The 106714-nt window shown below is 40.2% G+C and overlaps 6 protein-coding genes across 7 annotated transcripts in view; 2 read left to right on the top strand and 4 right to left on the bottom strand.

Annotated features, from left to right (window-relative positions):
• The window catches only part of tmem59l (transmembrane protein 59-like), a 16924-nt gene extending 12336 nt beyond the window's left edge, over nucleotides 1–4588 (bottom strand). The window contains exons 1-4 of the mRNA XM_042483888.1: nucleotides 4246–4588; nucleotides 2885–2990; nucleotides 2106–2200; nucleotides 1800–1952 (exon numbers count right to left, since the gene is read on the bottom strand). Of these exons, the coding sequence (XP_042339822.1) occupies nucleotides 1800–1952; nucleotides 2106–2200; nucleotides 2885–2990; nucleotides 4246–4410 (519 nt within the window). The 5' untranslated portion in view covers nucleotides 4411–4588. The remainder of the gene's footprint in view (nucleotides 1–1799; nucleotides 1953–2105; nucleotides 2201–2884; nucleotides 2991–4245) is intronic.
• A 2889-nt stretch (nucleotides 4589–7477) lies between these two features.
• On the top strand, nucleotides 7478–22134 carry crlf1b (cytokine receptor-like factor 1b). Its single transcript, XM_042483950.1, has 8 exons — nucleotides 7478–7592; nucleotides 10339–10617; nucleotides 11328–11457; nucleotides 12868–13040; nucleotides 16265–16422; nucleotides 17540–17708; nucleotides 20819–21000; nucleotides 21811–22134. The coding sequence occupies exons 1-8, from the start codon at nucleotides 7535–7537 to the stop codon at nucleotides 21832–21834; spliced, it is 1173 nt and encodes a 390-aa protein (XP_042339884.1). The 5' UTR covers nucleotides 7478–7534; the 3' UTR covers nucleotides 21835–22134.
• A 1897-nt stretch (nucleotides 22135–24031) lies between these two features.
• rex1bd (required for excision 1-B domain containing) lies at nucleotides 24032–27651 on the bottom strand. The gene is made up of 5 exons (XM_042483965.1): nucleotides 27540–27651; nucleotides 26511–26593; nucleotides 26146–26350; nucleotides 24778–24866; nucleotides 24032–24584 (listed from the first exon to the last, which is right to left on the bottom strand). Exons 1-5 carry the CDS (start codon nucleotides 27540–27542, stop codon nucleotides 24512–24514), a joined length of 453 nt encoding a protein of 150 aa, XP_042339899.1. The 5' UTR covers nucleotides 27543–27651; the 3' UTR covers nucleotides 24032–24511.
• Nucleotides 27652–30214: 2563 nt separating this feature from the next.
• On the top strand, nucleotides 30215–33677 carry fam78bb (family with sequence similarity 78 member Bb). Its single transcript, XM_042484197.1, has 2 exons — nucleotides 30215–30620; nucleotides 33137–33677. Exons 1-2 carry the CDS (start codon nucleotides 30244–30246, stop codon nucleotides 33657–33659), a joined length of 900 nt encoding a protein of 299 aa, XP_042340131.1. The 5' UTR covers nucleotides 30215–30243; the 3' UTR covers nucleotides 33660–33677.
• Nucleotides 33678–39945: 6268 nt separating this feature from the next.
• On the bottom strand, nucleotides 39946–50071 carry slc35a3a (solute carrier family 35 member A3a). 2 transcript variants are annotated; one of them, XM_042483974.1, is made up of 8 exons: nucleotides 49694–50071; nucleotides 49337–49546; nucleotides 47611–47765; nucleotides 47319–47441; nucleotides 43191–43386; nucleotides 41987–42105; nucleotides 41686–41819; nucleotides 39946–41585 (listed from the first exon to the last, which is right to left on the bottom strand). In XM_042483974.1, exons 2-8 carry the CDS (start codon nucleotides 49524–49526, stop codon nucleotides 41495–41497), a joined length of 1008 nt encoding a protein of 335 aa, XP_042339908.1. In that variant the 5' UTR covers nucleotides 49527–49546; nucleotides 49694–50071; the 3' UTR covers nucleotides 39946–41494. The 2 variants fall into 2 exon arrangements, with proteins under 2 accessions (XP_042339908.1, XP_042339909.1); XM_042483975.1 differs by having other exon boundaries at nucleotides 43191–43365.
• Nucleotides 50072–51286: 1215 nt separating this feature from the next.
• notch2 (notch receptor 2) lies at nucleotides 51287–106344 on the bottom strand. Its single transcript, XM_042481852.1, has 35 exons — nucleotides 105995–106344; nucleotides 91496–91577; nucleotides 75539–75813; nucleotides 74334–74541; nucleotides 74077–74210; nucleotides 73424–73546; nucleotides 71844–72077; nucleotides 70794–70949; nucleotides 70505–70690; nucleotides 69709–69822; nucleotides 69465–69578; nucleotides 69135–69368; nucleotides 67243–67353; nucleotides 66897–67089; nucleotides 65985–66130; nucleotides 65780–65893; nucleotides 65502–65621; nucleotides 64568–64720; nucleotides 63941–64169; nucleotides 62833–63034; nucleotides 62462–62615; nucleotides 62049–62233; nucleotides 61741–61873; nucleotides 61364–61615; nucleotides 61087–61199; nucleotides 58937–59472; nucleotides 58486–58827; nucleotides 58218–58360; nucleotides 57901–58105; nucleotides 56700–56787; nucleotides 56419–56572; nucleotides 56021–56340; nucleotides 55675–55822; nucleotides 54947–55044; nucleotides 51287–54712 (listed from the first exon to the last, which is right to left on the bottom strand). Exons 1-35 carry the CDS (start codon nucleotides 106065–106067, stop codon nucleotides 53273–53275), a joined length of 7512 nt encoding a protein of 2503 aa, XP_042337786.1. The 5' UTR covers nucleotides 106068–106344; the 3' UTR covers nucleotides 51287–53272.
• Nucleotides 106345–106714: the final 370 nt, after the last annotated feature.

Genomic DNA, 106714 nt, shown 5'->3' with positions numbered 1-106714 from the left:
TTGTCTAAAATAATCTGCTCTTGAGATAACAGTAAGATCAAAAAATGGGGTTTTTTTTGACTTGCTTATTAATTAGATGTCAACATTTCAGGATTATGGCTTAGTGATCAAATTCAAGGCTCAACTCTGTATTTTATCTGCTCTCTGATCTGTCTCACTTCTGTCTATATCTTAGTCTGTGAACTCCTGGTGATGTATTCTTGCTCATTATGCAGCACTGTAAAGGCAAAGAACACTAGTATGCCTATTTTCTTGAATTTTTGGGGATCAAGTTATGATCAATGTCAGTGGAAGTTCTTTATTTTTCTTTTAATAATAATAATAACTTAGATTTATATTGCACTTTTCAAGAAACCCAAGGACCCTTTACACAACGAACTAAAAATGTAACACAAACGAGCAAACAAACAAATTAAACAGAGGTACAAAGATGAGCGATATGATATATCAGTTCTATGGACAACAATACTCTATTTGCTGAAATCACAAAGTCTGCCACAATACAATATAATTCAATTCAATTGAGGGGCCTGTGATAAATAAGAAACAGTATCAGTACATATCCACATTTTCTTTTTATTGGCTGATTTTAATTATCTGCTTTATGATACCAATATAACCACCAGAAATAAGAAAACCCATCATGTCAAAGTATTTGAGCAGTTTTGGGAGCTGGGTTTAGCCTAAAACTCCATCAGGTTACCAAGAGAGCAGAACACATGAACTTACAGCAGAATAAACCTTTAACCGTGTGTCTATGTTACCACCTTTCCAACAGATTATCTCTGGTTCTTGAACCTTTCTGTTCAGGTTTCTTGGTGCAATCGAGTGAACCATCCCACATTTCCACCAGTTTCACATGGACCCATTGTAATTAAAGATGTGTCATCATAAGGCGCTGCACAACGCACAACAGAAGTAAACATTAGGAGCAAAATTGGGAATTACAGTAATTACCTGCAAACTTTTGTACTGTTATTATAGATATTTGTTATGACTAACAAAAACAAGCATGAACCAACTATTTTTAAGACCACTGCATGCTCTTTTTTGTCTGAAGATTTCCAACTTGACTTCTCTTGACTCTCATTGTTGCTTTCTCCATCCTCTCTTTTCAGCCATAAGACATGCCCACTCAAGTTTTCCCACCGCTTACGGCCAGGGTTACGGGGTTTTAAATGTTTTTTTTTCAAATATTAATTGTAACAGAAAACATGACTTTTCGGTGATGTTAATGCAAGAGGCATTCGGTACATTTTGCAATGTCTGAAAAAAAGATTGATGAAATTCCCACCTCTAATGTCTAAGCATTTTTAAGACATCGTAATGCTAATTAAGATCTTGTGTTTACATTAACCATACACTGAAATTTTATACACTACACAGCATTCATTATTATTGGATACTTTTGGATAGTTTTTATCTTACCTGTGGATAATTACAGATGTGCTTTTATGTTATGTATGGCTGTGGTTAGCTGTGAATGAACCACTGTAACAAAAGTTATTTCCTGTGAAGGATTAATAAAGTACCTATCTATCTATCTATCTATCTATCTATCTATCTATCTATCTATCTATCTATCTATCTATTAATGGATTCATTGCCTTTTAAGGCTTTTTAAGGATCAGCAGGAACTCTGCCATTGATGTCATCACGGTTCGCACTTCAGGTCAAGAAAAACCTATTTTTTGGTTCCATCTGCAACTTTACAGGTTTTGAGCCAACTTATCTTTGGTAGAAATGCTCTAAACAGTTAAAAATTAGGTGCAGGAACCATAAGGTTGAATGGGTCTTACCTGAAAAACCACCACTTTGCCATCATCAGCCTGCAGGTAGAAGGTCCAGGTGGAGGAGATGAAGCTCTGGGCAGAGCTGACGATGTCGTTGCACCAGCTGGACACGGCCTCCATCACAGAGGGGACCTTAGGGCGGAGAGTCATGGCCCTGAGCTGCAGAGGTGAGAGCACAAGAAGCATTGGCCAAGTGTTTATGTGCTTCAGTTTACTGTATGTGCACACTAGTGTTTCTGTCTCAAGTCACTTTGGCTCTCATTTTCAGTGTTTGTGTGTTCGGCCATTGACTGCAGAGCCGCCTTTCCTCACCTTCCTCCTCTTGATCTCAGGTTCAGAGGGTTGGCTGGCACAGCCGGTGCAGCAGGCTTCCTGCTCCAGCAGCTTAATATATGCCTCCTGGCAGGCTGGAGAGAGAGGGAGAGAGATAGTTGTGAAACATGAAAGAAGAAGCGAAAAACAAAGAGAAGAAGGGGGGGTTGCAAAAAGAGAAAGAAGAAGCACAAAAGAGAGTGGGCATGGAGCACGACAGTCGGTTGGGTGGAAGATGAGAAGAAATGAAAGAGGTACAGGCTGTTTATGTGGGAAGATAAAGATGCAAAGGGAGATGTATCTGTTGGCCCCCGCGGAGACGTTTCATTCCACAGTACCGTGATTGAAACAGGGGGCAACCGGGCATCTGCTGTCTGGACAGCAAATCATATCATTGATTTCCAATATAGCAGTTCAAACACGGCGAAATAGCCTCAAACACCCAGAAAATACCCACTGAGTCTGCCAGCTTTTAGGAAACAGTGTGATATTTAGCAAGCTGTTGTGATTAGGTAAAAAAGAGCTTTGCCTGGGCAAAAGGACTCAGTTCTTCAGGGTTTTCATACAAAATCCAAGTGGAAATTGCTCAAATAAGAGGTTGAACCTTCACCAAATAGATCTAAGATCAAATAAATGACACTGACTAAATATAAATTTTATTTTTAAGAAGATTTGGATTCCGCCTTCTGCTAATTAAACTTTGGCAATGGCCTGCTCAGCAAGACCAGCAAAAGTATCCAAACAGACAACTGGACAGACAGACCGACACACTGACTCACCTCCCTGACACTCCTCCCTGCTGGTATTGAAGCCGGCGTTGCCATTGACGAACTGGCAGATGGAGTAGAGGCGACAGCCGCGGTGACAGGCGTTCATTATGGAGTCCTATCAGCCAAGCAGAGAGAAGAGAGGGAGATGCAAAATTAGAGATGTCTCCTGCACTTCTTGGATAAACTCAAGATCCCCTTGTTAGAAAATAAGACGTGTTGATGAGTTATGGCATCTCTTAATGACACGGTGCAGCTGTAGTATTATAGCCTGTCATAAACAGTCAATAAGATGGAAAACCGGTGATAATGAGCCAGTTGCTTAAAACTTGTGCAGGAAAATGAGGTGGTGAGAGAGGAAGATGCACATTATTGTACTTCCTCTTTTCAAAATGCCTTCATTCTCGGCTTGGATTGGGGAAACGGCGCCCTCTAGTGACCTTTTCGGGAACAGGCCAGACAAAGAGATTCCCTGACCGCGACCATGAACGGTTTATTACAGCCTTGTGCTTGTCATCATCCTCACTGCGTGTCCCTGTTTATTCACAGAGGGGTGTTTGTCACAAACCATGAAGCGGCGTCTTATAGTTTGGAGGAGACTGCTTTCAAGATACCTGTAGTTACAGATGACCCTAAACTCGACATATTCTCAATAACAATCTTTGAAGCAGGTGATCCGCTTTGCAGCTCTGCTCCCGCTGCCCTGCAGGATGCCTGAACCACACCTGAAGGAAGCAGAGGAGGAGAAGGAGGAGGAGGAGGAGGTGGGAGGAAAAACATCCGACACTAAAAATCAAGCCTCTAAACTCTTGAGATTCGCAGCAATCATCTACAGTCCTGCTTGAGTCCAGTGTGGCCTCGTCCAAGCAGGAAGATGAGCTGCGTGAACTGTCAATAAAGGATAATTATTTCATGCTCCAAAATAGTCTCACTGATCCTCCACAGCCTGCGCTACAGCGCGCCTATAGCTGCCCCCTGGCCGATCTCTTAATTGCGGATTAATCAGTTATTGGCGCAGTTTATTGCTAGAGCATCCCGAGACGCGCTGAATGCAGTTCACTTCTTGGACGAGTCCGTAAGGTGCAGAAGAAAATGAGCTGCATCCATCTTTCGGCCTAATTGCGCGCCGTAGCATCCAAGAGGATGCAGCGAAAAATCGGAGCGAGCGTGTCATTACGCACAGACATAAACACACTTATTTTACATTTCTGATGCAAAGATATAGTTTTTTCTCGATGCATGATATATTTTGTTAGTCAGTATATTAGTGCAGGCGGTGAAATGTCCGACAACATGCTGTATGTGTCAGCTCGCTGCTGATAATGCGCTTTCTGCAGAGACAGCCTACGCTACAGCACACAGGAATAACTTACTTTAGCAGGGCTTTTGTTTTTGATGGTGAGCTGGCATTGCTTTTTGCAGTAATTGATGTCGCCCAGTTGGTTGTCAAACAGATCCGAGGACGCCGCCGCGAGCCCGGCGAGGAGCACGGAGAGCAGGGCCGAGAAGCCGCGCATGTTGCCGCCGAGCCGGAGCATCTGAAAGCCTGGAGAGGAGGAGCGGAGAGTCGAGCCTCGAGCAGCACTGAGCTCCCTTTGTGGCGGCGCTGCTGGTGCGGATGCTGCTGCTGCTGCCTCAGCCCGGGTCCTTGTCTGCTCCGCTGATCTGCCTCTGCTCGTGGCGTCACGCGCATCATCATCATCATCATCACGCACAAGCCAAACACACACATAACCCGCAGAGCTGCCTTCACTGCAGTGCACAATGTGGCGGTGATGACATTAATAAAAATGTGTCAGATAGTTGAAAAGAGGAGCAGGCTGCGGGGGACAGATGTCCCGCACTCAGGAGACAGATGGACCGTTTGTTGAAGTATTGACAGTTCATATATAATCAGGGTCACACAATCATGAGTTGAATATGCAGAATCTGCTGGAACACATGTGGGCCACATCACATATTATTTATTTTTTCACTGTTTCACTGTCTGTTTGATCATTTATGTAACTTTACAAAATAATAGTGTGATAATTAAACGTGATGACTGTCATTATTTATTTTGAGAACCTTGAAGGAATATTATATGGCACATAGCCTACTGTATAATAGTCCTAGATCCTGAAGAGAAAAGCAGTGATAGGCGACAGCAGTGTAAAACAGGGAAGAGTGGCATTTTTGACATTTTTGTATCGACATAAAATAACCTTCTTACTCACAGACTACTAATTTTAATAAATGCACAAGAGAGTATTTTCACAAAATTATGCTCTCCAGGACAGTAGGGACACCTTGTTCTGGGCAATAAATAATAATAACAATTTAACTAATTTAAATAATTGAAAACAATTGAAGTCTAAGTTCGAATACCTTGTGTATGATGTCACTTGTTCACATATTTCTTAAAGAGAAACTAAAAGCATTTGTAATATTATTATTTTCATAAGTTACACTGTAAAATCAAACAAGTTGATCTTACTTAAAATAATCTTGAAGACAGATAGCCTTGAAAAATGTAACTAAATATGACTTTGAGTTGTACTTTATGTTTACTTTATATTTAAGTGTTAAGTATACTTAACATTTAGCTGCATTTACTGAATTTTGTAAAGTCGCTGCAACTTAAAAATGACAGTCGAATTACCTTGTTCTTTCCAAGCAACTTCAGTGAATTAAGTTAGTCTGACGTATCAAGTTAGGAAGTTAAAAGTTAGGAGATGTGCAAGTTCTGTTTTCTTAACATGTTTAAGAAAATATTTACATGCTTATACATTATGGGATTACTTTTATTGATACACAGTATTAATCAGCAGTTAAATGATGGAGCTGATGTGGAGTTAATTCTCAATCATTATAAAGCCTTATTGTTGGACAGCTTCATCTATAAAAATAAGAAAATTTTGAAGCAGCAGTAGCTCATCAAAAATGTTTTTGTATCGAAATGAATCAGGCAATATTGTGTATTTGAATGTAAAATCTTAACTTAGTTGAGTAAGTAGTAATGTGATGTAGTGGAGTAAAAGTAACAAAAAATGGGACTAAAATTTCTCTACTGCACTCTACTAAGTACAACCCTTAAGCAAATATACTTACTTACAGCTTATCACTTCCAGAGGTGTTGTATATTATATTTCATATGATGAATATTACCTAAAAATAAAAAAGATAAGTGTTATCATGGGCACAGATTACAATGATGTGTCTTGTACGAAGGCGTCTTAGATTTTTAATATTGTAATATAAGTGTATAATGTTGCATTACAGTGTGTAATTGTGGTGTCATTGTCTGAACTTACTGTTTTTCTTTACTCAAGTAGTCATCATGTAAATATTTTGTAAAAAGCCCTATTGTTGCAGTATCAATGTCGATGTATTTGGTCCAAAGTAATGTGATATTTGATTTTCCCTCTATCGCCCAGCCCTGGTCTGCACAGTATCCTGTGGTCACCAGTTTTTAAATCATTGTTTAAAACATATTTTTATTGGAAAGCTTTTCCTTTTAATGACAGATTTGTATATTTGTTATATGTAACTTTTATGTTTTGTGTCCTTTTGTTCTGTTTTGTCTCTGTGCACAGTATTTTTCTGGCTCATAACATTGTTTTGATTATTCTAGCTGTATATTTCTATTTTATTTGTATGCACTTTGTGAAGCACTTTGTAATTTTGTTTAGATAAGAGCTTTAAAAGTTATTATTAGGACCAACAGATTATTGGCCTGGCTAAATATCAGGGCTGATATTTGGCATTTTGCAGACTATCTGCATCAGCGCTTTATTTTAATGATCGCTGATAAAATTAATTTAAAAATGCAAAGTGCTTTACTTTACAACGCCAGGGAGGTATTTTCATTTTCTCATTTTTATTAAAATTTTCAGTTGACTTTATAAAAAAAGTTAGTGGGAACTCGCTATATATGATGTTGAACATTTCAGTTTTGATTATACATTTGCCAAGGGCATTTTAACAAAGTTTTGTGTTGGAGTTTGTAATATTCAAAATTTTAAATATTGACAGAAAGATTTTCATTTTTATTGCAAACGCATATGAGCTCCAAATATCAGTTATCTGTCTCATTAACTACTAATATTTGGTATCCACCCTGAAATATAGGTCAATTATTATTATCATCATTATTATAGTTATATCCTATTAATTATTAATTACACATATACCTAAAGGATACATTTTGGGAGTCACTGACTCAACTGAAGCTTCTTATAAATTATTAGAAGAGGCTGAAACGCGAAAAATTATGTGTGATGTTGAACTCAAGGTTTATTTTACTTCATTTCTCTCTCTCTGTGTGTGTGTGTGTGTGTGTGTGTGTGTGTGTGTGTGTGTGTGTGTCAGGGAGAGGACACACTGAGCTGAACTAATGACTTGTGACTGAAAACAAGGGAGGAGCAAACAGTGTAAACCTGAGTGTTGCAGCAGCAGCAGCAGCAGAGTCACTGTGGAGTTAAAAGGAGGCAAACCTCGTGTTTCCTGCAGCAGCCTGCAGTCAGCTCAGTCTGCACACTTCCACTGAAGAAGATTCAACATTTAATCTGAGAAATCAAGAGCGAAGCAGCGCGGTTTCAACTTTACCTCTTCTGTCCTGTCCTGTCTGCTCTTTACGTCCCGGAAACTCGGATAAAGGACCGAGAGAGAGCTGAAAGAAGCATGTTTTCCTTCATGTTTCTTCTCCTCCATGTCCCACATGCGCTGTTATCGTCAACACGTAAGTTACCAAACTTCAACTGACTGACACAAACTACTGAACGCGTTTCTGCTCTTGCAAACCTCACTGAGGTATGGAGGGTTATTAGTGCCACCTTAAAGCAGCAGAGTTATCTAAGGATGTTTTCCAAAGAGTTTGGGGTATCAAAACTAACAAAACGAGATGTGATTAACTAATTTAAAATCAGAACAAAACACAGGCTCAATTTTTCACGTTTCATAACCATAAATGTTATTTATAATATTTATGCTATTGCTGTGTTTATCGTGACTGTACATACTATTTTATTTTGACCTGTAAAACACACAGTGTTTTTTAAAAGCGCTATACAAGTTAAGTTTCTTATTATTTATAATAACAATAAGAAGAATAATAGTAGTAATATCTGCCCAGGTGTTTTTATCACCCCACCTATAATCATTTGTAATAATCATAGTAGTAATACTACTAATAATAATAACAATAATAATAATAATGAAATGCAGCAAATAAATACATTTTCAAGAAGTTCCCATGCTTATTAGTCGAAGGCAATATGGGAAAAAATCACAGTATAATTAATTTAATCACTAACATGCACGAAATTAAGTGTTTTATGGTTAAAATTTTCTGGCAGGGACTCCTAAACCCCACATTTCATATATGTCCTCCTTAATGGGTAAACAAAATCTATCCCTTCAGCCTAATACATTTAGACATACAGTATTAAGAGTGAAATCTACCATCAACAGTATCGCAGAATTTGGACTACTAATAAATATTTATTGTCTTGTGGACCCTTGTGTTTATTTATGGGGACTATTTGTAGAATATTATTAAAAAAGTTTTCTGTCAACAGAAACAAAAGATTGCCAAATTGTAGCATTCTCCACTAAAATATGCAGCGACATTACATGAATATGAGAGTAATGATTTGATGTGATTGTATACTTAATGCTGGATTAGACCGACAGTAAGACCTATCAGACATGGTGCTGATGTAACTGATGAGACAAATTGAAATAAATGATGTTCATCAGCTCAGTTGCAAGAAGGAAATTTAGAAAAGATAACAATATTCCAAGTTATTACCATGAAGAGATTTACAATCATTACACTGACAAAAATATCTGTGAGTAGCTTCTACATGTGGAAAGTAGAACACGTTATTTTTCTCATGTATATTTCATACCTAACCTTGTGATTTCTATTGAATCCCACCCACTGAGGCCCAAAGGTCAATCCTTAACGATTCCTACATGTAGACACAGTTTCATTCTCTGTACATTCGTCTTCATATTTGATGCTACTGAGTCTGGAAACAGCGCAATGACACATATGCTGAAAAGCTTGTCCACCGCCCACCTGGAGCACGGTTAATAAAACTCTATACATGAACCCTCATATCTCTGAGAAGAAGGAGCCCAGTGGTAACATTCAAACACACAGCAGAGCGTTTCTCATGGGCATCAATCATAAAGGCGAACTTAAAGTCTCAAAGCGGTCCTGGTATGGAAAAGCATTCAAGGATTTTACTGACAAACCAGGGTGACCCTTTGACTGATCCTACTGAAGCCCCATAAATCCACTTCATTACTGGGTCATAAATATGTGCTGAGCTCCTGCTCTGTTGTGGTGCAATGCTGCTGCACTCCTCCTCTGCACATAAACATAAAGTTTTGTTACGGTTGGTGAGAGATTTGGAGACACTGTGTGTTTAATGCTGAAACAAATCAAACTAGACACACCAACAGCTGCTTAGCACCTAATGCATGTTACTAAGGAGTCTCAGATCAATGAAAATTGAAGGTTGAGAGTGGGCTGAAAACTAAAATGTATATGATATATGATATATTCCAACTTATTTGGCCTGTACTGGTATATGCACACAGTTTTTTCCACCTAACTGTTGAAAACATCCACTCTCCTGTAGTTCAATAAACATATTATTATACCGACTCTTGTCCTAATTGCCCACTTACAGACGCAGACATAAAATGCTTTTGAAAGTGTACACATTCACCGGACAAAATAAGAAAACTAACTAAAACTAAGGTATTAGGTGCAGTTGGTGCTTACAAAAAATATAAAAAAGTAGTGGACTTCTGCAAATTGTCAGCACTTATGTAGCACAGACTGCAAAAACCTACAAAAAACATGACCAAACAAATTGACATTCAATAATTAGTAGAATTAGTGCTGAAGTGATTGGCTGATCAAACATGTAGTAATTGAAAGAGAATACAATTACTTTTATGATTGACTGATCATTTATTTCAGTCGTCAAACAAAAAAAATCCAACACATTTGCGGCTCTTTTCCCATTTTTATGTTCTCGTAATAATGTTTTTGGGTTTGGGATATTTTTTTCTGACAAAAAAAAGTATTTGAAAGTCTTCACCTAGGGCTCTGCGAACTTGTAATGGCCATTTTTCACTAATAAAGCATGCCATGAAAAAAAGTCAAGGCGTATAAGAGGAGACTACGGTTCCAGAGAAACTAATTTTGTGGTATGAAATGTTATCATACCGTGTACATTTTGCTCATTTGTAGTATAGAAAAAAAATATGGAAATATGTGGTCATTCCTTTCAGGGTCACTGTAACTGGTAACAAGTCATTTTGTAATATGGTGAAAACTGATATTTTCTGAGATGATTATCATACCATGAAAAACTCATACTTCTGCAACCATAGGTAGAAAAGCAGTGTGTTTTTAGTACTAGCTTGTCTTCAAAAAAGTGTTTGTGTGTGTTTCCACCTCCCAGATGTAGCAGTGATCTCCCCTCAGGATCCCGTCCTGCGTATCGGCTCCAGTCTGACAGCCACGTGCACGCTGAGCCCCGAGCTCGGCCTCCACGCCGGCTCGTTGTACTGGACACTGAACGGGATGAGTCTGTCCAGCAGCACCTACAGCGTGGTGAGCCCCGACGTCCTGAGCGTCACCCTTCACAACCTCAACGGCTCCCAGCAGCAGTCTGGAGACAACCTGGTGTGTCACGGAGCAGATGGACACGTCCTGGCCGGTTCATGTCTCTACGTGGGCAGTAAGTGGAAGCTTCTCTGTCACAAAGCCTGAGAATGAATATTTGTTTAGCACCGTGGATTTATAAAAGACACTTGTTTAAGACAAAAAAGATGATCTATAAAATCATGAAAATATGGAAATCATAAGGATGGTTTTGCTCTCAATTAGTGTTATCCCACCACTTTAAAATAATTTGTGAAATTCTGTACAAAATCATAATTAATAACATAAATATCTTATTTTGGACACAGATGTTGTGCTGTTGTTTATCTATTTGGGGAACTGTGGCATAAAAACCTGTTGCTGTGATCTGTTTTTATTTTTAGTTCTACATAAAAGCCATTTTCCGTCTGTAATGCTTTAAGTCTGTTGTGTAACCAGCTTTTTCATGCATTGGCTTACTGGAGTGAATGCTTCAAAATTGGCCTTATGTTCTCTCTAATACATTTCAGGATAAAATAATATTTAATTTGACATCATTCTTTATTCAACTCCATGTTTTTTACTTGATGTCAGCATCTTAATTTTTTTTTTTTGCTTCTTATCCTTTAATATAGTTTTTTATATTTATTATTTTATATACTTTTTATGTATTTAGACCTCTTTTATTATTTCTTGTGTTTTTTAACAAGGTACTGAGCTGTTGGAAACCTTAATTTCCCTTTGGGATTAATAGTGTCTATCTGTCTATTTATCTATCTATCTATCTTATTGTGTTTTTTCCTCCAGGGCCTCCAGAAAAGCCAGTCAACATTACGTGTTGGTCTCGCAACACGAAGGACTTGCGCTGCAAGTGGAGCCCGGGCGGGCGGGGTGAGACCCACGTCCAAACCAAATACACCCTCAAGTACAAATTGAGGTGAGCGACCCAGACCTGCTGCAGCTCACAGGTGATCACCTCGCCAGACACCATTCAGGTAGACTAGCAATGAATGCATTAGTGCAGCGTACAGTTAATTAACTGCAACACAGACTCCACCCAGAGGCTGCAGTGTGTTGCTGTGCTCATGTCCGAACTGCTGAAGCTGCATTTGGTAATTTTTATCAAACAGGTTTTTGTCATATTTGTTGAAACTATCACTACATCCTGACAGTAGTACACAATGCAGAAAATCCTAAAAAAAAAACAGACATCATGTCCTTCCGCCTCCTCATAATGCTTCTAATGGCTGAATGAAAACAACCAGTCACAGCCGAGGAATCTTTAATGCCGCTACTCGTGAAATATGGTTAAACTATAAAACTAGGCAGTGGAGATCAAATATGAATCAAGACTCTGTTCATGCATTGCCTATTTATCAACTCAATATTTTTTTCAGGAATATATTTTACTGGACTGTTTAGCTATAAAATGAGAAAGTTTGTGACCCAGTTCCCATGTTGGAAACATAAGACTGCAAAAATAATGGACAAAGGTACGTCACCCATTGGTTTTCTGTTTTGAAGTCTCCATTTTGGCATTTTGCTTTCACCATCTTGTTTTTTTTTTTTTTTGGAACCTGTCACTCAACTGGCCCTGTCTTGAATATACATAACTGTGCGCCTTAATAATAATTATTATTTTTTTAATTCCTTGTACAGTTGTTGTAAGTGTGGAAATTAGCTCTACAGACCAAAAAGACCAGGCTTTAAACATGTTTACTCTGATGTAAAGTTGGGCATTTTAACATGGGTGTGGCCATTTGATCAACTCCAGTTTTTGGCACATATGCATTGACTTCAGTTTTCAGCCTTGATGGTTGACACTTTGTTATAAAGGGTCCAAATGAAAAGTCACAAATAAAAATAATAAATAAAAATACAACAAAGGAAAGGAAAGAGTCAAAATGAAGCACTGCCCACTGGTCGGGTCACAAAATTTCTTATTTTACAGATAAACAGAGCACTAAAATAGGTTTATAAAACAATTTGAGGGAGAAATTGACAATGCAGTAACAGAATCTTGTGTCATATTTGACTATTCGCTGCCTAGTTCACATGCAGTGATTGACAGCTGCGTAAGACGCTCTTCTGCTTTGATTTTTTATTTCGTTCGATCCATTTTTGCAAATACCACTAGAAGCATTACGAGCAGGCAAATGGACATGTTTGTTTGCTTTTACAGATTATCTGCTTCATGTACTACTGATATAGTTAAAGTTTCAGCAAAAACAAACAAAAAAAAGTTATTTTATATAGGTTACCAGCTGTAGCTTTAGAAATAGTCAGTCTGTCTCTTTAGAAACAAACATCAGAGTTTATTTTAGTCATTATTTTTTCTTCTGTTCAGGTGGTACGGGAGAGAAAAGGAGTGTGAAATTTACAGCACAGGGAAGCAGCAATACTCCTGCTACATCCCCCGCAACCTCGCCCTCTTCACCCCGTATGAGATCTGGGTGGAGGCGGCCAATCAGCTGGGCTCTGCCACCTCTGACATCACCACTCTGGACATCCTCGATGTAGGTGGGTAAACAACGATTTTGAGCTCCTGGAGGTTAATTCATATTAGTTTTCTTTCCTCTTATTTCCTGTCCTATGTTTTATTTCTTCTCTTATCCTTTCTGGCCTTTTTATTTCTTTTCCGGTCTTTTTCTTTCCTTTGTTCCATTTGTTTTTCTGCAGATCTCCTGCATATGGCTAACACACTTCTCTAGGGGAGAGGGGGATTTATTTTTATGGTTCGCTCCCTCCAACCCGCCTCTGTAAAAGCATTATGGATTCAGCCTGCAACTCTCAAGGATGAACCGTTTGGTTGTAAAAGTTAACCGCACATCCGATGCTTCTCTGTTAATGGCCTCACAGGTTATTCTGCGAGAAATTTAGGTTATGATGTACGAGCAATAGCAGGTTTATATTACAAATTCTCCAGTGCTAATGTTGCAGTGTTTGTGGCCTCCAGCGAGCGCCACATTTCGAAAGCAGTGTTTATTGTCTGTGACTGGGCATCCTCTCCCTCCATTCATCCTCCCTGCACACTGAGGAGCAGATAACTTGGAGCTGTGAGTGCGTTGGAGGAGAAGGAGGAGTGTTGCCATATGTATGATGCATTGCACTGCTCGATAACAGAAACAATAAGCTGAAAGTATATTTGTACTGGCTTGGTTTTCCTCTCTCCGTTGAGCTCAATGCAATAGAACAAATAAAACTGAAAAACAGCATCACGCACCAGCAGTGAAGGATGTCTGAGGCAGGAGGTAACAAGCAGGAAACACTTTTACAAGTTCTTTAATAAGTTCCTTCCTTTGTCTCTCGTGCTGCCATCCTTTTTATCCTTCCCTTCATCTTCAAAGCACTTGATGTGTTCGCAACCTTTATTGCGGTAGATAAAATGTTTAGTTTATTACTGACTGAGGGAACAGCATGCTCTCTCTACAGACTGACTGCCTGTGAGCCAGTCTCTACAGGAGCGTCTATTTAGTCCAGTATATTCAAAGGAAAATACCTCCACTTCTTCATTGTTGTAATGGCAAGTTAGAAACTTTTATACAAGAATACCCCAATGGGATGGACTCTTTGAAAATTATTTTTGAGACCCTTTAGGTAGTTTAGGTAATTTTTTTTTTTTTTTAATTATTTTATTGTTTTTACACTTCTGTTAAAGGAAACTTAAGTATCTTTAAATACGGATGCTTTTCTCCCATGTTTTTTGTGTCTATGTGACCAGTGGACACAAACATTTTTGAACTTGGTCCAGTATTGAGGACCAATCCTGGACCAATCCTTCAGTATTGGTCCAGTATTGAACGCAGCAGCAAAACAGGCTGCAATGGAATCACTATGGGCAATTGTGCACCGCCAATTTACGACGGCTAAAAGTGCTTTTTGTTGCCACTGACGGGCTCAGGTTTGAAGTGTCTGACAGCATTGCTGAAAGGACTCCTCAGAAAACCGAAACACTTCATTTTTGGTGGTCTGTCTGTTATAGTGACAAAGTCTAACACAAGGAAAAGTCTGGTTACAAGAGGTGACTTGTTGAGTTGGAGAGAAGAGTGCTGGGAAGAGTTTGTTGTTGTGACAAAAGAGAAGTCACGGTTTTAAATTACGTCACACCACTGAGGTACAACAGATGCATAGTTAAATCTGGTCTGCATTTGCCGAAAGCCTCAGTAGCTGTGGATTTTAGCGGATTTCTGGGAGGTGATAGTCCAAGATTTCACAGAGGAATTGTTGATTCAAAACTTCCACATGATCTGCTCAACTTTTGAAGAGTTATGCGATGCAACAACAGCTCTTGTGGCGCCTGCTGCATCATGCCTGAGGGAGCCACTTCCTACTGACAAGCACATAACCATAGCATCATGTGACCTATGAAAGCAAAAAAGTGTTTTCATTGCAGTTTTGTGAAATATGGCATTGTCTTATTGCCTGAAATACCACCTCATTCGAGCGTAAAAACATTTTGCGATAAGTTTTTTTTCTAATTCCATTAGGCGTATATCATATTTGCAATTTTAATTTGTGCAATTGGAGGGTTAATGGAAACTCGTCTAGTGAAAGTGTACCCAAGCGTTTTGTCACCGTTATCACCCAATTAGGATCCAAATAGTGCACCCAAAGAGCACCTGAGGGGACATCATCCCTTTATTTTCAGCACAGTCTGCTGTAACTCTTTAACATTGCAGCTCCAGGTACATTACACACGTGTCACACCCCATAGCTCCCATTGGGTCAAAGAGTGTGTCCCAGCCTCCTCTGAACAGTATTGTTGTAGCTTACTGTATCTAAAAGATTTTCAGTGCCATGACTGAATATTTAGGTGATTTCAACACTGTGGGAAAGTCCCACACTCATAATAACAATCTGAGGCGGTCGGTGGCCAAAACAAGCACTTTTAGTGGACGTTTAAATGACTGTGCACAACTGCCCATAAGGATTACATTACAGAATATTCTGTCTTAATACCGGAACAAATTTTTAAAAAATGTTGCTCCAGTACTTACATAGACACAAAAACATAGGGAAATAGGGGCCAGGATAAAAAAATACTGAACTATTTGTATTTCTTAACTCAATGAAGAATCTGGCAAGTATTTATTCAATGTGTCCTAAAAGATGAGGAGTAAAGTGACTGAGAACAATAATATGAATTACTGTGGAGGAAAGCGTAGTGCAGGGAAAGAAAACTTACCTTGATGGCCAAACAAGGCGAGGAAGTCCACAGCAGCGTCCGGGGTCCAGGTTCAAGGCGTAGCTGAAGAAGATTCAGTTCCTCCCTCCTACTTCAGGGATCAACACACCTCCAGCAAGGCCTTGTTGTCCAGAAAGTTAGAAATTCCAGCCAGTTCTGCAATACAGCTGCTCCGATTACTGTTTTATACATGACTGACCTCTTTGTAGGACAGAGATGTCCAGAAACTGATTTAAACTTCAAATGATCTCCTCCATTTGTCACTCTGACTCCTCTCTGCTCTCCTTCATGCTGCCTTTGTGAATTTGAGGGGTTTTTTTCATCCAGGTGCCACTCATTTTCACCTCCTCCTCTGCTCTGCCACGCCCACTCCCTCAGCCCTGCTCTGCTGTGCAGTAAAGGGGCAGTCTGCTTTTTTTTTTTTGGCTCTAATAAATATGTTTTCAGTGTAGGTTTAATTTTTGTCTAGAGGTCATTTAAAGCTCCCGTATCCTATCTGCCCTGATTACTGTACATCTGCTGTGTACAAACTTTTCAACACTTGTCTTTGTCCATGCAGTGACCACTGACCCTCCTGCCAACGTGCAGGTGAATCGTGTCGGAGACCTCGAGGACCAGCTGACAGTCCGCTGGGCCAGCCCCCCCGAGCTCAAGGACATCCTGTTTCAGGCCAAATATCAGATCCGCTACAGACTGGAGGACAGCACAGAATGGAAGGTGGTCCACTTTATCACAAATGTGCACACTTTCTGTGTAGATATGACACCTCTGAGGCAGCTGTGGAAATATTTGAGGTGCAGCATTGACTGATCCATTAACTATGAATATAAAATTTTCTCCGGCTGCATCTCCAGCCTCTCCTGCATGTGCTTTCATTACAAAGCAAATTAGTCTTGTGTAAAAACCTTGACTGCTGCTCGATTCTTTGCAGGTTTTTAAAGCTGGCTTTCATCCAGAAGTTCAGCAGTGGAGCTTTTAGAGACTTTTACTATTTCAAACTCCATCTTTGACGTTTTCTGCCCACAGCTTCTTTAGATTTTCTTTTTCTCTGCTGTGCAGGTATGACAGTATGTCTTTGAATTCTGGATTGAATGAGAGGATTAAGCAAATAGTGTTTAAATATCCAGAATCCATTCAAAACACAGAGCAAAATCAGTCATTAAAATACATATTTTTTAAAAGACTCAGAAAATATCCCTTTAGTTGTATTTAAGGGACTGTTCATTATTTATCGCAGGAAGTGGGTGGTTGGGGTGCATGATCCTTTTGGGTTCCTTTTTGGTTACATCTCCTGTCTGAAGCTGTTACAACAAACACTGTCAGAAATGTAAAAATCCAATGATCATTTCTTTGACAGCTTTTGGCGATGATAAGTTGTGTAATTTTAGTGTTTTATCAAGGAAGACGGATAGACTAAAAACTTGCAGACGTAATTTGCAGTTAAAACCAAGGTAATTTATCGCAATATATTTAATCGCAGTATTCAGCTAATCGCAACGTTTTAAAACTGCAATATTATTGTATTGTGGCGTAGGTATGGTGATAATATCACATCCAAGGGCTTCTGGCGATTCCCATCCCTAGAAAACATGCATTACAAACTCACCAGTAGGTTTCGGGGTCTGGAGGTTATTTAAAATAAAGATAAAATACAAACATTTAAAGTTGTATGTCTTCTAAGCCTAAATGAAAACACAAAGCCCTTCCCAGGGCTTAGAAAATGATTTAGTACCGCCCCCTCCCCCTTCATTAATAACAAACAGTCCCTAAGGAGGATTTTGAGTCACCTACTGCTGTTTTATTATCATCTCTTTCAATTTGTTCCCTCCAACAGGTGATGGATGATGTTGGTAACCAGACATCATGTCGGCTGGCGGGCCTCCGACCTGGGACTGTCTATTTTGTCCAGGTGAGGTGCAATCCAGTGGGCATCTATGGTTCCAGGAAGCCTGGCATCTGGAGTGACTGGAGCCACCCGGCCGCCGCCTCCACACCCAGCAATGGTGAGTACATTGCAGAGGAAATCTGAATACAAAACAAAACAGTGCGTGTGTTTTCTGGACGTCTTTCCTTTGATAGTCTGTCTCGCGTCTCAAATGGCTTTTAAAAGCTTCTCAAACGTCTGAGATGCCCACAGATCTTGACCATTTGTTCCTTTTTCAAATAATCAACCTTTCATTGCCAATTAAACCCCACAAAAAACAATGTCCTTATCCCTGTTTCAACATCCTGAACAAGCAGATCCAAACCGCATGTGACCCAGGAGAAACCAAACATCAATAGTCGAGATACCTCGATAGAGATCTCCCAGCAGAGGATTAGAGGGAACTGCAAAGAGCCAGGGGGACGTTTTGATAGATTTTTGTCGTTGGCTTCAAAGATTGATCAAGTTAAAAAGCTGGTTGTCTGTCGGCGGCGCACACAGGGCCTATAAAGCTTGAGTGGAAGCAGGTTTGGGAGCAGGAGGAGCAGATAATGAGTTACATAGGTCATGTGGTATTTACTCCCCAGAGGGAGGAAGTCGTTATCGGGCTCTGTTGTTTGCCATAAAGAATTGATTGAGGCAGACGCACGACTTTCAGTAGTCCTCCCTGCCCAGAAATACAAGTACGGTACATCAGTTTAGAAGATAACACAGAGAAACATTTCTCTTTATATGGTCCTTTTTATGTCTCTTTTCGTGAAATTAAGCAACATGAATCATCATAAATGTTCACTGAGAAATTCTGTTTTTACCAGAGAGAGGTGAGAGCTGTGCTTCTGTAAATGTTTCTGTATTAAATTCAAATAACACCCCAGAGCGTTATCTTAGGGTCTAATCTTATATTAAAAAAAGTGCAATATCTATCCGTTGAATTTGGGTAACTTGTTTTTGACATTAGTTATTATTTCTGACATTTTAACAGCTAAACACTGATTACATTGATATAAAAACATCTCTCAGAGGCTGTACTGAAGCACAGTAATAACATCAGCATGCTGACATGCTCACAGTGACTGATGTTAAGGTTAATGTTTCCATCCCAGTTTAGCGTGCTTAGCATGTATTTGCTAATAAGCACAAAGGACAAAATGCAACTGAGGCTCATGGGTATATTCAGTATAAGACAAACTGAAAAGTTGGCACTAGATGAGAAGTCAGGAGATCACCTCTGTTATATGAATGTGTGTCCAAAATTTCATGACAGTCATAGATTGTGTAAAATAATGGACGTAGCTGCTGTGTCGTCACTCGTTGGTTTGCGGACTTTCGTTTTGAAGCCTCAAGTTCGGCAATTCCACAGTCACAATCTTAGATTTTTGGATGAGAGTGCGGAGCTGTGGATGAGCGAAGCGCGGATCTGGCCAAGAAGCCGAGGACGCTATCTGCAGACAGCCTGTCACTCAAATCAGCCCCGCCTTTAATCATGTGTAACTTTAAGCTTAAACAAAATGTTAACTCGAGTTGTATAAAAAAAAAAATCACCCTGCATACAGATGTCATGAATGTTGAAATAAGCTCTAGAGACTAAAACCATGTTTTGTAGCAGCCTGTAAACATGTTTATTTCTGCTGTAAAGTTGGGCATTTTAACATGGGAGTCTATGGAGATTGACTCGCTTTTTGAGCCGGCCTCAAGTGGTCATTCGAGGAACTGCAATTTTTGGCACTAGCGCGTTCGCTTTATTTTTCAGTCCTGTGGTGCCCCTGGATGCCAAACCATCCATGAGATATTTAAGTCTTCACGTTACTTTGTTTCACGAGGTTTATTCGCTTAATATAAGTGATGAGTGATACTGAACTATTTCAATTTAATATATTTTTGTTGCAATTAAAAAAAAACCTAAATATTTCTAAATATTGATCATGTTTAGAAAAAAAATCAATGCACCTAAAGGAAATTTACATGACACCCAATCATAAATTTATTATGGGTGTCTTCTTGTTTTTGGTCAGACTTTTCAAAACTTTAGTTGTTTTTAAACATTTGAAGAGGTTACTCATGTTGCTGCCGTGTTGCATTTTCTTGTCACAGATAAGTGCGTCTTGCTGTATTTTTATCCGCAGGGTGAAAAGGTAGCACCACTCTACCTTTCCTTTCTGTCAAATTCTCACGTTTGATGCTGAAGTGTGTGACAGTGTGCGGCTGCTCTAATGTCACATAGGTTTCCTCAGTCAGGGCTGCTTTTGCAGAAAATTATACTAAAACTGGAAATGTTTTGGAAGTGATGAAGCCATATCATTTTAGTTTTTTTAAAGGGATACCAAATGAGCAGCTTGTAAGTATAACAGCATCGATCACGCAGCAACGATCCGCCTAATGCTTACACAGTATTAGTATTGCACTCCTGAAAAACCAAACTATAATTAAAATTACTATCAGGAATAGTGACCGTGTGCTAATAGACTTGTGTCTCTTACAATCTAAGAGAGCAACAGCTATAGGGTGGAAAGATGTGAACAAACCAAATATAAAGCAATATATTAAGGATTTATCAACATGTGTTGCTTTGAAAAAACTGAAATATATTACAGAAGGAAATAAGGCAGATTTTGGAAAATATTTGTGGGAGCTTTGTGGACTTTTCGAAACAAAATGTTGATAAAGACCAATAAAACCAAAGACGAGAGTGGGGTCGGGCAGTTGGAAATAAGATTATAAAGTGTTTTAACCCATGTAATCTTCAAGTTTTCTGTACATTGTAACTGTTATAACAGCATTTATGTAATTATTTTGCCTTTTCATTTTATGGTACACCGCATTTGCTGCTATTTTATTCATATGTAGTATCAGTTATAATTGAAAACCCCAATAAAGATATTGTTATATATATATAGATATATTGGAATATTTCAAACCATAACAGTTAAGATAAATCAATGATTAATGTATGTGTTTTGAATTTATAATTTTTGAAAAAAAGTGTCAAAAAAGAGAAACCGTGACGATCACATGTATGCTGACATATGACGTGTAAAGCTGCATAATCTATTCACCACCTTGCACTATTAACACCTGTCCTGACTATAACCTTGACGCTGTTCTCTCATCCTCCCTCCTCTCGCATACGTCTTCCTCCCCTCACTCTCTCCTCCTCCTCCTCCTCCCTCCTCCTTTCCTCTCCTCTCCCAGAGCGGCTGCAGAGCGGCTCCTGCGATCCTAAACCCAGCGAGCAGAACTCCACCCTGCGGCGAGAACTCAAGCAGTTCTTCGGCTGGGTGCGCAAGCATGCGTCTGGCTGCAGCGGCATGTCAATCAAACTGTATGATCAGTGGAGGGTGTGGCTGCAGAAATCGCACAAAACGCGCAACCAGGTAGGTAAGCAGAATCTCTCTCATTATCCTCTCCTCACACACACACACACACACACTAAGAGCCACTGCTGCACTGAAGTCCTGAACTGAATTTCTGACCCTGCCTCTGTAATGCCATGTGGTCTTTACAAACACAAAGAGGACTGATTTCTCATGAACTGGCTCTGTGGAGTTTCAGTCAGATCTTTATGATCAGGTAAAATGTGCGGTTTTGACTTTACTGGCCCAGAAGTGGGTAGATGCACTCTGATTTTATTACATGTTTTAACGATGAAGACTTCTGACCTCCAAGCTGATGGCCACAACAAAGAGCACGTAAATGTAATTAACAGGCCGCTCTGTGTGCCTTTTGTTTTCTCTTGGCGTGATGAGCCCCTTTCACCAAAATAACTAGAGCCAAATGGCACGCAGAGTCCCAGCATCCTCTGTGCGTTTATGTGACTTTTGTGAGTTCAGACCCTTCAGCCACATCCTCCGCGCTCAGTCCTTGAACTCACAGAAACCCTCACTCTACCTGACTCAATTAGCTCAGCAGTCTCCGGGTTTTTTGTGCTTTACGGGGCACAAGCTGTCGCCTGAATAATGTCTTTGTTCACAAACCGTGACAGGTTCCCATTGATTACCTTGAGAGAAAGGTAGCAGGGGGGCCGGGGGCGATATGCAGGGAATAAGAAAGAGATGATATAAAGAAAAAAGAGAGGACGTGAGAGAAGCAGCAGCCAGACCGAGCAATTATCCCGATGATTGTAAATTACATGGTTTTTCTTTTTAAATTATCCCACTATGAACCATCTGCTTTTGTCTTTTCAGATTCTACAGGACGATAATTCATAGCAGCGCCGCTCGGCAGCACTGTGGTGTTTAAATTCAAGAACAGCATCAAGAAACACTGACAGATAACTGGCCCCGAGGGTCCCAGCTGTGTGAGAGGTCCAACGCCCCGCCTGAGGGATACTGCAGTGTTTGGTCATAAAGTCCTAACTTGAGTTTAAAGGGCCCGAGTGGAAGATAACTTGAAGTGAGACAATGCAGCCTTTTTCTGCCATTTCCGCTGGCTAAAATTTGTCCCTCAGATCTGTTTACACAAACACAAAAGGGCCCTCAGTAACTGCACTTTTATTCTATAGTAAAGTTATTGTTACAGTTTAGACTTTTTAATAATTTAATGTAAAAAAAAAACAAGTCTTTAATGGTACTTTGATGATATACTAAAGCGTTCCTGAAGTCTCTAAAAAAAAACAGAATTGCAACGGCAGTAACATGGGAACAAAATGTACAAAATGTCCTTAACTCTGCTTTTCCAGGACAAGAAACGTTTTTGTAGTATTTTTGTAAAGCTGGGTTTCTCCAGGTAAATCTAAATGTTTGAAATGAACATTGTTATGGCCTTTAGGATAGTTTATGTCCACATCTCACATTTTAATCAGTAGTCCAATTCAGGCTTTTTGAAAAATGAGGTTTGTTAAATGTTTTCCATATAAAATATTTATCTTTTACACTGAATGTGTGTGCACAGATTTAATATTCAATGTGTGTTAAGTTCATAAATACCAAATATTTGATTTTTCTGCCTGTAGTTTTTGAGATGCTGCCATTTTGGGCAGTCTTTGAGCACTTTTTTGTGGGAAAAAAAATAGAAATATCAAAATAGTAGTCCCATGTGCCATAGGCCCAAATGTAGTATGACAGGAAAATTCCTGTATCTCAGAAGCTGTTTTGACTGAAGTGAAAGATTTCAGATGCGGGCACAAAAAGGCCAACTGGAACAGATTAAAGTTTGTCATTTTGCAACAAGAATGACTGGAAACGATACATCAGAATATATGGAGAATCATTTTCTGTCCATCGATTAATTGTTTCAGCTCCAGTTCAGTGAAAAGTCAATTTGTGAAATAACTACTGAGCTGTTTAACAGAGTAATCAGACAGCAAGTGGCAACCCATCTAAAATGTTGAATTGAATTCATGTTATTTAATTCAGATATTACTTACCTGTAGCAAGTGTTGGTTGTGTCTAAGGGTGGGGATTGTTAAAACCAGTACCAGTACCAGCACTCTTAACCTGATACAGATACAGTACTTAATTTGATACCTTTTTTTCTATTTTATTTAATACCCATCATGTGAATGGCAGCATTCAGTTGCGTAAAATGCCACGAGACACCACAGGCATGTGGTGTAGTCCCAACATTTTAGTGGCAATTTAGCACACTGAACCGTCAACTGAGTCAAATACGACACATTTGACTCCAGCACGCCACAGGTGGACCAATCACGTGACTGGCTACGAGCAAAACCCTACAAACGGTAATTTTTTTCAAGATCTGGGTAGAAAAAGGATGAATCGCAGGTATCGTTTGATTGGAGAAGTTTTGATATTACGTCCTGCTTTATTTCGGTCAAAGGTATCAAGAACTGACATCGAGCCCGAACGGTATCAGTGACTGACTCCGAGCACAATAAGGCCTCAGTCTCTGTAACATGTTTATACTGTCCTGCCTTTGAGTAAACTATTTGTTTGAAGACATTTTCATCATGTTTATATTTTTATAACTGTACATTTAACCCTATGAAACCCGGATTGTCATCACTTTTCTTGAGCTGCATCCACGAGTTTTAAATATTTGATCCTTACACAAATTGGTGTGATTTCTTTCAACTTGGCAAGAAATGTTCTGCAAATTGCGAGAAACTTTTTAGATTTAGAAAATCATTGTTTTTTAAAAGCTTGGGTAAAATGTCAAGAGAACTATATTTAAAATCAACACAATTAAATATTTAAAATTATTTTACAGAATTATTATGATTTTAAGCACCTTTTTCATATAAATTTATTTCCTTTTTTATGTTTTGGTTTTACTTTCAAGTGGGTTTTCTTTTTTGTTTTATATGCTTGTTTTTTGTTTTTGGGGTATTTTTCTTGTTCTTGTTACTAATTTCTTGCTTTTTTTTAGGTAATTTCTTCTTAACTTGTTAATTGCCTTTAGTCCATGTTTTAGAGGGAAAACAGATTAACCCAGGTTTCAAAGGTGTTCTGTTTTTTGTATTTTTTTAATAAATTATATCCTGTTACTGCACCAATAGCGCCTCTGAAAAATACTCTGATGTATAAAACAGTAAAAAGTAAAGCTTTTTTTAATTTAAAAATAAAATATTTCAAATAAACAAAGATAATGAGATGAGCCTCAAGGAATTATTTAACCTTTAAATTATTTACACATATTTTCAGCTTTTTTGTTTGATTTTTCTTTTCTTTTTCTTTTTTGTTTTCTTGCTGAGGCATGCATTTACCTAAACACATAATAACAGATAGAGACACACAGACCCAGACTGCGAGAAGCCCCCCGCAGGGTGGAGTAAGACTGCAGCAGCGAGCAGGGTGGAGCCAGAGGCGGATCAATGAGTATAGCCAAAGAGTCCAAGATGGAAGTTGCAGCAGAGCCGAGTCGATCCGTCAGCTCGGCCGTCTGGTGATGTGAGAGGGCGGCTGCAGGCCTCCTGGGAGCCACCTGTCAATCACACTCCTCAGAGTCGTACTTAAAGTCCTGCATGATCTCACTCAGAGCCTCTTTGTTCTTGATGATCCTGGAAAACAGATCACAGTGTTACAAACATTTGTGAATATCTTTGATGGATTCTTTTACAACCAAATGATGGCCTGTTAAATTAGGAGGAAATGGGGAGTTCTGCAGCCGACAGCAGGCTGATAGAGAGTGAGTGGCTGGGTCAGCAGGGAGCGAAGGCAGTAAAGCGGAGGGGTGGTAATGGCTGCTCTTACTCGTGCTTGATCTCCTGAATCTGCTCTTGACAGCCTTCGTCCTCCGGGTGATCCTGGGCCCGCTGCCTGGCCAGCTGCAGCTTGGCTGTCTGTTGAGAAGGCACATCAGATAAGATTTATGCAAACCATTCATCAGTGGAGGACGGAAGGGAGACAGAGGATGAACTCTGAGATAATAGGAGCTCTATGACGTTACTGGCAGAAAAGGAAGTTGAGTTAATGTTATAAAGGGGTGTAAAACTTCATACAAAAGTGCTACACATCACTTCTGAACGCCAGATGTACGACTGTTGAAGAATGTGGGAAGCACAGAGGCGTAATATTTTAACACCAGTCTCGAACTGCCTGTCCAATCAGGGATGAACATCACAGAAGCATTTATGTGGTGGAGTTAAACAAATAATCCAACTAAAAGCATCATGCAATTTTCCTCCATAAATGATTTACACTTTCAGCATTTATGACTTGACCTGCCGGCATAATAATCAGCGGTGAAATGTACTTTAAGCAAGAGAGAGATTATGAAATGTTTTGCACATGAAGTCTGCCTCCTTGTGGTGAAACTGTGAAATTGCATCAAACAAAAAGTGAACTTTTAAGAGAAACTAAAACAGTGACAATGAGTTTTGGCATTAAAAAAGAAAATATTGACATTGAAAGTTTCACAGAAAATTAAAACACACATTCAAATTATTTTATTTTTGTATTTTTTGTTTTCTTAAGTGTTTTTTAGTGACAATCTTCTGATTTTTTTTTTCTTAATGTCAGTCTTCATTCAGTTTTTTTATGCTGACACTTTTTTCATTCTTTTTCTTCAGTTTCAACTTCCTGTTATTGTTTTGGCTCAGATATAAACCGTATACTAAACCAGAATACAAAAAATATCAAAATAAAATAGAATAATCTAAATGTCTGTTTTATTTTTCAGTGGAACTTTTTTGAGTACTAATGTTACTTTTTTAATGCCTCTAAAGATCTTATGGTTATATCACCTTCACCCTCTATATGTATGTGAAACAGTGTGAATTGTTGAAAACTAAAGATATCAGAGCAGGTCACATGTTAAATCCCACTTTGCTGACAAACTCCAGCACCCTGTCTAACTTGCAAAAGACATAAATTCTTTCATTCATTCATTCATTCACTCATTCATTCATTTCAGTAACTAGACCTTCATCAGAAGTGATGCAAATTTGATCCTACTGCTCTCGCCTATGCACATAAAAAAAAAAGATGTGTTCAGTATTATTTTGTTCACAAATTGAGTTCACCATCCACGACATAGTAAACACATATCACTATATACGTTTCCTTGTCTTGCACACTGCTGGATTCAGTATAATAAATCACAACAGAGTGTTTACTTACCAGTTCAAGTTTCTGTTTCTCTTTGCACTGCAGCTTTTCAATGTGCTCAGAAAGGGCTGGCCTGTCAAACTCATGGTGCAGCTTCTCCTTGATCTCAAGCACTTCCTTAGAGATGCCACAAAAGGCCTGCGTTACCTCATGGACCAGCTGCTTGTAGTGGTCGAAGTCATAATGAGGCCCTGTCCTCAAGTAGGCCTCATGTCCTCTGGAAAGCAGTAAACAACAACAATAAAAACACAAGTATCAAGTAAGATTTCAATGATTATGTGCAGAAAATCAAGGACAATAATTAAGGTGGACAGGAGGAAATGTAACTGTGAAATGTTAAATGCAGTAAGCAGCAGTATGCTTAAGAACAGACTTACTCTTCAAAGAGCTGATAGGTTTCTACCCGCTCCGACTGGAGATGATAAAACCTCTGGATCAGGGCCTTAAAGTCTGTAGGGACCTACATGGAGTAAATCACACAACACGCAGATAATTAACACAATATGTATTCATCCAAGCTGGATAACAGCTATTACTATTATTATTATTATTACTGTCACTTTCAATTAGAAATAGGTTTGAAAAATATAATCATGCTATATGTAAAGTAGGGGTCGACTGATAATGTTTTTTAAGGGCTGATACCGATTACAAGTAGTTAATAAGACCGATAACTGATATTTGGAACCGATATGCATTTACAGTAAAAGTGAAAATTTACAAAGGAAAGGTTTAATCAAAACTAAAACTTTCAACATCATACACAGCAAGTTCTTAGTAACTTTTGAAAAAGTCAAGTGGAAATTTAAATAAAATTTGAATAAATAGAAATAGCTTGCTGAGGTTTTAGAAAGCAAAAGTTCCTCCTATGCTGACAGTTCATTTGCACTATTTTTAATAAATTAATTTTAACCGCGATACAGATAATCTGTAAAATGCCAAACATCGGCCGATAATCGCCCAGGCCCATAATCTGGCAACCCCAAATGTAAGGCTTTGCAGATATTTGTATATGTATAAGTTTATTATGTTTTGACCTTTAAACCAGACTATGTTTGCACATTTTCCAGTTACAGCCTACAAAACCTTGTTTTTTTTCATATTACAGGCTAAAATCTTAATGAAAAAATAGATTATTGATATAATTTTGAATAATGTTACATTGTACTTGACTTGAATGGTTTTAAGTCATGTTTATCAAGAGGTACATAAAAGAAAGGCTTGTTACAGTGAAGTTACAGGCAGCGCTGTAACACATCCGTGATTAAACCTGACAATGAAGCTACAACTTCAGCTAACTTACACTAGCCAAGTTACCATTAGCTTTGATTAGCTTAGCACATCTGGAAGTATCAGTTTTACAGCCAACAGAGATTTAACTGTATTACAAGATATCAGATACTCACCATGATAACCTCTCGGAAAATACTGTCGCTAATACGCCGCAGTTTTCTCACAATGACATGTTTATATCTTGCAAACACGGGACGTTGTTTCACTTCAGCGTGTGAATCAGCAGCCCTGCTACCCGGAAATGACGACTCTGTGCAGCTCGTTTTCAAAATAAAAGTCTTCTAAAGACTAAAATCTATCAGAAAATAGTTTTTAAAGGTCAATAGTCTTTGATTAAACTTGGTGTCTATCGTCAGATTGATTTTTAATTATTATTTCCAGTGAAATGAGGCTGAACCTTAAGCTTTTCCTGAAGCTGTGACAGCTTTTGTCCAATAACCCAGAGCTGCTCCAGATTTTTAAAAAAGTATAATGCAGGTATTAAGAAGTGTAGTGTAATAAAACGAGTCTAAATAATAGTTATCTTTGTTAAGAGATGTAGAGATGTTATTTTATGAATCGTGCATGCTTGTAGCTCATGCAAATGTTATTTTAACATCTAATTTAGGCTCCGACTTTGCTGCAGCTATCCACAGATTATGAGGAGGGAAAGGGTCTAAACAGTATTTATTCCATTAAGTCAAACAGCAGAGTACACACTGTGTGTTTCAAAAGTAAAATGATAATGATAATGGCTAATCTGGTAATATTTGCAATTGTAGTTCAAGAAGAAAATATTTTTTATTGCATTTTTTTTGTTCAGTGATACTGTTGGTGGGTGTAATTTGGTAAAAGGAAAACAGTTCCCACATTAAAATTCATTCGGCGATATCTGCAGCATTCAACAAATCACACCAAAACAACCTAGACCTATTTAGTATAACTGGTGAGAGGGAAAATATGTACTTTTGATTTTGGGGTGTACTTTCCCTTTAAACTAAATATTGTTTCTTTGGAACCAGGGTATAAGACTGGTATTATGCCTGGAAAAACATTAAGCATCTATTATATTCTGTTAATCCTGCATTAAAACGCTAAATGCATTTGGAGATACATAGATATAAACAAAGTGTGTGTTTAGGTGCTTAGGTGGTGTATTCAGTTAATAGTTAACATGTGTCCAGTTAAGTAAATTGTTAGCACAACATTTTTATTTTCCTAACTCATGCAACTGAATGCAATGTATGTGTTACAATTAGGCCTGTTACAGGTTGTCAGTGTATCTGATGCCTGTAAATACGGAGGATTCTTGTATGTAAAGAAAAAGATTAACAAAACAATCTCACTACAAGATTTGGTAGCTGTTTTGGAGCCCTCAGTTTCTTGAGCTTGCTCTTTTCCTATACCCTTTTTTAAGCCTGCTGTATTGAGTTTGATTGATTTCAAGATCCTTTTATTAGTTTTCAAATCTCGTAATGGTCTTGGTCCTAGATATTTATCAGATTTGTTTTTATCTTATAAGCCCTCTCATACCCTCAGGTCTTCTGGCAGTGGCCTTTTAAATGTCCAGTTTTGCCTGTATGAAAAGTGCTGCACAAATAAATTCTGATTGGCTGAATGATTTTGGTAAGACTGACTGTTTTATTTTGAAAGGGGTCAAAATGCCTCTTGCAGCTGACTGTCGCAAACCAATCAAATGTTTTTCCACACAGTCAAAAACACCTCATCTCTCTTCAATTTATTGCAAATGCCTTATCATTAAAATGCATTAATAGAGATATACAGAGTAATGTTTCATAAGCACAACATCTGGGCTAAATAATCACAAAAAATGTCCCTGAGATGCAGCAAAGACAACCTGTTGCTTCTTATCTTGCAGCTCTGTTACACAGAATAACAGTGAATCTATTGGGGGCTCATCTGAGCCTTGTCTGCTTGGTGTTTATGCGATTAGAAAGCATTATTCCAATATGGAGGAAAGAGGTCGCAAAGCTACTACTGTGCAGACGCGGGCACTCCTACGCCTTCAGTCTCCCTCCGCCGCTCATTGGTCCGTTCAGCAGCTTCAGCACCACGCAGGCTGAACAGCGACACTCAGCCGGGCAGCTTCATCAAATGAGGATACCGAGCAGCGGAAACGCTGCCCTACACCATGACACTGTTTATCTGATCGATTTTACACTCCTAATGTCATTGTTTCATCAGTCTGTAACATATGTTGACAGTCGGTTTATTCGCAGCTTCTCCGTTTCTACGTTTTGATCGGAAACGACCCGCCTGTGTCGTGTAACTCTGCAGGAGGAAGCTGTTTTTCCAGATGCTCCCAGGTTTTGTTTGTGTCACCGGGCTTCCCTCCGGTCCAGTCGACAGGCATGCCGGACAGCAACGTCGCCGCTCGGGTTAAAGGCTCATGTTCAGTGCCGCATCAACAAGCCACGCCGCCCGACCACCGGGTCCCCCTGCCGGCGCCCCGGTGTCCGCCGGTCCCCCGACGCCTCTTGTGACATGACAGCTCCGGGAAGGAAGAAGAGGATCAAAGGTTACGGGCAGGGGTCCAAGCAGGAGGAGCAGGTCGGAAACACACAGTGCGCGCTGTGTGAGTGGAGAGGATACAATCATATCAAAAATTCATGTGATACTTTATTAGTCCCTGCAGGGTGTTTGCAGCCCACAGAGAGGTCAGAGCCACGGAGCAGCGCCCCTGGAGCTGCCCATACATGAGCCTGCGTCCTGGTCTCACTGCTGTCCCCCCTTGTGTGATCTCCCTGAAGCCTTATTGTGATCCTGATTTGGGCCTACAGCGTGGTAGCACCCACCTTTGCCTTACAGTTTCATCTGATGCACGGCCTCATAGTGTTGATACTGGTCGAGTCCCGGTCAGCAGTGCTCCTCCCCAGGCCTGGCAGGCTCACTTGGCTGCTCCTGACCATCACCTTCACCTGCACAGCCATGGGGTGCATCCAGAGCATCGCCTGTAACAAGTCGCGCATCAAACGCGAGAACATCGTGGTGTACGACCTGTCCGCCACCATAGACCACTGCCCGACTGTCATTGAGGAGAACTCGCCCATAGTGCTTCGGTACAAGACGCCCTACTTCAAAGCCTCGGCGCGGATTGTGATGCCCCCCATTCCGCGTAATGAGACCTGGGTGGTAGGCTGGATCCAGGCGTGCACCCAGATGGAATTTTACAACACCTACGGAGACGTCGGCATGTGAGTTCACACCTCTGTCACCTGCGTCCTCATAACATCCTTGTGACGTGCTTTCAGATGCAAAAAACAGAGTGTGTGCATGCTTCTGTAGAATAACGTTGTGCATTACACTGGAGGAGCATTTGTGCACGCAGCAGGTTAACTGTGCTTGTCAGCCTCCTTCATTCAAACGCCCACCGACAGATTCTGTTCCTGTGACTCTGGCACCTAAATAGAAAAGCTGCTATTAGAGGAGCTAAACAACAGTTGATGCTCTCACACTCAAATTGTGCCCACGGAGACATGTCCTCCCCCACACCCCCAACACACACACATATATTATCTGTAGGGCATATGTGAGGGGGTGTTTAATCCTGTCTAGTTTAGGGGTGAGACATTGGGGCTTAGGGTGGCCATGAAAGCACAACAAATAGATGGAAGGGGGACACCAGATGACAAAAACAGTTTGGCACAACAAAGAGATGATGATAATCCACTGACATACTGAACCACTAGATATCATTTTGCAGCCGGCTGTTGTAGTCTCACTGCAAGCTTAGTGTAAGAATTGTAAAGCTCTTTTGTAATTATCTTACTTCTGTTATTTTGCCTGTAAACAAAAACGCACAACTTTTCGCACCTCAGACGCACAAGTATGCCAGCGATCCCTTAAACAAATGTGAATAAAAGAATCACCTCTTCACCAAAATATAAAACAGTGGAACTGCTGTCACCTTCAAACTTACTGGCGGCTCATTTTTAAATGTTTCTTGCTGTGAAGCAGACACAAATTATCATTTTCTCTAAGAACTTCTCTAAAAACACTGAAAAGCTTTTACAATTTCTCAGAGCCCAAGATTACATCTTCAAATTACTTCATTTGGCAAAACAGACCCAGCCCCCCCAAAAGTATTAGATTTACAATTAGATATTGCTACTCATAATAGTTTGTACTTGTCAGTTGATTGACTAAACAATTAATCAAATTTAAGCACTATGTGAAAGGGATTTTCTTTAATGTTAGGACAAGTTATTTTTAATTATCAACTAAAAAAGTCACAAAATGCTTTTATTCAACTTTTGAATAATGTGTGAGAATGTACCTGTAGTTTCTTTTGGCAAAAAATACTGATTGGGCCTTGAAAAAGCAACTTAAATGTACAGTTGGTAACTTTTATGAAAATAACTTTTTGTCATATTTGCTGAAACTCTCACTAGATACATACAGCAGATAATCAGTGAAAAATTCAAGTTCCCTCTAACACTCTTTGTGCTTTTATTATCATTTGCTAGAATCCATCGTAGATGCTAGAAAACAACCAATCGGAAAAGAGGAGTCACTAACACAGCTTTCAACTGCTGCTCATGAACTGCAGGCAAACTGTGAAAATTGGCAGCTCTGAATAAAGCCCCTTTCTCATTGCACAAAAAACCCAATAACACCCGCTATCATCTAGCTTTTGTATTTCATGGGAAAGGTTGGAATCTGCATTCACTCCTGGGACAAATGATTCTGCAGTAATAGCAGGTATTTATCGACTCCAGCTCCAATTGGCTCCAATCAGCACAAATGGAAATAGAACACCCCCTTGTACATGAAAATTTTAGCCCCTTTATCAGCGAGATGCAATGACGTACCAGAAGGTGAGGCCAAAATACTGCCTATCTCTACCTGAGCAGCTCTCGAACATTGATCCAGATTCATTCTGCAATGAGCTTGAAAGAGAGACCAAATGAGTAAGAGATATGAAAAGAAATTACCACATTATCACTGACCTCCATGCTGCTTTCTGCTGTTTACTAACCTGTTTTCCAGCCCAACTGTGACACAGAAATTGACATACCCGTAAAAAATAAAATACTACTGCTGAGCTGTACACAGCTCTACTCTACTGGCAACAAGAAAGGAAGTGACCACCTATTTTTAGCAGGTGTTCCTGGGTTTAAAACCCCCTGCATAAACGCCTTAACTTGGATGGAGAAGGGGTATATGAAGCAAGATTCTATTACTGCATTGCCCATTTCTTGCCTAAAATGTTTTTAAAAACCTATTTTAGTGAGCTGCAAAATGAGGAAGTTTGTGACCTGGCTTTCATCTCAACTGCTTTTTCAAAAAAATTCTAATTCTACAGCTAAACAGTACACTAAAATACGTTTCTGAATACATATGAGGCTAGAAATAGGCAATGTAGTAAGAGAATCTCTTGACCGCGGTTCACAAACAGTGATTGACAGTTACCTTTGAGACTCCTTGGCTCTGATTGGTTGTTTCCATTCACGTGTGGTAATGCCACTACAAGCAACACGAGGAAGCAGAGGAACCTGATTTTTTTTTTTTAAACAGATGATGTGTCTCAAGTAATACTGTGTAAATATAGTGAAAGTTAATTTTATAAAAACTGCAAACTACAGCTTTAAAGGTGGTTGAAGATCTTGGTTTTGCTGACCTCTGGTAAAGTCTCACCTTGTTGCAGTGATGAAGACAGTTTCCCAAAAATCTCCTCGTCTCCAGTCTCAAGCTGTCTGTCTTCTTCCAGGTCGAGCTGGGAGCTGCCTCAGCTACGAGAAGGCCTGGTGAGAGCCATCAGCGACTCAGACGGTGTGAGCTACCCCTGGTATGGAAACACAACAGAGACTGTCACCATAGTGGGTCCCACCTCCAAGCCATCCCGCTTCATCGTTAGCATGAATGACAATTTTTACCCCAGCGTCACCTGGGCTGTGCCGGTCAGTGAATCCAACACGCCCTTACTGACTAACATCAAAAGGGACCAGAGCTTCACCACCTGGCTGGTGGCGCTCAACACCACGTCCAGGGAAAAGATCCTGCTCCACACCATCAAGTGGAGGATGAGGGTCGATATCGCGGTGGATCCGTCGCTGCCTCTGGGCTCCAGGGCCAGGCTGGTGGGCCGGGTGCACCAGGACCAGCCGCGGGTGCTGACTCGCATGGAGCCCATCCCTCCTAATGCCATGGGGAGGCCCAACGCCAATGACGCCCAGGTTCTGATGTGGAGGCCGAGGAGAGGGCCTCCACTTGTTGTTATACCACCCAAGTAGAACACTGGAAGCATCTGACTGGCCGGCTGTTATATCATATCATAGTGGGCCACTTCTGCTAACAGGATAATTAGATGAAAAAACAAAAAAAAAGAGACAAAATGAAGATCCACAAGCAGGCGGAGACTTGTGTCAACGGCACAAATCAAGAGTCTTTTGCGTGTAAAATCTTGAGGGGACAGCTGCCTTAATTCCCCACCGCTGCCTTTGACAATCCAGAAAGTATGTTTGGTCTCTCCTTCTGGTGCTGTTGAGCTGTTGGCCTTCACTGCAGCCCGGCAAAACTGAGCAAAGCTAACTCTGAAAATCCGCCATTAGTGCTGGGATGTAACGTAAACCTGTACTGTAGCTTCTCAGGCCCAGAAAGAAACGATCAAGCCTAAAACACAGACCCTGTTTAAAAAGGTTCTTCAGCCTTAATGACGACGTAATCCTGGCCTGCTCTGTACTGTGCAGTAAAGTGCAGTGTAACAAAGGAAAGGTGATTTATGTGTCACACAACACTGCTGCGGGGAGTATTCGTTACTGACAGAGATAACTGTAATATCAAAAAATGTTACTGGTTGACTTTTAGAGATGATGTGAGTGGTGGCGTGCAGGCATGTGTGTATGTGTGTTTTCTATAAGGGAAACCCAGGGTTGGGTCCAGGCTTGCTGCTGCTTTGTCACACCAGACTGCCTCACACACACACACACACACACACACGCACACACGCACACACGCACGCACACGCACACATAAAGCGGGGGCCTCATTATGCCACAAGAAGGGCCATTTTTAAAGATGATTTTAAAAAACAGAAAGATTTTCAACATACATGCATCCTCAGAGCTACTTTGTTTCATGTTTTTTTACATATCACTAAGAGTGTAAAAATCACAGCTTTTGGATTTGGTGACATGCACGTGATTGTGTATCAAGAAGAACCTTAATTGAAGCCCTGCAGCGGGATTTTTTTTTCTTTTCAATCACAAATGGCCAGTTCATCCAAGCTGCAGAGCTTCTCCCTCCCTGCCTTTCTGAAAGCCAGTGATGCCTGTGTTGATGACAGCCTTCTACAGTGAAAACATTGTCTTTCCCATGTACCATCTAATCAGATTTGTGAGGTGGAAAGGTTATTTTATTTTACGAGTAATAAAATGAGTCTGCCTTCAGAGGCTACGAGAGGACAAACAGAGCTACACTATGTCTTTATCCAGTCAGTGTTTGTTGTTGAAGAGCAAAGATTGTAATAAACTGTATTTACACAGTTAGATTTAAAGGATCGGGTCATCAAAATTACAAAGAAAACACAGCTTCTCACTTATCTCGCAGTATCCAGCCATGCAGAGTTTAGGGATTTTATTTGTCCGAGTTTTGAAATACGTCAGTGAGACATGTGCCTCCTAACTAATACTATAGAGGTGAATTAAGCGTCCTTGCATTTAAAGAAGACTAGACATCTGCAGCCATGTAAGCAGCTATGTAAAGGTGTCATTAAATGCCAAAATGCTCACAATGACAATGTGTACCTGTGTTAGGCGATGATAGTGGGCATATCTATGTTCCCCAGCTCAATATCCTCTATATATGACTCATTCAGGAGACCTTTCAAAGGGTGTTGTGTTCTCAGCTCAGCTTCTCAGTTTTTCCACAAGGTCAAATATTCAATATGTTTTCCTGGGTCAACATGTTGACATCAGCCACATACAGCTTAAAGCCTACTGATGTAAAGCCTACTGATGTAATCCTCCTAGAAACCTACACACCACAATTTGTGGGCAAGACAGTTTCTTGACTTAAGACACTGATATCTCCATAGCAGCTGAACCAATTTTTACCAGTCAAACCACGTTTGAAATGTCCTTATCCCGTCATTTTTTTTTGCAATTTGAGCTTTAAAGTTGGCCCTTATGGACCTCTTACAATGTTAGATTTTATCAGGAGACACTGGACCCTGGGAACATAGTAACGACCCCAAAATGCTATGTTTACTGTGTTCATCATCTCAGTTTAGCGTGTTAGTTACTAAGAATTTGAAAAAAACTGTCTAGCAGCATGCACATCCAAAAGCATTTGAAATACTAGGTGCTGGAGAGAACAAAAATACAAAAATAGAGACTACACACTAGACGATTTCCAGATGAACATTATTTATTACCTCCATGTGTGATGCTTCAGGCCCAAGCCCTTCTTCAGCCCAAGAAACGTCACACGTGAAGGTAATAAATAATGTTCATGGGAGCATCATCTAAAGTGTGGACTCTATTTTTGTATTTTTGTAGCTACTAACAATCGCACATCTAAGGCTGGTTTAAACTTTGGAGCCAAAAAAGTTCAGCTGCCGCGTATAAAATAACCCAGATGATCAGCACTAGGGGTCGACCGATATTGGTTTTTCAGGGCAGATAATGATACCAATGAGACAGAACCGACAGAACTGCATTTACAATAAAACTGAAAATCTTTCTGTCAATATTGAGAATTTGGAAGATACCAAACTTCAATGCAAAACTTTGTTTAAATGCCTTTGTCAAATGATTAATCAAAACTGGGACTTTTAACATTATATAAAGCAAGTTCCCAGCAACTTTTCTTATAAAGTCAAGGGAAAATGTAACTAAAAAATGAACAAAAAGAAAAGCTCTTGGAGGTTTTGCAAAGTAAAAATTCCTCCCATGCTGACACTTTCTTTGCATTTTTAAATTAATTTTATTGACAATCATATAAATAAAGCACAGATACAAATCATTGCCAAAATGCCAAATATTGGCCCCAATTATTGGCCAGCCCGATAATCTGTCGACCCCTAATGGGCACTGCCTCCGTGTGGCCCATCGAGCGAGCACACTGGAGACTTCACCTGCTGAGCCAGCTACTTCTGGTTAAGCACAGCTCTAACTTGAATGGGGACAAAATGATTCAATCATACAGCTGTTCTAGACTTTCCAAATATTATCAGACAGAACAGATCAAATCCCATTAGTAAAACAAGTCATTTTGAGTGGGTTGTGATGCTCAAAGAATGTATCCACTGATTTACAGACATCTTTTTCACAATGTAGGTCATTGGAAAAAAGCATTTTTGGGTCACAGGACATCAAGCGGCTGTGTTTTTCTACTGTTCAGCTACTAAGAAAATTGGTGTCAAAGCCTGGCACTTTGGGGGCCTGGATGGGATTTTTTTTTTTCCGGATCATAAACGAAAGTATTAGACAAATTAAAATTTGGACATAGTGTTAGTACAAAAGTTGGTTAATCACCAAAATTATTACAATTCATCCTTTGGGCTCCTCGAATACCTGACCACCCATAGTCGTCTGAATAGTTTAAAACAAAACGTCAACTTTATGTTGGAGCTTGTGGAAAAGTCGAATAATTACCATGTGATTAGGATGAATCGTCTGAGGAACCAATAATATATTTACAAAATTTTGTTGCAGTTCATCCTGTAGTTGTTGAGATTTCAGTCAGAATCAAAGTGGTGGACCGACTGTCCAAATGTTGCCATCCCTATAGCCGCACTGCTGGCTAAAGATTCAACAGCAATATGTCCTTAAAAACACTACACTGTCCCTGCTACTCTGGATAATCCACAGACTTTATTATCAAAAGCTTTCATAGGAAGTATTTACAGCGGAAACTTTCTGGAGCAACATGTTGATATTGATTCACTGTCAAAGCTGTGATCACAGGGGGCTCTCCATTTCACCTCCACTGTATCAGGAGGAGGCTGAAATCTCAGTGACAGATGTTTAAAAACATGCAAAAATAAAATCGAAACTCTCTGCATGGCTAAATACTGACAGAAGTTTTTAAAAGAAAAAACAGTGGGGTGTCTTTTCTTTTTGCAATTTTGGTGAAGTGACTCTTTAAAGATTGGTGCAGTATTTGGTTTTACACAGACATGTTTCTTGTGCCATTATGCTCTTTTTTATAATGTGTTTTTATGAAAATTCATATACAGTATATTTCAAATCATGCTGAATCTGAAGATGTTACATATTGTGTTCAGGCAGGTCTGTACGTTGTATTTCTGTTCACACACACTCAGCACACAGTGGGCCGGTGAAACGGCACATGCTGAAGTGCTGAGCTGGTCCAGATGAGACAGAGATGAAGAGAGAGACGGAGGATGTAACCATGTTATCTTACCCATGCTGCTGCTCATTACTCCTGGTGCAAACCGAACGAGCCTTCACACACACACATACACACCTCATCTGAAACGACCCCAAGAAGTGTCTCTGCCTGTGTTGCACGCCCTGAAGCATCACATAGAGGCGCTGACACTGGATAGTTTAACAGCATGCACATTGTAGCCATGACACAGGAGCAGTTTGTGACAATCAAGGGAAACATCTAGAGCAGCACTTTTAACTGGAGGCGATCTTTACTGGTCTGTGATTATCAGAGGATTGAGGCTTTTCTAGGGGCAAAGAAAGCGGAAACTTTTTTTCACACGTTGCCCCAATTAAAATGAAGTGTTAGCGAAAATACATTTATACTTGACCACGAGGTCACACAGTCTGCTGTCTGTGTGTATCAGGGCCTCAAGTGTCTTTTACAGTAACAGATGTGCCTGAGGACTGGAGGAAGAGCGGTGTGCACGGCCCTTCACGAGGAGCTTGGTTCCTATTTGTTCTGTTGTTCTTGATCGACTGGAGTCTAATGCAGTTATTGGTATAAACTGGCTGGTTAATGAGTGTTTTACAGTGTTATACTACGAAGGACATGAAACTCTGCCGTGTTACAGTCCTTTCTCTCAGACTGTCTGGCTTTTGCATGCAGTGTTTTTAAACTCATTAAAACAAATGCCAAAAATATCGAAGTGTGAATTTATTCATGTCGTGTAGTTCGCACCTCAAATGCAACATGCCAAGTATTAAATTAGACAAGGTAGACTCGTAATTGTGCAAAAGTTAATCTAGAATCAGACAGCAGGGGGGGAAATTGTGTTAAAAAGAATGACAGGCTGCTGAGACGACTTCATGACAAACTGTTAAGAATGATCCACACAGTGATGGACCTCGCACATTTGATGCCCGTGGCAAAAACAATAAGGGGATACAGTATGTGTTTTGATTTTGCAAATTTAGTCTTGTTATTTTTTTGTACAGTGAGCTGATGGCTTTTGCATTTCAAATTTTACATTACAACAAACTGATATAAAAAAAAAATTATGAAGGCCACCTGTTGTTTCTCTTTACGTCACCTGTGTCTAAGTCAAAAACTTGCATGTGAACATACTGCCAGGACAACAACCGACGGCCAACTAGCACGCATGTTCTGCACCCTCGTGAGAGGAAATAAGTCTCCATACTAGCAGACAGTGGTAGACTATATTCGTCATTCAAAATGGGACACGGGAAAACTGACACATCAGGCAGGCTCCCAGGAAAGCTGCTCAGAATTGCTTACAATTTTTTTTTCCAGTGGAAATTTTGTTTGCTTACGTCACTTCCATTTCTCTTCTTGTGCAGAGCTGAGCTGGCAATCAGAGTGATTTCATTCACCAATGGGCTCCACCATCTGTGACACTAATTCAACATGTTAAATTGACCGAACAGTGCCAACAGTGTGGGACAAACTGCAAAATCTAGGGCGACATGCTGTGCGTTCCAATACACACAATACCATGCCATATAGTATGACATAAAAGGTTTAGCATGTCCCAATACCTAGTATGCCAGATGCAGTATGTCAAAAATACCAGGATGTTCTACTACTTCCTGTCAGATTTTGCAGTATGCAGGCAAGCATGGTTTTCTGCATGTTCTGACCCGCAGTCCTCTGGATAGCGAAGACGCGTCACATTGACTGAACCGCTCACAGATGACAGCTGACTGACAGCTGATGACGGTGCATTCAAGTGTCTGATGACGAGTCAACTGTTTAAGTGAACAAAATAATCATGTTCAACAGTGACAAAAAAGAGAAAATAATAACGATAACCAAATGCCTATCCAGGCTCATTTTACTGTTATGTATATAAAATGTTTGAATCCACACTGTATGCAGTTATAACTTAGACGTTAAAACTATATACACTGCAAAGTAACAGCAGCAGAGCTCTCAAAAAAGTATGCGATTCGTAATACACGCAGATACGTACAGACAGCATTTTTGGCCCCTGTGGGTGGCGCTTTGGGTGGCTGCCTTTGTCGTCTATGGGAAGATACTGCAGTGCTTCACAGCGTCTAAAGCCAGTCTTAAGACTTAGCAGTTCAAGAGATAACTGTGTGTATTTTAGTGTAGAAAGGATCCGGGAGGAGATACACAATGAATGAAACAAATTGAGAAAAGTTAAAGGAAACATTTGTCTTTTATAAAAGATTCACATATTTGAAATTAAAATAATAAAATTATTAATTATACCCGCTTCATCCCAAGGAAACAAAGGAAAAAAAAGTCATTTCAGAAGAAAAAACACCAGTCAAATAGCACAGTCCAAGATTACTTTCTACTGTATGTAAATAGCGCCTCATGGATGTCTGATGTAATAATTCAGTCAGTTCAGACTACGCTGGGCCACATTCAGCCATTTTCGATTACTTTGCCACGAAATCAACAGAATCAATTTTTACACGAGCACAGGACACAAGGATGTTTATAATCAGTGGCTTTTGAAAAGTCGTGTAAATGCCTGATTGATGAATGAATAAGTTAAACAGACAATTCATTTCGATTCATAGATTACAATTTAAACGGTGCCGTTATTTACGCCCAGAGGTTAACATAATTTCAAGTTGTACAAAATAATCTTCACCACACGATCAAACTGTTCTTTAACTTTGAAAATCAATATCTCCAAATAATAATTACTGCTGCCTTCAGCGGCATTTCTCAAGTGCCCGATTAATGTATTCCTGCAGCGTTTTATTCATACACCCACATTACTGTAAAACATGAAACTCCACCAGACACACACAGACGAGTCATACAGTAACTCTGTCACTGTATATGCTATCAAAGACGTCCCAGTGACTATATGTTGCCTGGCAACAAAAACGGTTTCCAAAAATAGCTGAACAAAACCATTACAAGGGAGCCATAATTTAGGAAACAATACGAGTTACGGTCACTGCAGCTACCAAAGTCTAAAGGCTTTTGGTGCATTTCGTTGTTTTATGCCCCGAATTGTGCCTTCCAGGCATCCTAAACCATTTCACTGTTAGAGTTTGCAGAAATATACTCAGCTTCAGAGTAAACAGTGGCTGTAGGGGCTCATTTAAGGGGAAAAATGTGCTTTCAGAGCTAAAAGGGGGCAAGAAAGACTGTCAGAGTCTTAAATACTGCAACTCTGAGGCGAATAACCCAACAATGTGGGCTTAAGTCACACTATGTCGAAAAAATGTGAGTCTGAAGGGGATTTTTAAACTGTCTGCCTCTGTAATCCTGTATCGTGTAGGTGTGACGGATGTGGCAGTTACAGTGAGTGGCAGTCAAACAGGCTCTTATTGACACAATCATTCGGTCCCGTCGAGAATACCTCTCCAGATCCAGAGGTGCGGCGTCCAGGCTTATCTCTATAACGGTAATTACATGAACAAAGGAAAAACAAACAATCCTGTTTTGCCACAGTTCTTGTTTCTCATTTGTTACCCTTCTCAGCGGAGGCACTTTTGGTATGTGAGACACCATCACAGCATTGTGCTTGCTTTTTATTTTTTCTAATGTTTTTCCACTCTTCCTGTTCCCAACCTGCTTACCTCCTCTCTTCCTCTTCCGTTTTGTGATCACAATATATGATAAAGACCTTTCCCCTTCTTTTTCCTGCAGCTCTCTGTCCTCCTTTTAACTTGACGCTTCAACAGGACCTCCTACTGCTGCTGCAGTGTCAGCCGTGAGTGTCCTACGCCCTGCTGGGATTGGGGGATGGCTTGCCTTCGTAGCCGTAGAGAAAAGTGGCTGTGATGACCAAAATTGCCCCCAGGAAGAACACGCTGCGGACGACAGCAGACAACAGCGTCACCTCGAGAAATTGTGATTATGAGAAAAATACAGAGGAGAGACACAGCGAGAGGTAGTGACTGTTTCCTCTACCTAGTGGGGTCGAAGTCCTGCAGCCAGAAGTACGATATCAGAGTTGACAGGATGATGGAGAGCGATGTAGCAAAGCCCTTGAGGATGTTGTCTGCATACTTGATGACCGCTGCTATGACCAGACCACCCAGCGCCTGAAGAAACAACAAACACACAGACACAGATGGACAAAGGCATGACCTGAACGGGCCGACAGGGAGTCTGACCCATGAAATAAAGAGGCTGTTACCCCAGAGGATAGATATTATATTTGACAGTTAGGTGGGGATTATTGAATCACTGGCAGCGGAGTGAGCGTTACCTGCAGCGCTACGACGGTCCAGGTGACTGTGTTGTATCCCTGGAACATTCCTGACTCCCTCACCCTCTCTCCGTCGTACGCCAGCATCCCAAAAAGGCCAAACACAAAGCCGAACATCCCTGGAAACACACACATCAGAGCTGAAGATTTGTCTAAAGATTTTATCCTGAAGTCTGATCAAAATAAAATTACATTTAAAATTCAAATGAAGAAAGAAATTTCAGATGGTTCCAAGACTAATGTGCATTCAGACGGAAAGCAAAGCAAATTTTAGACTTGAGTTTGCGTATAATTAAAATACATGATGCAAATTCTTCCAGGGTGGTGGAAACTGGGGTGAAGATGAGTCCCTCCATAAGGGGCCGCATCCATCAATGTATTTATTCCCCGCTAAAAATGCCAGCACGCTCACTCTATGGGCCCCGATACGCAGAAGATCCAGGTAATTTCATACTGTGGAAATCAAATTTTTTTGGCTTCTTGCACCACTGAGATAGGAATGACAGGGTCTCTGCCTCCACTGCTGTATACTGGTTTCTTTATTCAAATAAGTTTTTTTCTTTCATTTCAACAGCTACATTGCATTTTCATCCCTACTTTTCTAAAAAGACTGCAACTAACAGACATTTTCATTTTTGATTATGTTTCTCCTTATTTTTTCTTTATTTTTATTCTAATGATTAGATTACGAAATTAAGTCAACTATTCATAAGGACACAAATTCCTAATTTTCCGTCATTTTAAATTTTATTAACTTTTTAAACTACTACTAACAACAACAAAGTAAACAGCATTTCCTTCGCTGCTCCCAATGCAGATCTCAGCTCCAACTTTTAATGCAGGTGAAAAAGCTCCAAGCTCACACCAGGAACCGCAGGAGACTTAACACATGCCTCACACGCTCCAGGGTAAAAATAAACTAGACAGGAGCATTCATCTTAACAAGAAACATAACGGAGGTAAAAAACCCAGCTGGCTCTCTCTGCAGGTAAGAAAGGAAGCTGTGCACACACACAAGCGCGCTTCAGAAACGCAGAGTTAGTGGGTTTTTTTCAATCTGTTTTCAACAACATCCACAATTTTGTTCCTCGGCTGAAAGGCAGGCATCGATTAAATGTTATAAACTCACATTTCATATAAGAACAGCGTGTTTTCTGTGACTGACAGGAGAGTCGATTTATTCGACTGATCGATGAAAACTGACCTAGCTGGATGTTACGGACCCAGACGCTCTGTTTGCTCTCCTTCAGGATCTTCTCAAAGTAGACACCAGCAAACCCACTGGAGCAGCACGCCACCAGAACTGCTGCCACACCCACAAACTGGGAGCCTGCAGAGAGGGCCTCCTTCTCTGGGGCCGCTGCAGACTCAGAGGGCCACTGCAAACACAGGAGAAACACCTGGATTTTAAATATCTAAATAATTGTTATCTCTAGCTTGAAGATCATTCTTGACGTCAGAAACTTTAGTTTGACAAAAAGAGGCCCATTTATAAGCTTTTAGATCTTTTTCTCAGCAAATGAGTTTTTATCAAAAGACAAACGGCAAAAATCATCCCAAAATCGCTCCAGGTTTGCGGTTGTATGCCTCCACGGACCAGTCAAGTTGCAGTTTGAAACCATGTCAGCTGACAGTGCTTCAAATGTGGATGCTGCTGCCAAGAAGATACAAATTCTAAAAGGTTGATGTTTTACACACTTCTTCAACCCGGCAGCACAGAGCAAACAAACAAACAGCGCAGTTTCAAGGCGGACATCGAAGTTCAGTGGCACCAATTCTGATCAAATGTCAGAATCGAGTTATGATGTTAAATAATGGCCAGACAACATAATGATGATAAAAAATGTCACTACTCCGTTAGATATTTGTGGGATATTTTGTCATGATAAATGCATTCATTCTTGAGTTGTTGGTCAAAAACATGTTTTGTGAGGTCGCAGTGACCTTTGACCAAAAAATCTAATAATTTCATCCTTGAGTCCAAGTGGAAATTTGTGCCAAATTTAAGGAAATTCCCTAAAGGTGTTCCTGAGATATCGTGTTCACGAAAATGGGACATACAGACGTACGTACAGACGTTAACATAACGGCCTCGGCCTTCACTGTGACCGGCGGAGGGATTCAGTTTTCTTTTTAAATTAAAATATTAAATCTGTTGGTTTTGAGGTTAAATATTTGAGCTTACAGTGATAAAAAAAAAAGTTGAGAAATAATATGAATATTCAGGAACAATAAAGTGTTTAATAAAATGGGAATAAAGATAAAATGTATTGTTGTTGACTCTCCTGACTGTTTCCTCTTCCAGTCTTTCTGCTAAGCTAAGCTTACTTTTTGAACGCTGTAGCTTAATATTTAAGGGCAAGATATAAATTTAGTGTCAGTTGTCTTATTTAGTTCTGGATATTAGTGGTGAATAAGCATATTTCCCCACTATATATACAACCAGTGGAAGAATATAAGAGGATGTAAAACAGAACTTATGGGCACTAACAAAAAGCAGTTCCCTTCATAAACATTTGTATCAAATGAATAAATAACCATATCCCAACAAAACTTCCAGGCTGTAACTCTTCATAATGTGTAACAATTACACTCTGAATCCAGGATGCTGGTGCCTGAAATTCACAGAAAAGCATCTTCACAGTTTTGCCAAGTTGTAAAAATGCTGCAGAGTGTGAGTTCCTGCGTTATGTGCTGCAGTAAGCAGGAAAATGAGTGTTAATGCAAAAAAAAAAAAAGAAAAAAAAAGATGATATCTGGTTGTGCAAAGTAAGAAAAGCATTGTAGCTTCTACACTTTCTCTTTGCATAAAACCACAAAATATCAAAACAAGTCGGAGTCATTCTTCGGTAAAGATCATTTCAATGAGTTGACAATTTTTGGAACAAGATGCTGTTTGCCTGCCTCTGATATGCCTCCTTTACCAAAACAAACCCTGCTGAGTGAGAACGATCAGCATAAACCTTGAAAATGAACAGAGAAAATGAGAAGTCCTGCCTTTTTTCGCCTGTTTACTTGTTTGTAGGCGATACTGTTTGCAAACAGACTGCGTGTTAATATCATATGCGATGTGATGATCTGTTATTTGAGCCTTCGGGACGTGTCGGGGATAAACCGCAGTTATATCCCGGCACAGTTTGGGAGTAAATGTGTCTACCTGTCTGAGCCTGTAGATTTATGGAGGTGTAACTTCATGTCCTCCTCCTACATTGTGCTTCTGTCTGAGCGCTCAGCCAGCATTAAGATCAAATCCGGTGCAATACCAACTGACGGGCATTTTCTTTGTTTTGCCAGAAAGGAGGAGGAGGTGATATCACAACAGTCCTTCCTGTTCTGACACTTCATCATTCATCAGCACCACTGGTAGCCAATATTTATCTCATGCTCCGGTTCAGGCCTCATTATTTTTGTTTTATTTATCTAACCTTTGTATAACTCCCACTAAGATTTTCTTTTTTTATCTAGCCAGCTAAAATAAATTACAGATTACATAATTGGTTAAAAGAAAAAACAGGCACACTCCCAATATAAAGCTGAGTCAATGCTTAATAAAAAAAAAAAAAAAAAAAAAACAGAGACACCTACAGAATTGGCCACATCCCATTTCTTTTTAGATTTAGAGGCAAATTTTCGTAAGTTTTATTCTGTACTGAGTTGAAAGAGAAATCTAGGTGCAAAGTGGGAAAAGAAGCAAGAGTTTTCTCACAAAATCTACGTGTGGTGAGATCAGGTCGCACGCTGAAACCTGCTTAACTGGTGGCGAGTCCAAAGTTTACGAGGAAGTCTACAAAAATAATGAAAAGTGCTCATGGCAACTATCAGAGCCCACAGTGATATCTGACAACGTGATGCTCACTTCAAACAACAGATCCAAACCCAACACGTTATATACAAGCTGCAGCATCTTCCAGAGGCTGAAATCACAGCAGCGGTTCCCAACTGGCAGGTTGCGGCTTGTGACTCGTGAACATGTCAAAATTGTAAATATAAATAAATAATAAAGAAAATAAACACTTTATGTGGAAGTAAAGTGAATTTACAACACAGAGCTTTTATTTTGAAGCGCCTTTTTTCGTTTATTCTTGCAACATGTTTTATTTCTCTGAGTGCTAAGCCAATTTGTTGTTTACATTTAGTAAAAAATTAAATGGAATATGTGGTAATTTAACTACTGTGTGGACCTTGAACTAATGACTAAGGAGAAATCTGGACCAGTTGGGAACCACTGAAATAGGGAACGTTAAATGATCTTGGACAGGACGGAATAAAGATTGCATACATTGAAGGTAAAGTCGTAGTTCTTTTACATAATGTATAAATCTAAACAGTCCCAGCAAAATGTTCTTAGCATGTCGCTCATAAGAACAGCCAGTATAGAAGCCTGTAAAGAACTTTATTAAAATGATAATGCAAACTTGAAAATGAAAATGTAGTTTCAAGATAGCATTATAATTTCCCTGTTTGAACCAAAAATTAAAACAAAAATGCAGTTATTCAATTTGCAAGTTTGTGTGCACATATGAGCAAATTTAAGCAAAATGAAAATGGAAAAGCAGTTTTTTTTTTTTTTTTAAACATTTAGGTTTCAAAGTTGTACCTACTGTATAGTGGACAATATTGAAACATTAAATCAAATTTTAAAAATGTAGCCTAATTTTCATTTATGCGAGAATTATTCAAGTCACAAATATAAATTAAAATGCATTTCTCCAACCATTTAAAAATGAAAACAGTAATTAACCTTTTATTTTTAGACGTGACGTCCTAACTGAAGACCCCCCTTGATGAAAGAGCTAACAGGTTTTAATTTCATTTTCATGCTGACACGTAAATATAAATGCACTAAAGTGAGGCACATTTTTGCTTACTGCATTTGAATATTACACATTGTCAAGCAAGTTATTAAGTGTTTGAAAATCATATTCAACTGCATTTTAATTTTCAAACTTGAATTAACATTTTAAAAAAACTGTCCTCTGTACAGCAGGGTGCAACTTTAAGAATGAAAAGTCAATGGCTTTTCCATTTTCATTTTAATATAGTAATAAAAATGAACATACCAGTTTGTGAAAACTCAAATTCATCTAAATTTTTACTCAACTCCTACATATGTGGGAAATTATAATGCCATTGTGGAATTAAATTTTTATTTTCAAGTTCACTTTTTCATTTTATTTAAGTCCCCTATGGGCTTCCATACACCAGGTGTTTTTATGTGCTTATTATTATTTTTCCATAAAGAAGAACTACACAGAGGATGTTCTGTGGGTTGTTTCTAAAGACGGTGAAATAATGTGATTTGTACTGAAGTGGTGAAGAAGCTGTACTGAACCTGCACGAGAGCCACTCCAGCCATAAGAATCAGCAGCGAGAGCCACTGGTAGACTCCCAGTCTGCGGCCCAGCATGGACACAGAGAACAGAGCTGTGGTCAAGATCTTCAGCTGGTACGTCACCTGATGGAGACAAAGTGGGAAAAGCTGTAAATAATCCATGAACGAGGATGTGCTAATTGCTAAATGTCTCAGAAAGACACATCGGGTCCCGTGCATGTCGCACTGAGTCATGCGGCGAGCCAGTTCAGATTCACGCGTCTCCGCTGACCCAACCTGCCCTCTGCTGTACCTGGTAGGTGGCTGCATCCAGGTTGGACAAGGCGACGTACAGCAGGTTGTTCTGCAGTGTGTAGATCCCAGAGGGAATCGCCAGCTTCAGCGTTTCTAGTGGTTTGTTGGCGATTTCCTGACGCAGAACGCTGTTCAGAGCTCGCATGCTGTAACCTAAGGAATGACATCAAACTGGTTAGATTACCGGGCATGTATAAATTCAATTTGTGGTCTTCATCTTTGTCTGCACGTTCACACTGAAGCAAAGACGACAGAGCAGTGCCGTTTTAGAAAAGTTCTCACTTTGTTGATTTTATATGGTTGCAGTTGCAGCAGTTTGGTGGTGAAGAAAAAAAGTATTTTCTGAAGTGAGGACAGTTTGATGGCTCTGGCATTTTTTTTCTCCAAGAGGCAGGTTTTCTGCTTTAATCTGTAACTGTTGTTGTTATATCAGTCCAGCATACAGATCTGAGGGGCTTCCAGGTTTTAAGGATAAGTACATTTTTGCATCCACAATAAAATGTGGCTTTGAAAAAGGAAACATTGGCACTGAAAAAAAAGTTCCACTCAAAAACAATAAAGAGATCTTTTTTTTTTTTAAAAGTAACAATATTCTGACTTTTTTTCTGAACGTAACTCTTTTTTTAGTGTCTTTTTTTGTTGACGTGAAATTGTGAAATTTCCTGTCAGTGTTTTGGCATAGAAGTGGAGGAGTTTAAGCAAAGGGAGCAAGGACAAGTGTGAGTTACATCTAAACCGCATTTTAAGGAGCGAGTGGCTCCATAGTCCTTAAAGAGTTACACGAAAGAAAAAAATTGAAATTGTTATTAAAAAACATAACAGAATGAATAATTTTAGTATATATTATATGCTATAGTATAGTGTAAACAGCATCAAAATAGAGCTCTTTTTTAAGATTATTTTGGTGGCTTTTTGCCTTTTTAAGACAGGACAGATGACATATAAAAGGGGGAAAGAGAGAGGGGACAACATGGAGAAAAGGGTCACAGGCTGGAATCAAACCCGCGACCGCTGCAGTGAGGACACAGCCTCTGTACGTGGGGTGCCCACTCTACCAGGTGAGTTAATGGGTGCCCCAAAATAGAGCTCATTTGTCAAAAAAGAGGAGGATCACCCACACCCCTGATCTCCCAGCTAAGCTGCTAATGTCCTAAAATCCTTGAAACAGCCTAAAATCGTATAAACACATATGCGGCTGCTGCAACTGGCCCCTGGTCTCCTGTCATTTTGTAAAAATGGTCCCCAAGCAAAGCACCAGGGGTCGACAGATTATCGACCTGGCCGATTATTGGGGTCAATATTTGTAATTTTATACCTGTATCATCATTTTATTTTAATGAGCACCCATAAAATTATTTAAATGTTTGTTTGTTTTAAAATTTCATCTAATTTTCACATGATTTTATTAAAAAAAGTTGCTAGGAACTTGCTGTATATGATATTGACCATTTCAGTTTTAATTAAAAGGCATTTAAACAAGCTTTGTGTTGGAGTTTCTCATAATCCCAATTCTAAATTTTGAAATAAAGATTTTCATTTTATTGTAAATGCGTATCGGTTCCAAAAATTGGTAATTATCAGTCTCACTGACTACTAATAATCAGTATCGGCCCTGAAAAAACAATATCGGTCGACCCCTACCAAGCAGGTTGAGTATCCTGGTCTGAAGGCATTATTTTCTACTGATGATCATTGTGATATGAATTGTGTTGAGGTGCACTCACTGTGCTCCTTGAAGACGAGCAGCACGCAGGTGATGATCTTCATGACCTCGGCCACCACCACAGCTGAGGAGGCCAGGTACCGCGGGCCCTCGGCCTGCAGGGTGCGGGAGTACCGCATGGTGAGCACCAGGGAGGTGGTCTGGAACACCAGCACGCCCAGAGAGAGGTACTTCAGCCGGGGAGAGGCCATGACCACTGCTCGGTGTGGAGCTAAACACGGGAAAAACGGAAAACAACAGTGCAAATATACAACACAAGCAGTTTGAAGTATTTGGAGGTGAAAAGTGAACACCAATAAGGCCTGAAGAAGACTTTTAGACACAAAATGAGTGTTTTTTTTAGAGAAGTGGCTCTCACCTTTCAGAGGCGCTTTAAAGTATATTCACCGCCGCAGATCTTCCTCACTTCATAAACTGCCCTCCTTTTTGGGGGTTAAATCCTCGGGTGTGAGCAGCTTTCTGTCAGGAACACAGTCCAGGTACTTGGAGGCTCAAGCAGCTGTCAAAACAGCAGCTCCTCTGCTCCTCAGCTCCTCAGCTCCTCTGCTCCTCAGCTCCTGGCGTCCACTGGCCCGCACTGGAAACCGACTGATAACTGCACGTTATCTGCTCGGAGTTTGCACACCGACTGTCCCATCGTTAGGAGACATCACGGCCCAAAAAACCGTCAGAGGAAAGAGAGAGTTAAAGCGAGAAAGTCGACAAGAGGAACAAATCTCATGCATTCAAGATCCTGGATGACTTCCGTGTGTACAGAATTCTTCTTCGTGGTTTTATTAAAGCTTCCTGTGCGACCCAGCGCCTCCTACTGGAGCTGCAGCGCACTGCGACACCAGTGTTTATCTCCACGAAGTGGTGATTTGAAGGTACCTCATTTCCCGAAATTACAAGTACAAAGGAATATGTGTTGGGGAGTAATTAGTTACTTTTTTAGCCTTATATGCTGACATTTTTTTTACACAGCTTTATTTAATAAAAATATGTGCAAATATGTCAGACAAACAAGAACACCTACATACATGAAAGCACAGATAATTGATCTTCTACACGACACGAGCATTATAATTAATAGTAATAAATGATCATAATATCAGTACATAAATCAATAAAAGTCTTTTATAAAAATGTTGAATAAAACATTCATTCTGTTGCTTTACAGCTTTCTGCCATGCAGGAATATTGGATTTTGGTATATTTTTAGACAACATGGGTCAGCAAAGCTGCTGAGACAAATTTGAACACAATATCTATGCACTTATGTTTTTCAGTCTTTTAAGCTTTACTGTCCCTTTTAAAACATAGCACTTTTGTGATATGTTTGCAAATATTATTTCAGATTGATGGGTGCATATACATGCAGTGCATATACAAGAGCAGTTTCTTCCTGACTGCAGTGGGCCTCATCAATAAAATGACCTCAACTGACTGTCTTTTCCCAGACTTTTGCACATCTCCTGATTAATATTTTGCAGATTGTGCACAAAAATAGACAGCTTTCTCATTCTGAAACTTTATTTTGCACACACATCTATCTATCTATCTATCTATCTATCTATCTACATATAACTTTTATTTCTATTTATTTCATTTTTAAACATATGGGTGTTTATGTCTGGTGATGAATAGTTTTAAATATGCCACAGAGCATGATGGGATGTTAATAACTTAATTTGGATCTGGGAAACAAGATGTTACATAAAAATTATTTAGGTAAATCCAGTGCCCTAAGAGGCAAATTGTGATAAGTTGAATAGGAGTATTACATATATATTTTTTAAATAAAATACAACCTGTGGTTATCCATAATTTAACACTTGAATTCTATTCTTATCTGTGCCTTACTTTAATTTTCCACATAAAAAACATCATAAAACACTTTCCAACACCTGTCTGAACATGCAGATAAATTTACAATATATTTTAAACAACAAAAAAGACATGAGTGCAGAAGTCTACGAAGATCTGGGCTTTATTTCAGTAAGCACATTTGGTTGATCATTTGGTTTTTTTGACAACAGACAACTTATTTTTCATCAGTTTTAGTTCTTCTACCTTATAAAACATGGTGAACACTACTTCATATGGCAAGTATATTATAGGCTATTTGGTTAACAGAGAGAAGTACAATAAAAAAAAACTAAAAACATTTTATGTACAGAAAATACACATGTGGCCTTGCATATGAACGTGAACCGACATGCTGAACTCTTTCAAAAACAGACTGACACCTCAACGTGTGTTTTGTGAAACTGTAGGGACATCACAGGTACAGAGAAAAAGTGTCAGGTAACGGGGAATATTGGTGAATAATTTGGTTGCAGTGGTAATTCAAACATTTCTTTGTATCGTGTGTGTGTGTGCTGTGTGTCTTTTATAGAACACTAATACAAACAACGGCAACAACTGATAAAAAATTTGGACACGATGTACATTTTTGGCAGAAAAACAAGAATTTGGTCTTAGAGACACTGATGTTCTTCTCAAAGTTTCAAAAAAAAAAAAAAAAACAGTGAATGATTGTCTGTGTTTACACAGCAGTCACACAAAGCTATGATCCACCTTGACTTTAAAAAGGAAGATAAAAAAATACTTTATCAAACTGTACTCACCTCCAGACTTGGTTTATGAATCATTACAGTTTAAAAAAAAGGTGCAGAGATACACTGATTGTAGTTAAGCAAAAGGCAAAACTGGTTAAATGATTTTTGGAAGAGGAAACATTTAGCAAGGAGGCAGTTTAAAAGTAAAAACATGCACCTCTGTAACATTCAGAATCATTCAAGAAGTGCGAACAGAATTCATATATATATATAAAAGAAACATTTAAAAAAAAAAAAGTCAACTTTTGCCAAATCCAGATCAGTAATAATAAGCAGAATGTGCTGTAAGTCTATTTACATTTCATCATACAACAAAACTAACGTCTGTTTTTGCATAAAGTTTGTCAAGCTTAATTAATCCCTCAACAACACATGAAATACAGCGGCACCGTCTCTGATTGCGATTTGGTTTCAAATCAACTTGTATTTCTGTAATAGTAACTGCCTTCAGGTCATAAACTGCACACAGCTGAATTTATTGAACTTTCTGTTCAGACATTTGATGGGAAACACGAACATCTATCAACTGTAATCAATGCAGTTAATACAACCATTGTACAACCATTTAGTAACAAGATGCATTTGTGTGCATTTCTATAAAAAATGTACTTGATTTTGTCTTTCTAGTCATGCAATTTATAAAATTCCCCATTTAGCATATTAAAAAACAATGCATGAGTAAAAAAACATTAAGGCAACAACTAGGTAGTTTTGCTGAATTAAAGCATCGACTGAATGTGACCCATCGTATTAAAAAAGGAGAGTGAATAGTTGCGACGACGAGTTAGTATTGGCAGGCTTATCACATTGAACACGTAAGGATAGCAAACAGCAGAGCGAAAAGACAATGTTCTCCAAAAAAGACAGAATCACTGCAGAACGTCCGCTTCTCTGACTCAGTGTCCATCTCAACAGTCTGTTTTTCTGTCGCAGTACCAGCCGGCCGCCATCTGGTCGGCACTTCCTCGTTGATCCCTCAATAAACAGTTTGTGTTTGGGCGCCAAAGGCCGAAAAGAAAAGTCTTGCCTCTGCCACCAGAGAGCAGAGGACACTCGGCTGGGATCAGAGGAGCAACGTGGATTTAAACTTGTGACGGATAGCTAACTGCTTTTTGGTTTTGAGAACTTTTGATTTCTAGCTGATAATACTCAACAACGTTTTAAAAACTATACAAGCCGTTCTTAAGTGCAAAGAGGAGAAGAAAACGTTTCCTAATCAGGAACAAATGAGAAGATTTAACAGGAGACGTGAGAAAAGCATTAGATGAGTTACTGCGTGTCGTTATTCAACTGCACAGAACCCAAAAGTCAGTCTGTTTACGCTTCACTCGGGCGGTCTACGCAAACACCTGCATGTTTCCGAGCGGAGGCTGTTGAGAGGCCTGCTGCATCTGTTGCGACTGCGGCTGCAGCTGCACCTGCTCTGGAATGTGTGTGTGGTGTGAAGACGGCAGTGCATGGTGGGGGTTTCCCAGTGGGGTGGGGCTGGTGGTGACATCAGACCAGTCCGAGTTGGAGTGTGGCGAAGAGGACGACCAAGGGTCCGGGGACTCAGGCGAAGGGGTGAGATATGGGTGCTCGCTGGGCGGGTGGGCAGAGTGGCCCGGGGTGGTGCCCTCTGAGCCGGTGGTGGTGTAGCTGTGCTGGGAGGGGGGAGTGGGGTACTTATCCACGGGGCTCTGCATGGGCGGATAGGAAGGCAGCGGCCGAGACTGGCCCTCGATCCCGCTGTGGCCTCCGTGGCTGACGGTGTGAGGGTGCTGCATGGCGTGGGAGAGCCCGTGCGCCATGCTCATCTGCTCAGGCATCTGGTACATCATACTCTGGGAGCATCGGAGGTGGCCCGGCCCCTGCTGGGAGTGACCCTGATTCTGGGTCTGGCTCTGGGACTGCGTCACCTGTACCTGCCCCGGCTGAGGCTGCTTCAGCATTGGCTGGCCTCCTCCAGGGGCCATCATCTGGAACGTGACGATGGGCGGCAGCTGCTCTCTGCTCATGGTGACATTCATGGGAGTCATCATCGGGCCCTGGCCGTGGCGTTGGCTCATGCCAGGGTGAGATCCTCCCATCTGGTGTGGCACAAGGCCAAACATGTGGCCGCCGTAGCCGTGTTTGGTCATGCCCACCCAGCCCTGCTGCTGTCCCAGCATGTGGCTGACGGGCGGCAGCATCGGTCTGGAGGTCGGGCTGCTCAGGAGCGGCGGGGAGTTCGCTGTGGTGGAGACGGCGCCGGACACGTCGCCTGTGTATGAGTGCGGTGATTCCAGGGAGTCAACCGGTGACATGGTGACCGAGCTCTCTGGAAGTCCTGCTGCCTTAACGCCATTCGCGTTCCCTCCTCCTGTGCCTGCTCCACCTCCTCCCCCTGCACCGACGCCCGGCCCCTCCCCTCCAGCAGGCTTCTTTCTTCTCTTCGCCTTCATGTCTTTGAGCTCCTTAGCTCCCCCGCCAACACCTCCCACCTTCGCTCCACCTCCGCCCCTCCGGCTCTTCTTCCCCTGCGGCCCGGGGCGCATGCCGATGAAGCCTGCTCCGTTGGCCCCACACATGACGCCGGAGTTTCCTCCGCCCATGTGATTAGGCCCGTTGTGTGGACTGTGAACCAGATTGTACTGGTCCAGCAGACGCACTATGTCATGATGCATACGTTCTTGTGCGGTATCGCGGGGCAGTCGATCCAGGTGATCGGTGATGTCACGGTTGGAGTAGTGGTCAAGAAGAACCTGAGCGGCCTCAAAGCTGCCTTCTCTGGCTGCAAGAAACAGAGGGGTCTCCTCCTGAGGGGAGCACAGCAAACAACGGGTTTTAATACACAAAACGTCTGTTTTGAGTCTCAATTAAATCTGTGCATTTTAAATAAATCTCAGAATAAAAGTCGGATGGGTACAATTCATGTAGATACATGCAAATTTTTTAAATTACCGTTACACCACTGCGGAGAATATTTGTCAGCATGCAAAAACTAAGGAACAATGGTTTGAAACAGCATAAATGAAAGCACAAGAACCGACCTTATTGTCTTGCATGTCACGGTTGGCTCCATTCTTCAAAAGGACAAGAGTGGCCTCCACATTATTAACAGCAGCTGCCCAGTGCAGAGCAGATTTGCCTAAAATGGAAAGACGCAGAGAAAAGACAAAGAAGCACATTCATGTTAACCAGAATTAAATTATTCCAATTAAACTTTTCTGCTACATTCCAGTCATAACTATTTTTCTGCGACTAATCAGAGCTAATCAGGACTGAAGTAAGTATTACAGCGTCTTTAAGGTTTACTGCCATCAACACTTCTTATTTGCATGCATGGATTTTTATAAAATGTCCTTCTTACCTTTGAGATAGAAGTAAGTAAGTCAGTAAATATAAATATAAAAAATTCAAAAATACTCTTAAAATTTAATAAATTAATTAAAAATGGAAGCATAAATAGGGGAATCAATACAGTGGTAAATAAATAAAGCAAATAATTAAAAGAGAAATATCTATTTATATCAATTTATATCAATTAATGTATACATTTTATGATATTTCAATAGCAAATTAATGTATTTATTCACTTATTTTGTCAGCTCCCGTCCGTCATAACTAGCATGACTTCGAATTGTAATACTGCAGTTTCAATACGAACAATACTGTAATGCAACAAACTGAAATGCTGCAACTCATACACTATACATTAGAGTAAAAAATAAATAAAGACATTACACAGGAAGAGTAAATATAAGAAATGTTTGCTGACCGTGGTCGTCTACAGCATTGATGTCAGCATGGCAGTGGATCAGCTCTTCCACCATGCCCTCCACAGCTAGCCTGGCTGCCAGGACCAGCGGAGTCGTGCCGTCATTCATCCGGGCATCCAGTTCGGTCGCACGATTACGGATCAGAATCTAAGAGAAGACAAAGATAAGGAAACATGTCAAATGATAGTGGTCCAGATTTCCATAGTCATTATGCGTTCATAGGAATGACCGATTTTTATTTATTTTATTTAGTAAATGCGATGATGAAACTGGTGTCTAATAAAAAAATTGACCAAATTTAGATTCACCTGAAGTTTATAACCGAGTCTGATCAAACAGTCTCACCTGGAAGACTCCCTGGGCGTCAGCCGCCACGGCAGCATGCAGCGGAGTTCTGCCCATGTTGTCATGGGCGTTGGGATCAGCGCCGGCGTCCAGCAGTCTCTTAGCAGCATCAGCCCTGGCGTAGCGGGCAGCCAGGTGGAGCGCCGTTTCTCCCGTACGGTCAGTCTGAGCCATCAAAGAAGCACCCTGAGCGATCAGGTCTGAAATGACACTCGGACCTGGTTCATCTCCTCCGCTCTCCTCCTCCTCTTCTCCATGCAGGCTGCAGTCCGGGCCTCCGCCATTACGCAAAGACGCCAACATCAGCGGGGTGAATCCATCTGAGAGGGAAGCAATATATTATTAAGGGAATCTGTGAAAATGAACAGATGTAGAATTCAGAAGTTCACTTTTCTCACCAGGTCCCTTGACGTTAACATCGAGACAGTCAACATCCAGGTCGGCCTGCGGGGGAGTGAGGGTGATGTCAGCAGCCTTGCGATGCTGCACGGTCCACTCCCTTCGGTCAACACCTCCATCCATAGCGATGGGCAGCAAGGGTTTGTCTTCAGTCTATAAGAAGCAACAGAACTTGAAACAACGTTCACAGCAGCCACAACCTTTCCTCATTTCCAAACATTCCCCCTCCAACTGCTCCGATCAATCAGCTTTTTTCTTTTTTCTTTCTCATTTCACTTACTCTTGGTTTCTTGGATGGGACCTCGTCTTCCAGCCATCTTTGACTCTGATTCCCATCAATCATGGCTCCATCCTGAGTCTTGAAATTCCTGAAAAAAAAAAGTTAAAGCGATAATAACATTACATTCTGCTTTTATTTATTGCAGGACACAGCATGCATGTTCCAGCTATAGTAATATCCAGCGATATTAATCACTGTGAACTGGACAGTAAAACTGCAGTCTTCTTCTTATCCCACTAAGCTATATAAAATACAGTATCTTACACAAAAGTTTCTTAAAAATAGGAGAGAAACATCACTTTGTAAGCCCACATTTCGCCCAAGACCACCTAACCAGCCCTACATTTCACTCTGGTATAAATTCTCTCAGTCGTTACTGTATACAAGACAGAGTTACTGTTTGAGTATTTGAATGGAGTCAGGACGTTAAACAGTCATTAAATAAATGTTATTTGTTAACATTTTTTTTTATTAAATTAAATCCAACGTGCTCACTCCAATATAAAGGATAAAGAATTTAGGATAGTGTGCAATATTCATAATGCACGCTGCAAAGTGTCATATATTTCGGCATCATTTAAAACACCATTTAGTTATCAAAAGATTTTGTTTTAATTTTGATGGTAATGCAGCTAAATTACATTAAAATAAAAACAGTGTGTGTAACAGCAGCATCTGGTGTCATATGCAGATGGAGTGTGACAGATTTGGTGTGTATTCATTAGAAACTGAAATAACGGGGGGGAAACAGGGTTTTGCATAGTAATAGATACAACGCTGCTAGCTGGTGTGTTTACTAGACAATATGCGCCTTTCATGTGGAGAAATGCAACGTGTTGTAAAGGATAAAATGTGATGTGGACATTGCAACAGAGATCTCATAGTCATAGGAACTTCCCATATGTTTCTCAGCCCATAGTACGTTTCATTATTTTTTTTATAGCAACCATACATATTTGAAGGGCATATTTTTTTTTCTTCCCCCTCATGCTTGGGTATTGTTTTATTAGTACTTTTCCAAGGCAGGACAAGATATGTACAGAAGTTAGATAAATGCTGAGATATTGGCCTACTCAAACCTAAGTTTTCAAGCGTCCCTTAGAATCAAGAGGGCCTTGTGACCCCAGGTTCCCAACCAGGACACTCCAGGTTGGGCAGAAAACTTGTATACATAGTTTATACTCTCTCTATATCCACTTACTTCATGTCAAAGTCATCCTGTCCGACAGGCTCTCTCCTTTTGTCATTCTTAGTGGCCAAAAAGCCGTCAGGCAGCCACAGGGCACCATGTTTGTGCTTCCTCTTGGCTGCAAGCATCCCCAGCACCAGGACAAGCAGAATAACAACGACTGCCACTCCGACCAGAATCATCAGAATCGGTGTCTCAGTTTTAACTGTCGGGTCACCTGTAGAGTACAAATACCGACCTAATATGAGTTGTTTTGTGTGCATTTGATTGAGGTTTTTACCCCAAAATAAACCAGTTGAATTAGCTGTTGAATGCCAGGTTTCACTTACTGTTAACGGATACTAGAGGGTAAGGCAGTTCAGCTTTGATGTGCGCTGCTGCAATGAATGACGCAGCCTCATTAGTGTTGGAGAAACAGTCGACAGAAGTCTGGGAACATTCACGGTTATCAAGTTCCAGGTGCACCACAGATCTGCGCAGACAAAGATGTAAAATTACTAATGACACATGGTTACTGAGGTCTTAAGCTCCTGAGTATTAGATGGCAGCTTGGAAGAAGAGAAATTATGTGAGCATCCCATCATGAGCTATCCTTACCCAATAACCTCCCTCTCCATCTCCCGCTTGCTCCTGCTTCTCTGAACGTGCCGTCCGTGCTCCTCCTCCACCCCATAGTAAGCGTACACCATTGGCTTCTTATTTTTGTCCAGCTTCACCTGCAAGTTAGTGTGCAACAAGGCTCCCAGGGAGCGCAAGAAACCTCTCAAGTCACCGAGCAGCTCCTTCGGCTGCAGCCGCACCACGATGACCAGCGTGCCATCCACCAGTTTAGGTGGAGTGTCAGAAGAACAGTCTAGGCCGTCCCAGCCACAAGCCTCCGTGTAGCAGCTCTGGTCACAGATGCCGTTCCCAAAGTGGTCTGCACAGTACTTATCATACCTGAAAATACACAGTACATGGAGGGTGGGTGACTCTTGATTTGGCTTCAAAATGTTAACGGAAATGTAACAGCAATAAAAAATAAATAAATAAAGTGGGGGTCACATACGTGCAGGGGGCTGGTTTGGTCTCCTGGCACTCAAAGCTATCAAAAAGGCACCCAGGGTTGTCACACGCCTTATCACAGTGGCCATTCTTAAAGAGATCCCAGCAGGGAACATTGGCAGTGCAGTTATCCCAAGGCCCCTGCCAGTTGAGCGAACAGTCGCCTCCATCCCACTGACATTCATGGTTGTTACACTGGCCGTCACACACTTTATCCCCTGATTGCTGCAAACACTGCACATAAGGGCAGGTTGGAGGGGGTGGTGTCTGTACTTTGTTTTCACAGTATCGTCCCGAGAAGTACATGGGACAGCGGCAGCTGTACTGGTATGGGTTGGATGGGTCTTTGATGCAGATGCCTCCATTCTGGCAGGTCCACGGACACCTCTGTTCATTCTCACAGTGAGGTCCACTGAAGCCTGGCTGGCACTGGCAGTACAGGCGACCACCTGGTGACTCCACACAGCGCCCGCCATTCTGGCATCGCAGCTTTGCACAACTGTAGCCTTCGATTTCGCCACAGTTGAACCCAGTAAAGCCCTATAAAACATAAAATGTTGTTAAAGTGTGATGGAGGATTTTAAAAATAGGCTTAACATCACATTTGTAAAAGGCCGATAAAACTTTGCAGCTGACCTTTAATGAACCAAACTACTATAACTAGTATACATCTGGGTTCTCCTACAAATCTGCTGCTTGTCTACTATACCTGAGCCATGGTGTGGCCCTCTGAAGCAAGCATGAGAATAAGAGAGGGAGCAAGAAGTTAGTGGAGAAAAAAAAGAAATTATTGGGAAAAGATTGATGCTCTAGTGTGAGAGCAAAAGGAAGAAAAACACTGCAGTAGTAATGTCAGTCACCCGTTCACTTTCATTGTCTTTCTGAAGTCATTCAGTATATTTATATACAACTACTAACTATACTGTTTACTGTGAGCAGACAGCTTACTGAAACAGATCCAATATCCTCTGAGACTTAATTGATAATTAAGCTTCAGAAACACACTAAAAACTTGTTCTGTTTAAGATTTTATAGACTTTTTGGGGCTTGTTAAACTTTACTTTTATTGAAAAAAAAAAATTGCAATTATACATTTAACATAGTTCACCGTAAGTTTTTTCATTAATTGTTTGATAGTTGAATCTGGAAGGTAACCAATAGACAAATGAGAATATCAAGAAAGTGGAGGAATACAATTGGTATTAAACATACAGTCAAAACAGTAACAAAAGCTGCAGCAATGTTGACATTGCAGTCAGTTTCTTTCCGGTTAAGATTCCCTCAGTGTTCACTGAAGGAACCTGGTGATTTCAATTGGTAAAAAAAACTCAATAAAGCATTTCACGGAAAAAATCAGTGATTCTCTGGGGCTGGTACTGAGCTGTTGCAAATGTTTGCTCAGCTTGTGTCTCTAATAACTTCAGATGACTAAAATCTTATATCCGGTTTAAATATATAGTCAAAAGCGGCTGAGACCTGAGTGTATCATTAAAAATGTGGCCGAAAAATGGCTAAAAAGTTAGTTTATCAGAGCTTCACCAGACAACCGCAACTCTGACAGATGTGCAAAGGGGATATGACGCCACTGACAGGTGACAGCAACCAAATGACAAGGACCCTGTTCCTGATTGTTTTACAGATTTCTCTGGGTTTGAACATTGTTGGAAATGTTTGGGATAAATATATAAAATTTGTCTTGTCATTTTTAGAGATTTTAATGCAGAAAAGTTAGATATTATATTGTTAAATAGGTATAAACTGAAACACATTCCCTGACAGTCATTTTTCGTTCACCATCGACTACGGTGGAACTCTTTTTTCAACCACACAACACCGTATCCAGTTCACATCATGAACTTTGGGCATTTGCACAAAAATCAAAACACAGTGCAAAAAGCAAAACTATGCATACACATGGCATGCCAATAGTTATTTGACAGATGATGAGCACAGCACTGTCAATCAGGACGCTAACTTAAAATCTAAAAGTATAGCGTTATACTGATTATTATCAAATTAGAGCGCAAAGAGCCTGTCTGCACTGAGAGGTTAATGGAAAAAGTGCTGTTTGGGAAGTGAGCATAAAAGAGGACAATCGATTGAAACCATGTTTTCTTGTGATGGCTGAAATGTGGTAACACAAAAGACACTTACAGGAACACAGGAGCAGGTGTAGCCATGTACTGAGCTCATGTTCATAGAGCAGACGCCACTGTTGTGGCATGGCTTTGACAGACACAGATCCACCACGGACTCACAATGACGACCTGGAAAAAAAAAAAATTAAGAATTGAAATACTTGGTAGAATAATTTATCAAGACATTTACGTTACTGAAATACTAAAAATACTGATGCGTTGCTGGTTCTCCAACACACTGAATGACCAAACATGGTGCTGTTATGTCCCTTTGGACAATAATACGGACATACCTGTGTATCCAAGGCGACAGCGACACTGGTAATCGTTGACCAGCTGTACACAGTCAAGGCTGCCGGGAGCGTGACAGGGTCTGGACAGGCATTCATTGAGATCCCCCTCACAGTGTTCTCCAACAAATCCCGGAGGGCAGGAGCATGTGTAACGGCCCACTCCGTCCACACACTGTCCTCCATTCAGACAGCGAGGTTCAAAGGAACCAGACTTGGGGGCACAGTCATCCACATTCACTTCACACTGGAGCCCTACAGGGCAGCAAACAGACGGACATCAGTGTGTGTGTCAGATGCAGTAATGAAGTTGCTTAATGAATGTTTAAAGGGCTGTTTTGATCATCCTGTGTGTGTGCATACGTAATATGCAGTCTTACCGTGTGTTCCAGGCGGACAGGAGCAGGTGAAGCGGTTGATGAGGTTGATGCAAGTTCCTCCGTGGAGGCAGGGTCTAGAGTGGCATTCGTCGACATCATACTCACAGTTCACCCCCTGGTAGCCTGGTTTACACTGGAGCAAAGAAACAAGAGGCAGAGGTTAGCTCGTTGGCTGCTTTGGAAAATTGCTGCCAGTTTGGTATTAAAATACAAGTTAAAACGTAAAAGCTTTAAAAGCCACAAAACATACACATCTACACCACCGACAAACGCATACTATATACACATACAGCTGAGAATATACTCACTATACACTCGTAGGTGCCCTGATAGTCCTTGCATGTGGCTCCGTTGCGACAGGGGTTTGACTGGCACTCATCAACCATCTCTTCACAGTAGCTGCCTGTGTATCCTGGCTGGCACTGACACCGGTGGGAATTGCCCACATTCATACACCGCCCGGCATTCTTACACACATTTTCCACTTCCAGACCTGCAGTTATTTGGTAAAAGAGGGCACACAATGTTAATAAAAAATGCAACGATATACAATTATTGCTTATCTAAAACAATAACAATAACAACAAAAAATCTTTGACAGGCTTAAGTGACCAGTGAACTTTTCTCTTGTGATGTCTCTAGCTAACAGAAATTCAGCTTTACTGGAATGGGAATTATATCTGTCCTCATCCTACGTGTTGTTGGTCATGTATTTCCTCACCCTGCCTGGCAGCAAAGTCTTGGCAGGACATGTTGGGGACATCACAGTAACGTCCAGTCCATCCCATTTGACAGTGGCAGGTCCAGGAGGTGGACGTCTGAGAGCAGGTGCCACCGTTGTGACAGCGCACCTGGCTGCAGAGGTTCACAAAGTTCTGCATACAAAAGACAAAAGGAGAGAGAGTTACGGAATCAGGAATTTGCCTCAAAGAGCTCTCCGATCTGTACAGCATACAACGCCCCTCTTTACTTGCACAGTGGGTACTTTAGTTGTTATAAATGTTGGCAAACATTAAATTGCTGTGAACACATATGACCCAGCTAATACACAACCAACTCTGTACACCTGCAGCAACACTCAAGACACTTTACCTGGCAGTTCTGTCCATTGTATCCCACGGGGCAGGTGCAGCGGTAGGTGCCCAGGCCATCAGTGCAGGTGCCGCCATTCTTACAGGGCTGAGAGTCGCACTCGTTCTGCTCGTACTCACAGAATGTCCCGTAAAAACCAGGACGGCAACGGCAAGAGAAGGTGTTGATATCATCAATGCAAGTGCCATTATTCAGACAGGAGCTGGGGGAAAGGGGGAAAAGAAAGTAGCGATTGATGAAAAACTGTCTAAAGTGCTGGATATGTTTGAGTGAGTTTCAAATGAAAAGGCAAAATCTTCCAGAAAACAAAAATATATTCCTATGTTAACAGCTTAAATGCAACTTGAGTATTTTTTGACCTGGGCCCAATTTTTTTCATTTTTTTGTCTCTACAACTAATGGAGACAATAGATTTTCAAACTGGTCCACTACTGAGAGAGACAGCTGCAGCCACAGCAGCAAAAACGGCTGCAATGTAATCCCTGCGGACAATGTGCACCATCAAATATATCCACTAAAGGTGCAGATTTTTGCAACTATGGAAAAGACCCTATTGAGAAAATAGAAATTTTCCTTCTCTTTTGCAGTGTATTTGTAAGTGTGTGCAACCAAAAGCTGCTCAAGAAGAAGACTTGTTTTGAAATCTTTTTGAAAGGTTTTTTTCAGATGCAAAAACAAGCATTTTTAGTGGATGTCAATTGCTTGAAGGGACACTGCAACCTGTTTTCCTGCTGTTGCTGCTGCAGTCTCTCTCTCTCTCAATAGTAGATTAATTTCAATGTGTCCATTAGTCACTTAAAAAAAGGAAAATAGCATCCAGGATGAAAACTAAAAAAAAGTTTCCTTTAAATAGATACATAATCTGCAAGCACCACTGGCAGATTCACCCCAAATCAGGCATCTTTAGAACTAGTGTGTTTATTTTCTTTTTCCTTAGCCAGGCATAAAGTCTTACAGTTCAGCTTACCCAAACTGAACATTTGTTTCAGACACAGATATTATTCATTCTGTCAGGTCCTTTCAGGAGATTCAGCAGAAATCCGCAGTTAAGCATGGAAATAAAATGCTTGGTTTTATGGACCGTGCTTTGAATGAATGTATGGCTCACCTCTCAGTGCATTCAAGGATGTTGTGCTCACACAGGATTCCATCAAAGCCCGGTCGGCACTCGCACACAAAGCTGTTGACGTAGTCGCGGCAGATGGCACCGTTCCTGCAGGGCTGGCTGGCACACTCGTCTACCTCAGTTTCACAGCGCTCCCCTTCAAAACCTGGCCGACAGTCACAGGAGAAACTCCCAACATCGTCCACACAAGAGCCTCCATTCAGGCATGGGTCTAATGAGGGGAGATAAGAGAGGGAAAAGAGGTTTTCCATGACCAAAAAATTTATTTTAATCCGCCCCTGAATGAACAATTTATCAAAGTTATCAATGAACAAAGGGCCAGCATTCTGGCTAAGAAATAAGGAGAGAGTGGAAGCACTTTCCCTTACTTTAACAAGGTTGTTCCTCTGAGATATTTTTATATTGTGCACCACGCTTACATCATATATCTCAGGGGACTTTCTATTCTGCTTTTCACTAGTGCTTGAGATAACTCCAGTCTCTGAAGATGCATCAAAGAATACTACACAAGCATCATCTTATGTGGCATTTCTAAATTCAGAGGTGCAACTTCCTTTGGGTATATTTATTACAGCCACTATTATTTTATTAGTTGAAAGTGAAACTCACTTGGTGAGCAGTCGTCAATGTCAGTCTGACAGTTGTGTCCGCTGTATCCAGGTTGACATTTACACATGTAGCTGCCCGGGCTGTTCATGCATCGACCGCCATTTTTGCAAGGGTTCTTTTTGCATTCGTTCACATCCTCACTGCAGCGTGTGCCTACACAAATAACATGTTAGTACAGCATCAGTCTAGCAGTAATACATAATATTAGATATGAATTTCTCAGGCACACCATCTTATAGCTTCACTCGGTCTCACATAGAGCTTTTATTCTCTGCTTGAACCCCGACTGCGCCTGACCTGACCCACCAGGTTTAGGCCGGGCCAGTCTTTAATATCTCACTATTACCGCGAGGCTTGATGTTTATTAATTTCATTTTTTTAAAAATGAAACTGTTGTGAACAGTCTCATGCTTAAATGGCACTTTGGCAGGAACATGTGGAGAACCGGGGGAAAGAGCACAGGTGAGAGAGGAATGGAAAATGAGAGCAAAAGAAAGAGGAGCTGCAAGGCAAATTGTGTGGTAATTTTTGCTCCTCCCTTCCCAGCAGTGCAAGAGATGTGCATAATATGCGACATGCGGCGTACAGTGGTAATCATCATCTGCACGCTGCATTGCCATCACCATGCTTTGCCAAACCTGTCATGCACGAGATTAAAGACTAACAGAAGGAAGAGAAGAAGGAGAAATGATGCGAGGAAACATGCAGCACTTAATTTGTACTACATGTTTTAATATTTAAAAATATATATATTTTAAGATGGTTAAAGCGTGATATACTAAAGGCCTCTTCTACAATACAAATTTGGGGTCAAGCTCGGGTCAGGCTTGGACAAAAACTGTCCAGGCTCGTGTAGAACCGATCTAAGCTTTAGTATCACATCCATACAAACTCAAACAAACAGACATATGAACACAATATCTCACACACATACCTTGCCATCCAACAGGACATCGACAGGTGTAAGAGGTGTAGTCTGCAGATGGATGACATACTCCTCCCCTCTCACATGGATGAGAAGCACAGGGAACCTGTTCCACTTCACAGTGTTTACCTATTTTGACAAAGCACACATTTTTGATAATGATCTAAGTTAATGTTAATAAGTTATTGAAAGTCTTTGCCAAAAGGATATTCAGTTAGCTTCTACAAAGAAAGCTACTGCATGCTAATAAGTGGATGTTGATGTGGCTGAAATGTGATATCACTAACCTGTGAATGGCGGACTACACTGGCAGGAATAGCTATTGACTCCATCTATACAAATGCCTTGATGTAGACAGGGCCCGGATGCACATTCGTCTATGTTCTTCTCACAGTTGATACCTAATGAGACAGGAAGAGTGAGTGCTATTTCCTCTAATAATAGCTAAGTTAAAAATAAAGGCAATGCTGAAATGTAACATATTATCATTACCTCTGAATCCAGGTTGGCACACACAGGTGTGGCCATTATGTCGGTCCAAACAGGAGCCATCATTTTGGCACGGATTGGACTGGCACTCATCCTTTTCCTGCTCACAGTGTTGTCCCACCCAGCCGGCATGACACTCACAATGATACCTTTATACAACAGGAAGGAAAACACCAGTTAGAAATAAGAAATTAGTCATATATTAACAACAACACAAGTGTGTATTTCTTTTTCCAGCATCAGTTCAAGAATGACTTTTACTTGGATTATTATTAATTGCATTTAGTTGTACTGTTACAGCAATCTGATGCTCTGCAGGGGGAAATTTGAAAAGCAAGAAAGCAAGCAAGAAAAGCACAGGCTGGAAGAAAACTCCAAACAGCAGGGGGGCTCCACATCTAAACAGAGTGAAGGGAAACACTATAAAAATGAAACATGGTGAAAATGATTTGGTTGTTGACCTGACTGTTGCTTTAGATCTTTTAAATTCCCACAATCACCATATAACTGCTGTGTGTTATATATTTTCAAGCATCAGTAAAGGTATACTGGGGGTGTCCACACTTTTTTGAATTGGGGCCGAATAGGTAATGTGAAACTACCTGTCAGCCACCTGCTTCTTGCATTATGTGGGTAAAAAAAAAAACACACCCACATACACACACAAATGAGACGAAAGCAGCCCTGTCATTTTTAAATGAAGAAGTATTACACTTTCCACTGCTCCTGAAAGCGTCAGCTCACACTTTCGAATGGAAAAAATACAAAGTGCACTTACATGATTAACCATTATTGTGTGGCGGGCCACATAAGTTTCTTGAAAGACAAGTTGTGGGCCACCTACAATCGGTCCGCAGTGCACAATTGGCCCCCAAGCCTGACTTTGGTCATACCTGCAGTATAAAGGTGACGTACCCGTTTTGCTGTTCAATACATTCTCCATGCACACAAGGCTGAGGAGCGCAGTGGTCGGTCCCAGAGAGGCACAGAGGGCCGTGGGTGCTGGGTGGACACTGGCAGGTGAACCCGTTGACCTTGTCCACGCAGGTTCCTCCACTCATACATGGGTTTGAGTTACACTCGTTGATCTCAATATCACATTTAACTCCTATTAAAGAGCAATTGAGAGGAAATTAGTTCTTTGTTATCCCGTTGATTTAACAAACAGCATTCAAATATTAGCTTGCAAATTTTAGGTTGTGTACTATTTAATCCTGCCTCATAACTGACCATTTCATATTGTTATCAAAGCAAAACATACCTGTATATCCCGGTGCGCACACACATTTGTACTCGTTGATGCCATCGTGGCACTCTCCGTACTCACAGGGGTTGCTGGCACAGTCATCATCATTGATCTCACAGTTCAGCCCTACGTAAAAAAAAATAATAACATATTCATATATGGTAACAAGCCAGGTTATAAGCATATCATTATATCTGACTGTATGTTTGCTTCAATTTCATCAAAAACACCCTGTCATGTCCCCTTTAGTTGAGGTGAGGTGAAGCATATCAAGAAGCTGTTACAAAATGTGATCATTTACCACCAGGGGGAGTCAAGACTCCATAAAAATGCAGCAAGAAATGTTAAAAACTTTAAATACAGCAGAGGCCGGCTACAATTGAGAGTATGACATAAAGTTAAAAAACTTAACAACGACAACATTAAAGAAACAGCTGTTAAGGTGGAAGACAGCACACGAGAGGAAAAGGATGAGAAACAGAAGATACAAAGAGAAAACGAGACAGAGAGATCAGACGAAGGGAAGTGAGAGCATGAAACCAGAAAGTGAGACAGGGTGACCTGACGCCAGTTTTGGTAAAGCAAGGACAGTACAGACTTCAGTACTAAGTCTCTGGGTGGTACAGCGTACAGTACTACATTAAGCCTTTTAATCCACAGAGCAGTGTGGGGTAGCACTCCAAAGTTATTACAGATAACTTAACTATAAAATAACACTGGGTGTGAAAAAACATTTAACTGAAATAAAAATAAAAACTAAAATAAAAAACATTAAAAACAACTGAAACAACGTGTATTTACAAAACCAACTAAAACAAAAAATAGACAGGAAATGTCTTCAGTCTTTGTCAATTTAATCAAATTTGTCACCGGTGCTTTTGTTTATTAAGACCGGGATGTCTACATGACTGTTAGTCAAATGCTTTCACAAAGCAGTGCCTGTGTTGCAACAACTTTTCTGAACTTCTTAAAGCCTGCTAATACCTAATACCCGACATATTATCATTAAAAAAGAAACTTAAAACCAATACTGGAACTTATAAAAACTAAAACTTATCATTCTTAAACAATAAAAACTATACAGAAAGAAACAAACCCACTCTGGGAACATAATAAAACTGAACTGAATTGAAAAAAAAAAAAAATTCAAAATGAAATAAGAAAAATTAACTAATGCATAATACATAACTATAATAACTGCATCGCTTGACCCAGACTCGTGACTGCTACACCCACCTGCACATGCAGAGTGCTCGACACTTTATACATCGAAAGCTACACAGGAAGCTCTAGTCGTGGGGGATGGAGGTCTTTACATTCAATTCAAGCGGTTACCTTCACTCTAAAAGCGCATTAATGTGATCTGGCAAACAGATTATTTCGAATGGCTCTGACCGAATCTTTCAAATAAGCTTATGTGGAGCTAATTATCCATCAGTGGGAAAACGTTGGAGGAACTAGAACTCACACAATGTTTTGTGTTTACAATTCAGTCTGTATGGTTACTATAGCAACCAGATCTCAGGAAGAGCAGAGCTTTTTTTAAAAACCCTTCAAAAGAAGCTGCAGCACGCACTATTTTTGAAGAGAACATATGTGAAACTCCTCTTGTATAATGCAATGGAAAGTATAGGTTCAGAGGTAGGTTTAATGATTTATAACATCAACATGTCATAATAACTTTCACACAGAAGACTTTGATTCAGTTTGAGACAAAGAAGTTAAAATTGATAAATAAATAAAACAAAATGTCTGTGGCAATTAGGGCCCCAAAAATGTAAAACTAAGACTAATGACACCCAAGGCCTAATATTTGGGAAACTGAATTTAAGACATTTTAATTATCCCTGCTGATGCCCTGGTCTCACTATACAGGCGATGATTTTTTTAACATGCCAAGTACCTACCTCTGGTACCGGATAGGCAGTTACACTGGTAGGCATTGACCAGGTCAACACAGCGTCCTCGGTTCTGGCAAGGGTAGCTGTGACACTCCTGGACCTGGATATTGCAGATGGAGCCTGTGTATCCAGGTTGGCACTCACAAGAGAAGGTGGCGATGCCGTCCTTACACACACCATGATGACATGGCTCTGGTACACAGTCATTGATGTTCTCCTCACAAAGAAGACCAGTGAAGCCTGCGGGAGAGTATTTCTTCTTAGAACAATAACAAAGACTATTGCACCATGGGTCAAATACTATTTTTACTTCAACATATTGTTATTCCCCTTTACCTTCAGCACATTCACAATCGTATCCGTTGGGTCGGTCAATACACTTGGCGCCGTTCAAACACGGTGTGCTGGAACACTCATCTATGTCTATCTGGCACATTTCACCACTGAAGCCTGAAGACAGAAAAATATGATGAACATACTGGTTACAAAACCATACTATGAACAGGATGGATTTCATAAGCCGATTGATTTTCAGTTTGAGTGGATAGAAATCAATGAATATAGCCACAAATGTACCAACCTGCTGGGCATTCGCAGACAAAGCGGCTGACCTGGTCCAGACATTTACCCTGGTTCAGACAAGGTGAGCTGAGACACTCATTCACCTCTATCTCACAATGTGTCCCCTCAAATCCTGCATACATGGAAAGAAACACATTTTTATTTCGCCTTTTCACAAAAGCTACAGAGGCTGAGGACTTCGTGCTTCATTTGCACTTTCTAAGCAAATAAAGTTTAACCCTAGTGGTGACTTCCACCTCAAAAGGCTGTTATCAGCTCCACCAAGGATGCCATGTTTTGATCCTCCTTGTCTTTTTGTTAGCAGGATATCCAAAAAAGTAATCAAATTTGAAAAGGTTGGGTAAAGGAGCAAGACACAATTTCTGTGTAGATCCTGGATCTACACAGAAAATCTTGGATTTGTAAAAAAAAAAAAAAAAGAAGCTGTAACTTTTTTTCGATTTTTTCCCCCATAAATTACTGTTCTTGCTTGATTTATAAAATGTGGCACGTGTACCACATTACTGTTTATTCCTCCAGCTCTTCAGATATGCACATTTTTTTTGTTTCAAATGCTGACAAAACAGTTCAGATGATTGTGCACCCTCGGTGGAATTACACTCTTATGGAGGGCTTCCTAATGACAAATACACTGTTATCCGCAATATTGCTGTCATTCTCTGACTGCAAAAGACTGACGCTCAAGACTGACAGTTTCAAATGCTGCACTTATTCAAACACTTATTTATCTGAATTAGAATGTCTGACAAAACTGGTTAATATGTAGGGCAATGATAATTTCTCAAGAAATGTACCGGGCATGCAGATGCAGGTGTAGTCCCCGATGCGATCCAGACATGTGCCATCGTTTTGGCAGGGGCTTGAAGCGCACTCGTTGACGTCTTGTTCACAGCGTGGCCCTGCGTAACCCCTCACACAGTTACATGTGAAGGAGCCATCGGTGTTGACACACTGACCACCGTGCTCGCAAGGGTTGGTACCTGACGATAAAGAGGAAAGAGGCATGCTTGAAAGCAGAACTGATCAGAGGCCGGGTGGAGATTTACGTTGTGTTGTGTGTGGTTAGAATTTTCTCCCTCTCACCAATGCTGCACTCGTCTCTGTCGATGTTGCAGGTGCTGCCGACATATCCAGGTTTACAGTTACAGTTGAACATGCCAGTGATGGGGTTGGTGTCACACTGAGAGCCCTCTCTACAGGGGTTACTGATACAGGCGTCATCTTTGTGGCAGAGCAAACCTGAAAAGAACGCCATGTTGACAGGGAATGAGTAAACGTGCGCAGTCTTGCTGACATGACCAAATTAAGGAGTAAAATGCAGCCACATTGTTCATACAAGCTAAAGCACAGTTTGTTTGGAGTGAAATCATGACTGTCTCGTTTCTACTTCCAACTCATAACAATTCTTTTAGTCTACCTACAGTTGAGGCTTTTTCACACCTTTGCATTTTGAAAGAGTTATGGCCGATGGAAAAAAAACAACCAGCAGTGTAACTTTTTTACTCTGGGACTGACTTTTGTATTTATAGTATGGCCTCGCTTTGCTACAGTCCAGCCTAAAATAATACATTCAGCTTTTGAATTACAGATCCATATGTAAAAACTGTTTTCTGTGCCAAAAGAAAAATGTCCCTTATACGGTTGTGCCCACTTGTGCCCACAAACAAACTCAGTGTAAATTTGCTACTGAAGGAGAGGTTTATTTTTAAGGTAAACCTTAATACAGATCTAGGAATACGTCACCAACAAGCAGGAAATGCAATCAATTCTGTGGTTAAATTGGTTAATTTGACTGTTTGACATGGATCACATTGAGTGCCTTTTCTAAAATAAAAGGCTTTGGTAAATAAAGTGATCATCTTTTAAGAAAACATCAGTAGGTAGTATTCAGTACCCTGCAAGTAAAAACCTTTTCAGTGGTTGTTAATGGAAACCAAACAGAATTCACAGTTTCAGTATAAAGACCAAAACTTAAACCTAAACTTTTTTCTTTTTGAGATCTAAAGAAAACACTGTTCCTAAAAGAAAATATGGAGCTATGACAGAGACTCAAAGCATTTATGTTTTCGCGTTTGTTCATCAGTTATTAGCCTAATGCAATTTAGGCACCAAAATGTCTCATTACTGGCCTACCTGTCTTTCCGTAGGGGCAGAGACAGACAAATGACGCAACACGGTCGATGCATGTGGAGCCTGGGCTGCATGCAGCTGTAGCACAGTCATCAATGTTTTCAGAGCAGTCTGGTCCACTCCAGCCGTTTACGCACACACAGACGTAGCTGCCAAACAGGTTGCTGCAGGTGCCTCCATTCTGGCAAGTGTTTGGCTGCAGACGACACTCGTCCACATCTTCTGTACAGTGCTGACCTGTGGAGAGGCAGAGAGGTGGACATGACGATGAAATGTAAACAAACTGAATTAATACTCCATGTTACATAAAAACCACAAGGTTTAACCTTGTGGTTTTCATGGTAGAGAAATCTAAATATTGACCCAGCCTTTTTTCCGGTCATAATTGAAAAGATGTGGAAAATTGAGAATATACAGTATGAGAAAACTATTTCTCCACAGTTGCCATTTTTGAATACCCTGCTCACATTGACTTTGTTTTCTCTGATTGGATTAGTGCTACATAAACTCAGACAGGCTCAAGGAAGCTGATGTATTCATGTTTGCTTTGTAAACGGAAAGCTTGCGTATGCCATTTAAGTGTGTTAGCAAAGACACGCCTTGTGTGAAGTACAGGCCTTGGTAGGATGAAGTAAGAGTGCAGAGGCATTGTAGGAAGTATAATATCAAAACATACAACACGAGCGGAAGTTATTACCGCTGTTCACAACACAAATATTTATTCCACCTCACTGCTCAACCTGCTCTATTTAGAATTTCTAGAAAATCTTAAGACCGAAGCATCTGCTGAAAATTTCATTTCTAAATGTGAAAGATGATTAAATATTCTGCTAAACATATACATCACACATCTTAGCAGCAGGCATAGAAAATACTTTTTAAAACACGTTCTAGCGTAATAAATATAAAGTATTCCTTGGTCCGTGCTCAGATCAACTTTGCCCGAGCATGAAAAAACACAGCTTTTTGAATAAGGTCAGCCCAGTGATGCAGTAAGAATGTCAAAGCAAAAGGCTTCAGCAAAAACAAAACAAAAGAGAACAAGCACTGTCATTAGAGCAGCACAGTTAATCAGAATATTAATGAAACTGCAATGTGCACAAGTGCAAAATTCAAATCCAAGAGCTGCCATCATTAATACATGTAAAGTGTTTCAAAACATGCCAATATAAATGAAGCAATGTGTTGCTACAGAGACACACAAACAAACCATATTTCAGACATAAGTGAGGATGCTTGTTTGGTACAGATCCCAGCAAAAATCACATCAGATTTTTTTAAGTGGGCATAAAATGCAAGAATTAACATTATCACTCAAATTTTAGACTTATTTCGCAATTGCAATATCTGTCAAAATAATAGTAATGTTATATTTTTGTATATCATGCAGCCATAACAGTCATGCAGGAAAAAAGTTGAACCTTTGTATTTTGTATTTTCTATTTTATCTGTTTTTTTTTTCCCTATATTTATGTTGCACCAACCCACCAGGACAAATTCCTCGTATTGTGTTAACTATACCTGGCAATAAATCTTTTTCTGATTCTGATTCTGATTCTGAATCAACCACATAACTCCCTTACCAGTCCACTCTGGAGGGCACTGGCAGTTGTAGGTGTTGACTCCGTCCATACAGGTTCCACCATTGGCGCACTGATGACCGGGGCAGTCGTCGATGTTGTTCTCACAGTTAGTTCCGTTGAAACCTGGCACAAAAGATTGGTGGCGACACGCACTTAAACACATAAAATGATATTCTCTGGTGAACATTAGTATTATGGCATGTCCTGGTAGTGTATAAACAGCAGCTGTGTGTGTGTGTTTGTTGTGTCTACTTTCTAACTGTAGCAGAATAACAGAACAGTGTGTCTAATATAACACAGCCAACAGGATCAGACTGTTTGCACCTCAAACATAACGTAACAATACAGAGACTTCAACCTATATTCATGTGTGGTTAAATACCAGTTACAGTGTCACTCTTTTTTTCTTCCTTTTTTGTATGCCTGCAATCATTTTTTCACCTTAAACCTCCATTTCTCTTGAGTGCCTTCCTCCTTTCCCTCTCTCCCAAACCAGACAAAAACTTGTCAGGTCTATGTTGGTGTGTGGAGGCTGGTTAACTTTTCTTTTTTCTTTTTTTTTTCTATTCTATTAGTTTAGTTTTTTCTACTTCATATTCAGCTTTAAAAAGAGTAACCAAAGTTGCAACATTTGAGAATTTGGATCTTCCTACCTGGGAGGCAGTGGCACGAGTAGCTGGTTTCAGAGTTCTGGTGGCAGGTGCCTCCATTCAGGCACGGTGAGGGTGAGCAAGGGATGTATGAGCTTTCACAGTGCCTGCCAGTGAACCCTGGGCCACACACGCACCTGTAGCAATTACAGAATACGTTTCATTTTAATTCAGTCTTTTTAAGTTGTTGCAGTCTTCCACGAAATAGTTCAGACATTAGTGATGTTTCACCAATTGATCATTATACACTAGATTCTCACTTGTAAGAGCCCGGGGTGTTGACGCATCCTCCTTCATTCTGGCATATAGAGGGTGTGGCAGCACATTCATTTGTGTCATTAAGGCAGCGAAGACCCGTGTAGCCTGGACGACAGGAGCATGAGTAGCTTCCACCAGACTGAGAGCTGCACAATCCACCATTGGCACAGGGACTCGATAGACAGCTGTCCTCATGCTCACACTGCGGACCTAGGAAAGAAGAAGAAGAAGAGCTGAGCATTAGTGCTTTAATCATCCTGTGTGCCATACACCAATGTGTCCACCTGTGAAGAATTATGGATGCAATATGCAATATTTGTGAATATCTTAAACACTTCTTATCAGATGTTGTGTTTTATCCCATGATATTTTCTGAACAAATTAGATTCTCAGTCATCTTCAACACAGTTATCTCCTTCTAAAAAAAATTAGTCACCACACTGATCATAAAGTAAGGCTTCAACGATTATGGTCAAAATGATAATCACAATTATTTTGATGACTAACAAGATCACAATTATTTATCACAATTATTAATTCATTTTGAGACAAAATATTCATATTGCACTTTCACATTTAAATAAACAAATTCAGCTAACCCATCGTCTACAAACATGGCCATGGCTGTTAGGAAGCTCTTGATTTGATAAGCAAGGAGTTTTCTTTAAGCTCAGCATGCATTTTAAATGCCAATATCTCAGGCAATCGTGCTTATTGAATTGTAGGAAGCCAAAAAATGTGATCGAGATTAATATTTGATTAATTGTGCAGCCGTACAATAAGGCGCTCCCTGCATTTAGTCTGCACAAACCTCTTAATTTGTTGTTTTAAAAACAGATTTTAATTACATTCTGCATCCATTAATGCATCAAAACACACAAACTGACCATGTAATACATGTGCCAGATTTCTTCATTTCATCAGAAAATGCAGTAATTCAAGAAAAAACAATCTTAGATAGGGTTCTGCAATCATTTACAAAATTTCTCAATTTGCACTCAGATCTGGATCCACACTTGTCCCTTGCCTCATTGCCTAACTTTTACTTTCTCTGTATAGGTTCTGATACATAGGATACAGCATTCTTTACAATTAACATGTTTATTTCCTTTTAGGATGTTTAAAATAAACCCATTAGTATCAAACAATATACAGATATCACTGCCCTCATGGCAAACTCCTGAGAGGCGATTAAAAAGTATCTCACCTGTCCATCCTCTGGCACACTCGCACTTATATTTGTCGAGGGACAGCAGGGTGCAGACACCTTTGTTGGCACAGGGGTTGTTGGGGTAACACGTGGAGTTCTGGGGAGTTTGGCAATGTTGTCCGGTGTAGCCCAGAGGGCAGGTGCAGGCAGCGCTGCCTGGTACAGGTACGCCAGCTAACATGGACACGGAGCAGTTCCCTCCATTTAGGCAGAAGCCCGGTTGACAAGGATCCTTATGGTGGCAGTACTCACCCAGGAAGCCCGGGGCACACCTGAACACACAAACACAGAATTAAATAATGAAGCACGCGAAGGCACACACAAGGACTTAAACCCTAATCACCCTTCAATACAGACAATAAAGTTGGAAGATGAATTAAACAAAGGGACAAATATGTATGTGTATGTGTTTGAAAGAGAGTCAAACAAACAAAACAAAAGAGTGAGTTTCAGTCAGGTGCACATAATCCACCACATCAGACAACGTCGTTGATAGCGGAGCGCAACATCTGCTTGAGTCCTATAGTACACACACATCAAAGAAACAAATGAAGCAGCAGGTAAACACTAGCGTCTGCTGATACAAAGTTCATCCACGGCTGCACCGTGAGCTAAACAACAGAATGTGGGGAACCGCATCCCTAAGTAGGAGTACTAGCAAAATGTGTGGTAAGGTAGTTCACATAGAGCAACTAGTTTTCACTCACTCCAAACATTAAGCAATATGCTTAATTGTTAATGGGCTGCATTTATTTAAAATCATTTTTTTTCATTCATATGGCCATGAGCCGTTTGACAGAAAATATTGGTAAATGGCTGGCCAATAAAACCATTGGACTCATTATTGTCTCGATATAATTGTATGCGATAAAGATGTAATAAAGGTTCAATAAATCCTCCATATAATTTAACCACCTGTATGCTGATAGAGGGAGGAGGTAATGCACATTAAACAGCAGTTGCCCCCCGTCATTAACCAGAGGAAGAAGGGGAACTGGTAGTAGTAGAAGAGGAAGACGCAACTGTCCACTAATGCTAAAATTCAGCATATTTATTTATTTTTAGTATATTTTTTACTTCTTATGACAGCATAGTGCTATTCCACTATTAAATTCATAACATTAGCTACAGTGGCTGTATAGCTGACCTCATCTAATACTAAAAGTAAGTTAGCAATTTAAAGTGACTGACTAACCAGCTACTTCATTATAATGAGTATAATTAAAGGTTACGTGAATAAAGCTTTCATACATTTCCTCATCCATAGACATGATTTCTGCCTGAGTCACATCACATAGACTGTCATTGGTAACGCACAATCCCAAATTACTTTGGACATCATCAAAGTCTGTCTTTTGTTATTGTTTTGATTGAGAAACAGCAGAAATTACATACTGTGGATGCTAAACTGGAACAGTATATACAGACAACAGCTGAGATTTTTGTTTGGTCTATTTATTTTGTTTCATTGTCAGCTAACACACCTACAAAATGTTTTTAACAGTGAGCACAGTTTGACATGTTACTGACCATAATTAACATCTCATCATCTGCTTATTGTTTCATTTAGTAGCATTGCACTGATTTGAATTGTTTGGAATCTACCTCAGCTTTGTGAAATGTTCTCATGTTTGGCAAATATTTGTCATTTTCTGACAATAAATATTAGTTTAAACCACAATTAATCATAAAATTTCTTCAGCGTTCACTCAGGAGCATAACTCACCCTTTATACTTGAACAAAATCATTATTTCTATTCTTTTGTGTTGATGATTATTTATCTTGACTAATGAATTATTTTACCGCGATAACATCTTTAGCCATATCGCCCAGTCCTCTGTTGGATTATTGCATCTAGCTGAAGGACATTCTGACACGCTGTTACAATGTGAAAAACTAACCCTAAAATTACTGCCAAAACTACTCTAAACCCTGAGCTGTTGCCCCATAAACCCTGTAAGAAAGAGGGAAGCTAAGCTTGGTGAGAGGGTTAAACTGAGGTCAATGATGAAAAAGAGGAAGTTCAAAAGTAGAAGGATGTGAGGTAGAGTTATCTGGAAGTTGTTGATTGAAGCCTGGCAGAAACTAAAAACAACCAGTGGAAAGCACCAGCAATGATTTGGGCAATGTAATAGATGAAGGGTATTCATGGCAACAGGTAACTGAATCTACAGAAATGTGTCCACAGTATAGGTGAGGTACTTGTCTTAACTGCAAGGTGCTTACAACAAGCTATGCAGTATATGACTAAACCAAAACGAACACATTACATCTAATGTGCTATCATGACCAAATTTGGTCTACAAATCATGTCTGTTTTTCGTCTGCTGAATCATCACCACTTTCTTTCGATTTCTCTTATTTCTTCTATTTCAGAAAAGTGATTCAGCCAGATGTCGAGCAGTGGGGAGAAAATTACAATATTACACAATGTGCACTTGGAGATCTCTTCAGAGACAATGATCCCTTCGACACTTTCTATTCCTCTGTTTTTCTCAGTCCCTCCCACTTGCACACACCACTTCTCTATGTGCTACAGACAGTGTTCGGTCAGGGGTGTTATTTTGTTACTTAGCAAAAATGTTATTAGTCAGGTAATTTCCTGTGTATGCTTTTTTGATCAGGCTCAGTGTGTGTGTGGCACATGGCAGACATGCTGTCTGGGGATTGTGGGCAACAGAGCGACCTGCTGCCTCTTACACGGGCCTCTAAACCTGCCTCCCTGGAGGGGCTCAGGTAACACAATAGGACAGATACACTTCACAGTAAGTAACACACACATACACAGGCACACAGAAATTAATACCCCTTTTCATAACCAGTCCAAATGAAAAATATGTATACTTGAATCAAAATAAGCAGACTTCAAGCATATAAAAACATAAATGGAAGAATTAGAGATAGGTGTTGTGAGCCGTATAAAACAGACAACACAGTGGAGATGGGAATAGTTTGAAATTCAGCCTCATGCTTACTGACTTCTGTTATTGGCCACTCCACCCCAAAGCAGCTTGAAGATGTTAGGTTATGAGCGCATGGGAAAGTAGGACAGACATGATTCATGCCAGGCAGAAGTCTCTCAGATCAATCACATCTGAATCACTCAGTGTCTCTTCAAATACGACAAACAACATCTGACAACAAATTCTCACTCTGTCTACCACATTTGCTTCACAAATATACAGCATTGATGTGTAAACAACAAAAAAACACTCTAACATTAAGAAATATGTTCATGATGTCAATAGTTTTCTATTTGCTTAGACTGGATATAACAAACTTTTTTTTGTTATATCCAATTTTTTTTCTTCTTCTGTCTTCTTCTTTTTTTTTTTTTACTATGAACAAGTTTAAAGGATTGGTCTGGCAATATTCTAAATTTTCCTATTTTGTGTACATTTTAGTTGATCCTACTATTAAGTTTTTTGTATTAAAGTTGCATGATATGAGAAAAGTATACAAAATGTGATAACTTTGTTGGATATCTTGCAATAAATGAACAGATATTATGGTGTACTCAGCTCTGTCTTTTTACTCTTTCCAGTACACTTCCAAAATACAACAAATGTCTTGTTGATTTTTTTTTTTTTAAATGAATGGAAATTATTTCCAACATTATTATTTTTTAAACAATTAAACATTGAACTGAACACAAAATACTCCAAAAAAGGGCACTTTTTAATTTTTACTGATACTCTTATTAACTCAAAAAATCTATCTACATCACAGTCATCTGTGATGTTTTTCCCGCGCATGTTTATATCACAATGAAAATTCAAAAAACAATATATTGCGCCTAAGCCCCACTGTTGGGTTGAGTGATACGACAATACTTGAGACAGCAGAAATGCGTCTGGTGGTATCGCCATCCTGGGCAGGCTATTTATGTGATCTTGTGATTATTACATAACCCTGTGATTCACGCCTGATCTCACGTATGAAGCTGCCCTTTCAAGGTACTTTGATTTGGGCAGATATGGAGGAGGAAAGTGACGTAAAATTATCTCAATGAAATTATTGTTCTCAAGAACATTAAAGTTTCCATTTTGAAAGAATTTTAGTTTTACTGTTTTGAGTCTTTTGTTTTTAACTCACATGTTGTCTGAGAGGCCCAGCATGGTCAGGCACATTGGAAAGCACTGAGAGACCCACTAATGTGATTGATTTTTTAACTTTTACAAAATATAGAGGATCACCAGCCTTATCTGAGATACAGTATAGTATATCTCTCGAAAATATTCCCTAAAAATCTGCTATTTGCACATACTCAGGGTGCTGGTGAACAGATAAACAAGATGGCTGATTAGTGACATATGATCTTCAAAGAAAAGACAGACTTCATGCCTCTTCAACTCATCTATGTCTGATTAGACATGGCCACCCTCCCTCTTTCCTGTCTCCGTCTCTGTATCAGCATGTCTGCAGTGCAACCCCCCTACACACCCCGAAACACATGCCTATACACACACACACACACACGCACACACTCATAAATACACAAACACAAAGATGTCCCTCCCCGCTCTGAACACAAACACAGCTTGGTCATGATATCACAACAAGACGGCCGTCGTGGGAATTAGGGCTGCTTTCTTCTCCTGGACAACCTCTCCGCCCCCTCTCAAGGAGTAATGACATGGCCCTCTGCCCTGTGACATGCATCACATTAGCGGGCTGTCACACAAAGAACACCGTGTCCAGGTTAATGCTAGGTTTACGTTTCACTGGGAACATTTCACACATTTTCACTGTTTAAAAATATGGGGAATATGAGAGGCGTTTTCAAAGTCAAGTTCTGCCACTTCACAGAGAGAGAGGAAACTTGAAACGTGCGCTTAGTTTTAATGCTTAGCTTGATTACAAGTCTTCTGAGCTTGGAATAAATCAATTTAAAATCATTTTGCATTAAATGAGCCTCATTGGGTAATGAATATATATATATATACCCTAACCCTACGAAATAATAAATGGCAATGTTTGCCTGACCACACTGGCTTTATCTTGCAGCTCTTATCCTTAGCACTCAACAGGGTTGTAACAATGTCATACTACGGTTTGGCAAAAAAGTCATAGTATACTTTGTCCAATAAACCGAAAGTTGTCTTGCAACTCTACACCACTCTTCAATGATATTTGCAACTTTGAGCTTTGGTCAAAATTCCAAATTGCTGACAGGAAAGATGCACAGTAACCTCTAATAAATTAAATCGCTGCCATCTAACCGGTGTTGACAGAACCAAATGCCATGGCGTCAGGAAACGATACCACCCTGTCCTTCAGGTTTCACTGCCAGATAGAGAGTTCATTATTAGCCTCTGGCTGTATCACTAGAGCCAGAGGCAAACAGACAAGGCTGTGCATGATTCGCATTATTGTCAGGGAGTGGTGTCTCACTGAGGAAGAGATAACCCCACACACTAGTCTGTTACTGAATGCAACACATGGAGCAAAACAAAGGCAAGAGTTTGCACACAGGCAGATGTGAACAGACACCTTGAGAGAGACACACACACACACACACACACACACACACACACACACACACACACACACACACACACACACACACACACACACACACACACGGCTCTACTTTCATGAACAACACAGCAGCGAGGGTTTCTGCAGCCAAAGTCATCTATGGGATTCTTTGTTTTGCTCCATGAAGACTTTTTTTCCCTCCCCTTTTCCCCATCCTTCTCTTACTCTGTGCAATTTCCTGCAACCCTTCGTTCCCTCTCTTTCTCACTCCTCCACCTCTCATTTCTAACCCACTCTCTAGGTGTCAGGTTTCTACAGCTGGTTCACATTAGCGCCCCCATCTCACGCACACACCCCTCCCTCTCTCTCTGTCTCTGCACCCCTTCTCTCCTTCCTTCTCTCCCTCCTCCTCTACCTCATGCTGACCTCTGCCTGTCCTGGCTGGCCATGAGGGCTTCAATGAGGAAAGGGTGGGTTGATTCTCACCCACTCATGTAATGTCTCCCACCTCCTTCATTCCTAACTCCTGTGTCCCAAACTTCCATACTTTCTTATTCTCCTCCCATCCTAAATCCTTAATCCCGTTTTTCTTTTGTGCTAATTCTCCCCTCCTACCTCTCCACCTTCCTCTCAACTACAACCCCACCAAACCACCTCCTCCTCCAGCCACTATTCTAGTCTCAGCAACGCTTAATAACTTCATCATGCTCTCCCCCTGCGGCCATCACAGAGAAACAGTGTGAGAGTTGTGAGAGCATAAACCGGCTCACATTTCAATCCCTGGATCATTCCCTGGCTTGGCGAGAGCATAGGTGGCCTATTCACTGTCCTGTGCGTGCATGCACAGACGTCACGAGTCAAGTGAAGAGCACGTTACTGGCTTTGCTGTTGATTCAATGCAGGGTTATGATGTTACTTTGTTGACAGAGTTTAATTGGGAACTAAGGAATTCTCTTCTTATCATAGAAATTTTAGCAGCAGCTGTATGATAGATCATTTTAGGTGCATACAAAAGTTCATGAGTTAGATGAGATATTTCCCATATGATTTCCACACATTTATTGATTTATTTGTTGCAGTTGAAACAACTGCTACCTCAAATATATTTTTTGGCACTACTGAAATATATATACCGTGCTGTTATTCACTGCACCACAATCTTGGAGTGCCAAGCATTCTGTTGTCACAGACAGAGCAGCAGAATACCAAACTTCATCTTAAGTTCTGCCGAGTCTAAAAAATTTGCATTCACTCACTCTGCACTCTGCTCCTCCTCTTATCCATCGGTCTGATAAGCTCCAACAGGATAAACTGATCAATTACCTGCTGTGTGACTCAAATTGCTGCCCAGGGATAAAAATAACTCATGATGAATTTTGCCTGTGTTGCGTTCACAGACCCACATAAACCTCTTAATTTATAAACAATATTTTTATAGAATTTTAAAAGTTTTATAGAAGTTTAAACACTGTACATCCACAACAGGTAAAAAAATTTATAATGCATAGCATGCAAAGTATGACATCCAATCACAATGTTCCCCATTCCCACTAACACCAAATATAATGTCCGAATTTAGAAACCAGATCACAGGGTGACATTTTTGAAACAACAGTCTAGGGGTGGGTAATGTGCTTTATATCATTATCACCTCTTTCTGATATTGATATAAATCATGGGTATGCAAGTCTATGCAAAATCAAACTGATGTTTAAAGCAATGGCTGGTGTTAGTCATTACGTAAGACCGAACTCTTCATTTATGTAAATAAAAAACTTTCTTTAGACGTTGCACCACCTGGATGATTGAGATTCACAGTCATATCAGACCTAACAGTGACACAAAGAGGGAAGCACTTTCTTAACCTCAAAGGTGACAGCAGGACTTCCAAGACTGGTTTGAGTGTGCCGATATATATCTCAGTGGGGAGGTACATTAGTGACTATCTGTTCCACCTTAACACAGAAATGGTGTCTAACTGTTCAGTCTGGACTTTTCTGTGTCGGCAGTCATGTCAATTGCTGCTGCTGCTGCTACTACTGTACACTAACAAGGTGGGAGCTTTAGTAGGACTGGACTCAAGAACAAGCTTCACCAAGAACTGTGATGGTATAGATTCTTTTTCTTATTGCTGTGAAAAAGCAACAAATCATTGCAGTTTGGCAGTTGACTACAATTGCCCCAACCTTTTCCTGCATTTGTTTGTACTCATACAACTGAAACTTCATCCAGGAACTTCTATCAATAACAGCAGAATGATACCAGTGGAAATGCTCTGTGTTTGCAACTTCAGTGTAAGACATTGTGATGTTTATATCTGCTGGCTTACGTTTGAGTGTTGATAGACTCTTGTCATGTAATCAATCAGATAATGCGATGGGTGGGACATTGAGTGAGGTTACCGAGTAGAGATTGCTGACAGACGGGCTGCAGCATGAGCCAAAGTAGCATATTTTTAATGAATGTATTATATTGGCTAAAATAAATTAATTAATTAATTAATTTAAAAAAGGGAAAACCAGTGACAGTGGTGACCTTATCACTGCAGTAACATCACATGACTGCGGTAAAGTGGTTATTGTCACAGCCCTCGGGTCAACTCCTGCCCCCAGGAGGACAAGAGTTGAAAAATACACAAGTAAGAGAAAAGGAAGAGATCAACAGCAATGCATATGTGGGCAGGTAGTCCTTTCTACTTTGTATCAATGTCACTTGTGGTCTCCATTGTCATTTTTAAATAATAAACAATCATAAGTAGCCGATCTAAAGAAGTATACTGGTTTGCTGACAGAAATGCAAAAATGGTTCTCAATAACACCACCACCTCAACCCCTGCACTACTTTATTTATTTAATATAATTATTATCTTAAATAATCGCTTTGTCAAGAAAATAACAGAAAATAGTGAAGTGCCTTCAAAGGGTACGTTTTTTAACAGTCAAAAATCCAAAGCCATTAACCTTATAATTATGTATGACAAAGAAAAGCATTCAATTTTCACATCTAAGAAACATGTGCAACCAGCAAATGTTTCACTGCCCTGCTTAAAAAAACTATTTAAACAGTTATTCGATTATAAAAACAGTTGTCTATTAATCCTCTGTTGATGGACTTATTGATTAATTAATTAATTCTTGCAGCTCTAATTAAGAAAGAGCACGAGAAATTCTGACATCCAAAAGAGGCCTCAGTGTAAATGTAAAGTGTAGAAAGGTCTGGCAATGGGAGACTGGCAGCTGCAAACCATTTAGTGCCATACATCAGCCACAGAGGAGAAGAGGCCAGCTCTACTGTATATTGGAAAAATGCCCCTAAACATAAATGTAAAGGTTCAATTATGAGTTCTGTCTGGGGAATGGAAACTATGAATTTATTATTTAATCGTTAGTAGCAATATAGTTAGTGGGTTGGAGGTGTATTTTTGGCACACTCAGCCACTTTTCAGCATAACTTTTTTCTCATTTTCATAGAGAAGAGCAGAGACAGCAGAAACAACATGTCAGAAGAGGCGTGCAGAATGAGGTGTGAGAGTAATATCTAAGTTGCAGAGAGAGAAAGAGGAAGGATGAAGTGAAGACAGCGCAATGAGGTGCAAGTAAAAGCCAGAAAAGTAATTAAAGGCCGAGACATTCAGAGAGAAAAGGAAGCCAGGCAGTCAGACTGAAAAGCATCAGCGTAGACAGAAAAAAAGGAGTGCAGTGCAGGGTGGAGTCCAAACGAGGGACATGTGGTAAAATCTCAGACTGTGTTTAGAAACATGTTCAAAAAGACTCATCTGAGTGGCTGTGGTACTCAGCACAGGTCCCATTTTCTCTCTGAGCGCTCCATCTGCCCGGCCTCTTTAAGTTGTTCTGTCATTATGCTGTTACTGTGGTTGTTTAATGTGGAGTCTCCAACAATAGGTCTGCTGGCTTGTAAAAGTTCTTATTTTGTTTCGAAAATTGTAACAAAAGAGAATACAGTGTCCACTCTCACTTAGGGTCACTTAATAGCTGAAATACTAATGCTTACTAAATGTATCGCTGCAGCCCACCCAAGAAGATTTTCTACTAGCTATTTTTTTTCTCTTTGGTATTTATTATGCCTTCATGTCATAAGTTTGCTTAAAGCTTAAAGTCTGCTTAAAGCTTTAAGCCACTGATACAAGACCAGGTGGGAAATCTTTTATATATTTCATCAGTTGTTGTTTTATCAAGTGAGATTACAATTAAAGAATGATAGCTGCTTTACTTTATTGATCTTTTTTGTAAAAAAATTACTTAGTTAAGATGCACTAAAACGTACCCCAGTGCATGTATAGATTAAAAGTGGCCTTATGTAAAAATGAGGTACTTTTGACTCCACAGTGTCATCATCCATGTGTGATAGAGGGCCACTTGCCACCCTACTGTATGTGGGTTTATGGTCTGGTTGCTACATTCCCCACTCCTTTGTGAGGCTTCCTCTCTCTGAGTGCAGGTTTCAATCTCTAGATCTCCAAGCAGCCGGGTGTGCGTTTGCGTGTTTGTGTGGTTTACACTTTGTTTGTTTGTCTTTGTGACCGTGTCTTTTATCGTGGTGATCTTTATAGAGAGGGTCTAAAGCCACTGACCCTTGACGGCAGGCCATGTTAACACTAGTGCTGACCGTTTCAGTTAATTCATTGACAGGAAATAAAAGCCTTGTTTCCACTGAGCAGTCTGGTTCAGTTCAGTTCGTTACCCATTAGAACAATTATTTTTGCATTTTCATTGTCAAAAGTTGTTGATGGCACCAACAAAGCAGTTCACTTCTCTCCTGTTTTCTATAAACCCTCTGCTGAGGTTCCTAGCACACTGATCCAATACTAAAAAGTGGAGCTAGATACACTGCAGTCCATTGATTGGTCACTCTTGTAATACAGGGACTCAATGCATAAACCTGCCATTTTTAAATATCTAATTGACTGCGGCAGAGACTCTTATAACTCCGGCCTTTTCTTTTTTTGTTCTCAAAATTTTGGCGTTTACAACCTTTCCATGGAAAACCAGCAAGGTGCATATATTACTCTGCATCACCAAAGAAGACAGCGAAACAGTGAAAACTTGGCAGAGCACATGCACAGATATTATCTATCTGGTAACAACTCCACCTACTTTTAAAGTGTAATTTCTTCAGTGAAAACACCAAACAGATCTTGAGGGTTTAGGCACATGTCCATGAGTGTAGCAGTTCTAGAGGTGTGATACTAAAAGTGTTTGGTGAAAACACAGCTTAACTGAAAACTCTTTTTATTTTTTTTATTTATTAAGCAAAAATACAAGATATTCACTGCTCACATGTGAGGATTTGTCACTTTTCATTTTATATTTGATTGTAAGTTTAATATCTTTGGGTTCTGGGCAGCAAACACAACAAGTAACCATCACCTAAGAATTTTTGGAATTGTGATGCTGGTTTTCACAAATTAAATCACTGATTAATACAAATATTTACTTGATTTATCAATAAAGAAATACTCTACAGTTGGGACTGCTGAACAATCTACTTGTTTCATCATCTGGGGCATTAAACGCACTCAAGACACAAATACTACATTTCCACCATCTAAACATTACTAACATACTTAAATGAACTTCAGACCTTTCTGTGCCAGCACGTGAACTTGCCCTAGGCTCAAGGTGCCCCTGAGACACACACGCAGAGGGAGCACATACACAACATACAAAGAAACTCTTATCATTGTGGTTCCAGTGTAAACCACATCTACATTGCTGTAAGCTGGGCTGTGGGAAGGAAATAAGTCTTTGGAGAGTCAGAGCGGGAAATCTGTGCAGTGGGTTCCAATCTCCTGCTCTAGTGTTTGTTGACTTTAGCGTGGATCATGTGCCTAACCCACTTAAAATCTGTCAGAGTGTGTGCATGCCTGTGTGCATGCCTGCATGCTATGGAGGTGTGGAGCTCAGAGAAAAGGTGGCCGGTCTAAACCATTTACTCCCATCTTTCTTTGTCTGTCTCCTCCTTTCTCCAGTGACTATGATGCCTCCTTTTTAACCAAAAGACATGAGACTGAGAGGAAATGTGGATGTGAAATCACATCAGAGCTTTCTGTAAGATAATGAGATGACACAAAATGACAGAAGGCAGGTTTCCATTAACCCTCAATTGTGCAAATTGAAATTGTGAATATAAAATATGTCTAATGGAAACATTAGGCTCACATGAGGTGGTATTTCAGGCAATTCGAAGAAGCCATATTTTGCAAAACTGCAATTGAAACACTTTTTTCTCTTTCATAAGCCACATGATGCTATGGCTATGCTTTTCTGAATAGGAACCAGCTCTTCCAGGCATGATGGAGCCGGCGCTAAAAGAGGTGTTTTTGCATCACATAACTTGTAAAGCAGATCATCTGGACGTTCTGAATACACAATTCCTCTGTGAAATCGTAGACTATACCACCTCCCAAAAATCCCTCATACGTGCCTGCTACCATGTATAAGGGGCTTCCCTTTTCATCATCGCTCACATGACACGCCTACATTGCCTTAGATTGGAAATAATAACAGCTAGTGCGGTGGCTGAGATAGAAATAAACCTGCTAATATTTTGAATATCCATTGCCATGCTTCTTGGATTGTTATCGCAAGAGAAGAAGTGCACAACATTGAGACAAAAGCTGCAAAAATTCACTCAATGGAAACATGTCTCACGATTGTGTTTTATCGACATTTTGAAAATATTGCTTAAATTTTGTGCAAATCTGAAATGGAAATCTGCCTACTAACTGCCAAAGCAGAAGTTCCTCAGCCAAGCTATACCAAACAAAGAGATGTGACCATGAGTGGAAGCAGGTCTGGCCATAATAAAAGCAAAAAAGCGAAGATCTCAACAATAACGGTGTTGTCGGGGAAGGATTAACGGGCCTGGTGAGTTGTGTCCAGAGATATCTAAATCCCCGAAGGAGAGGGAGGGACAGGGGCATGGATGGATGAGTGACAGTTTGATGAAGGAGGCGTAGCAAGAGGGAAATTACACTCCTCTGTCTGCTCTGCTTCTCCTTCGTCTTCCCCCCTTCGCTGCTCTCTCATCATTAGTAAGGAGTTTTGCTCCGAGGTATTCCTCCTCAAATTACTTGAAAAAAGACATCCTCTTTTCTTTTGGCCCTTTCTCTTCCTCTGTCTTGCCCTGCAGGCAAATTCTACCTGTCAGATCAAAAAGGTAGCAGGTCTATACAACACAGTATCTCTCTCCCCTCACTCTTAAAAAGCCTTTTTTAATAAACATTAAAGCATGACAGTGACTGCAACAGAGAAAGAGAGTGAGAAAAAAAGAGGCATCAGGAGGGAGGGAGAGTTAATCAGTTTGCACCAAGGCCTGACAGCAGACAAAGAGATCTTGTTCTGGAGCAAAATAGGGTTTGGAAAAGATCGTGTGTATAGCGTCACTCTTGCTTGGATTGTTCAGGTATGAAGTCAGTGAGTCAGACTCCATGTTAGTGTCAGGAATCCTCTGTAACCAACAAATAAAGCCACTGTTTCTATGCTGCTCGCCAATACCTTATTAGAAAATATTTATGCACCCCTTCAGCAGTGATGTAAGTTATAAACACCTAACCAAGTAAACTTGTGACATACACAAATCCACACAGAGACACACTCACAACACACACCTTCTTCTCACACCCACGACTGATGGCTTGCAGTGTCACCGGTTAGACAGCTTTCCTGCACCCTGCCCTGCTAGTCAGCAAGTCGACCTCTCCCATGCACTTTAAGTCTATTTCACAATATTCTTCATATCTGCATATCTTCAAATATTTTACCTCTGCATATGTCATTGTTTTAGTCTTCTCTCTACTGACCGAAATATATTCAAGCACATGCCTATTGGGATGTTTCCCTTTTCTCTTTTCCCTTCTCCTTTCTGTCACAAATGAAATTCAAAGCCTGAGTTAGGAAACTTTTTAAAAAGCAATTAAAAGATGTAAACGGGCACACACATAAGACTTCCAGGATGTGTGGAAACTCCACAGAAAAAGCACTGGAGGCAAGTTGCACAGAAGCTCATTCTGTTGCCAATCAAAATAGAGCCTCTTCTTCACTGTACAGTGGTTTAATTATGAATATCAAACAAAAGCAACACTATCTTAATGTATGAACATCATTTTCCTGTTGTGACATAAACACAGAAAAGTTAATAGTATGATTAAACTAGCTCTTGCTTCCCACTCTCAGCATTAAAAACAGGATGGGTAAAAATACACTAGGAATGCAGTAAAACAGATGTAACTGCCCATCAGTTGTCCACAGTGGTATCATTTAAACAGTCTGTTTAATTACACAGTTACTCCCAGTCTGACCCCAGGTGTCATCATGTGACATAATTAGGCTAGTCCAAGCCAGAGGGTCAAAGCGAGTGTTTACTTACAACCAGCTGCCTTTAATACACTGAGGAGACTAATACGCATAATTTGAAAATTACACAATGAGTCTTTTGACCAGCAGCACAGTGCAGATGGGACCAGATATGCCAGACAGGGGCAAGGTTGTGCACTTGTGTGCACATGTATGTGTGTGTAGTTGTCCATGTTTGCTTGTGAACAGCAAAAGGAACTAACTAGTTAATCAGTCTAACAGTACGCCTGTGCTCTGTCAGCTGACTCTTCTAAACTAAGAGACTCCTCTCTGCGTGTCTTCAGGGCAAGAGGCCTCTCTGCTGATTCTCTTTTATCATTATTAACATCGTCTAATTCTGAGGATTTATGACTCTGGGAACACAGACAGTTTGGCTGAGCAAAAGCATGAGTAAAAACAGTAGATATCTGATAGTCCCAGACTTCTTAAAAAATGAAAAAGTATTAGTTCCTTAGAACAATAAAACAAACAAAATATTATAAGTCATTAATATTTACAACTACAATTAAACAGAAGCAAAGGTAATAAAAACGAAATAAAAATAAGACCTTGGAGGCTCTGGTCAAACTTTCGACAGCTGCAAATGATTTGAATCTTGTTTCAGAGACATATGCCAACAAGTATTGGCACATAGCCCTGATCTACTGGTACTGTATGCCTGTCTCCCCATATTAACATCATAGCTCTGAATTTGGGTGTGATTTCTGATCTGGACCTGTTTTTCTAAGAGTCATCTGATCAAGACAATCCAATCACATTTGCTCCACCTGTGAAACTTTTCCAATATTAAAAGCTGCCTAAAGTGAGCTATCATCCCAATCTGTGTTTCATCACGTCTTTATTAACCTGCAAAGCCATCACCCACACCACTCTAGTTCAAAATGAGGCTGTTAACTGACTAAATGCAACAAATGTGTATCATATCACACCCATCCAGGCCTCACTTAACTGGCTGTCTGACTTTAAGACCTAGTGATATAGCAGTTTACTCTGATTTAAATAATATTGCTCATGTTTCTCGTCATCATGAACAGTCTGATTGACTCTCAGAAACGTACGTAATCACACTCACATGCACATACTACACCCAGACAGGCAATGAGTCCCTTTGCACCTGCAGTACAATGTCTCTCCGACCTTCAATTAGACTGGGGGAATGTCAAACACTGATTAAGGAATGTTGCTTTCCCTTCCCTTTTTACAGAAGTAGCAGAGTGTTGAAATTCCAAAAGCGCTGGGAACAGACACACAGTGTGATTCACATCACATTTGATGAAATATGAGCAGGTTCATGAACCAGCTATGGTGTTTTCATAGGGAATTTTGGCTCGGGAGTGGCAATGCAATTATAAAGATAGCTCAGTCTTAATTACAAACTAAGCTAAGCTGTCAGAAAGTGGAAGGCATACATCAAACAGGCCACTGCTCTCCTTTACACTACAGCACTTTTCCCTTAATGATCTCATTTCACTGCCGGTAGTAGAAGAAACTTAGTTGCAAGTTTTTTCAAGTTTCCACAACAACATTGCATGTGCCAAAAAAAGAAAGACTACACTCACACATGCGGTAACCATGATTAGCCCACTTGTCACTTTGATTCAATCAACCAAGTTTCAGATTGTTTTTTCTCATCAATTCCACTCAATAGGTTACTTTCTCATGCAATAAAAACGTCTCGTCATCGTCTTCACATCCCCCTTCAATAACAAATCAGCGGGCAGTAAAATGTGTTGGCAACGCCTAGAGCTATCAATTCTGTAGCAACAAGAGAGCAAGTAACAAAACCCCCCAAATGTCCTAAATAACATCTTGGAGGTGGAAATGTGTGTATTGGTATTGTTCCCAGTACTGTTCTACTTTGTCAGACAGAGCAGTCTTTTATTCCCTCTTCCGTGCCTGAACAAAACCTCATGGTCCCGTGGACATGCTGGGGTTGATCTAAAAACCCTATTTCTGTACTGGCTTTCACATCCAACAATCCCCTTATGAGAGGTTTCTATTGCTGTGTTTCACATTTTTGTTCCAGTGTTGGAATGACAGAATGAGTCTAACTGAAAAGCCTGAGTGTTTGTCACAGACCCAGCCGGTCAATCTTACCTGCAGTATTCAGTGCCATTGCTGAAGGTCAGACATGTAGCGTTGTTAACACAAGGTGCCTTATCATCCATACATTGCAGAGCTGCAAGAGACAAAAGACAAGTTAGAGAGTGGATGATCAGAGTGGCACGTCATCTGCTAAACACTTGAAGTACTACAAATATCTGATAAATTACAAAAGGGAATTTTTAATTGAGCAATCCATAAACACAGACTTAAATATATTATCTTTACACACTGTAAAGTGTGGCAAGTGAACCTCAAAAGGCCAACCGCCACACTGGCGGATAAATGTTTGTCTCTGTCATATTTTGATTATCTCTTAGGGGCGCATCGCTCAGCTGCTCCTAAACTGCTCCTGTGTCTTTGTCACACACACACACACACACACACACACACACAGACGTGTGCCAGCCCCTGCAGCAAAACCTGACCGTCTTAAGCGCTACTTTTACTGCTCTGTTGGCATTACGGGAACACTGCTATACTATCGCTTGATGCCTGTCTGCTGTTAGCTTGTATTGCGTGAATACTTATGAAGGTTATGAAATAATAACACGAAGGCCCCGTTGTTTGAACCAAAACTGCAAACTCTTTTTTAGCATTGTCAGCAGCAGCACATTAGCCTCACTTCTTCTGTTCTTAGTGTTCACAATAAAAGCCTTACACATATACACTTCATCTTCGAGCTCAAGAGCTTATTCACATGCCAAGGCTGTGGTGATGAGCTGTTCAATATATTTAAACAATGATGCTTCAGATGGATCCGATGACATATTATACATTCAACATAATACATTATTATCTCAATGACATGTACTGAAACAAGTGTGAAACAAAAAATACTATTATTATTTTGGCTAGCGAAAAAATATGCTTGGCCAGTGGATTTTTTTTGATCATCCTGCCACCTTCGCTGGTGAGTCATAAAGTTCATTTTGGACACTACTTGTGTATCAGATAAACTGCCTGTTTAATTTACTTGAATGCTCCTCACAAACTGGGTAGCTCTGGCCTCTCCATTTCTGCTGAATTTCAAAGCTGAGTGGCTGAGCTCAAAACTCATTTTGGGTTTCCCCCCAGAAAATAAGTTCAGCAGAGGTGGTAAGATTCCCCCCACACACACTCCCCACCCCTCTGAGGGAAACCCTCCACGTAAGTTTCGTCTCCTTCTCGTCATCCTTAAAGAGATAATGCAGAAGGCTCGCCATCTAACCAACTATGCAAAGCCAGCCTGAAATAAGCCCGTGGTCACAGGGCGGCTGGATGGGCAGGCAGACTGAAATGAGCCGTGACGAAGACAACAAAGCCCAACTATCTCCCCGCCAATGAAACACTCATGGCCAGACACACCAGCTATTGTGTGGCCCACAAGACACACATGGCTCAAGTCATCTTTACACACACCATGCCGACCCAACATGAAGTGTGGTGATCTCAGTCCCAATGTGATATGGTAGTCACATGAATGAAACCACTGAAAAGTGTGTATGATTTATTAAGCAAAACAGCTTCTAATGTTTAGTGCTGGTTGCACAAATGTTGCTATATTAACATTTCGTTTCATTTATAGTTTCATGTGTTGATGTGTTGATGAATGCTCACTCTGCAGAACAGAGTTCTTTGTAAAAAAAAAAAAAAAAGGGTAGGTCAGCTGATTTCAAAGAAACTTCAACAATGTCACAAAACAGTCATTGCATTACAGGAAGTGAGCAATGGTGTTACTTCCTGTGCCTAGATTAATCACAGAGTCACTCAAGCTAAGGAGTCTTCATGAAGACACGATTATCAACCCTACTAGAGCAGGGGTTGAATAGTGCTTTAGAGCCAGGCTGACAGACATAGTTCATTAGACATGGGGATACCATACATAAACCACTGTGAAATTCATAATCCAACAAGCACGCACACATACGCATGCCTCTATGTAGACCACTGCACAGACATCCACTGTAATAAAATCAGTCGCTATCAGGCTGCAGCACAAGAGACCACAGAAAATACTCTGCTATTCTGGGACTATTTCTGAACTGAGAAGACTTACAGGATGCAAACTAGCTACGTGGCAACACATGAAAATCATGTACACACATAATAACAAAACACAGACAGCAGAAAATCCACACATATGCGGTTAGACCTGTGACACAGTAGAACTTTCACTTTTGGTCGTGATCAGGTATAAATTTAAATTTAATGCAAAATCATGTTGAATCTGCTTTTGAATGAATGAATGATAAAAAGGACATAAAATGTGATTACTGCACAGTAAATCTGGGCAATGCACTGGGATATGGCAGGACACTCACTCTTAGATAATTGCAAAATCAGCCAAAAAGGACAAAAAAGGGAGTACTGCTGAGGGGGTGGAGGAAAGGCTGAGAAGACCAATGCAAAAGGCAGAGGGAGTGAAAGAATGGAAGCAAGACAGCACAGACCGGAAAAAGCTACTCTCATCCCCCAAATGGTTTGACGAGCTTCCCATACATGATTTAGTCATGCCAGACGCAATGATCTTTCCAGATTTAAGACAGCCTGCTATTACACCATTTTAACACACACACACACACACACACACACACACACACACACACACACACACACACACACACACACACACACACAAATCAATTACCCCACGATGTAGAGGTCACAAATTCCCAGACTGAATGTTTCGAAAAGCTTTCAGCAACCCATCTCTCTGAAGTAAAATAAGCAAAATATTCCCACACATTATAATGACCGACCAGTGTATTGTGATCCAGACTCATATCACCACCAGCTTTGTTTCCTTTTTACCTTGCTTTTCTCACACTTCACTATCAATGAACCATGGACAGGAAAAATTCCCAGGAATGAGAGTCTTGATAAGACCCAATCGACAAAGTCAACAGTGAAACTACAGACAGATGGTGTGAGCTGAGAAAAAACACACATTACCTGACCGAATGATCACTATTATTTGGACCCCTTCAGATCATGTCATGTCCACTTTATTTTCACTCACTACAAATGCATCCTCCAGCTTTGTGTGAGTGTTGTGTTTGTTTAAAGGTGATGGGGGGAAGAGGAGTTGAAGTGGAGAACAAAAGGAGATTTACAGTCAGTACATTTACATGGTTTTAGAAAAAGTTGAATTATTGTGTCAGTCCTACCAGAACTGGTCTTTTAAAATACACGTAAACATATTATTCCAACTTAAATCGGACAAAATCCAATTTCTTTAAGTCAGACTTAGACGCCCAAATAATTTGATTGGAAATAGAGGTACTCCATCATGTAGTCAGACTTTAACTGGCCTACGTATTGTGCATGTGCTCCTATTGCGATGCCAACCTCCCTCAGGTGAGAAATGGCCCGCGTTCCTTATTTATGAGGGGGAAGGGATGCTGCAAAACTAGGCATTTAAAAAAACAAAGTGAAAATACAGGCAGTCATGAAGGACTTATGTTTTAATTATGGCTTACGTTAGGGACATACAACTTTAAAAGGTAGTATTTTATATTTATCTTAAATAAAAAAAAGTCACACTCCAGCCATCCTCCTCCTCTGATAATGTAAGTACTGTCCCACAACACCAGAACAAAGGCTTAGTGATGTACTGCTGTAGACAGGGTCGCAGCAAAACAAATTTGAAACGCCCCAAAAAATTAATATCAGTTTGGGTGAATATTATAATTGAATATTTGCTCCAATTTACCTTACACAATAGCTAATGGAGGCAGTGGTAGACCAACAAGTCACTTGTTCGGTAGAGTGTGGCTCTTTTTCTCAGTGGAGTCTGGTGTTTTTGATATAATGGCTTCAAATCCACGTTGGTAACGGCTGTTTCACAGCAAGGAAAAGCAGTGAAAATATCCTCAATTCAGTATATACTTAAACTGATACAGATTTTTTAGTTGGCTTAAAACTAATCAATTGAAGCAGAGTTTGCTCAGTGCCATTTGATTATATGTATGTGACGTGGCAGTTTTCCAGCCCTAAGTTATTGTTAATACATAGTTATGATTGTGATTCAATCTATGGCATAAACTATAAATAATACAGGTTTATTGCAACTAGCTAAAAGGGGGCATATCTCCAGCTGCCCTTGAGTCGAACATACTTCCATCAATAAATGGATTCTTGGCCTGTGCTTGTATACTGGGACAAGGACAGTTGGTCAATTAAATGGCCTAATTGAGCTATAATCGTCGCTTGAATAAACTGTGCATGTAAACGTACTGAGAGTCCGCAGTCTTATGGGACTGGGAGGAGAGCTGTGTCTGATCCGAGCTGATGGAAGATCTATCTGTAAAGATGCCAGTGTGAAAACAGAGTCAAGATACACAGATGTCAAAGCGCTTTTCTCAAACTTTCCTCAGTGACTTCAATATGATAATAATACTAGTACTGTAAAGCGCCTGTCAAACATAGTTTCAAAGTGCTTCCAAGAGAAAGAACAAAAGAGACAAAATTGTATACAAAGAATACTAAAATGTTTACAAAAAGAAGGAAAACCTTCTCTGCTGAGGGTTTTGGTATGCAGATGTAGCAAAGGAAAACTATTATGGTTGCTGTGTGGAAAATCAGGGTTCATCCAAGCTGTAGCAACAGGTCTGTTTCCATCCACCTGTTTTATATGCATTTTTAAAAGCTGAACAAAAGCAGAAAGTGCCCAAATAAGGATAAAAATAGCAAAAGGTACATAACCACAAAGTCCCTAATTTGATTGCAGGCAGGGGCTGTTTTTGTGTGCCAGTTAACTCTGTGTCATCACACTGGCTGACAGAAACAACACAGTCTACACAAGAATCAGAGGAGACTTCTTATTTCAAAAATGAGGGTAGCCGGGGCACCCTTTGGCTCAGAGGATGGAGCGGGTTCCCCCATGTGTGGAGGCTGGGGCCTCGCTGCTGCGGCCGCAGGTTCGATTCCGGCCTGGTCCCTTGCTGCATGTTGTCCCTCCTCTCTCCCCCTTTTACACTTCACCTATCCTATGCAATAAAGGCATAAGAAGCCTAAAAAATAATCTTTAAGAAAAAAAAAAGGTTGGAAGCAGAAATAAATTGCCACAATTAGCCTTGTAACTTCTGAAAAGGTGAAACAGAAAAACAACAATGGCTTTTTCTTTTAGGAGCTCTAGATCAAAATGTTGAGTTACAGAAGTGAGCAAAAGTTGGAAAAATTAATTTAAAAAGTTAGTCCTGCATCAGTAAAGCAGTCAATCAGCTAACGTTCACCTGACATAACCTCACCCAGCCCAAGGGTTCGACATTGCAAAACACTTCCTAGTTTTTAGAGTATTTAAAGTACTAGTAAAATCCTGTCATTGTTGTCACAGTAGGCTTGATTAGCATCATAAACAGAAGTGAGGATGACGCTAATTAGGTTTGTCAAAGTTTTAAAGGAGACTGCCATATCTAAAAGCACTGAGACAACTCAAGACAATGTATCCTATTGATATTGGTGTGAAAAACTCAAGGTCTGAACACAAAACTTTGATCTCCTGGCTTTTAAAGTAGTACCGGCATCAGGTAAAATTTTCTATTCGCCTTTTTGGTTTATGGCAGGGTTTCCGACACATTGATTAATTTTTGGCAGCCCACCACAATTAAAACATCTGCCGATTGTTTATTTTTTGAGGTGGACCATTCATTAGAAGCACTAATATAATTACCCTTTAGTTATTCTATACACCACTCAGAGCACAGCCTGCATTGCGTTAACGGACCCACAAAAATGTCTTAATTTAGAGCGGGGACACAGAATGTCAGCTACCGGCCCACATAGATTTTACTTCTGTAGGAAACACTGAAAATACCTGCAAAACCAATGACATTCCCATCAGCCACAGCTGAACTGTGAGTGTAATGCTAGTTAGCTAATGTTAGCATGCTAAAAAGCTAAACTAAGATGGTAAACATTATAACTGCTACATATATACTGGCATTATCATTAGGCAACCCTGCCTACAGCAATCAGACTGTACAATACAGAACTGTATATATATATAAAATGTATTTTTTATTGTAAATTCTGCATTTATTTCGTTGATAACTGTGAGCATGAATATTAAATGTCATGTCAGCATGCCTATGTTGGTTTAGCATTTAGCTCACCATCGTTTCTGAGTGCAGCCTCAAGAATTTGCTGGCTGTAGATTGTTATTATTTACTTAACTTGTGTGTATAATCAGCAGTTTCTCTCTTCATTTAACGTTTCGCTTTCTATTATTAGAAGCATTTATTAAACTATCGTCATTGCCAGAAGACTTTGGTTTTGTAAACTGCGATGAACCGCAGCAACCACAACTACTTTTGAACACATGGTAACATGAATTCAAGATAAAAATAAATTTTAAACTATTCCTAAAAATTGAAAATGCTGAGCCGTGAGCATGAATGAAAAGAAGGCAGAAATCACGGCCTGTTAAGACCTAGGGAGAAAAAAACGAGAGAGGGAGAGTCAGGTTGTTGTGCTCAGCTGGCATTACACTGGTTCCTCCCTCAGCACTCGCCACCGCTTTGTCACCGACACCACAGCGGGTCCCTAGCGGGATCCAGACATGTCATGAGAAGAAAAAAAGGACTGTCAAGGAGGCAGAAAGGGTCGGAGTGAGAGAGAGAGAGATAGATGGGCTTTGGAGCTAATAGCTGTGGATTGAGATGGGGAAGTAATTAGGAGCTTTCAGACAAAGACTACACACGAATGGGTGTCCCTGAGCCCTGGCACGCATCCATACAGCAGAGGGCAGGAAGTTGTTCGCGCTGAGTGAGGAAGTAACCCCATTTCCTGGAATTGCTGTACAAGCCTCTATATCCAGCAGGCCAAACAGTCGTCATGGTAACTTGCAATAAAATACCCTTAGCTCAGCATGGAAGGAGGGAGATGAGGCTCAAACTAAACACTATAACCCTGAGGGAAGCTTTACTGGCCCACACAAACAGCAGAGCAAGCTAGCAGACAAACCAAGCCGGGGCTTTAAGGCTTTAGTCTCCTAGGTCAAATTCAGTTTAGAGGGTGGTGACATACTGTAAGAAACAGATCAGTGCCAACAGAAATAGCAAAAGTGTGTGATTACTCAGGATGTCTCGAGTTCATCTCCTGGATCTCTATCAGGGCAGATCAAGACATTTTAAATGCAACAGTATCTGCATTATCAAACCTGATCCAGTTCCGATCCTTTGTTAAATGTAACCCATTGCACTCTGGGTAAACCAGCTGTCAAAGGCGCCCTTCTAAATGACACTAAAACACTGAAACTTATTCCTAAACCTATTCAACACAAAGTCAGGAGTGAACCACAGACTAGCATAAAAGACAAAGCTGCAAGTAGTGTCAGTTAATGAAAGTGAAATTAAGATGGTGGACAAAAATCTTAATGGGACAGCCCCAGTAATTACACTCCCAACCTCCCAAATGAGACGGTCGCTTTGCTGTTGTAATCACGTAGAAAAGTTGGGAAAGACTCATCTACAACTAAGTGCGAGCCTGCTGGCTCAGTGTGTGTGCTGGAGAGAAAAAAAAGAGGCAGACAGAAACCGGGAGAGCAGACTAGACAAGGCAAATGCAGGGACTTTCCCTTGCTCATTCATATCCTAATTTTTTTCTGTGATTCAAAACTTTTACTATGACTTAAAAAAAACAACTAAGGAGTATTGTGCAGACATGTTAAGTTACCATCCATTTGTGGATTGTTTAAACTACACAGAGTAGTATCACAATACCCATTACTAGGAATTTTGACATGCTGTGTTCAAAAAATACATTTCTAAACAACATGTAAATAACTCACGTATCTAATCATGATATCATGTCTGCAGAATATTTAAACCACCCACCACCGGTTATGAGACAAGTGGAACATCATGGTTAGAAATTAACTTTTTGTCCACCTAGCTCTGTGGCTGGTGGATTCCAAAATCTGCTAGTAACTCAAGAGATGACCTTTGTTGTTTTGACTGGTGAATGAAGCAAATCTAGCACACATTAACGTACTTGGCTGGTGTCTGGTGCGTAATTCAAACACTGGCTAACATACTCTTGAGGTAGAATTTATTTTACTATTTAAGCGGGGTGACCATGGACAGAATTCAAAATTATAACAGCTTTTCCTCAATATTAATGTTTTGATATTATGAATTCAGAAGCAAGTAGTACAAAGTGAAACTCCTTGTGCCCTACTGAGTCAAATGCTTTTTTCAGAGTGTGCATTTAACAACTCATGCTGTGACAGATTCTGGTAAAAAATGTATAGTATAGACATGATGAGGGGAAAAGTTAATAAACTGACAATGGCAGTGTATCAGTTGCACTGGACATTTTCAAGAAAGGTTATTCATTTGTCAATGCAAAGTATCTGTAGTGAGATGAATTAACTTACTTCTAATGCAAACTGAACATTTCCTACTGCTGAAGCTTTACAGTAAAAGCATTTAACTGCAAATTATTTTGTTACAAATTAGTCACAGCAGATACAATTTGTCAGTGTCAGTGTTGTTAATGAGATTATTGATTTATTTATATATATTATATATTATATCTATATGAACCCTGAGTCTGGGATAAAGGATTGAATGTGAATATGAACAGCGCTGCTGATACTAAAATGCCTCTACAAAAGTGGACAACAGTTATTTTCAGACTTTTTTGACAGCGGATCAGTTTGAAATACTGTAGGGAGCTATGGAATAAGAAGGAGCAGCTACACTAAGCTGCAGGCGACAGGTCTTATAAGTCTAACTTTTTTGCAACGTAATAAACTCCTTTCACCTCATTAGCGTTATCAGGTTCCCCTATTATCACTGGATTTAAATCTGAAATATGGCCAAATAGGTGCTTTTACTTTGTGCTTTGACACCAAATCCTCAGCCATCATCTTGTCAGTCAACTCTCCTTACTCTTGTCATGTGATAGGTAAAATTTGACTCCTGCTTCTCTGTGCAGTGCCTCTGCTGCTGTACGGCACAGGCATATTCGATTTAAAATTATAGCTTCCGTCACCCGACTAAGTATTACTAAGAATGCAAACAGCAGTGGGGACAGTGGCAAGTAAGATTTAGATGTTTGCCCAATCACCGTGCAACACCTAAGCTATTGCAAGTACAATCAGCAATGACAACAACGAAAACCCATATTTCAATATGAGATGTATTTTCTCATATCAAGATACACGGTTGGTTAGCTATTACTTTTCTCTCTCTCCCCTAGTGTTGCTTTTTTCAGACTCTGAGACAAATACAACCTTTTCATAGTTACAGAAGAGATTTATTAAAGACAAAAGGTTTATAATTGGGTGACAAACAGAATGTGCAAATGGACTTTTGCTTGACCAGAGCCAATGTATTTCTATCACTGTCCAATATTAACTTTTTGACTCACTGGCCAAGGTGACTGGTAGATGAAAAAATCCACTGACCAAGCATATTTTTACCGTCCAAAATCATGAATAGCCTTTTTGTGTAACCTAAACTTCTTTCAGATTTCATTGTGATCATAAAGCCGATTTCTATACACTGGCCAATTGTTATAGTTACATTCTGTTTTAACCATGAGACTGAGTCCTGCATAAATTTATTTGGCACAGGTTACCAGTACTTCTAAGAAAAGTTTCAATTCATTAACATGTTCCAATTCGTTTTAAAAAAAAGTTTAAAACAGTCTAGTTAATGTATACCCACTTCCAAGCTCTGAAATGAAATGTTTATATTCTAAAAATTACAAATGGTTGTTACATATGCCTGAACTAATACAGCGACCCATTGCAAAGCAGTTTCCCTCCTTCTCCTACCTGATGTGTGCCCTGCTTGGTTCATTACTCTGTGCGCCCTGCCTGCCTATCTCCAGGATTACGGGGCTGCGTTGGCCAAGGAATGCAGGCTGCAGTAATTCCCTGTTAATTTGCTAACCTGTTCAACAGTGCAGACACAACGCTCTGTAATCCCCTTGACCTTCATAGCCACAAACACCACCTCCTATAGTAACAGTGCATGTGGTTCATGGGGGGCATGCACCTACCTTCATTCACATTCTGACTGGTATTAATTTAATGTGTGAGGATCAAAGTCACTCACAGCAAACTGGTCAAGCAGGCATTGGCACCATATTAGCACTGTGAAGCAAAATGGTAACAGGCTCATGACTGTGACTTCCACCTCTTCTGCTATGCATTTCAACTTCAAGACCTTAATCACACGAGGTCTATAAGTTTACATCTATTCTAAGCTACCATGGCTACAGAGGCACACACATAACATGCATGAATGTGTGCACATAAATACAGACATGCATCTGGAGGGCAGTAGCGCAGATGTTCACTGACTCATACACATTATTTACTACTATCTCCCACTACAACCAACAAGTACTGTACTGAAACACACATGTGGAGGCCTGGTTTTTTAACTACACTACTAATCAAAAGGGTGGAGAAGGCAGTGCTGAATATAACATGAAACATGGGCACAGAGAAGCAATGTGAAATGCATCTTACAAAGACTGAAGGGCGTTGATGAAAAGAGATAAGAAAGAAATCAAAGGAGAAAGCTTTGAGGGTGTGACAGAAAAGATGTCTTAAGCCACATTAATAACACAGCCACAAGGCAGTGGGTAGAGCTGGTGGTCAGTAAATAATGCAGAGTTGTGGGTAGCTCAATAAATATCTTTGTCTTCGGAGGATAGGGCGAAGCATGGCGCAGATAAATCACATTTCACACCAGGCTCCAGCTTGGGTCAGATACAAGTAAACCATGGGCGGCACAATTGCTGGCCTTTGTCGGTTTGCATCCACAATGCAATACGTACACACACGCAAATAGATACGCACACGCACGTCAGCTGTTTGCCGTTCGCACTGGGCAAATATATGCAACCATCCACATACCCACACTATAGGAGGTTACACTATGTCGTGTGCCACAAAGATGGCACCTACGCTACCTCAAAAATCAGATTAACATTCAACTACAACACTGGCCTCTACCCTACAAACTCGAGTTGATAAGCAACAAAAATATGGTGTGAAGTTACCAGAAGCACAGAAAACAAGGAAATAAACAGGCATATGCATGTCATTGTTGCTGTTTTTCTGTTGTTGTTTGTTTGGGTTTTTTTTTTTGCACTACCTCTGACAACCTAAATCTATCTTACAGTAAGCTTGCTGTTTTTCTTTTTTGACATTACCTGCGGCAACTTAAAAATATTGCTATTACTGTTTGTATTGTTATTTGGGGGGGGGGGGGTTAAGCAATGTTTTCAGCTAAGTTCGCAAAGCAAACCATGGGAATTTCTTGACAAATACCAATGTTCCCTCCGGTATGCTGTTACTGGTAGTTAAAGAATCTGTCACATATCACTCTTTGCAGTCAGGGCTTAATAACACGGAGCAAAAAGAAAATACAGACACTTCATCTACTTCAGACAATAAGATCCCCCATTTCCACTTTTTCAGAAATAACATGCTTTAGCTGCTGCTGTTGCGTGCAAGGTTGTGATCATCATAAGCGTTTCCACTTATCAACTTCACAACAGGGGATCATTGTTGTAGCCCACAATACTGTGGTTCTGATTAGGAGTAAGGTCAAACTGTTACTCCCCAACTGAGCTGTGATGCAATAAATTGACTGGCCTGAGATGTGTTATCAAGCAGATTGAGGAGAGAGAAAGGGTTTTTATTTTTTATGATCAGCAGTTTGCAGCTGTTTTCTGATGCACTCTTATGCACCATATTGACAATGCTAATGCAAACCTGCTGCTTCACATTAAAAGCTTTCAGCTGGTAAACATTTGGCATGCTTTTACTGAGAAGAAGCTAGAGGATATGCAGCTGTATGTGTGTGTGTGTGTGTGTGTGTGTGTGTATATATATATATATATATATTTAATTTTATATATATATATATTTAATTTTTTTTTTTTCTGTAGCCCAATCCGATAGCTAGCGTTACCCTGGTTCCCTCGTCAATAAGCCCATTTTTCAGTTAGATTTTGAATCATTGCAGAAAATAAGCTAAAATAATATTCACAAATGGACACTTTCAGGAGTTTTTAAGCCTAAATGCAATCACAAAAAGTAAAACACTTATGTTAGGCTAAAACGGACTTCACACTGGTCGCATCGTTGTCGCACCGAGGCGTTAAGTTCATGTTCAGTGCGGCTCAGGGTGATGACATCCTGTAGTTTCATTTAGCTACTTGTTAGCAACTGCCTGTTTAAAGAAACACAAAAGATTGAAAGGGTGGTGAGTGGGGTATTAACTGATGTTTTTTATGCCGCAGAACAAAATGTTTAAGGTCTCTTTAGCTTGTGTTAACTATAGACCTTATCTCAGGCTTCTAACCAGAAACCCATTAAAAAACCCAATGACCTAAAAACAAGGGAACAGGTGTTGCTGAATTGCTAACAGATTTCTGAGTTTTAGGATTCATTACTGGGGTTCTCCAATTGTCACAGCAGTTAGCAAAATAGTATTTGCTAAAAATTGGTCTACACAGAAAAATGCACACATTTTTACCCAGTTTTGTTGGTAAATCATTTTCAAATGTTGCAAACAAGAAACGGTAAAACATAAAAAACCCACAATGATCTGGTTAAATAAAAAGCTGCAGACTACAGGCACTTATTGCAGCATGGGTAAACCTCAAACTTCCTTCTTGTCACTAAGGTAAACAACACCTTCTTCCATGCCATCCTGTCATATGGAAAACCACTCGTGCCTTGCACGCATCCCAAACTGTGGTCATAGTTGTGCATGGTTCAGCATCTACATTACAGCATTACGTCGCTGTGTCGCAACAATTTGGATGTTCAGATTTAGCGGGAAAAGGGGTAGGTGAGGATCGAGAGAGGAGGGAAAAGAAAATCATGGTGCACAAAGCATGCATGCGTGTGTGCGTGTGTGTGTGGGTGTGTATGTGTGTAAGAGAGAGACAGGGAGAGAGAGAGACTGAGCAGATAGGGAGGGAGGAATGTCAAACACCAACAACATTCCACTGCCTCTCCTTGCACTGCCTGCAGCACTTTCACATTGTCTTTTCTTCTTTTGTGTGACTTCTCTGTTCACAAGTCACCTATAGTGTGCAAAAAAAACGTGACAAAGAATAGCAAGGCTACATACATCAACTCTGAGCTAAAAGGCAAAATACGAAAAAACATGACACGAAATCAGTTTCATATTTAAGGCTACAAAAAAAGTTACAGACTATGTCTTAGTGCACATTTCTTAGAGCAAACACACAAACACCTATAATTAAAAAAGACCATTAATATATTATAAGGGATAATAGTGAATGCTTGCTTAATTTTTGTGATTTCAATGCATGAGAACCATTGATTCATCCCCCTAATCCACTGTGAGTTGACCCATCACCTGAGTATTTTTGGACCTGCAATTGGACTCCAATTAGTGGGCACTAACTAGCACTTAATTAAAGACTACACTATAAAGTAAACCAGTTATTCCTACATATGCATTTTTTTGATAGACTGCAATGGCAAATATTCAATGCAGGTGCCCAATTTGAGTGATCAAGATCTCCATTAACACCTGAGTCATGTGTAAGAATATCACAAATATTTCTTTGTTTTTACACCCATTCCTACCCTACTTATTTCATAATTTAGAGCTTAAACACAGTATGCTTGACAATCAACCTAAAGTTATGAGCTGCAGGATGGTCAAAGACTTGTGTCAGTGTTGTACACCTATGTTAATAGACAAGTGGGGTGTTTTAAAGAAAGAAAAGTTGGTTTCCATGTGAAACTTGAGCATAATGACATTAGTGGATATGTGTCCTAAAATCCAGATTTGATCATCTCCTTCGCCACTGTAAAAACTCTTAATACAGCAGGGTAGCCCAAGTTAAGTGTCCATTTTGAATTCTTGCTCTCACTGTTTAACATCTGGGCAGCGGTGAGACAAAGCTCAGACTGAACTAGTAAGCCATAATATCCCTATTAACCAAACCTTAACCCTTTAAATCATACACAGGGGGATTTAAGCTGCACTGTTAAAGGCCTTCTGGAGATGTGCAACCAATTCTAATGTTTCAAATTATGTGAAAAGGGGCCAAGATAGTATTAATATTTTGGTAATAGTGATAAAAAAAAAAAAAAGAAATATGCAGCCTTATGATGTTACTAAAAGTGATTATAGTGACACACTCACCACAATAAAGACGTAAAATCAGAGACGTTACGTTAGCTAGCGTAATGTTTTGGGGCATTCCAGCACCTTTCCAAGCGCCGCGAGAACAACACAATAACCACAAAATGCGGTTAAAATGCTTCCCATAAATGTAGCCTTCCATATAAAGTTAATTCAAGGAACAAGTTTTGTTTTATGAGAATATATTTTCCAACTAACTCACCTAGCTAGTTAAACGTAAGTGTACAGGCACGTTAGTGATGCTATGTCTGCCCCGTGCCCCGCAGATGCAGAAGCAACAAAACGTGATCATGACAACTTAGGAATTATTTTTAAAGATGATAATACAGCTTTATAATGATCGACAACTTACCCAAGGTGAGTTGAATGAAGCAGAAGACGAAGACTAGTGATTTGCCCGTGAGGAAACCGGGGATCTGCTCCATATTTTCTGTAAAATCCACATAAGGTCGCCAGCCCAAAGTTGAGCTGTCTCCCGGGACGGTTAGTTCTCAAAAAAAGTCTCGCTGAAAACGACTCGCACACTATAAACAGAGAAAAATGCACCCGTACTGCCGATTTACAACATTTTAGTAATTTTTTTACATGTGTACTAAGAGGCGTTAAGTTAAAACACCGATTAAAATACACAATTTAACTTCTGATAGTCACACACGGCATCGAAAAAGTCTTCCACCTCTCCGCTCAGCAGTCACTGAAGTCACTGAGAGGGAAGAAACAAAACACATATCCTTCCGCTGAAGTCAGCGGGGATCTATCGACGGGCTGAAAAGATGGTAAAAGTTTGTTTAAAAGTTTATATATAAACTACAGTGTTTGTGGCTGCCTTATAAAATTCGCATTAATCGATTCAATTGTTTATTTTATCTCGGAAGCGACATGAAAACGCACTAGGACGCAAAGTTTTTTTTCTCTGTGTCGCCGCGGCGGAGGAATTTTTTTTCTCATTTTTCTACTTCTCGGAGCCTGGTATGACTCAAAGTTAACCCGTTCAATGATTTCTTTTCTTTTCTCCTCCCATGAATTGCACGTTTTTCCCCGATTTGTCTTTGAACACCCATTCTTTACTTAC

This window comes from Plectropomus leopardus, chromosome 3, assembly GCF_008729295.1.
Source record: "Plectropomus leopardus isolate mb chromosome 3, YSFRI_Pleo_2.0, whole genome shotgun sequence".
In the NCBI taxonomy this organism is placed as follows: domain Eukaryota; kingdom Metazoa; phylum Chordata; class Actinopteri; order Perciformes; family Serranidae; genus Plectropomus; species Plectropomus leopardus.
The sequence above is the reverse complement of the archived record's forward strand: the minus strand, read 5'-3'. Positions and strand labels throughout refer to the sequence as shown.

Bases quoted from the DNA above. Each gene is read 5' to 3' on its own strand.
- crlf1b (XM_042483950.1), top strand. From the start codon at position 7,535: ATGTTTTCCTTCATGTTTCTTCTCCTCCATGTCCCACATGCGCTGTTA. The intron at 7,593-10,338 runs GTAAGTTACCAA...TCCACCTCCCAG, and splicing joins TGCGCTGTTATCGTCAACAC to ATGTAGCAGTGATCTCCCCT. The intron at 21,001-21,810 runs GTAGGTAAGCAG...TTGTCTTTTCAG, and splicing joins CGCACAAAACGCGCAACCAG to ATTCTACAGGACGATAATTC.
- rex1bd (XM_042483965.1), bottom strand. The intron at 26,351-26,510 runs GTAAGTCTGTTC...ACTGCTTTCCAG, and splicing joins ACCTATCAGCTCTTTGAAGA to AGGACATGAGGCCTACTTGA. The intron at 24,585-24,777 runs GTAAGAGCAGCC...TCTGTTTTCCAG, and splicing joins ATTCAGGAGATCAAGCACGA to GATCATCAAGAACAAAGAGG.
- fam78bb (XM_042484197.1), top strand. From the start codon at position 30,244: ATGCACGGCCTCATAGTGTTGATACTGGTCGAGTCCCGGTCAGCAGTG. The intron at 30,621-33,136 runs GTGAGTTCACAC...GTCTTCTTCCAG, and splicing joins ACCTACGGAGACGTCGGCAT to GTCGAGCTGGGAGCTGCCTC.
- slc35a3a (XM_042483974.1), bottom strand. From the start codon at position 49,526: ATGGCCTCTCCCCGGCTGAAGTACCTCTCTCTGGGCGTGCTGGTGTTC. The intron at 41,820-41,986 runs GTAACGCTCACT...TTGTTTCTTCAG, and splicing joins GGACCGTCGTAGCGCTGCAG to GCGCTGGGTGGTCTGGTCAT. The intron at 41,586-41,685 runs GTAGAGGAAACA...TGTCGTCCGCAG, and splicing joins CAGGACTTCGACCCCACTAG to CGTGTTCTTCCTGGGGGCAA.
- notch2 (XM_042481852.1), bottom strand. From the start codon at position 106,067: ATGGAGCAGATCCCCGGTTTCCTCACGGGCAAATCACTAGTCTTCGTC. The intron at 67,354-69,134 runs GTAGGTACTTGG...TTTTTTACGTAG, and splicing joins CTGCCTATCCGGTACCAGAG to GGCTGAACTGTGAGATCAAT. The intron at 58,106-58,217 runs GTAAGTGAAACC...TGTACTCTACAG, and splicing joins CCCTCTAGTATCCGTTAACA to GTGACCCGACAGTTAAAACT.